General features: G+C 35.0%; 1 protein-coding gene across 1 annotated transcript; it reads right to left on the bottom strand.

Annotated features, from left to right (window-relative positions):
- Positions 1–49: 49 nt before the first annotated feature.
- LOC131814602 (large ribosomal subunit protein uL23-like) lies at positions 50–568 on the bottom strand. The gene has a single exon (XM_059145660.1). The coding sequence runs from the start codon at positions 552–554 to the stop codon at positions 84–86; it is 471 nt and encodes a 156-aa protein (XP_059001643.1). The 5' UTR covers positions 555–568; the 3' UTR covers positions 50–83.
- Positions 569–144,179: the final 143,611 nt, after the last annotated feature.

The raw sequence follows: 144,179 nt of genomic DNA, 5'->3' as shown, positions 1-144,179 counted from the left end.
AGTTTTACCTCAACCCCTTTTTTTTTTTTTTTTTTTTTTTATCATGAAAAAACTGTATTTAGATTTAGCCAGCTGGACTCAGTTTAGATGATCCCAATTTTGTTGGCAACATCCAAAGCATCATAGTCAGGGGCCAGCCGAACGTATGCCTTCTTCTCTCCATCAGGCCTGATTAAGGTGTTGACCTTGGCTACATCAATGTCATAGAGCTTCTTCACAGCCTGTTTGATCTGGTGCTTGTTGGCCTTGACATCCACAATGAACACAAGTGTGTTGTTGTCTTCTATTTTCTTCATGGCTGACTCAGTAGTCAGGGGGAACTTGATGATGGCATAGTGGTCAAGCTTGTTTCTCCTGCGGGCACTCTTTCGAGGGTATTTGGGTTGCCTTCGGAGACGCAGAGTCTTGGGTCGTCGGAACGTAGGTGATGTGCGGATCTTCTTTTTTTTGTGACTGTGGACGCCTTTCAGCACCGCTTTCTTGGCTTTCAAAGCCTTTGCTTTGGCTTCGGCTTTGGGAGGGGCAGGGGCTTCCTTCTTAGCTTTCAGCGCCATCTTCGTAAAAGGGACCTCAACCCCTTTTATTTTTTATTTGTGACTACTTTCTCCAGTGGTGACGATACCATCAAAATCCATTGTCATGAAGAAGCAGAACTGACTACAAAAATAGTTAGAGTGTTCTCCATGATCTACTTAGAGGAGTCATCTTTAATCTCCCGAATTTAAAATGGTGACTTTCAAAATTGAAAGCTTAATTTGATTTTAATTCAGAATTCAGAACTCAGGGAAATCAAAAATTTTGACTCTTGGTGACCATGTCGCTGTGATTGGTCAATCAAAAAAACCTTAATCCTAGACATGGAATTAGTCTAAATTATTATTGGACAGAATGGAACATATAATCAAAGTCATTGATCTACTAGCTTTAGGTGGATGCAGCCAAATAGTAACTCTGTCCATTAAACATTTAGAGCAGTTTCTATTGAAACATCTTGATTTCCTGAGTTTTGTCCTTGAGAACAGCTGAAACTTATTGGACTGTAAAAGCAAAATTACCTGGAGCAGAAGGTATTTTTAAACACATGTTTTCCCAAAGTAGGCAGCTGCTCACTGCATGGATTCTTTGAGCACTGCTGTGCTCAGCAGTTAACTTTCTTTACTTGAAGGTAGCAGGGCAAGAAAGACCACCTCAACACATTGTTTTTCTATTATTTTTACTATGTTCCGAGTACTATCAAAGGGCTGATATCGACAGCAAAGAAATTATCAAAAACTCTTGAAGAAAAGGGAAATTCTTTTTCTTAGGTGAAAATATTCGCAAATCTTCATAGTCACTTTGGTCTTTGTCTAAAGAGTAGCAAAGAAAGTCTATATTGTCTCTACAGAGAAAGGGAAATTTGAAGAAAATTTCTTTTCCTTGAGTTGTTTTAGGACTTGTATTTAAAATATTAATTTGTACTTTCATTTATGCAATAATGCACTGACATTGTAACATTGAATATAATTAAGTCAAAATGAAGATAATGTTTGTATTCTTATCACATATTGTGCCTTTGTACATATGGATGTGCAAATGCACCTATTAGCTAATTGCTTATAGAAAATGTTAATGAATGCTAACACTTTTTATAGCTATGCAAACCTACTGTCACATATGATAATTAGACTAGGCTACAATTATTTATCACCATCTAAAATTTATGTAGCATCCAAATGTACTACTCCATGATTTACTGTAGCATTTGAGACTTGTATTTAATCGGTGTTTATAATTAGGAAGATAATCTTTTGAAGTTGAAGTCAAGAAGGTCTTAAATTAGGTTGAATGAAAAAGGAGAATTTTTGGATAAACAGAGGAAAACAAATTCCAAATTGGGATACCAGAGAATCTAACCATCAACCAAACTAAGATTGCTCCTCTCCACAACCAAATAAGGAAATGACTAGACATTTATTTTTGCCATCTCTGACATCTAGTCATCAAGAGTATAATGTCTTTCTGCTGGACAAACACGAAACATGTGTGGAGCTATCCTGATTTACACATGCTGCCCTTAAAATCTAAGACTGCTCCTCAAAGGGGCCTTCCCAGGAAATTCCTTTGTGAGTGAATGGCAGGTAACTAGAGTCAACTCAAGAATAACTCATTCTTCAATTATGTGTTTCTTTTGGTATGACCTCCAATTCTTATCTTAGTATTTCCTTCTCTAGTCTTTTTGAAATGTGTTTAACTGACACATAAACAACATTTCTTTCAGTTTGTGGTGGCTCTCACACTATGTAGAAATAAACCTTTACCAAACTCTTAACGTCCATGAAAAAGTGTTGTTATGCCTTCAGTGGTTAATATTGATATACAATACAATGATTTAGTTGTGGTTCATTACATAGAGAATGAGGGGGTTACCTTATTTGGCAGGCAGAACAGTGGTCTCCCAAAGATTTCACATTCTAATCTCTGAACCTATGAATATGTTACTACAAGTGGTAAAAGGAACTTTGCTGATATGATGAAAAACCCTGGATAGGAACATTATCCTAGATTGTCTTGTTAGGCCCAGTATAATCACAAGAGTCTTTAGAAGGAGGAGTGAGAGGGCTAGAATCAAAGAGATGTGACAATGGAATCAGAGATTGAAATGATGTGTATTGAATATGGAATATATGGAAGGCAAGCAATCTGTAGATTCTAGCAAGGAAATGGATTCTTCCTTAAAGCCACCAGAAAGGAATGCAGTAATATGGGCACCTTGATTTTAGCCCAATATGACCCATCTTCTCCAGAACTATAAGATGAGGATAATGACGATGATATTGATGATGATGATGATAATGACAATACATTTATGTTATTTTAAGCTACAAGTTTGTGGTAACATGTCAAAGCAATAATAGGAAACTAACATACCCCATACAGAATATTCTATGCAGAAAATAGGAACTAAGAAATTTTACTGAAAGTATTCCCCAGTGACTGGATGAGATAATAAATTCAGAAATGAGGGGCACCTGAGTGGCTCAGTGGGTTAAAGCCTCTGCCTTTGGCTCAGGTCATCATCTCAGAGTCTTGGGATTGAGTCTCGCATCAGGCTCTCTGCTCAGCAGGGAATCTGCTTTCCCCTCTCTCTCTGCCTATCTCTCTGCCTACTTGTGATCTGTCTGTCAAATAATAAATAAAATCTTAAAAAAATTTAAATTCATAAATGAATTAAATTGCTAAGCCACACTCCTTTGCATGTAAATATTTATCTATTTATCCCAGGAATTATTTATTCCAGTAGCACTTTTGATGAAGTCCCAGAACCTAAGTCAGGTTCGGTGGGGTGAAGAGGTTCGGAGCCGTCGACTAAAGAAAGAATTCTTAAGACGTTGTTGGTGCAAAAGGTGATTTATTAGAGCACGGGGACAGGGCCCGTGGGCAGGCAGAGATGCGGCTGCCCCTGGTTGTGAGGGTAGGCATGTTATATACCTCACGGTTGGGGGGAGGTGGTGAAGGGATGGGAGATTTCAACAGTTTTCACATGTTAGGGAGGGCCTACAAGGTGCCAGGGGGGAGGCCTTGCCCTTATGGCTTGATCAATGTCGTCTTTAGGTCAGGCATTAACATCAAGATAATTGGGAGATTCTTGGTGGGGTATTATGATCCTGCTGTCATTTACATTCCCTTCTACCTCAGTCTCCTCCAGTTTATGGTGGGAGGGAGACATTAGGGCTTCAGGAACTGAGAGTTATTTGCCTCTGGAAATTTGTGCTATTGATAAGGTAACCTCCCTGTTTAGATCTCTAGGACATCTGTAGAGCAAGGGAGATTCCTGTTCTGCAGGATTGTGACCCCTGCAAGTTAACTATTTATCGTTTTATGGCAGTCAGGGGTGCCTGAGGAATGCTACACATATGGAGGGGAGCGGGTGAAGAGGGGGTGCAAGGCGCCAGCTTTTGCTCTGTCCTCAGCCAGCCTCCTGCTCCCTCATCACTTTTCCCCCACTGCTGAGTCTTTGTGAATGCTCATATTTTCTTTTAACTTGTCTCAATAATTGTGTCCCTTGTAGTCTTTGAGATTGGAAACAGGTGACCTCTCCTTTAGTGATCTTATCCAAGAATTAACAGGAAAAATACTACTGATTTATTTTTACCTTTTTAAGTTTGTAAATGATATGGAGAACTAATCTTGTTATGCAATATATAAGCATTTTGAGATTTTTCTATACACATTCTTATAACTACTTATAACCTCACTATACAGATGTAACACGGACATCCATAAATGTCATAAGTCTCTGGTATCACTTAAGACTAAATCTCTGTCATTTACGCACTTTCACAAATCTAAGTGGGCAAATTATTCTCTTCTACAATGGGATATTAAAGAGTGTCAATCTAAACAATAATCTCTTAGAAATACAAATGGCAATGTCATAAAAATCCCAAAACACTAATGACTCTTTAATCATGATAATTAAGACCTAATTTACATTCTTCTTATCTTTGGTCCTTTGTAATCAGTACTTAAAGAAAAAAAAACTAAATAAAAGAAAAACTTTTAGACAACAGGCTTTCATTTCATAATGTTGTATTATTTATGTCTTACCTGATTTTTATGTCTAAATCCTTCAGAATTATTTTATTTTGTTACCAACTGCTCATGCTACTTGAATTTCAAGCATATCTTTTTCAACATCCAAGAGCCATGGGAAAAATACCAAAGCAATTTATTACCTTTAATAACTATTAACTTTATTTATATTTCAATAGAATAAAACTTCATTTTCAAAACAAGTTTTTCTACTTTGGAGCTGATGCACAATGGATAAATGAATTTACAATTAAGTAATTATTATGAAGAGATCTGAATGACTAGTGACTATTCATCAGTCAGGAAAGGTAATTATATTAGTGCTTGTTATCCCCCAATAATGGGTCCATGATTAAAGGAGCGAGACTGATACAAAGCGAAGGTCAAGCAAAGCTTTATTTCACGCCAAGCATCAAGAATCAGACAGACCGTCAAGCAGATCGGTCAGGGCCGCCCCTTACAGAGAGGACCACCCCTCCCTGCTCTCCAGACTAACTTTTATAGAGCAAAGGCCATGTGGTTGGGCCTGGCCACACACAGGTGGCTAACTGAATTACAATTCATCCCACAGTAGCCATGGAAACCAACCCATCACCTTGGTAGCTAGGAGACAGTATGCGCCCCCACTGATCAGATGTCTCCCAACTGGCCCGACCCATCCTTGTATTTGAGCTTTGTTACCTGAGACTTGTTTTTAAGTAGGTCCCCTGGGGGAAGGGGAGCAGGGACAGTTTAAGGGTTAAACAACAATGACCTCAATGGAAGCCTCTGGCTAAAATATAAAAATATAAAATAGGTCCTTACAGTGCCTTATAGCTGTGGAATGAGTTTCCAAATCATACCAAAATTATTGGCTTAAAAACAACATAAAATTCTTATCTTATAGTTCTATAGGTTAGAAGTCTGACATGAGGCTCCCTGGGCTAACACCAAAATCTCTTTTCTGGAGGTTCTAGGGGAAAATGTGTTTCACTGTATTTTCCAGTGTTTAGGGGCTGTTTACATTCCTTGGTTATCTCCTCCTTATTCCCTCCATCTGCAAAGTGACCAACACTGACTGCATCTCCCACCATTCTTCAATATTCTCATCTTCTGCTGAGTCTAGCCAGGGAAATTTTAATTTTCAGGACCTATATAATTAGATTGGTTCCTACTTGATCGTCCAAGATCATCTCCTCATCTCCAGGCCTCCACTTAATCACATCTGCAAAGTCCTGCCTAGTACGTAAAGCAACATATTCACAGGTTCTAGGACTCACGTCTCTGGTGGTCTTTTAAGGTGGGGGTAATACTCAATTGGCATTTCAGATTTAGAGTGTCAATAATTTTGGAAGTCACTGTTCTGTCTACTACAGTGATCTTCTACAGCATTTCATTTTTTTTTTTTTTAAGATTTTACTTATTTATTTGAGAGAGAGAATGGGAGTGAGCATGAGAAGGGGAAGGTCAGAGCTAGGAGAAGCAGACCTCCTGCTGCGCCGGGAGCTTGATGCCAGGCTGGATCCTGGGACTCCAAGATCCTGACCTGAGCTTAAGATAGTCACTCAACCAACTGAACCACCAAGGTGCCCACATTTTAATTTATTTATTTTTTTATTAGTGACTTGAGAAATTTGAGAACGTTAAAAGGTAAAGGAAAATATTTGACTGCTGACAAAATGAGTGACTTGGGCTGGTAAAATATTTGTTATTCTCAGAGATAACTACAAATTCCTACATTTTTATTTATTTTTATTTTATTTTATTTACTTTTTATTTTTTTAAAGATTTTGTTTATTTGTTTGACAGACAGAGATCACAAGTAGGCAGAGAATCAGCCAGAGAGAGAAAGAGAAAGGGAAGCAGGCTCCCTGCTGAGCAGAGAGCCCAATGTGTGGCTTGATCCCAGGACACTGGGATCATGACCTGAGCCGAAGGCAGAGGCTTTAACCCACTGAGCCATCCAAGTGCCCCCAAATTCCAGTATTTTTTAAAAACCCAAACCAACCACCAAAGTGAGAAGAAAACAGAGAAATAAAAGAACTATGTAGAGAGAGGAGTTAGGGCTTTCAGCTAAATTTAAAAACAGTATGAGTTAATTCAGTCACATAATATATCTGTTTGAAAAGGCAAGACATTCTCTGAAGCAGCCTTTATACAAGTACAATTTTCAGAACATGGAGTGTGGTCATTTAACAGATGAGGACACAAGGCAGTGATATAAAACAGAATGTGTCTAGAGGGGAGTGACTAGAATGAGAAGTAGAATGAATTTATGCTGGATGAGGAACAGTACAGACAACAAGAGGTTATAAACCAGGAGTGATAAGAACACTGTGGTCCTCATTACACACTAGCAATCCTGTAAAGGAAACTGGTATTTAAAAGAGGATTTTCTCTTGCCACTTTAATTTTCTCACCTGATTGTTGCAATCTTATTATTATATTGGTGTAAAAGCTTTAAATATTTTTGAAATAAAGTAGGAACCTACCTGAATTAAACTCCCAGGCATAAACTATGAAGAATGAATGCCTATGAAATAGCTACCTGGACAATAATATTTTAGATGGAATTACTATATTCAGCACCATTGAGTTACATATTTCTAAAATTTGTTACAATTCTAATTTATGAGAAAGGTGGGGATATAGTCCTGATGAATTTGTCAAAGGGCATTTTAACCATATCAACATCATTTATCTTGGTAACTTTCAGTTTATCATAATTCCTAAGGTTGATGGACAAATAAATAGAAACATTAGACATCCAAGAAAATTTGAATTTTAGATAAACAAAGAAGAAGGTTTTAATATAAGTATGTCCCATGAAATATTTGTTCTTTTTCTGAAATTCAAATTAAATGTACCTCCTGGGGGACCTGGGTGGCTCAGTGAGATAAGTGTCTACCTTTGGCTCAGGGTCCTAGGATCTAGCCCCATATTGGGGTTCTCTGCGCAGTGAGAAGCATGCTTCTCCCTCTCCTTGCCCTCCCCCCACACACCCAGCCCCATGCTTGTATTGCTCTCAGTATCTCTGTCGGTATCTCCGTTTCTCTCTCACATGAATAAATAAAATTTTAATAAATAAATAAATAAATAAATGGTATCTCCTGTACTTATCTCTCAATCCTAATTAACAAAATACAAACAGAAAAAAAGCAACCATTGTGTTGAAAGAAAAATTATTCCAAAATTTCAAGATTTGCTTCAATGAAAAATAAAAACGTGTGAATCAAATAAGCTTGATGTTTACTCATTTTTCATTGTCTTTACTTTCTGTTTATCTTCATCCTACATCTGTAGATGGCTTTTCATGTATTGCAAATGATTGCTATTATTATTATTAAATAAAAGGAACCTGAAGGCTCTGAAAGTTACCTAGAAATTTGATTTCAAAGCAAAAGTTGATCTGATAAAAACAATTTAATCTGAAGGAAAAAGAAAAAAGAATTCTATCAAAGAACTTGAAGTTGTAAAATATATTAGTAAATATATAATGATGATGCATCCATGTTTCCCTTGCTTGGAATCCAACTTAATTCTCATCTTATCCCCATGTCAAAAGTTTAGGATTTGCCTACTATTTTGGAATGTTAATAAAGTTGTTTTATTAATCATGATGAGTTCAAGGAGGAAGAATCAGCATTTAACATAGAATAATAGTTTAGCATTTAGAGACATAACACACAATCTCATTATATTAAATAAAGTGTAAGAACAAAAGAACAAAAACTGATAAAATACTTATTTATTAACATATTTATGACACATCATTTCTATTTTGGTGTGCACATAAATCTGGGGAACGTTAAATTATGTTGGAAATGTGATTTGCCACAATATAAATATAAATGGATTTTGAGGGCATTATATTAAATGAATTAAATCAAAGAAAGACAAATACTGTATGTGCTCACTCATATGTGGAACCTGAAAGAGCTGAACCTTTAAAAAAAAAGCTGTGGGAGATACAGTCATTTAAACATGGGAATCTTGGTTTCAGCTCAGGTTCTGATTTCAGGGTTATGAAATTGAGCCCCTGTCAAGTTCCCTCTTCAACACAGAGTCTGCTTAAGTTTCTCTCTCCCTCTCCTTCTGCCCCTCCCCCACTGCTCACACACACACACACACACACACACACACTCTCTCTCTCTCTCTCTCTCTCTCAAACAAATAAATAAATATTTTTGAAAATAAAAAATAAATTAAAAGCTGAACTCAAAGAAAGAGTTTTGTGCTGACTACCAAGGGTCAAAGGTGCGGAAAATAGATGTTAGTCAAAGAGTGTAAACTTCCAGCTCTAAGATGATTAAGTTCTGGGGAGTCTAATGAGTATAGTTAACAACTCTGTACTATATATTTGGCAGTTGTTAAAAGAATAAATATTAAAAGTTAATTACCACCAAAAAGAATGGTAATAATGTGGAGAGATGAAGATCTTCACTAACCTTATTGTGATAATCATTCTGTAATATATACATGTAACTAACCATCTCATTGTACACCTTAAAATTTATATATTTTGATACAGAGGGTAAAGAAATTCATTTCACAAATGGCACACATAAAATTGGTAAAAGAAAGATATGTGAATAATAGCCAGAGACCCAGTATAAGAACTGTCTGGAAGTGTTGATGCTATACAGACAGTCTGAAAATAATTTTTTAAATCTTTTGACAAGACAGCTAATGGACAAGTGTTATTTAAACAACAATAACAACAACAACAAAAGCAGTAAATCATGCCTAAAATCATGCTATAATATTGCTTTCCTGCCATTGAATTTAAATGTGGTATTGTAGGTGCCTGGGTGGCTCACTCAGTTAAGAGTCTGCCTTCAGCTCAGGTCATGATCCCTGAGTCTTGGGATCGAGTCCTCCATCAGGCTCCCTCCTCAGTGGGGTATCTGCTTCTCCTCCTGCTCTGTCTCTCCCCACTACTCCTGCTTTTTCTCTCTCTCTCTCAAATAAGTAAATAAAATCTTTAAAAATTTTTAAAAATGTGATAATGTAATGTCATCAGTCCTGGGTCACCTTATTTATTCATGCTTACCTGGTTCAGCTCCCTCAGGTTCCATACTTTCCTTTATGTACTGGTATTATAATTCACTACACTATGGATTTTAATTTTAGACTACTTGCTCTTGTTGGTTTTTATGTTATTGCTTTTTTATATTTCCAGATAAAATTACCTTCTGACTACTCTTAAATAAGCGTAATGGATAATAAATATTATACAAATTCTGCAGCCTTTAAAAAATGAGGCTTAATAATCAGGCTAAAACGCAATTGGTACTTTCATTGAACTAATAACTTAGGAAAGATAAACTTTAAAATGACCCAAAATGAAAGATGAACAAATTTTAAGGAACAATTTGGAAATTAAAAAATGTATGGCATGTTAATGAATATACATTCTACATAATAATTGTTATTTTTAAAGAATTTTTAAAAATAATTCTAATACTGTAAGATATATTTAAGAATAACAAAAATGACACTGAAAATAAATCAACTGGTAAGGCTTCAGAAGATATTTTAGAAATTTATGGGGCCCCAAGTTGGTCATTGCAGTAGAAGTATCTGATTCTGATCCAAATCTGTGATCATTGGCAAGTATGTGGGTTTATTTGTATAGTTCTTACCAATACAGAGATCAACATATATGCTAAATATTATTCTATAAGTTGTATACATGTTATCTCATTTGGTACTTGATGGCACTATATCCAAGTGCTATAATTATCCCCATTTTGGAGATGAGAATACTGAAGGTCAGGTAATTTTCTCAATGTTAAATACTGAGTAAATTGGTGAAGTCACATTTCAAGTCTAGGCTCACTGGTTCATTGGACCAAATCATTTCTGGTATCTATTAATATGTCCGAGATTCTGTCCTATGCAAATTTATCATATTATTATAAAGTTGAGTTTGAGAAAGATGCACTTAACAATACTCTAGTTGTAGCAGCACCCTCTAAATACTTTCATATAGCCTCATACCATGGAAGTCAAAACAGGTACCTTCCTGGTCATTTAGTAGTTTTAAATGTTTTCAGCAACAATATCATTACTACTCTTGTGGAAATAAAGAAAAATGTTGCCAGTGATGTACAGCGACTTAAAGGATTCCCAGATATGTAATTTTCCTATGTCTTTCCAGCTCAATAACAATAAAATGAATAATAAATTTCTCAATACTAATTACAATGGAGTTTTATCATTGACATAAAACATAATTAAAGAACAGTTATACAGGAGGGAGAAAAAGAGAAGAAGAGCAAAGAAAAAAGAAAATGAGAGATATTAAAATCATAATGTGACCATTCTACCTACTGGTCAACCCATTGGGTATATGCCATAAAGAAGACTGCCATGTTTACCATCAGCCTCAGTTCCTGAGCACTTCCCATAGTAAGAGCATCCAGCTTCATAGAGTGAGAATTTCACTTTTAAAGTTACTGTGAGTATGTGTTATGTAAGATAGTTTCAATTACTTTATCTGGAGCTTAAGTGAAAAAATGAGAAGGAATTTGTTTCAAAATAAGAGAGAAAAAAGTTGATCGAAGTTTTTGAGTAAGCATATGTCAAATTACAATGTGGTACCTAAATATGATCTCATACAAGCGAAGGAAAAGATGAAATTAGATTTAAAAGGACTGACAAGTTTTCCTGAAAGGTCTCATCCAAATAGCATCTCCAACTAATTTCTTTTTTCCAAACACTTTTGGAAAAATATCAAAATTCTCCTTCCTTGCTTATTTTGTTCTGTAGTCAATTATCAAATATAAACTTGTTCCCCTTGGACAAATAACAACTTGCCCATGTTCAATTAATAAGCCACAAACTATATTAAGATAATTGGCAAAAAAGATTGAGTTTAGGTTCTCTAGATACATCCATATTGTCACAAATAGCAAGTTCTGATCCTTTTTTATGAGAGTATTACACTAAGTGAAATAAGTCTGACTGAGAAAAACAAATACCATTAAGATTACACTCATATGTGGAATCTAAAAATAAATAAATAATCAAAAAACAGAATCAGACCTATAAATACAGAACAAACTGATGGTTGCTGAAAGGGAGGAGGATGAGCAAAATGGGTGAAGGGGAGTTGGGGTATAGGTTTCCAGTTACAGAACAAGTAAGTCAGAGCAAAAAAAAAAAAAAAAATGCACAGCATGGGGAATATAGTTACTGATACTGTTATAGCACTGTATGATGACACATGGTAGCCACATTTGTGGTGAGCAGAGAAGAACATATAGAAAAGTTGAATCACTAAGTTACACACTTGAAACTAACATAACATGTGTATTGACTATACTCAGAAAATTAAAAAAATATATATTTTATGTGTGTGTGTGTGTGTGTGTGTGTGTGTGTGTGTGTGTGTGTGGGTGTGGGTGTGTGTGTTTTAGCCAGAAAGTACTGTATGGAAATCAGATACATTTTAAATTTTTGGAAATCATAGAATGAGGGATAAAACTTAAACTAATCTTTTCTGCACAAAATGTGAATCTCATGTAGGTGAAGAATTGTGTAGGATTTGAGTTTATTCCCTACTTCAAACCCAACAAATTATCCTGCCACAGTAGCATGGAAGACAAAAGACTCCTGGGCCTTTACAGTCACAGATCAGCATGCAGCATGATCTTGACATTCATGTTATTTCCTTTTGTCTCTCCTCTCCCAGTTCCATAGAGATGTGGCACACTCAGTTGTATATCAGGGCTGATAACAAACTTGCCCAACTATGCTCTCAAACGTAGATGTTATCTTAGTTATTCCGCTTAAGAAATAATTCTGAACTCTGTTGTCAAGGAGGAGACACTATCTCTAACTTCCTAGGCTGTTTTTTAATATTCTTGAAAAGGTGGTCCAAAATGGAATCTGATACAAGATGTGAAGAAATGTGAGACACATGGAGAGCTGTCTCCAGACAATGTGCTCACATCAAAATTCTTTGGGAAGAATAAAGTTTTCTTAATGAGAAAGTCATTGTTTATGGACTGGATAGCATAGTGAACTCATATTTGTGTATCAATGTGTGTGCTATGGAACTTAAAATTAAACATAAGAAATTGGGAAATTTTAGATTATTTTGATTATACATTATTATTATTATTTTTAAAGATTTTATTTATTTATTTGACAGAGAGTGAGATCACAAGCAGGCAGAGATGCAGGCAGAGAGAGGGGGGAAGCAGGCTCCTGCTGAGCAGAGAGCCCAATGTGGGGCTCGAACCCAGGACCTTGAGATCATGACCTGAGCTAAAGGCAAAGGTTTAACCCACTGAGCCACCCAGGCGCCCCAGATTATACATTATTTTTATACTGAATTTTAATGTAAAATGTGTTTCCCCCTCCTTCTTGATTAATTTACAAAACTTTGAGAGCTATTAATTGCTTTCAGTATTGTTGTTGAGTTGCATATAAGACAAAGGTGTTTCATAGAGGTTAAGTAAATTTGTCTGAAGTAACAAAGCTAAGAGCTTTTTTGTTAAAATGTACAGTACTGTTTTATGAAAATAATTGCCCAAAAATGACAGTTTCTCACTAGACTACAGATATGAAGTTTTTTTTCAGATATGAAGATTTTAAGAGTAAATGATATTCATTTTTTCTCTACATATTGCTTTTTATTTTTTTCTGAAATTTTCAGTGAAGATTAGAGTTAGTTGAAGAATATAGTCTCCTTTGAGAAAACTCACAAAGTTCAGAGAAAAGAATAACTTCTTTTTTTTTTTTTTAAGATTTTATTTATTTATTTGACAGAGAGAAATCACAAGTAGACAGAGCGGCAGGCAGAGAGAGAGAGAGAGGGAAGCAGGCTCCCTGCTGAGCAGAGATTCCCGATGCGGGACTCGATCCCAGGACCCTGAGATCATGACCTGAGCTGAAGGCAGCGGCTTAACCCACTGAGCCACCCAGGTGCCCCGAAAAGAATAACTTCTAAGGAGATAGAACCATACCAAAAGAATTTCATTTCCACCATTTATTAATACTAAAATCATAGTTAGGATTTAATTTTTTGGAACCTCCTTTTCCACATTGGCGAAATAGGGATATTATTAGTTACCACAGAGCTTTATTCTTCAAATTAAATTATATAGCATATGTAAATTTAACAGCACATACTAAATATTCATTAAATTGGAATGATAATTTTCATATCTGAGTAAATTAGTTATTTCAACTCCATTTTCCCCCTTCTGTTTTCAAGCTATCTGACATAAGGAGTCTGAGTTGTTTTAGTAAATTAGAAGACAGAATTTTTTGCAGATAGAACTGCTCCATTAACTTTTTTACAGCATCATACATCACTTTTTAAAAATAAATAATCCAAGAGACCTTTTAGTCATTAACATGTTGGTTTGTGTTCTAGTTCAAACACATGATTTTTTTTTCAAAGATTTTATTTATTTATTTGACAGAGAGAGATCACAGGTAGGTAGAGAGGCTGGCAGAGAGAGAGAGAGAGAGAGGAGGAAGCAGGCTCCCTGCTCAGCAGAGAGCCCGATGTGGGACTCGATCCCAGGACCCTGAGATCATGGCCTGAGCCGAAGGCAGCGGCTTAACCCACTGAGCCACCCAGGCACCCCAAACACATGATTTTAGTTCAACAAAATATGTTGGTTATTTGGGTATTTTATGTGAAATGCCAACGCATCTATGTCAAGTTATAGTTTTATGATCATCTTACAACTGATTATAAAAATTGAAGATGGTGTGAAATTCTTTAAAAACACTTTCTAACTATGTTTTAAAATTATTCTCATTCTATTCTTTATATGAAACTAGTTTTCCAATACACATGTATTTTCCTCAATTTTTGTTTCACATTTTATGATTTTATTGATATTTTGTATATTTTGAGTGGTGTTTCATTTATTGTTTAAATCAGTAGCAAGTGTGTTCTTTTTTTTTTTACAAAGATTTTATTTATTTATTATTTACTAGAGAGGGAGAGCAAGGGAGATATTGATAGAATGAGTGAGAGGAGGGACAGAGGGAGCAGCAGATTCCTTCTTGAGCAGGGAGCTCAGTGCCGGATTCCATCCCAGGACGCTGTATTATGACCTGAGTCGAAGGCAGATATTCAACTGAATAAGCCACTCAGATACCCCTAGCAAGTGCATTCTGATAAAAATATTACTATTATCTTTTGAATTGGTAAAGGTGAATATATGTAAAAAAATTTTTTAAAGTGAATACATTTTTAATTGTAGCAGTAAAGTAGAACATTTTAACAACATTGTTAAATTGACATAATGTATTGTTATACAGTTCACATAAAAATGGATTTGATATGTCTCAGTATGTCATTATAATAAAGTAGATAACTAAACATACACAGTTTCCTTCCCCTGCCCCACAAGTATTAGTACTCTTTGTACCAGGTGTATACCAACTAAAGCTGGAAAGTCAAATCTGGCCCACTACCTGTTTTTGCATAAAGTTTTACTGAAACACAACCAAATTCATTCATTTATGTGTTGTCAACACATGCTTTCTCATTACAATGGCAGAATGAAGAAGTTATGACAGAAATCATGTCACTCAAAGTCTAAAACATTTATTTGCTAGTGTTTGCAAAAAAAGAGTTTGTTGGCTCCTGAACAACACAATTATATATGTATTATTTGCAAAACACAAAAGAAGTTTACCTTCACATTATCTTTGTTAAATATACAAATGATATTGAAACATATAAAAACCAAAGCAAGAATGATTCTCATCCACTTTCAATCTTACCTGCCATCTCTCTCATCCTCAGAGAAGGCTCTTCATTGATCATTGTTAATTCACTTAGACCATTTAACTTTTAACTACCCAAAGTGTATTTTTATGGGTTCCTGGATGGCTCAGTCAGTTAAGCGTCTGCCTTTGGCTCAGGTCATGATCCCAGGATCCAAGGATCATATACCACATTGGGTTCCTTTCTCAGCAAAGACCCTTCTCCTTCTGCCTGTTGCTCTCCGTGCTTGTGCTCTCTCACTCTCCCTCTAACAAAAACAAAACAAAAAAAAAAAAAAAAAAAAGAAAAGAAAAGAAAAAAGAAAAAAAGAAAAACAAAAAAGAAAAAAATAGAAAGAAAGAAGGAAAAAGAAATACAAGCTACATCAAAGCAAGAGGAACTGCTAGAGATAAAAATATAAAATCTGAAATAAAATATTCACTAGTTTTAACAACAGTTAGTTACTTTGGGAAAAAAATGGATTCAAGAAAGTTATAGCAATAAAGCTACAATTAAATATAGAGCAGTGCTGAGAACTGAACAGGGTTTTGATGACCAATAAGAAGAGAGCAATTTATTTAGAATATATATTATTAATTTCCAGGAGAATAAAAGAGTAGTAAAATATTTGAGAATGTAAGGCTGAATATATTCAAGCCTTCAGTCAAGGTAGTCAATGTAGGTGGAAAAAGGTAATATATTCTTATATACAGCTAATATAGTACTTTTGCATGAAAATAAAATGTATTTCTTCTAAGACTAAAACAAGAACATCCACTCTTAATATTTCCATACAACTTTTTACTAATTACCTTCAAGCCAGTGGGATAAAGCAATAAACACAAATTACATGTAAATTAGAAAAAAAGAAGTAATAAACTCTTTATCTTGCAAAGTTTATGTATAAAGAAAATTTTCAAAACAGAAGTTTGCAGACTTTTCTTAAAGAACCTGTCATTAAATACCTTAGGTTTGCGGCCCATACCATCTCTTTTGCAAATACTCAACTCAGTAAATGTAGCTTGAAAGCAGCCATCAATATCTAAACAGATGGCTATGCCTATATTTCAATAATTTTGCTTATAAAAATAGACCGGTGGTATCAGTGAAAATGTAGGAATAAGGAACCTCCCCAGAAATACCTCCAAAATAACAAAAACTGCCAGAATCAACCTTATGGAAAGTGGAAAATATTCTAAGGCTTATAGCATGGAAGTAAGAGTTCAGCAAGGATAAAGGCCATTGAAAATGGGATAATATATCCTTGTGGCATATTAACAACCATCACCCTACACCACTTCTCAGCATGGTGGTGTTCAAATGGGGCAACCCATGTTCCTGGTATAGATAGCTAGTACCTGAGTGGCCAAAGCAGATCTTGATAGTGGGGAACTGAGTTTATTTTGAACTGACTGTGGTTTTGTCCTGAAGGACTGCTTTAGAGAGCTTCCTTTTGTTTTGTCTAATTTGGAAGCTGTAAGTTTAGAGAAGCTCTGTGGTTCGCAAAAACAATAAAAGCCAAAAGAAAAAGATATTTCTACTTGGGTGGAGAGGGGACAAGTGAAAAAAAAAAAGATGAAGAGAACAAACAACAAATAGACCAAATTTCTGTGATAAAGGCCAATTTCTGAGTATTGTGAGATAATAGGGATTTTTCAAGCTACTATGTATATGGAGGAACTTACGACAGATGAATGTCCAGGTTAGTAAACATGCTCACAAAAGACCGGAGAAGACAACAAACTTCCAACCATGGCTTGTCTTTAGGCTCAGAACAAGTAGGAAGCATAAGCTAGATAGAGTGGGAAAGAGCCTAGCTAGACTTGAAAAGAATGCCCCAACAAGTCAATTTGCAAAAACTTGAAGAATAATATTTTACTTTTCTTTGCTTGTTTTTTCTTTCATTTTCTTTCCCTTCCTTTCTTTGACTTCATTCCTTTTCTTCTCCCTTCTGTCTTCTTCCTTCCTCTCTTTCTGCCTACATGAGTTTCTTTCTTCCATTTTCCTCATTAATTTTTTTTTTGCATATAGTACTCAAAATCTCCAATTTTTAACAAAAATTTACAAAGAACAAAAAAAAACAAATAAATATGATCCATTTACAGGAAACAAGAAATTAATATAAATCATCTAAGAGCAAGTGCAGATGTTAACTTCCTAGATGAAGACATTAAATCACTTTCTTAACTGTTCTCAGATAGCTAAAGGAAACAATTGACAAAGAGAGGAAATGGAAACAATGTATAAGAAGAGAATATTAATAGAAAGGTAATGTATAAAATGGACCATAGAGATGTTAGAGCTGAAAAGCACAATAACTGAAATGAAAATTTCACTAGAGTTCAACAGCAGATTTGAGAAAACAGAAGACTGCCTCAATAAACTTGAAGATAAGATAATTTAATCAGTCTGAGGAGAAGAAATTAAAAAGAAAAATGAGCAGATCCTAAGGATCCTTGGTACACTATCAATCACACTGACATATGCATTATGGAGTTCAAGAAGAAGAAGAAAGAAAAAAAAAGGCAGAATATTTGAAGAGATAATGGCCAAAAATTTCCCAGATCTAGATATTCAAGAATATATCAATCTAGATCAATTGAGATTCAAGAATCTCAATAAACCTTGAGTGGGATAAACAAAGATATCCACACTAAGACACATCATAATAAAACTGTAGAAAGTCAAAGATACACAGAATCTTAAAGCAGCAAAAGATAATTGACATCATTCTTCTCAAGTTCCAAAAAATGGAAGAGATAACATTTCCTAACTCATTCTGTAAGGCCAGCATTACCCTGATACAAAAGCCAGACAAAGACATCACAACTAAAGAAAACTACAGACCAATATCCCTTATGAGTGGAAAATTGAATACAAAACATTAACAAACTGAATCCAACAACATATTAAAATAATTATATATCATGGCCAAGTGGGATTTATCCCAGAAATCAAGGATGGTTCAGCATAATAAAGTTAATCAATAGAATACACCATATTAGTAGAATGAAGAGGAATTAGGCACATGATCATCTCAAATGATGCAGAGAAGGCATTGGGCAAAATCCAACATTCTTTCATAATAAAAACACTGAGAAAACTAGGAATAGAAGGGAACTTCCTGAATGTGTAGAGGACATTTATGAAAAATCCATGACTAATGTCATGCTCAATGGTAAAAGATAGAAAGCTTTTTTTCCTAAGATCAGAGACAAGATAAGGATGACTGCTTTTGCCACTCTATTTACATTGCCTTGGAAGTTCTAGCTAAAGCAATTTGCCAATGAAAGAAATAAAATCCATCTAAATTACAAAGTAATAAGAGTTAAAACTATCCCTAATTGCAGATGGCATAATCCTATGCATAGAAAATCGTAAGTGCGGGGCGCCTGGGTGGCTCAGTGGGTTAAGCCGCTGCCTTCGGCTCAGGTCATGATCTCAGGGTCCTGGGATCGAGTCCCGCATCGGGCTCTCTGCTCAGCGGGGAGCCTGCTTCCTCCTCTCTCTCTCTGCCTCTCTGCCTGCTTGTGATCTCTCTCTGTCAAATGAATAAAATAAATTCTTTAAAAAAAAAAAAAATCGTAAGTGACCTACACATACACCATATTATAACTAATAAATTCAGCAAAGTTGCAGGGTACAAGACCCACAAACAAATCAGTTGTGTTTCTATACACCAGAAACGGACAATTGGAAAAGGAAATTTAAAAAATAAAAATGAAAACAATTCAATCTACAGCAATATTCAAAAGAACGAAATATCTAAGAACAAATTCAATGGAGAAAGTAAAAGACATACAAAGAAAACTGAAATACTGCTGAATGAAATTTAAAAAGATCTACACAAATGAAAGACATCCATGTTTATAGATTGGAAGACTGACTGTTATTCAGTTTGAAATGCTACTCCAAGTGATCTATAGTGATCTATAGTATCAATTCAGTCTCTATCAAATTTATTGAATCCCTGTTTCAATGGCTTTTGGGCAGGCCGAAATGGAAACTCCAATCCTCCAAAACAATCTTGAGAAGAAAAATAAATTGGAGCACTCACACTTCTATTTCTAAACTTATGACAAATATACATTTATCAAAACTCTGTGGTACTGGCAGAAGGATAGACATATGGATCAATGGAATAGAATTAAGACTCCAAAAATAAACTTGTATTTATGGCCACTTTGCTTTCAATAAGGGTATCATCACCATTCATTAGGCGCAAGAATATTTTCCTCAAAAATTGGTGCAAGGATAACTGGTTATCTGCATGCGGAAGAATGAAATTGGACCTCTAACTTAATACAAAATTAACTAAAAATGTAACAGCAATATATATATAAGAGCTAAAACAGTTAAACTCTTAGGAGAAAACAGAGGTAAATCTTTATAGCCTTGGATATTGCAGTGAATTTTTAGATGGGACACCAAAAAAAAAATGAATAAAAGAAAAAACAGACTTCAGACTTCAGCAAAATTTAAAAATTTTGTGCCAAGGATATTATTAAGAAAGTGAAAAGACAACCTACAGAATGGGAGGAAATATTTGCAACGTTCATATCTGGTTTGGTTCTAGTATGCAGAATACATGATAACTCATGCAATAATATAAAGACAAACAACATCAAAAATCGGAAAGTAGTAGACATTTTTCTGAAGAAGACAAGAGTTCAACAGGCACATGAAAAGATGATAAATATCATTAGTGATTAGGAAAACATTATTCAAAATAAAGTGACATACCGACTCATTTTCTAGCCTCTTTCTGGGCCTCTAAAAAGATACATTATAGGATATGATGCTTTTCCATCTAGAGCTATGTTTTATTTTGAAACTTTTTTCTTTCTGTTCTTCCAATTCTGCGATTTCTAAGTATCCATCTTCAAGTTCACTGACCCATTTTCCTAAATGGCCCAATTTGATATCATGGCATGGCAATCCAGCAATTTTTAAAATTTCAGATTTTATATTTTTATGTCAGATTTTATATATACTATATTTTAGTTCTAAAAGCTACATTTAATTATATTTATTTTTTTTGTAGTTTCCTACTTATTGAAATACCTATCTGATTAGAGTTTGTATTTTAAATAGTTACTTTAAAGTCTTCTTATTTTAATAAAAACTTTTAGGTCATCTCAGAGTTTACCTCTATCTGGGTGTTTTGTTTTTATTTTTTATACATGATTGAAAATGGAGAGAAAAAGCCATGAGCTAAGGAAATTAGAAGGCCTCAAAAAACTGGAAACGGCAAGAAAATATCCTCCCTACAGCTTCCAAAGAGGAAGTCAGACTTTCAATACCCTGATTTTATGCCAGTAAGACTCATTTCAGATTCTTGACATATAGATATATAAGATGATAAATATGTATTACTGAAACTGCTAAATTTGTGGTATTTTTTTTACAGTAGCAGTAAGGAATGAATAAGCTTCTTAATCAGCTGACATCTGATAGCTAATTTAACCTATGTTTTAAGGTTCATATCAAGAAAAGAAAGATGGTAAGTATATTAAACCCAACAGTTTATTAGCAAGATTAATGAAGTAATGCACATAAAATACTTATCTCCATGCCTGGCAATTGGAAGTGTTTAATAAATGTTCTTTATTCAACAAAATTTATTGAGCATCTACCATTTGTTAGTCTCTATTCTAAAGGATGAAAATACAGTGAAGAATAAAGGGAAAAAAAAATGCTGCTCTTCTATCATTTAAATCCTAGTGATAGCAAGCCAGTTCTTAAAGTATTTCTCTGTGTTTCAATCACTTTTCTAAATGTCTTACATATATTAATTCATGCAATCTTTAAAACAACCATATGTGATAAATTCTATTATTATCATTCCTGCTTGACAGATTAGAAAACTTACTCACTTAAAGTAGAAGAGCTAGGATATGAATCCAAACCATTTGTCCAGAGTCCATGCTCTGAAATTCTAAGTTGTCTTCTTTCTGGACTCTGATTATTACTGTTATTATGTAATTTAATATTCAATGTGAAGGGCTTAATTGTGACATGAGAGAATGTATTTACATATACTAAAGAATGAAAAACTATGATGATTCTTTCTAGAGAGTATGTTTATGACAATGACAGTGAATGAAATTAACAGCTTACTAGAGCACAATCACAATCACACTCTTTAATAAAACATTTGCTTGATTTTCCTACTTTAATGACAATTATAGAAAAGCAAATATATGCTTTAATATTACATATGGTTTTCCTTTAGATTTTGTTTTTATTTCAATCTTAATTTATGCTTAAATACCATTTAATTTCCTTCTAATTACCAAATATCTGCTTTTTGTCTCCTTTTAATTAATTAATTAATTAAAAAGATTTTATTTATTTGACGGAGAGAGAGATGACAAGTAGGCAGAGAGGCAGGCAGAGAGATGGGGGTGGACCAGGCTCCCTGCCGAGCAGAGAACCCCAAAGAGGGACTCTCAATCCAGGACCCTGAGGTCATGACCTGGGCCAAAGGCAGAGGCTTAACCCACTGAGCCACCCAGGCACCCCTTTTGTCTCCTCCTAAATTCATTATATTTGAAAAAAGGCGGTTTCTAAAAAAGTTTAAAAAAATACTTCCTGTGGATGAATTCTAACTTTTTCTGTTTCTAATTTTTCATTTTCTGTTTTAGTTACAGTTATTTTGCCATCTTTCTAGATTTTTTTTTCTGACTTCTACTTCACCATCATGTAGTTTTTTTTTTTTTTTTTCCTGGCTTCTTTAATAACTAGTATGTACCTCTGAGGATGTATATTGACATGGGAAGATGTCTAAGCCACATTGATGGAACTTTTAAAATTTTGTGAAGGAGGGAGCTTATTAAGATATTTCTGTATGTGTAGATAATCACACATACATATACTTAAATATGCTACATATGTTTGTGCATATATAAACTGCATAGATGATACTTAAAAATAGGTGTACTGTGGAATTTTTTTAAATTTTTGCTTTTTAGATTTTTCTACAATGAAGATATATCCACTATTTATTATTTTTGAAAGAAAAATTATTGAAATGTTAACTTGATCAATAATATACAGTGCTACATGGAATCAAAATTTCTTCAGAATGAAAGTTGTTCATTGGATTTAGCAATAAAAAGATTTATTGACACATCTACAAGAGTAGTTTCAAAAAAGTATTGGTGACAGAGACCACCACATTTGGCTAAGAATTAAAGGGCATTTAGATATCAAATATTCTGCAATTAAGTTGAATTTTGGGGAGGACTGAGCGTAGTATAATTTATTGATAGTACATGACAAGATAGGTCTCCCCATGTCCCTCTCCTTCTTCAGAGTGTCTGGGATGGAAACTGTGGGGAGGTTGGGAGAGTCTCAGTGTTTGGGGGATGATTTGAGGGGAAGAACTCCCTAGTACCAAGAGGTTTGCTCTTCCTCTTTCTCTTGCTGGGGCTTGTGGTCCAGGGGGCTCTTACTCCTTAGAGGCCCTATGGGCCATAAATTCTACCATCTGTTGCTCTAGCCAAATTCATTGTCATACCAGGAAATAAGCTTGACATGGTGGTCATTGAGGGCAGTGCCAGTCCCAGCATCAAAGGTGGAAGTGGGTGTCTTTCTTAAAGCTGCAGGAAACAACCTGTTTCCCAGGATAGCCCAGGATGCCCATGAGCATGCCCTCTGATGCCTCCTTAACCACCCTCTTGATGTCATTGTATTTGGCAACCTTCTCCAGGCAGCAGGTTGGATCCATGACTGACATATTAGGGGTGGGGACATGGAAGGCCATGCCAGTGAACTTCCTATTCAGTTCAGGGATGACCTTACCTACAATCTTGGCAGCTCTAATAGAAGCAGGGATGATGTTCTGGGCAGCCTTTCAGCCATCATGCCATGGCTTCCCAGAGGGAATGTCCATAGTCTTCTGTGTAGCAGGATAGCATGGACTATGGTTATGATTCTCCCCCACGATGCCAAAGTTGTCATAGATGGCATTGGCCAGGGAACCAAGCAGTTGTGCTGGAGGCATTGTTGACAACCTTGAAGAAGCTGTCCTACTTCTCATGGTTCATAACCATTACGAACATAGGGACATTGGCAGAAGGGACAGAGATAATGACCCTCTTATCCACCATTCAAGTAATTCCAGCCTTCTCCAAGGTGGTGAAGACCCTAATGGACTTCATCTCATACTCAGCACCAGAATCACCCCATTTGTTGTTGGCAGGATCTCTCTACTGTAAGATGGAGATTGGCTTTCTATCAATGATAATCTTCCCATTTCAGCCTTGGCTGTGGCACTGAATTTGCCATGGGGAGAATCACACTGGAATTGTAGAGCATTTAGTTGAGGTTAATAAAGAGATCATTGATGGCAACAATCTCTACTTTGCCAGAGTTAAAAGTAGCCCTGGAGACTAGGTGCTCTATACGGTCAAATCCATTTACTCTGACCTTCACCATCATGTCTCGGGGACGCAGACAGCACTGCACCAGAAGATGCAATTGTCCAACGGGAAGAAACAGAGAGCCTAAAGTTGAAATTTTAAATTAAAAGGGATCAAAGGCAATAAAAATATTTAGAGTAAGTAAAGGACAGTCTTTAAAAAAAGTGTGACCATGAATCAAGAGAGGACATACATTTGTTGTTATTGTTTTTCCCAATGGTAGAGATTGAACATACTCCCTATGCTGATTTGGGAGAATGGTTGAAAATCTAGATGAATAAGGATAAATTTGATAAAATAAGATTACAGAATGGGGGCAAGCAGATGTAATTTAGCTCATGGGGAGAAAGGTAGGTCTTTGAAAGGAGAAATACTTATTTCCAGTGAGCAAGGAAGAAGAAAACCAATGTTATAGAAATGAAGGATGGGGTATGAATTTTGATTTAGAAAAGGAACAGACAAGCGATCAACTATTTTGAAATATTTGTAAGATCAAGTACATTTTTCCTTTTGTTCTATAATTTATACATAAGCAGTAGCATGTTTTTATGGATATAATTAATGGCCCAAGGCTAATCTTGGCTAACAGAAATGTTGTTTATGCCTAAGAGAAATAAGAGGAGACCAGATAAAAACCCAGACTTACGCCTTGTTTTGAAAAATTGCAAGTATTCTTCTGGTAATTCTAAAAGTCCCACAGTAACAATATTTTTGAAAATTACAATCCTAGGACAACTTAAGCTGTTTCATTTTCTTTGGCTAGATCTATTATAAGAAATCTACTGCCCTGTATGGACTGCTCCTATCTCTGCTACATATACTGTCTTCTACTCTTTAAAATCTTTAACTCCTACCCATAATGTTCATCCATAAAGTACATTGGAAACTGTGAGTTATGGAAAGAAAGGTCCCTATTGGTGAGGTAGGGAGGGAACAGCAATATTCTATTCTCATCTCAAGAAATCAAACACTAATGTGTAAGAGTTTGAAGGAAGGAAAAATTACCTACAGTGTTTTTTGATAAGACCCTTCTACCTCAACACTATGAGACAGAAATAGCTATAATCTCCTGTGAACTCTGTGGGTAGTCAGACTGAAATGTGTAAGGCTGAAGGGTACATTAACAATAATGATACTTTGTAGTCCCATGATCATAATACTATAGCAGCAGACTCAAGTTCTAAACTCTGAAAAATTGATGTTAGACTTATTTTCCCAAATAGTGGCATATTTTCCTTTTTGTTATGCTTTCAATAATTTTTTAATGGGAGTTTAGAGAGGAATAGATCACCAATCAATATTTCAGGCTAAGGCCATTTTAACCTAAGTATTGACAGTATGTCTTTTACCAATTTTGCCCATTTTTTTTTCCTTTGAGGCACTCTGTACCCTGTATTTCTCTTAGTAGAATATATGTCTAAAGAAAAGGCACAATGAAATGAAGAGGGGGAAGGAAAGTCGAGAGGGAGAAAGGGAGAGAGAAATGGGAATGGATTCTTCAAACTCATAATTTAAGGAAAGAACACACTTATTTCTCCAGATGACAGATTTGAAAAGCAAAGAAGAAGCATACAATATTTGCAACAAGAACACCCCCTTCTCTTTTCCCCCATGTACTATTCTTGCTCCAGGTGGGAAAGAGGAATTCTTAGTGGAAGCAAAGAAGGAGGGAGGCTGTAGGTTCAGAAGAGTGGGATAGGACTATCAGGGTCTTTGTGGACAGAAATGGAAAGACTATCATGGGATGCCCCAGTTATTACCTCTATGAGTCCATCACTATGCCCCAGAGCCCAGACAGTTCCCACAAAAGCTCGTTGTTCATGGCAACACTTACACTGCCTGAATCTGAGAAGCTTCCTGGATTGTCTTACCAGCTACCCGGCTTCGGGTCCAAAGCTGATAATCCATCAACTGCTGAAAGTCTAAGATACTCACTATGCTCCAAGACCTGAGTTCCTTTCTACCTCCTCCATGTATTAAATTTTTTTCATCACTGAGGACATTCATAAGTCCCTTGAGAAAGAGAATGGACTCTTACACATCTACTGTTAAACTTAGAATAGTGTCTCTAATTCTCAACCAATAATTAAGTCTCCCAAAATCTGATATAAGAGGAAAATCTCTGCTAGCTTCCCTACTTCCCAAACCAGTATTTGGGTCAAATTAATTGGCACTAGCTGGAGATCTTTTCCTGAACTAGCACAGGGATAAACTATAGTCTTGTTAGAGAAATCGAGGAAACTGGATCTAATTCTGAAAGTGATTGGCAGCATTTGCTGTATTTTAAAGAAGACAGAGTAGCAGGGTTTTGTTTGTTTATTTTTAATTTTAGGAATATCACTCTGACTGCAGTGTGGAAAATATAAATGGTAAGTGAGGTTAGGAGACAGTCGAAGTAGTAGAAGGACCTCAGGGAATGTCTCTATAATTGCAATGACAGTATGTAACCTTGAAAACTTTCTTACCTTCTGGAAAGTTTATTTTAAAAATGAAAATAATAATTGAAACATAATTATGTCATGAGATTTCAATTGCATTGTTCCCATGACTACCTGACATTGTGCCAACTGAATATAAACTTTTGCCATCAAAGTATTAATTCCCTAAGGGTAATGTGTACAACTTTTTTTAATACGGATGTCTTCCAGTACATTCATAATAAGCACTTAAAGCCTTCTTCAGTTGAGGATGACTACCTATGTGTGTAATATTTATCAATGTATAAATAATACTATTTAATAAAGTCTTAATTACTGTGGGCCTCTAAAATTTTTAAAATATATTTCTTTATGTGTAATGGCTTTTTTATAAGAATGCTCTCCCTAGAGTACATACCTGCATTTACAAACAATAGAATATGTGAGGAAAGTATATTTCTAGAAATATTTTTGGATGCATACATGTATGATACATACAGGTCTAAGATAAATGGGAAGATATGTAAAGGAAAACATTGATTCATGAATATATGTAATGCCCAGATATCAAATGCACTGAAGGTCATAATAATTTAAATATATATTTAGCCATTAATCAAATTTCCCTTACAACTTATTTTTTTAATGCACTTACATAATTAATGGCTTTACTATCATCCCCTAAATTTCCTTGTTGTAATGCTTAATCTTTCAAACTTGGATTAAAAACTTACTTTTGGAAGGAAAAGAAAAAGCTTTTAATTTGAAACCTTGGGAGTATTATTCACTATGGTCTATAATTTGAATAGGTAATTTGTTTAAAATTATATTCCTTAAATTGATTTTAAATAAAGTACTGATGCAGTTGCAAAGGAAACTCAATGAACTGCATTGACAATTTAATCCAAAATTCACTTTTGCTGATGGACCAGACAATAATCATAAATTTAGAGATAGTAGTTATCAAGATCTATGACTGTTTATTGAAACAAATTTCCATTATGTAACACAAGGTTAACTTCTAGGTATAGAAATTTCTTAAGTTTTGGGACACCTGGGTGGCTCAGTTCATTAAGAATCTCACTCTGGATTTCAGTTCAGGTCTTGATCTCAGGATTGTGAGTTCAAGCAAGAAATCTCTTAAGGCTAAGCTGTAGGAACCTTTTTAGAAGCAGTATGTATTCAATTTAATAAAATAACTTTTTGTACTAGAGGTGTCAAAGAGTATTTTATTCCATATAAGTAGTTATTTTTTCAAGTACCAAACAAACCCCATGTATAGTTAATAGAAGGATTTAAAATATTCACTCTTTAAGGGGCACAAACACCTTAATGTTCAGAGCAGCAAAGTCCACAATAGCCAAACTGTGGAAGGAGCTGAGATTCCCCTCAACAGATGAATGGATAAAGAAGATGAAGTCAGGGCGCCTGGGTGGCTCAGTGGGTTAAAGCCTCTGCCTTCGGCTCAGGTCATGATCCCAGGGTCCTGGGATCGAGCTCCACATCGGGCTCTCTGCTCAGCGGGGAGCCTGCTTCCCTTCCTTTCTCTGCCTGCCTCTCTGCTTACTTGTGATCTCTGTCTGTCAAATAAATAAATAAAATCTTAAAAAGAAAAAGAAGAAGATGAAAGAAGATGAAGTATATATATACAATGGAATATTACTCAGCCACCAAAAGGATGAATACCCACCATTTGCATGGACATGGATGGAACTGGAGGGGATTATGCTAAGTGAAGTAAGTCAAACAGAGAAAGACAATTATCATATGGTCTCACTCATATGAGGAACATAAGCAGTAGCATTGCAGACCATAGGGGAAGGGAGGGAAATCTGAAAGGGGAGAAATCAGAGGGAGAGGAACCACGAAAGACTATGGACCCCAGGAAATAAACCAAGGGTTTCAGAGGGGATGGGGGTGGAGGCATGGGGTAATAGAGTGATGGGTATTAAGGAGGACATGCGTTGTGATGAACACGGGGTATTATACACAACTAATGAATCATTGAACACAACATCAAAAACTAATGAGGTACTATATAGTGGCTAACTGAACATAATAAGAAAAAGGAAAAAATCAAAACTGAATTATTCATTCTCTAGTTATCATTTGTATGTTTTCTATCTAACAAGAAGGAGTCTGCACAGCAGTTAAGAGTAGAATCAAACTGTCCAGCTCCACAGCCTAGCTGAGGGATCCAAGGAAACTAAGAATACCTGTGTCTCAATTTGCTCATTTCTAAGAAGAGAATAAAAGAACTTATTTCATAAAACTGTTGGAAAGGTAAAATAAGGGCCTTCACATACGTAAGGCCCTTAGAATTTGATTATACACACACACAATATATATACACACATATGTATTTATGCATATATGTATATAAACATATGTATATAGACATATATATGCACATATATGCATATGTACAGATTATGTATATATATGTATATAGATAGAGAGAATTTTATATTAATAACCTATGATTATTTTAATGGTTTATGTAATATAGTTTATGATGCCACAAAGAGTCCACAAATCTAGCAATCAAGCTAGGGAAGAGCACATGAAAACTATTTTTTTTAATTTTTTTTTAAAAGATATTATTTATTTGACAGAGAGAGAGAAATCACAAGTAGGCAGAGAGGCAGGCAGAGAGAGAGAGAGAGGAGGAAGCAGGCTCCCCACGGAGCAGAAACCCAGACGTGGGGCTCGATCCCAGGATCCTGGGATCATGACCTGAGCTGAAGGCAGAGGCTTTAACCCACTGAGCCACCCAGGCGCCCCGAAAACTATTTTAATGTCATGTGCCATGAAAATTAAGCAGACTTCCTATGGCATACACATGCTAATTATTATCAACATTACTCATTAAACCATCAATATTTTAGCTAATTCACTGTGAAAGCAAAGTAGTTCATAAGTTTGATCTCATAACACATTTTGACTCCCACAGTGTCAGATGATGGTTTTCAGCTCCAGCTGTGGCATAGCTATTAAGTTGTTTGGCATAACGTAATTTATGAGGATTTTTAATGGGAAAACAGTAGATAATTGCATAGTTTTTTGCCCAATCCAACTAAACTTGCATCTATTTTATTCTGCACTAATGCACAATCAGATCATCACTTGCTGACCAAAGTGACACTGATGATTATGTAGATTAAACATTTTATTGAAATAGTGTTCACTCATACATCCTGAATGTTATACACTACTGTTTTGAAAATGCATTCCAAAATTTGGCTGAAGACACAAGAAAAATCCTTTCAAACTGGCTTTCACTTAACAGGAATTCAGAGTCAAGTGTCTTCAGAGCTGGTTAATTCGGTAGTACAACGCTAACATCAAGGGCCTAGATTATTTCTCCTCCAGTTTTGTTATCAGGGTGACAGCTTTGCCCTCAGTCTGGCTCCTTTCATAGTCATGGAAATTACGGAAATTGCATCAAGACATAATACTTACCTGAAGCAGAATAGGAATTGCTTTTCCTAGGTCTCTCCTTAAGCAAAAGAGGAAAATCTGACCAGAAATACTAGCAGCCTTGTCTGTGTAGCCCATTGGCCAGAAGTGGATCATGTGCTAACCCTTAAACCAATCACTGGCAAAGGGAAGAGGAACGTCCTTGCTTTAGAATCAAGCAGGCTTTACCTCTGCAGAAAAGGTAGGAGTCCTCTATCCCTCAGATACTTGGTAGAGGGATGAATGAATTATTAAGAAGAGGATTATAAGGGGGCACCTGGGTGGCTCAGTGGGTTAAATCCTCTACCTTGGGCTCAGGGTCCTGGGATCGAACGCAGAACCCCGAGAGCATGACCTGAGCCCAAGGCAGAGAGCCTGCTTCCCTTCCTCTCTCTTTGCCTGCGTCTAGGCCTACTTGTGATCTCTGTCTGTCAAATAAATAAATAAAATCTTTAAAAAAGGAGAGAGAGAGAATTATAGTGCTAAAAGAAAAAGGGAACAAGCATTGCTTAGGCAATAATGCCTGCTTGAATAATCAGCAAGGTCTTTGTCTTCAAAAGTTGTGAACTACATTGTACACAAACTGCATATATACAGATGAATAATGCTAGACTTTTCCAAAGCCATTTGTACTACAATCTATCAAATTAATATAAGAGAATTAGTTAAATTTCAGATAAATGCATAATTTCTTTAATTTATTCTCCATCTTTTTTAACTTTACCCAGAAGTTGATAATTTACTACATGCCAGACCCAAGTTCAGTGTTAAATACACCCTGATCAATAAAACACATATGGTAGATACATGATATCAATAAGCTTAAAACGATAGGCTGAGCATTAAATAAATATACATATAAAGATATAATTGGAGTTAAGATAAATGAAGGAAAATGACCAGATACTCTCAGAGAGAATAATGTTTGGGGTGGGAGGGGGGTGGGAAGGAAGTATGATGGATTCTGTGATCTGGAGAATCAGAGGGGGTCTCACTGGGAAAATGACACCAGTCCTGAAAGATGAGTAGGGATTAACATACTTCCTCTCCTTGGCTGAAATCTATAGTCAGGCTCCCCTGAACTTTTCAACAAGATCTACTTTGATGTTCCTATTTATATTGTCTAATTTTAGCCAGACTCTTGATAAATCAGTTCAACCAAAAGCCCCACCTTCAATATTTGATCAGGTTCCACATTTTTTCCACCATCCTGCAGGTGCTGTCTCAGTTTGCCAAGAACATCATTAGACCAGTTTCTCTAGAACCCTCCCTTACCCCTTATGTTTCCTCTTAGTGATTCCACTGAGTAATTCTCCATCCACTAAATCCTGCCCTGCTCCTTGGTCATACATTCCTACTTCACCACATTATATTTATTCAGAGTTAAACCTGATCTCTCTCTCCTGCTGCAAAATTCCATTGTAGTGGTTTTTGTACCTATCATGATAGCTTTACTCTTGGATAATGTCTGTCTTACTGTGCCATAATAATGCTATGGAATATATATCTATTCTTTAGCAGTATTCACTATGTAAAAAATGGGGGAGAGCATCCCTACAAGAGACCACTCTCTATAATGAAGGCTTAGGAGGAATGAACCTTTATGTAATTAAAAAAAGAGAAAAGTTTACAATAATCATAAATCATAGTTTAAATTTCTTTAGTAAGCTCCTTTTAATTTTAAGTTGATTAAATCTCTTAATATACATTTTATATGTAACATGATACTATTAAAATATATATTTTTTTCTTTTAGCTAGAGAAGCATCAAACTCATAAAAAATTACAAATAGAAAATATTTGAAATCTTGTGATTTCAGCAAAATTATGCATGTTAATTATTAGCATATGAAGGATGTTTTTATATTCAGATTAATATAGCATAATGAAATCTTTCTAGAATTATCAATTGAACGGGATTTACAATGACACTACTTTGAATATTATTCATCTTTGAAAGGCATTCACAATGATTGCTACCTTTGGTAGAAACCATATATATTCATCTCAATGCTTACACTGCTTTATCATTTTACAAAAGGAAAAATTAATATGTAGTTAATGGCATGCACAATTTAACATTTTATATTTGTGACAGATCAGAAGATGTTACATTGTGATAGACCCAAATCTCCTGATTATTATACCCATGAAAAAAAATTCTTAAAATCTATGATTCCTTATGTTTGTCCTAGAAACAAACAAACAGAATAATAAAAGGGAAAAAGAATTCTTTTTAACACTATTTGACTAGAGCTCCAATGGATTAGAATTTCCACAGTTCTGCTTCTCCCTCTTCTGTGACCCTACGGAAAGCCTGAATTACCAAAAGCCTTGATTTACTCACCATCCTTCTAAAATATAAGCTGTAGCTGGATGAGAATGTTCACTTTGCTCACTGGTATATGCCAAGCACCTAGAGTCCAGCACATATCATATTAGGGTCTCAATACTATCTGTTTAAGAAAATGAAACTCTTTAATGAAACTCTTTTGCATTTCTATAACTATTAGATAATATTGTGCATTTAAATGCTTTTGAAAAGTGCTGATAGTAGGTGCTTACTTTTTTGGTATTATCAAATAACACTTCCAAATGTAAAATATCTAGACATTAGCCTTTAGAATTAGAATATTAATTATTATAAATAAATATAGTTTTTCCCAGATTAGTAAGAATAGTAATTTTACTCAAACTATTTTATCATGTATTCACTTCAAAATAGTTTTCAAAGAAAAAAAAATGTTCACACAAGAAAAAAAATCAGCCATGTGTTTTGCAACTTTGGTAGGCTAGTGTAAGTGAGTCATAAATTTTATATATTCTTTATATATAATAAATAAATAAAAATATATAATTTATATATTCTTAATTATTCCATCTATTGATAACATTTACATTTCCTGGAAACAAAACAGATTAAATGATTCAAGCTCAGTCATAAATAATTAAGCTACTCTAATTTAGATTAAGAAAAGAGATACTATAGGTCGACTCATTTAGGTAAACCTGATGAAAGTTAAAATGATGTTAAATGAAGAGATATCAGTGAAATTAGGGATGGTTATTTGGAATAAAATTTTAAAATGATTCTGATACCCAATTCCAGGTGTGGGGGATTCCCCACACCAACAAACAGTTCTCAGACACCAGCTATCCTATAACTTGACCCAATACTGACTATTCATCCAGAGATAGCATCAGACCCCACAAGTTAAGAGTTCAGTCTCCTAAGACTACTTCTCCTCTACACACCCTTCAGATGCCAGTCACAAGTCCAGGTTGTGACCTGTGCTTCTGAGTGACTGGATACAAAATTGGAGATTCCAACATCCCCCTCCTCTGGTATGATTCATTAGCTGAAGGAGCTCACAGCAACACTTCACTTACTAGATAACAAAATGATATAATTCAAGAATAGCCAGATGGAATAGAGGCACAGGGCAAGGTATGGGGAAAGGGCACAGAGCTTCCATGTTCCCATCTGGTGTTCCATTCCCCCACAAGTCTCCAAGTGGTCATCAACCCATAAAGTCTTCAAACCCTGTCCTCTTTGGTTTTTGATGGAGGCTTCATTACATAGGCATGATTGATTAAATCATTGACATTGGTGATTGACTCAGCCTCCTCCTCTCCCTTGATAATTGCTCTTTGCAAATTACAGCCTTTTAAGAATTAGTAAGCTTCACGAGGAAATATATATATATATATATATATATATATATATATATATACATATATATATAATCTTAGCTTTGAACTCTAGGAAAAAAAATAGATAGACATGAAGAAGCATACATAAAATGAGATATTTCATTTCCCCAACACTATTTCTCCCTCCACCTATTCCTTCTTTTTTTTTTTTTTTGGTGCTTCTTCTTCATATCAATCCTTCTGAATATCCTTTGCCCCTTTCCATTTTCTAGACCTCTAAGTCTTGGGATAACTCTAGACTCAGTCTGAGAACCACTCTTCTTCTCTGTTTATTATTAGCCCCCAGGTAATCTGACATAAGTTTTAATGCCTTCTTGAACAGGTCACTTCTACTTTTATACCCCTACTCTTCCCATAATTTCTAGAATCCCTATCTGTCATCTTCACTTGGATTTCTAACAAGCATTTAAAAATAAGTATACCAAAAAAACCTAGATTTCTGCCTCCAAGCCTGCTTTTCTATCAAAGCTTCTGTGAGTGATATCAAAATTTCCCAACTATCCCTGATTGGTTTGTTTTGCATGGACTCCACAAAAAGTCAGCCAAGAAATGCTGGTTACTCTCTCAAGAATTTCACCACTATTAACTGCCGACCAAGCCACCATTACCTCTCACCTTGAATTGGCTTTCTTATTTCCTTACTTGTAAGGCAAGTTGCTTTCTGCATAGTAGTAGGAGTGATACTTTAAAATATAAGCTGCACCACAATCATGATCAAAACTATGATTTGTTTCCCATAAAATAAAATTTGAAAGTCTTGTCCATGGTCTATGAGGCCCTCCATAGTGAGTCTCTGTCAGATTTCTGACCTTATCTTCTCTGTCCCTCTCCCTCTTTTCTTCTCTGTCGACTTGTATTTATTCTCTCTTTCTTTTTTTTTAAGATTTTATTTGTTTGTTTGACAGACAGAGATCACAAGTAGGCAGAGAGTCAGGCAGGGGCAGGGTGTGAGGGGAAGCAGGCTCCCCGCTGAGCAGAGAGCCGATGCGGGGCTAGATCCCAGGACCCTGGGATCATGACCTGAGCTGAAGGCAGAGGCTTAACCCACATACCTTTGGACTCTTGGCCTTTTACCCAAACAGAGCAAGCATGCGTCCTACTCGAGATTTTTGCAACTAATGTTCTTTCTTATAGCTTCTTTTTCCAAACTATGTCATAAAGAAAAATGAAATTTTGTAAGACAGATAAAAAGGAGGTACTGTTATTTTAGACAGAGTGGTCAAGAGAAAATTAACTGGTTAGTTGAATTTTTAAAGAGACACATTTGAGGGGCACCTGGGTTGCTCAGTGGGTTAAGCCTCTGCCTTTGGCTCAGGTCATGATCTCAGGGTCCTGGGATCAGGCCCACATTGGACTCTCTGCTCAGCAGGGAGCCTGCTTCCCCCTCTCCCTCTGCCAGCCTCACTGCCTACTTGTGATCTCTCTCTCTCTGTCAAATAAATAAAATCATAAAAAAGAGACATATTTGAATGATAGTATCTCTATCAGTATATCTTTTATATTTATATTGAAAACCTCATCATAGTGTTCATCTAGCTAGCTTCATTTCCATATTTCAGTTTCCTTTTCTGAAAGGGAGAAACTAAACTCCCATTGCTGTTAATATAATACTTTTTCTAAAATGAATCTTACTTTATATAACCAATCCCCTATGCCCATGTAGTTGCTTTCTTCGCTACATGATGTTCCAGTGGCCTACCCCCCCTTCCCATCTCTAGATTACCTGCTTGGGTTCTGACACCCCTGCCAGACTGCCTCATCCCATAATGCCCCACTTCACCTTGTATGTACCCATCACCCTCTTTATCAAGGCTTCCTGGGCTTGCTGAAACTCCAACACCTGCTCTAGTCTGCCTACCACCATTCCTCACCCACTCTCCCCGTGTGGATACTGTTTTGCTTGCTTTCTCAATGATTTTAACCTAAAGTAGATTTTAAATGCTATCATGCAGGGATGTGAATAATCACCAAATCTGTTAGGGTCAGAACTCTCCTCATTTAAAAAGAGGAAGTGTATATCAAAAACACCATTATAGAACCAGTGAAAGCAGTTTGAAACATGAAGTAATAGAGAACTTTTTGCTCAAGATGTAATGAGAAGGATATGGATTATAAACTAAAGATAGCTGAATATAATTTTATTGTATTTCTGCATTGTGTTCCCCTAAAAATCTCTTTTTTATGTACTCTATGAAATAAGCTGATATGAAAGACAACTGAGACAGATAAAATGAACCAGCAGAGAAATAAAACAAATAAAGAGAATGCTGATTGAAATGAAAAGGATGTAATGAACCTAAAAATCCAATGTTAAAAAAAATCTAATTAACAGCTGAAACTCACCAAATTGAATCAATAAATGTATTAGGAAAAATTCGTTTTGAAAAAACACCCTCAACCTCGTCAATATCTCTGACGAAGTTATGAACTTTATTCCCCTATTTCTCTACCCCAACGTGCCCCCTCCCCATTAACCCAAGGTGTTGAGCATGTAACAGGCCTAGTCAATCATAATGCCCTACTCTGACAAAAAACAAATACTATAAGTCATGCAACTATCATCCCATCAGTGACAATTAAAGGTCTTCTGTGGAATTCTTATTTGGAAACTTAGGGGAAAAAAAATTCATCTGCATTTGGAAAGCAAAAAATCTTATGTTTCTACTAATAGTCATATAAAGGATTCTCTGTTCTGAGAATAAACATCAAGAATTCATGAGAAGACTTAAAAGATGGATTGAAAGAGAGAGTATGTAGTGTTTCTTGGTTCCAGCTCCTGAATTGCTGGGTGCTCTGAGCTACCACTGGGTCGGTTACATGGCCAGTATGTGCTGTCCATTACGTACCTCCACCTCTTTCCCATTCCTCTCCAAAAGTTTTTCTTATTTATTTCTGAGTTTACCCCTCACAATGGAGGCTGAAAATGTTACGTATTTTCTCAACCTCAATTCAGCTTCAAATATAGGCAGAATCCTGGTGTATGGCCCAAGAAGAAATCTGATAAAATAAGAGAAATTTCAAAAGCTCTGCCCTGTTTTAACATGGTTTGTATATTGTTTAAGAGTGATTGAATACCGAAGACAGTGATAAAGAGATCAAAGGAATCATAGAGTAATACTCCATTGTGTATATGGACCACACCTTTATCCATTCATCTGTTTAAGGGCATCTCAGCTCTTTCCACATGTCGGCTATTGTGGACATTGCTGCCATGAACATTGGGGTGCATATGGCCCTTCTTTTCACTACATCTGTATCTTTAGGGTAAATACTCAGTAGTGTAATTGCTGGGTCATAGGGTAGCTCTATTTTTAATTTTTTGAGGAACTCCCACACTGTTTTCCAAAGTGGCTGCATCAACTTGCATTCCCTCCAACAGTGTAAAAGGGTTCCCCTTTCTCCACAACTTCTCCATCATTTGTTGTTTCTTGCCTTGTCAATTTTTGCCATTCTAACTGGTGTATCTCAATATGGTTTTGATTTGAATTTCCCTGATGGCTAATGAAAATGGGGGAAAGGGAGCACCTGGGTGGCTCAGCAGGTTAAGCTGCTGCCTTCAGCTCAGGTCATGATCCCAGGGTCCTAGGATTGACTCCTGTATGGGGAGTCCTGCTCAGCATAGAGCCTGCTTCTCCCTCTCCCTCTGCCTGCCACTCTGCCTACTTGTACTCTCTATATCTCTGTCAAATAAATAAATAAAATCTTAAGAAAAGGAGGGGGAATTGGAGTGGGAGATGAACCATGAGAGACTATGGACTCAGGGAAACAAACTGAGGGTTTTAGAAGGGAGGGGGTTGGGAGGATGGGTGAGCCTGGTGATGAGTATTAAGGAGGGCACATATGGCATGGAACACTGGGTGTTATACTCAAACAATGAATCACAGAACACTGCACCATAAACTAATGATGTCTGTATGGTGTTTAACACAACATAATAAAAATGTTTTAAAAATTAAAACAAAAAAAGAAAAGAAAAGAAAAAAGAAAACCAAAAGAATTATAGAAAAAAAACTAACTCAACCTTGACATCTTGGAACTCCTAAATACCTCTGAGACATACTAATATGGAAATTGTGTTTTGAATAAGAAAGTGAATCCTCTATTACCTAAACACTTATAAATAGATATTCTATTATGTACAGCCAATTGACTACCAAGTGATATGCCAGTTTTAATTTTAGGCTAAAATCAGAATCCTACTGAAGGGGAGCAGAATTTGTCACCCTAAAATATGACTTTTTGGCATAAGGATTATTTTAAGCTGGTTATTTTTTTAAAACAGCAACATGAGAGAAGCTCTGGAAAATAAGTTGAAGTAACCATACTCTAAAAACAACCTTTTAGATTCTTTGTCTGGTCCAATAATTATATTGATACAAGATTAATAGAAGAAGATTAGTACCATGTATGCCTCCTGTATTCATTGGAGAAACCTAAGAAAACTAAGCAACTCCCCGCAATGGCTCAGGCCATCCTGCAATGGCTCAAGCAACCACCCTAAATATCATCTTCAGCTAAAGACGAAAGACACTGGTGGTGAGAGAAGAGGCCAATTATGGGAATAAAGGGGGCCATATTTTGCCACACCAAGATATGTATTTGGAATACTGATTATTTTAAGCTGGCTGGTTTTAAAGAAACTCTGAAAACTGAGTAGAAGTCACCCTCTTGTAATGGACATTTTCACATATAGAGGTACATGAGTACCCAGGACAGTCTCAGGCTGGATGCCTATCAGATGTGTGGTGCTACCAGCTCAGATAGGGATGGCTATTGCCATGTTGCACTGTCATACTCCAGGGCAGAGTCACACAATGTCAACTTTCCCTCTTTTATGACTTATGTCTCTGTTGGGCAGAAAATAATGGAAGAATGCAGTCCTTCATATGTTAGCAAGACCTAGGTCATCACCCTGAGTTCAGGGCATCAGTAATCTCTGAGCCTCCTGATGAAGGAGGAAGCCAGCTGATGCTCATGGATTTAAAGAAGGTGGTAATACGGCATGGAGAATGTGTCCCAAGAAAGAGAAGATAGAGAGAATGTGCTTGAGTGAGTCTCTAAGCCCCTAGCACATGCCTACTTGTCCCATTAGAGTTCAACTGAAAAAGATACAATTACTAAGAAATGTAAGGAAGGCCTTCTGAGTGTGTCGTCAATGCAGCTATGGAGTTCTCATGCCCAGGAGGCCAGTTCTGCCCAGAAGCCAAACTGAACAAACTCCCAGCTGTCAAGGTTGGAACAATTTGAGCAATATTAAATATTACTTGATTATTTTATTATTGAGCAAAATAAATATTAAAATAATAGAACACAAAGAATAAAATAAACACTTATGAGTCCATGTTGATTTAAATAAGTAAATAGGAACAGAGGACCAATCGTCCTTATAGAAAAATTACAAATAATATATATAGATACATTCTCTCCAACCCATCCCCAGGGAGAGCTTAGTTTACTTCCCCTTGAGTGTGGGCTGGATTTAGTGACTCAATTTAAAAAAGGAGTAGGATAAGAAAAAAATAGCAATTTTTTTTTTTTTTTTTTTTTTTTTTTGCCAGAGAGATATGGCAAAAACAAAAACAAAACACAATAACACTCTAAACAGTGATTCATGTTAATATCACTAACAATAAGTAGGAGGAAAGCTAGGTGAATGCATCTTATAGACCAAATGTGAGAAGGAGCTTAGTTACGATAATCTTGAAAAATACCCCATTGAGTGACTTCTTACTGAGGAAAGAATATATAAAATTCTCTTAAGAATAGTGAAAGGAACATCTCATCCATGACAGGATCCTCTCTCAGTGTAGATATTTTATCCTATAGAACTGGTGATAGGCAGAATTCTAAGGTGGTACCCTAAAATCCCTTTCTGTGTTCACATACCTTCTTTTAAGTATTCAATCAAAAATTTATCTTAGTATTGCTATAAAGGGATTTTGCAGATGTATAAAGGTCCACAATCAGTTGACATTAAAATATGAACTGCCAATGGGAGCCACAGACCAAGGAACTGCAGGCAGCCTCTAGTTGCTGAGAAAGGTCTCTGAACAATAGCTAACCTCAATTCTGTTACTACGTGCAAATAACTTCTTCCAATAAGTAGTGAGCCTAGAAGACCATGAGTCCCAGGTAAGAACTGCATCCCAGCCAACACCCTGAGCAGATCCAGCTACGCCATGCTTGGACTTTGGACCTATGGAAAAGGTAGGATAATAAATGTGTGCTGCTTTAGGATAAATTTCTAGTAATTTTCAAGATAGAAGTAAGAAACTAATGTACTCTTTATCTCCTTAGTAAACATAAGGGAACCCAAAAATCCTACACATGTTTAGGATCATGTTATGTAATAGTCCACTTTTTTTTTTTTTTAATAATCTCCATAGCTTTTGAATATTTTCTATTAAAATGTATAATTTCTATCTTAGAGTTTTTTCAGTTAATTGCATCAGATTGCTGTTGGAAAAATTATACAAGTGGCAAATAAAAAGCATCATAAACTATGAATAAAAAGAAAATTTTACAATATGACAAAGAATATTTGTCTCATAATGAAATCCAAAGTCATACCAAAAACTAACAGTGGGAAAACAAGACATTGATGGCAAGAATCACTTGTTTAAAATAGCTTTTGTGTCCCAGCTATTCAGTTGTAAAGAAAAACAAACACCATATAAATATTGAAAATGAAAACAAGTAACAAAATGGTGATGGCTTGCTCAAAATAGCTTTGATATTTCAAAAACAATTCAGTTACAGAAGAAAATAATCTTATAAATATTGAAAATAGGAACACAAATTACATTTTCTACTGAGAAATACTTACTTGCTTATACAATCCAAGAGAATTAACTGAAAACTCTTAGAATTAATAAAATAATTCATATACATTTGATTAAAAAATCCTTAAAGATAGAATAAATTATCTTCTATATATGGCGTATTTGACAAGTTAGAAATATAAAGGACATAAATCCTATTCATAGTAACAATAAAAATATAAAATATCTAAGAAAAAACTTGACTTTGCAAGGTTATATGTATAAAGTTATAATGGTATGCAGACAAAAAGAAGGCAAGCTACAGGAATGAACACATATTCCTAAATTTCTTTATTAAAGATTTTAAAATTTATTTAATTATAATATACATATATATATTTTTTTACTTCACTTCTGTTAATTTATCATTGTGAGGGGTTTCAGAGCAGTCCACCCAGAATGCGCCTTGGATGTGGGGATTATTTTGACCTAAAGACAATCAAAGCCCTACAGACTCAGGAAGATCTTTTCACGTCCCCCAAAACTGCCTGAGAGAAGTTGGATAGAGGGCTGTTGCAAGGAGGCTATGAAGGCACACCCATGAGTTGTGTGTTTCCACAAATGTTATCTTTATTCAATCATAATGCAAAGTTAACATAATTGTTAACATAATTGTTAGCAGGTTCAGGATTCCAAACTCAATGCCATTTCACTGTGCATCTAACTTGGCTCCATACACAAGTCAGCCAAAGCAAAGCATAATACAAAGTAACACCACAAACAAGATATGGAAACGATAGGAAGTTAAGGAAACACACATGAAGTCAGTCCGTGAGTGCTAGGTTGCTATGAGGACTCGGTCCAGTCCTCAATGAGTGCTGCTTACTGTGTTCAGTCATTGGAGAATCTACTATGTTTGGAGATCAAGGAGCAGAGGCTTCCGTGGTAGTTGTCTTTTTTATGTGGTCAGATGTGAAAAGGGTCAGCATCTGGAGACCGATAGTTTGCTGCAAATGTTCTCCCTTTTTAGAGTCTCCTAGGGGTGCTTGGGTGGCTCAGTGGGTTAAAGCCTCTGTCTTCGGCTCAGGTCATGATCTCAGAGTCCTGGGATCGAATCCCTCATTAGGCTCTCTGCTCAGCAGGAACCTCCTTCCCCCTCTCTCCGCCTGCCTCTCTGCCTACTTGTGATCTCCTATCTCTCTGTCAAATAAATAAATAAATAAAATCTTATGAATAAATAAATAGAGATTCTCCTGGTTGTCAGTTCTGGGGGCTGTCAGTTAATGCTGGTTTTGGCAGTACCTGGTTCTAGCTACAAGACCCTTGGCCGCTTGACAGGAGTGATTCCATCTTGTTCTCTACAAGTGCCTGTACCAGGAAGAGAGCTATTGCCAGAGACAACTTTTTACATCAGAAAAATTTATCTGCAGGTAACAGCAAACATTTGTTTACTGAACATTTGCTCCTCCCATTGTCCTGTGAATTGTTTTCCTGTCCTTTGAAGTCCCAGACCTCTAACACTTCTTAGCTCAGGAAGGCATATAAGCCTCAGTTGCTTCACTATTTGAAAATGTCTTAGGCCTTATCAGGCTCTGTGTGAACCAGACTAACACTATCTTGGACAAATGAGTCATGATGACTCATGATGACTCACTCTCTGTGACCTGAAGTCTTGTAAAGCACAGCCTTCTACTTCCCATATTCTTTCTTTTTGTTTAACCACACCCTTCAGTATATCTTCTGGCCATAAGGCCATTGATCTGGTCTTGTTGCTATGACTATGATGTATAGCTATTCTCAAACATTCTCGCCCTGGGTAATCTCCAAGCCTATATTCCCAGTCTCAGGAGCTATAAAAGCAGGTCTTACTTACTGGAGGTGGGGGTGGTGGAGATCTCTACTTGTAGCCAGCCAACAGGTGTCTATAAATCTCCTTAATAAATACTTTCCCGTCGAGCTGGATTAGTTATACTTTTTCTTTGGTCTTGTGACAGCTTCAGCCTTTGGAGGTCAATCTGTACATAACTGCCAGTTTTCCTATTACAATAGGCCACCATTATTTTGTGTTAATTATATATATTTTTATTTATGTGTGTTCTAATGTGTATTTTTATTTTGTGGGAACATATTTAATTTTGTCTTTGTTTTATTTGATTGTAGTTGACACACAATGTTACATTAGTTTCAGATGTACAACATAGTAATTCAACTTCTCTATACATTATGCTATACTCACTGCAAATCTATCTACTATCTGTCACCACGCAACACTATTACAATATCATTGACTATATTCTCTATGCTGTACCTTTCATCCCTGTGACTTATTTATTCCATAACTGGAAACCTGTATCTCCCTCTCCCTTCGTTTCTTATTTGTTATTATTTCTTACCTATTTTTCCCCCATAGAACACAACTCCATTGCTATATGTACATTTAATCCATTGCTTCTAATTGCTGAATAATACTTCATGGTACACAGCCACTATGTTTTATCTATCCATTCTCTGATGATGGAAAGCCATATCATTTCCCAATCCCTACACTGCAAATAATATTCAATGAATGTACTTTTAAATATCCCTTTAGGAACACTGGGGATTTTTTTGTGTTATATACCCTGTAACAGTAGTGTTATATTGTAAATATGTCTATACTTAATTTGCCTAAGTATTGGCATATTGATTACAAGAATAGCTGTTCTCTACACTCTAGCAAGCCAGTGGCACATCAGGCTCTCATTCTCAGTTTTCACCAAAAATTAAATTTTTTACCTTCTAATTCTTACCAGTCTGATAGATATTAATTGTATCATTTTTATTTTAATTTGCATATCTGAATATTAATTCTTTTGAACATGTATTTGATTGTTATTAAGAGTTTCCTTTTATAAATTGCCTATCTTTATCATTGCCTATTTTCCTCTTGAGTCTTTGTCCTCTTGTTAATTTGCAGAAAGAAGACTTTGTACATTCTAGATAGTAACCATGTTTCAGTTTTAAACATTGCAAGTATATTCTTAAATTTGTTATCTTTCTATTAATTTGTAATATGCCTTATTAAATAGAAATATTTTTATCATAATATTCATATTTGGCATTATGTTTTTTTAAATTTTATTTTAAGCTTTATTTTACTATGATTAGAACACTTAATATGAGATTTGCTCTTTTAACAAATTATTAAGTGTATAATATAGCATTACTACCAGCATAACATTACACAGAAGATCTATAAACTCATTCATCTTGTTAACTGAAACTTTGTGCCTTTTGATTAGTAATTTTTTTTTTCCTCTCTCCTCAATTTCTGGCAACCACCGTTCCAGAATTTGATTCTATGAACTGATTTACGTACCTCATATAAGTGGAATCATGCAGTATTAGTCTTTCTGCAATTGGCTTATTTCACTGAATTTTTACTTAAGAAATCCTTCCTTATCCTAGGTCACTAAGCTATTCTATATTTGTACACATGCACAGAATGTCCAAATCAGCCAAAGTTCAGTCCAATTAAACAGCCTCACAAGTAGGAAAGACTTAATACACATTTTTAACATGGTGGAAATGACTGTTCCCACCATTTTTTTAACAGTTTCATTCCTGGAAGAACAAACATTTTAAGAATATTGACTGTGTGTAAAAAATAAATAAATGAATGAGTAAATAAACAAATGTTTTAAAAAGATAGTTTATGTTTTCTATTGCAATATACCAAAAATATTTACATTGAACATAAATCTTTTTCCAAGACTCCAAGAAGTTTCATAAAGAAGTGATAAATGCTCAAAGCTTGAACTATTATAAACCTTACAGAATTTTAATTTGCTAAAATTTATGTTGGGACCCAATGTGTCTTTACAAACATATACTTTTATAGACATCTTATTTAAAGTTCCTGAAATGTTTCAGGTAGAAGCATTTCTCTCCTCTCTCTGCCTGCCACTCAAGTACAGAACATTATCCACCTCTATAATTCTTCCAAACAAGAGATTGTGTAACCAGTTTTTGCACCAGTGTTTATGAAAGAACTGGGAAAATTTCTGTGGACAGTCCATGTTTAATTTCTGTTTTTAAATGTGAGTAACTAAGTCTAAACAATAAAGCTACTAAACACAGCATGATGAAACCAAGAGATTATTTCATGTACAAGGAAAAATACTTTACACATAGTTTAGAGTATTTGATTTTCTCTGTATCAGGAGGAATGGACCTTTTTTAATACATCCTTAGGCTCTTTTAATAAATATATTCCTGAGCAAATTTTGGATGAAATGGTCGTTCTTCTGAATTGCATTTTTACTGCTTCAATTTTCCCCAAATTTTCTTCTTTAAGGTAAATGACCATCTAGCAGAACATTAATAACAAAGAATTTCACATGTCACTCTCTTCATTGACTTGCAAATGTAATCATTCATGTTCTTTCTTGAGTGTAGAGCAATACAGTACCTGCATTAGAGACTGCAATTCTCATCAAGCAGTTGTGTGAAGAGCTAGTTCTTCCTCTAATTCATATCTACTGTTAAAGACTACTGTTGAAAAATACCCTATTTCATATGCAAGGTTAATCCTATCCTGCAACTAAAAAAAAAATAATCTATCTTCCTGAGGTATAAGTAATAGAAGTAAAGTCCGTCAGAGTCAAAAACAGAAAAAGAAGAAAATCTAAATCCAAGAGTCAAAGTATGAAGAATCAAATGACTTAAAACAAATACACATGAATTTAAAACAATGGAGAAAGGAAATAGAATTATTTCTATTTTTGAAAACAAAAAGGTTTAAACACTTTATGATTTTATATATTCCTCAGAGGACTACCTCCTCGACAGGATACATTAAGTTGGGAATGCATCTGTGCATGTGTATGATAATTTTGTGGTGCATTTTTCAACTTCTTTGACCATGACATATCTTAAAAATGAAATGGATCTATGAATAAAAGATTATGGTTAAAATTATAGGAAACAACCAAAATTTTTAGAAAACAGACAAATTTGGAGCATTTGACAAAAGTATTCCAATTGTAGACCAATTAAAACCCTTTTTCACTGCATAACAGAGAATCAGAGAAAGAGGAAATAAAATGATAAAAAGTTACATGTTCAGGACAAGTGATTTTATTATTGCTTCTTGTCATGATTTTTTAGTTAAAATCCAAGGCTACTCAACCATCATTAAAACCATGGCTATCACTAATGAAACATGCTCTGCTGGCGAAGTAGTTAAAACAATATTATTTCAAAGGCGGCTCCAACTTTTGAGAAAGCTCTTGAGGAAAACAGAAAGGAATTGGAGAATTAAAGCACAAAAGCAAAGTCTATCAATACAGATTTATCAGTGGGTGTTTTTTGTTGCTAGACACTAAGGAAAAATTTCTTAGGTTCAAATTCAGTTTAAATGAATGACAATAGGGCACCTGGGTGGCTCCGTGGGATAAGCCTCTGCCTTCGGCTCAGGTCATGATCTCAGGGTCCTGGGATCAAGTCCCACACGGGGCTCTCTGCTCAGCGGGGAGCCTGCTTCCCCCGCCTCAAATCTCTCTCTGCCTACCTCTCTGCCTACTTGTGATCTCTCTCTGTCAAATCAATAAATAAAATCTTTTGGGGCGCCTGGGTGGCTCAGTGGTTTGGGCTGCTGCCTTCGGCTCAGGTCATGATCTCAGGGTCCTGGGATCGAGCCCCGCATCGGGCTCTCTGCTCCGCAGCAAGCCTGCTTCTCTCTCTCTCTCTCTCTCTCTCTCTGACTGCCTCTCTGCCTACCTCTCAGCCTACTTGTGATCTCTGTCTGTCAAATAAATAAATAAAATCTTTAAAAATAAATAAATAAATAAAATCTTTTTAAAAAAAGTAAATGATGATAAAAGATTATTGAAAAAAAAATGAGGATGTTTCTGGTTTTATGAATTTCAGCTGGCATTTGTGCAGTTTGCCGCCTCCGCACCTGCAAAGGATGTCTTAAATTTTAATTTATGAGATGCTGAATTTCGGATTTGGTTGCAGGATTTATCCGGAGGATATTTAAGTTTCTGATTTCAAATACTCTTCATATTTTGTAAGATTTTATTTATTTATTTATTTGACAGAGAGAGCACAAGCAGGGAGAAGGGCAGATGGAGAGTGAGAAGCAGGCTCCATGCTGAGCAGGGAGCACTTACATGGGGCTCTATCCTAGGACGCTGGGATTTTGACCTGAGCTGAATGCAGACACTTAACCAACTGAGCCACCCAGATACTCCATCCACGACTCTTTAGAAAACTCACCTGAAAGAGACAGAGAAACAGTAGTCACATAATTATATGCATATTTTTTTACGTAATAGTTCCATGGTTGGAATTTTGCTGTGAAGATTTCTCATCTCTAAATGCGTGCTGATATTTATGTTATCATCTTTTATGTCTTGTTTTCTGAATCAGTAAGTGTTAAAATTATGGTCTACTTAAATGTAGCACTGCAGGAAATAATAACATCACTTTTATTTTATTTTTTTAAAAAGATTTTATTTATTTATTTGACTTAGAGAGAGACAGAGATCACAAGTACTCAGGGAAGCAGGCAGAGGGGAGGGGGAAGCAGTGTCCCTGCTGAGCACAGAGCCAGATGCGGGGCTCCATCTCAGGACCCTGGGATCATGACCTGAGATGAAGGCAGAGGCGTAACCCACTGAGCCACCCAGGCGCCCCAAAACAGCACTTTTAGTATTTAAAATATACATTTTAATAAAAAGTCTTAGCACAGTTGAAATTTTTGAATTAGGCAGCCAGTGCTCCTGGTGCTAAATTTGCTTTCTTGAAAGGTTAGGAACATTTAGAATCGCCAACAGTTGTTGAGGACACAAAGATACCATAATTCTCTTCTAAAGTGTGGCTTAGTCCTTTGAAAAAAGCATATATTCTCAAAGTGCAGTGCTTAGTCTCCTGATGAAATTTATATTCTGGTGAGAGCAGAGCTAGTAAGCTTTTCAATTCTTTTTACTGTGCTAAAAGTAGAGAAAATGTTACCAAAAGAAAGAATAAACAAAACAGCCTCATGTTCAAGGTACAGATCAGCAAGGTCGAGGCAAAGCCTGTCATATAAATAATCTGGTTCCCTGTCCAGGCAAGGCCTCAGGGCTGCAGACTGAGATACGGTTCAATTCAAGGATCTGCTTGGAGTACTTGCGCATACTTGAAGGAGTGTGACCCTGGTGGAAATGGCTCACATTAGCCAAATTCTCAGGAGACTGACATGTTGACGAAATGACAAATCATTAATGTATAAAGAAAAATGTAAAATGACAAATCATTAATGTATAAAGAGGAGTAAGACGCCCAAGGAGAGTGTCTCATTCATTTCCCTTAATCAGGACAGATACTCCCATGACAAAATCTTCATGAAAAGCACAGAGAAGTTATAGTTTAGTAATGGTAGCAATTAGCACTTGAAGCCAGAGGTGTCTATGTCCGCTGAGTAGGGCTGTCCTCATGGACAAGGCTGCAGACACAATTAAACATCTTTACTCTTTGAACTTTATCTTTTTAAAGATACTCTGTTCACTCTTCCCTTTCTGTTTATACAGTCTTATTTTAGACAGGGCATATTATAATAAATTGAGAGGAGCCAAATTTATTTAATTAAAATCTTACATAAAGTCTCAATGTAGGGACCCCACACTCAGCAGAGAGTCTGCTTGAGGTTCTCTCTCTGCCTCTCCCTCCTCGCCTCCCTCCTGCACTCTCTCTCTCTCTAAAATAAATAAATACACGTTGAAAATATTAGTTTTCACTTGAATTAGTATTCTCAAAATATGACCCAAAAAAGCATTTCACTTAACCTTTTATGAGCTGTACAAGGCCAAGGGAAGCTAGGGGCAAGAGAAACTCATATCCCATGTACCAGGATATTTATCCTACTTCAGATGCAAGAGCCACACAGGTTTTTACATACATACTTCTATTTACATTTTTTAGGTTTTTATTTGAAGAAAGACACCATGGCTAAAAACGTCAAATCAAAGATAAATTAAAAAAAATAAATGAATGCCATTAACCTATATAGTATGATGAACCTTAACGGAGATTTCATAGCATGGTGAACAAGACTATAGTCCCTGAGGGTTCCTGGGTGGCTCAATGCATTAAGCCTCTGCCTTTGGCTCAGGTCATGATCTCAGGGTCCTGGGTTTGAGCCCCACATTGGGATCTCTGCTCAGCGGGGAGGCTGCTTCCCCCTCTCTCTCTGCCTGCCTCTCTCCCTACTTGTGATTTCTCTCTGTCAAATAAATAAATAAAATCTTGTTTAAAAAAAATTAAAAAAAAAAAAAAAGACTATAGTCCCTGATGATAGACTGCTTAGGTTTATAAAAACTGGTTTGATATATGGTAGATTCTTTTGCTTAGTTAGCTATTAATTTATCCAGAGAAATGGTAAACAAAGTTTATTTTTAAGTTTGCATATACCAAAATAAAGAACACACAAGCATGTTGTTTACTAAAATGTAAATTAGGTATCAGAAGAAATTTTGAAAAATAACTAATTCCCAAATTAAGAGAAGACATCAAACTTAAACTAAAAAAATAACAAGATAGCATAAAGTCTTAATTGACATTACCAAATAGAAGTAATTTTCAGGTAATAAAGAAGGAAAGTAGAAGAGCTTTTTAAAGAAGGTAATTAACATTTCAACTGCTCCTGATTCAGGACTCTGAAGATGAGTTTTGTCTTGCGTGATTTTATATTTTTGTTTTTGTTTTGCACTATCAAAAAGTTTGTGGTAATTATGCTACTAGAGATAAATTATTTTTTTTAATTCTTGTTTTATGTGCTGTGACCAATTGATAGCTTCTTATTAAAGAAAAATAGTTTGGAATTGATTCTACTTCTTCAGAAATAGAATCTTTAAAATTTATTTTTGCTCTGTAAATTCAAGATAAGTTCTAGTTCAAAGTCTGAAGATTTAATAACAATTTCTTACAACCTTCACAGTTTAAAAAATTTATAAGATGTTTTTAAAATGCATTCCAGTATAATCTATAAATATTCAATATATTTGAGAGGAATGACAACAACATGCTGGACTGAGAAGATATCCCTAGATTTCTAGTTTCTGTTTAGTAAATAGAAAGCTAGAAAGAGCTTTGCTTCTACCAATCACCAAGAAAGAAACCATAATCCATAAAAGCCACACTTTTCTAGAGCTGATTCAAAAGCTAATGTCACTGAGCCTGATAAAGACACACTAAAAGAACCCTAGCAAACAATACACTTAGTGGTGGAAGACTGAATGTTTTCCCCTGATCCTAATTAGAAGTCAAGTATATTCACTACCATCACTCTCCTTTAATATTTTTACTGAAGTTTTAACCAGTGCAATAAAGCAAGAGATCAAAGGATCTCTGAAAAATATCCAACACTATGCATTCATCTTGGGTTGGAACTCTAAGGGGAAGGTAGAAAATAAACATTACAGAAAAGTCTAAAGGATTCCAGAGTAGAAGGATTAGTTGCTTGATTTTCTACAGGGTAGCCATAGAATTTACAAATCTTGAAAGAAACCTGAGTTCCATATGACATGTAAGGAGTAGAGCCTGAGTTCCATATGACATGAATGAGAACTGTGTCTAGACGTGTACCTGTGGGCAGTCTCAGATGACCAGCCAAAGCATTAAGTGTTAAGGAATCAAACAAGGTGAGGTACCTCAGAGCTGAGGCCAGGGAGGAAAGAGGCACATGGGGTTATCAATATTGCTGGACTCTTGAGTATTCCAATTCTCCCTGTAGGTTTAGTGTGAGATTGTAATTCCTCTCTACTTGTACAACCAGATGGGGCCAAGAGACTACTTCTGGCCAATGAGTTGTGAGAGAAAAGGATATGTTGATGTGTAGAATGACCACTTAGTTGCCAGTGTGAGGCTCTCCAGAATACCTGTTTTCCTTCTCTCATGGCTAACATGTTTCAATAGTGACTTCTCTGTTATCTTGTGTAGCAGAGAAAGGATAATGATAATGTTAGGCAGAATTCCAGGGTCACCCTTAATGTATAAGTAGTGTAAGTATATATAAATATATATTAAAATATATTTAAGTAGTCTAAGCAGAAATGAAACAATTGAGATGGTTAGGTTGTGTGCTACTCCAAGTATCCTGGGTAATCTTGACATAGATAGCAGCAAAGGCATTAATTTCAGGACAATGCGTACCCCTAAACATATAATTCACACATGGGATGAAATAATTCCCAAACTCTGAGTTTAAATGATAGGAGACTACATTGTTTGGCAGGATATCCCTAAAGTTCTTAGGCTTTAGAAATTAAGAACATGTTTATTTATGAACCTATATTAATTAAAAAATAATTAATATAATGAACTAAAAGTACCAATTTTGTAATCTCAAATGATAATGAGTATGTATATGTCCTTAGGTCTTACAAAAAACTGGTTTTGGACAATTCTGAGACTAATATTAGTTGTGTTATTCTTTTTTTTTTTTTTAAGATTTTATTTATTTATTTGAGAGAGAGACAGTGAGAGAGAACATGAGCGAAGAGAAGGTCAGAGGGAGAAGCAGACTCCCCAAGGAGCCAGGAGCCCAATGCGGGACCCAATCCCAGGACTCCGGGATCATGACCTGAGCTGAAGGCAGTCGTCCAACCAACTGAGCCACCCAGGCGTCCCTAGTTGTGTTATTCTTATCACTCTGTGATACTTACTGTGACTCTTATACCATAGTATCTGAAATCAAGTTCACCACATGCTAATATACTTGATAATGAGATTTATTTTTTAATGTTTATTTATTCACTTGGGGAGGGTGGGGAGAAGGGAAGAGGGATGGGGAGAGAGAATCCCAAGCCAGCTCCATGCTGAGTGTAGAGCTCATTGTGGGGCTCAATCTCACAACCCTGAGATCATGACCTGTGTGGAAACCAAGAGTCAAACTTAACCAGCTGCACCAACCCAGGCACCCCAATAGTGAGATTTAAAATGATGCTTTGTTCTTTCCGTTTTTGTCTATCATGTGCATTTATTTTTACCTTCAAAATAAGAATTTATCATTAGTATAAAAACTCTATCATTATAATTTTAAAATGCCACTCATAATCCAATATGAAGAGTGTTTTTCTCTAATAGAAGGTTGAATGTCCTTATCCAAAATCCATAATCAGAAAGGTCAAGCAAAATTAGTAATTGCAATTGTATTTACAAGATGTTAAACAATTACTCACAAGTAAGCTAATTTTAGCATCTTTGTACTATGTTGAAATTAATGTCTTTCTTAAATGCATCATGTAGATTGTTGTTTGTCAGCTGACTGTGTAATTGAACACTTTAATTGCGTCTTATTCGTGGTTAAAGGAAGACATGGAAATGAGATTTTGAGAAGTCTAAATTTAGTTTAGAGACACTAAGTTTTATCTGTAACATTAAAATTTTTCTATTAAATCATCATATCCCTCTGCACCAAAAACAAGGAGTTTACGTTAATGAATTGAATAGGGTCAAATTAAAACTGACCTATTATTTTCAAAGTTGCTAAAAAACTAGATCTGAATTGTTCTTGCCACAAAAAAAGACATGATAATTGCATGAGGTGTTAGCTAATCATGCTATGGTGGTTATGACATTGGAAGACATAAATGTATTAAATCAACAAGTCGCACACCTTAAATTTACACAATACTATATGTCAATTATATTTCATTTAGAAAAACACAAGAAAGGCAACACACACACAGTTCATCTATAATGCTGTTCAGTTATTGCTCCTAAATAATTTCAATGTTTATTGTCTTGTGCCAAAATAAAGCCTCATGCCCATTAAATCATTATTATTTATTTACCCCACCCCCTTGTCCCTGACACCACCCATCTGCTTTCGGTCTCTGTATTTTACCTATTCTGGGTGTTTTATATAAATGGAATCTTAAAATATGTGACTTTTTGTGTCTTGCCTCTTTGACTTAACATAATGTTTTCTAAGTTCATCAATGTTTTAGCATGAAGCGTATTAATCCCTTTTATGACTGAATAATATTCCATTCTCTGTACATCTATTCATTGATACATGGATTGTTTCCACATTGACACTTTGGCTTGTGGATAGTGTTGCTGTAAGCATCAATGAGCAAACATTTCCTTGAGCCCCTGTTTTCAGTGTTTTGGGTTGTATTGCTAGGAGTAGATTTGCTGGAATCATATGGTAATTCTATGTTTAACTTTTTGAGGAATCACCAAACTACTTTTGATAGCAATAGAATCATTTTTCATTCCCACTAGCAAAGCACAGGGATTCCTGTTTTCCTGCATACTTGCCAAGACCTGTTATTTTCCATTCTTTTGATTATAGCCATCTTAGTGGGTGTTTCACCTGAAAGTTTTACTTTACAATCTCAAATTCTACTCTTATTTTATAAATTTCATCTTCTCCTGAGAGCAAAAAGTAGACACTATGCAAAATCATATTACCTATGGTAGTTTTCTTCAAAGTATTTTCTTCTTAGGGTTGTTTAGAATCTTCTTTAAAGTTATTGTTTCCATAGATACATTAAGAGCTTTCCTATCACTCTTTTATACTAAAACATAGCATCCACTGGCAGGAAAAAAAAAAAAAATCCTGCTTTGTGGACAACTATTGTAATATTTTTTTTTTGAGATATAGTTAATTCCAGAGTTAGCCAATGCAAATTATTTTTTCAGGAAATTAATAGACTAAGGAAATTAGGGAGAGAATATTTGCTATAGGCTGCCCCAAAAGGGCAATTCATACATATATAACTTAGTCACTGTGGTGAAGCTGACATTCCAAGAATTATCTTCATATTTCAATATTTTTTTTCCTTCTGACCAGCCCACTCTAAGGATATACAGTGACATCGGTATTCACTGCTGGATGCCATATTAGGCATGTGGGAGACTCAGTAAGGCTGCCTGGTTTCTGTATTTACAGTTGCTCTTGTATACTTTGCGTAATTAGTTATGAATGCTTTAGATCTGCAGCCGTAGGATGCAACCCATATACCTCTGTCCATTCTTTGATCATTCTTTGCATTCATTTTTTGTTGTTGTTGTTTAAATTCCAGTATTGTTAACATGCAGTGTTACATTAGTTTCAGGTGTGTGATACAGTGATTCAACACTTCCGTACTTAACTCAGTACACATCATAATAAGGATACTCCTAATCCCCTTCAGCAGTTTTATTCAATACCCTCCCCTTCTACCTCCCCTCTGATAACCATTTGTTCTCTGTGGTTAAGAGTCTGTTTTTTTGGTTTGTCATTTTTTTTGTTGTTGTTGTTCATTTGTTCTGTTTCTTAAATTCCACATATGAGTGAAATCATATGGTATTTGTCTCTTTCTGACTTATTTTCCTTAGCGCTATACCCTTTGGATTAATCCATGTTGTGGCAAATAGCAAGATTTCATTCTTTTTTATGGCTGAGTGATATTCTACTATACATTTATCCCACTCTTTATCCATTCCTCTTTATATGAACACTTGTATTGCTCCCATTACTTGGTTATTGTAAGTAATGCTAAATAAATGTAAGGTTATATATATTCTACATATGTAAGTACATATCTACATATATAACAAATCCATATGGATTTGTTATATATGTCTATATATATATTATATATATATGAAAAATATATATATATATTTTCAAATTAGTGTTTTCATTTTCTTTGGGTAAATACTCAGTAATAGGATTACTGGCTCATATGGTAATTCTATTTTTAATTTTTTGAGGAAACTCTATACTGTTTCCCACAGTGGCTGTATCAGTTTGTGTTTCCACTAACAGAGCACCAATTGTTCCTTTTCTCCTCAGACACACTAATATTTGTTGTTTCCTCTGTTTCTATTTTAGTCTTTTGGAGAGGTGGGAGGTGATATCTCAGGATGGTTTGGATTTGCATTTCCTCGATGATGTGTGAGTTGAGCGCCTTGTCTTCTATCTGGTGAAATCTATATGTCTTCTTTGGATAAAGGTCTGTTCTTGTCTTCTGCCTATTTTTTAGTTAGCTTATTTGGTTTGGGGTTGTTGAGTTTGTAAACTTTTTTATATATTTTGAATACTAACAGTTTATCATAGATGTTTTAAGACTACCAAACATATGACTCTTCAAGTCTTTGTATGTGAATTGAGAAAGCATAATGTATGTGCAGGATTTAGTAAAATACCTAGTACATTATACATACTAAAATAATATTAGTAATGATACTAATGCTTATAATCATTAAAGTGCCACAAAATATATAGCCTATAATTAATATTATCTCTATTCCAAATTTAAAACATAACACATGGATTATCACCATATATGGCATTAACAATTAATACAGTAAAAATTATATTCATAAGTGTGTGTGTGTCTGTGTGTTTTGCCTGCCGTGACAGTGATAGAAGGTGCAGAGCATTAAACGGCCTTTAGTTTCCAGATTCCTCTGTTGCATCACAACTTGTTTTCCCAAAATCATATCTATATGGCTTAGAGCTAAGAAAGTTCTTGAAAAGCTGACAGGTGAGAGGACTTTCAGGGTTTGCAGTTTTATAGTTTTACAAAATGCACTTCATTGATCTATTGGGAAAAGTTGCAGCAGGACAGTGATGAGAGGGGTTGGAATCCATTTAGAAAGGCTCTATGCATGTCAGGCACAAGAGCACTAGATAGGTAATCAGGAGGCTCTGGAATGAATCCCAGATCTGTCACTTTATAAATCCAAATTTTGGCAATTATCAGCATCTTAAGCTCCAACTTTCTCACTTTGACTTAAGAAGGAAAAATGCTTCCCTTTGATATTGTTGAACAAAAAGCAAATTTAAAATATGAGACATTTATAAAGAGACATATTTTTGGTAGTCAACAAATGTTGACTCCGTTTTTTAATGTTTAAATAGGTCAAGAGGACCCTGATTTTGTATCTAGGTTTCCTGTTTTACTTCAGTTTGTTAGAAACAATACCTCTGATAAATCATGCTTCTTTAAAGATCAATGCCAGTTATTTATAGTTACATAAAACACCCTTTAAAAAACATCGATTTCCCCCGGCTTTCTCTAGTATTAACCAGTAATTTAGATAGAGGTTTTTGATTATTGACTCAAGCTCCTAACTCATTATTGGTTGGTTTAGATTTATTTTTTCATGATTCAGTCTTGGTAGGTTGTAAAATAATAAAATACTTAGGAATAAACTTAACTAAAGAAGTAGAGATTTGTATACCAAACACTTCAAAATACTTATGAAAAAATTAAATATACAAATATATTCAAATTCATGGATTTGGAAGATTTAATATTGTTAAAATGACCCCACTACTCAAAGGAAACTACAGATTCAATGCTATTTCCAACAAAATCCCAATGGGTGCTTTTTTTTTTTTTTTAAGACAGAAAAAGAATCCTAAAATTTATGTGGAACCCCAGAAGATCCAGGATAGCTAAAGTAATCTTAAGAACAAAGCTAGAGGCGTTAGATTTCCTGACTAAAAACTATATCACAAAGTTACAATAATTAAAAAATACAGACATAAAGACCACAGGAATAGAACAGAGAGCCCAGAAATAAACTCACAGGTATATGGTCAACTCATCTTTGACAAGAGTGTCAATAACACACAGTGAACAAAGGACAATTTCTTCAGCAAACGGTGAAGGATTCAAGGATATTTACATGCAAGAGAATAAAGTTGGATCCTTAACTTACATTATACAAAAAATCTACTCAAATTTGATTACAGATTAAAATATAAGACCTGAGGGACGCCTGGGTGGCTCAGTTGGTTGGACGACTGCCTTCGGCTCAGGTCATGATCCCGGAGTCCCGGGATCGAGTCCCGCATCGGGCTCCCACCTCCATGGGGAGTCTGCTTCTTCCTCTGACCTTCTCGCTCATGCTCTCTCTCTCACTGTCTCTCTCTCAAATGAATAAATAAAATCTTTAAAAAAAAAATAAAAATAAAAATAAAAATAAAAATAAAATAAAATAAAATATAAGACCTGAAACTCTAAAACTTCTAGAAGAAATTAGCAGGAAATTTATTGACACTGACCATGGCAATGATTTCTTGTATATGACATCAAAAGCACAGGCAATAATAGTAAAAATAGACAAGTAGAACTACTTTAAACTGAAAACTTTTGCATAATAAATGAAATAAGCAACAAAGTAAAAAGGTAACCTACACAATGGGAGAAAATGTTTGCAAATCATTTATCTGATATGAGCTTAATACTTATATAAGAAACTCCTACATTGCAATAGCCAATAAAATAAAATAAAATAAAATAAAATAAATAAATAAATCTGAAAAACCTAATAAAAAATGGGCAAAAGACATGGATAGATATTTTTCAAAAAGAGACATACAAACGTCTGCCATATATATATGACAAGATACTCAACATCACTCAAGGAAATGAACCATCAAAACCACAATGAAATATTATCACACACCTGTTAGAATGGCTATTATCAAAAAACAAAATATAATAAATCTTAATGATGAAGTAGAGAAATGTGAATACTTGTACATTATTAGTGAGAATGTAAAGTGGTGCAGTTATGAAAATAGTGTAGAGTTTTTTTAAAAAATTAAAGATAAAGCTGCCATATGACCCAAGAATCTCACTTCCAGGTACTTACCCCAAATAATCAAAATCAGGATCTCAAAATGGTATCTGCATGCCCTTCTTCTTTGCAGCATTGTTCACAACAACCGAAAAGTGGAAACAACCTAAACATACATCAACAGGTGAAAGAATAAAGAAAATGTATTCTCTATATATATAATGTATTCTATATATATGCATACACACATGTATATTTTATATATATATGTATATACATGCATACGTACATACTTTTTTTTTTAAGGAAAATTCTATCATTTAGGGAACATGGATGAATTTGGAGGACATTATGGTTAAACGAAAAAAGCCTACCTCAGAAAGACAAATACTGCATGATTTCAGGTTTATGAGCTATCCTACTATAGTCACATTCATAGAATTAGAGAATAAAATGGTGGTCACCAGAGACTGGGGCAGGAGGAGATGGGGAGTTGTCCTCAGGGGTATAAAGTTTCACTTATGCAGTATGAATAAGTTCTAGAGATCAGATGCTGTACAACATGTACCTATAGCTAAAAGCACAGCATTGTGCACTTAAAAATTTAAGAGATTGCAGGGCGCCTGGGTGGCTCAATGTGTTAAGTCTCTGCCTTTGGCTCAGGTCCTAATCCCAGAGTCCTGGGATCCAGCACCGTGTCTGGTTCCCTGCTCAGTGGAGAGCCTGCTTCTCCCTTTCCTACTTGCCCTGCTTGTGCTCGCAGCTTCTCTCGATTTCTGTCCGTCAAATAAATAAATAAAATCTTAAAGAAAAAATTTTAAGAGGTTAGATCTCCTGTTAAGTGCTCTTATCTCAAACACACACACAAAAGGGACACAAGGAAATCTTTAGAAATAGATAGATAGAGGTGATAAATATATTTCTTACCTTGATTATGGTGATGACTTCTTGGATTTATGTAAATGTCCAAATTCATCAAATTGTATCTTTTAAACATGTGCAGGTTTTTTGCGTATCAATTATGCCTCAATAAAAGTATTTTAAAAACCTAACAAATGGAACTTTGCTGACCAGATAAAATCACAAATTTAAATCCTTCCAATTTTGTAAATACTCACAGAAAACAAGGTAAAACCAATTCACTTGCAGTGAAACAGACATGTTCTTGGCTGTTATCCTTTAAGAAAAGAAATGGAAAATTTCCACAGCATAAACAGTGGTTTACAGTTTTTATGTTTCTAATATTGCTTTTATCTTTTATACTTTAGGTTGCAAGCAAGGAACTTAGAAAATGTTAATTTGTGTGAGAAAAAAAATCATATCGTGCCAAGGGATGATTATTTTAAGAAATAGGGATATCATTACTGTAGTTTACATTCTAAACATCAAATAGTATTAGAGACCTATGAATCTTTAAGGATCTTGAAGCCAAATCTCACTCGAAAGCATCATTTTTAAACAAACGTTGAGGCCTATGAAGTTGTTTTTACAATTTCAACAATTACTTAGAAGCAAATTTTGACCACAAATCCATTTTTTCAGGTTCTATTTCCAGTTCCACAGATTGTATTATCAACTACCAGAACATACTGAATCCTATAATTTGGTATTTTTTAATACTAAAAGGAATATCCTTTTACCAAACCAATAGTTTGTAATACACTGATACCTGTTCCTTTCGTCAAAAAATACCTCTGTTCAAAAACCAATTTATAATAGAAACTTATACAATATCTATTGTTTGAAGTATTATTATTTATTTAAATTATTATTTAAAGTATAAACATTTAAAAAGTATAAGTGTTTCCTCATTATTCTAATGTTATTTCTTAGATTTCTGCAACACAAAATATAGCAAAGCATTCAATGGATGAACAACATAAAAGCACATGAGAATTAGTTTGAATTTTGATTCTATGCCTAAATTTTAATAAGTGCACATTACTGAAATAGCCAGTAGCTAGATTAATTATTCAGAATAACAGAATTCCAAATTGTCCCTAAAATAAATCAATCCACTTATGCAAAGGTAAAGTTCTTGAGATAAACTTTATATGCTGTTTCTTTGAAAAAAGTAAAGAAATAAAGAAGTCTCTTTCCCACAGTAATATGTGATCTACTTGAGAAAATAAATTTATATATATGTAAAACACTTTGAAGTGGATAAAAAGCACTCCAATGAATATACAAAGCACTCCAAGTGTTAGTTAGCATTAAGGAAATAGTGGCCTTTGTTACTATAAAATATACATACTGAAACTGAATAATAACTGCAGTTTTAATTTCATGATCAAAATCATTTAATTCTATCATAGGTATTTCTATTGAAAACCATTCAGTGTTTTATATTAACAATTAAATTGCCTTAATGTTGTTCAATTTACTCAGAACATCTGAAATATCACACTTTAACAAGTATTGAGTTGAGGTAGAGTGCATGGTACATTTCTTTTTTTTTTTTTTAAGATTTTATTTATTTATCCGACAGACAGAGATCACAAGTAGGCAGAGAGGTAGGCAGAGAGAGATTTGAGGGGGGGAAGCAGGCTCCCCACCAAGCAGAGAACCCGATGCAGGGCTTGATCCCAGGACCCCAAGACCATGACCTGAGCCAAAGGCAGAGGCTTTAACCCACTGAGCAACCCAGGCACCCCGCATAGTACATTTCTTATTCTCTTTTGATTTTAGCAGAGATAACAAGAATGCATAATGGTTGATTAAAAGCTCAGTACCATTTCAGGTATGAAACTACATACCCAAACTGATGGTGTTTAGGCCACTATTTTGTTCTAGAATAACATCCAACAGCATAAAACTATACCTTGTCCATGACAGTCAAATATGGAAACACACACACATTCTATGCACACACAGTACCCCACAAAATAATCTAACCCACCATCTTGATTGTCATCTGCTAAATATATACAGGAGTTTCGTTAGGGTATGCACTTAGGGAAGGCATTGCTAACTCACGGTCAGTATATTTGAAATTTTAAATATAATCACAAATTGTTTTGCAAGATCATCATCTGATATATATTATGTCCATAATATATATTCTATAAGCAGTGTATGTATTTATGTTACTCCACAACCTATCAAAATTTGGCATTGTCTAAAAAAGTGTAAAATGCTATCACATTTTGGTGTTAATTTATAGATCTTTGATTATTCATTCTCAGTTTAACAGGAAAAATAGTCAACACCATTTACTAATTAGATCCAACAAACATCTTAAATTATCCTTAAAAATATTTTTAAATGATTGTACAAATATTTTTCTAACTGTAACAAACAACTTTATTAGAATTTTTAATAGAAATATAAAGGAAAACCAACTTTTTGATCCATGTTTTCCTGATTTCGAAGGCCAGTTTCATACAAATGTAACTAACTGCTATGAATGATTAATCCTATTTTTTAAATTTCTACACCATCTATTTCTTTTCAGTAACATTTTTGTACACTCCTGCACTCAACAGTTGTCTACTTACAAACTGCTTCAAGTAAATCATAATCATAAAAAGTAAAAGTATGTCATATCTTCAGCAAAATGGGATGATCTAAGTTCTTTTTAGAAAAGTTATGTGGTATAGTCCTTGTTGTTTAATGACTAACTGTATGAGGCACCTTATCTCCCTTTATCTTTATAAATACTTGTTTACTGGTTCATTCTTGTTTATTTTAATAAAATCCAATTAGGGGGCGCCTGGGTGGCTCAGTTGGTTAAGTGTCTGCCTTTGGCTTAGGTCATGATCTCAGGGTCCCAGAATCAAGTCCCTCATCGGGCTTCCTGCTCACTGGGTAGTCTTCTCCCTCTCCCTCAGCCTACTGCTCCCTCTGTTTGCACTCTCACTCTCTCTGTCTAATAAATAAACAAAAATCTTAAAAAAAATAATAAAATCCAATTAAGTTATTATCAACCAAAGACTATAGATCTTGTTTACAAAATAGAATTCACTATCATCATTAGCATCTAGATTGCTTCTCTGGGTCTCTTTTCATTCATCTTCTGATTCATTCCATAATTTTAAAACTTCTATTAATTTCTTGTTATTGTTAATATGGGATGAAAATAAAGAAAAAAATAAAAATTCTGAAGAGTGTCCCATGAAAGTTAACATAAAACAAATAACTGAAAAGCTATAAACATAAACTCTCCATTTTTCTATCAAGATGATGTAATACAGTGAGCAACACAATAAGAAAAATGAAAGATGATGTAATACCAATGATCAGTTTCACTTCTATACTATCTGCTTGGTATTTCCATCATTCTTCCATTTGCTGTTTTTAAAAGTCTCTAACAGCATAAGTTGGGAAAAATGATAAGTAATGAAATAATTCCTAGGTTGATGAAAATACTGAATGTTTCTAGATACTGAAAAATGAAATCTGAATCTATAGACCAATTTCAGGAAGACTAATATTTTTATTATAGTGAATTTCCCTGATGATAGTTTGTCTCTGATTGGTTATGTTTCTTAATGCTGTTCAATGAAGTTTTATAAACTTGTCTATAAAAGTCTAGCATGTCTGATATTGCATTCATCATTAGTCAAATTAATTTGCTATATTTGCATTATAATTGTGTCAATTATAATTGATGTCTCTTTACAAAACCATGTTTTCAAGTATTTGTGAAATAAGTTAAGCAGAGAGAGTCAATTATCATATGATTTCACTTACTAGTGGAGCATAAGGAATAACATGGAGGACATTGGGAGATGGAGAGGAGAAGGGTGTTGGGAGAAGTCGGAGGGAGAGACAAACCATGAGAGATGGTGGATTCTGAGAAACAAACTGAGGGTTTTGGAGGGGAGTGGGTAGGGGACTGAGTAAGACTGGTGGTGAGTATTAAAGAGGGCATGTATTGCATGGAGCACTGGGTATGGTACATAAACAATGAATTCTGGAACACCAAAAAAAAAATAAATAAATAAAAATAATTAAATTAAATTAAATTTGTGGTCACTGTATAAATATTTATTTTTTTTTTTAAATTCCTCTTAATACAAATATACTTAATTAAGCCCTTCTACTTTTTCTAAGCATCCTTATGTATATTCTATTGGTTTTCATATCTCCAATATGTTTGATTTTTATACTTTCAATCTTTATATTTCCAATACAATATTATGCAATAGCTAAAGGAAAGCTATTAGTGATTCAACATTACCAGCAGAACATTAACTGGAGATTTATGGTAGATAAGGAAATTCGTACTCTTCCTAGTTATTTAATAGCTTCTATCATTAAAAGGTTTGTATTTCCTTAAATTGCTCTTTCTATAATCACTTGAGTTGATCATATTGTCTTTACACCTAGTTTTATTTATGTATTATATATATATTTGGATTTAGTTTTCCAGTAGGATCATTTTAAAGCTTTCCCATTCTTCCACATTTGAGTCTCTGACAGAACACCGGAACACCAAGTGATGGTGGCTGACTTCCTCGTTACAGCAAGCCCTGAATAAATAACCTTTGCTTGTTCTCATTTGGTGGGTCTTTTTTTTTTCTTTTTTTTAAAGATTTTATTTGTCAGAGAGAGAGAAAGAGCAAGAGAGAGCACAAGTAGGGGGAACAGCAGGCGGAAGGAGAAGCAGGCTCCCCTCTGAGCAAGAAGCCTGATGTAGGACTTGATCCCAGGACCCTGGGATCATGACCTGAGTCAAAGGCAGCTACTTAACTGACTGAGCCACCCAGATGTCCCTCATTTGATTGGTCTTCATCTGTTTCCACAAAGTACACATTTCCTTTTAAAAATGACTTTCATCGAACCTCACATTTTGATAGGAAGTGTCCTCATTAAAATTCAGCTTTAATTTCATTATCTTTGTTATGATTTCTTCTTTCATACCTGGGTTTTGGATATAGGTGTATCTTAAATTCCCACATTTGTAGATATTTTTAGTCTAGTTGGTTTGCGATATTTCTTTCTAGTTAAGGCTTCTCATAAATAGTTGGGGAAATATAGTTAAAAACAAAATTTTCTCCCAACCTAGGAAATCTCTTTACAAAGGAAGAAGAGAAAAAAAATTATTGTTATTAGTGAATAAGCATTATGGCAATCATGATATGCATCATAGAAACTCATTAAGAGAATGCAAAGACAGAAAGCAATCTGACCCTTTCACAAGCCAAGCAGACATAACTCATTACATATATGTTTTCAAAATAAATAGCTAGTCCCCAGGCAAGAGAACTTGACAGCACTAGTTGTCACACATGGTACATCCTAGACTTATCTGGTAACTGGGGAGACTAATGTATTTGTTAATGAACTTTATCCAGAGGAAAAATAACCCTCTCATATCTTTATGACAGGAGGTAGTTTGGAATAGGTCTAAGTTAGATTCTTACCCTCCCACAGACATGGAGAGATAGAGTCACTTTTTCCTGGATAATTACATCTCAGATTCCGGTTCCTTGAGAATGACTTTCTTAACTCTTTTTTTTTTTTTTTTTTTTTTTGAAGATTTATTTATTTATTTATTTGACAGACACAGATCACAAGTAGACAGAGAGGCAGGCAGAGAGAAAGGAAGAAGCAGGCTCCCTGCTAAGCAGAAAGCCTGATGTGGGGCTCGATCCCAGGACCCTGGGATCATGACCTGAGCTGAAAGCAGAGGCTTTAACCCACTGAGCCACCCAGGAACCCTACCTTTTTAACTCTTAAAAAGGCTTATTTAGCTTTAGACTTTACATACACAATTATAACTTTTTTAAAAAATAAATGTTCTAAGAGCAAGGAAGGGGGTCGTCTCTTCATTTATTTTCAAAAAGGAGAATTATGTCTCTTCTTTTTATCTTGTATTTGCCCTTAACAATATCAACAATTGAGAGGGGTTTATAGAAACCTCTTATAATATTATTACAATTTTCCATTTATTTTTTCATGGTAAAGTCTATTTATATATCTTTTATTTGCGATTTTTCTCCTATGTTCACATCATCTTGGGTTGTTATATCTTACTGGTGAGTTAAATATTTTATAAAATGGGTAGTAATAATCTTTGTCACTAAGAAGGCATTGTTTTTGAAAGCTTATTTTATATATTTTATTCCAACTTCTTTTATATTATAATCGACAATCTTTATATTTTCCCAACATTATAACTTCAAATCCTTCATGTTTATATGTGTTGGAGTATATCTTAAAAAAAATATATATGTAGCTGATTTTTTTTTTAATGTAGAGATTTTAATACTATAATTTGGGATGACTAATACAACTGGACTCGGATTTGTTTCTATTTCTGCCTTCCATGTGTTCTATCTTTGGAAATCTTTATTTAAAGATTTAAAAACATACACAAAGATGCATACGACATAGTATAATCAATCACTATTAATGAAGACATGTGTAACACCAAGTCAAGAAATAGAATATTACCAACGCTCCAAAATCCCCATCCTCACCCCCTAGTTCATGTTTCCTGTTCTGTCACAGGCCACTCCCTTAAGGCTATAGGACACTCCTATCCCTAGTTTTGCGGTAATCATTTTTTTGCCTTGCTATATGTTTCTTTTTTGAACTTTATACCAATGGAATCAAGCCTGTGTATTTTTTTTGCATTCAAAAAATGCAATTGTTTTTTGCAACAATTGTAAACAACAATTGTAAAAGACATCAATTTAGGGGCTTCTGGGTGGTCTAGTGGATTAAGCCTCTGCCTTCAGGTCGGGTAGTGATCCCAGAGTCCTGAGATTGAGGACCTCATTGGGCTCTCTGCTCATCAGGGAGCCTGCTTCCCCCTCTCCCTCTGCCTGCCCCTCTGCCTACTTGTGATTTCTCTCTGTGTCAAATAAATAAATCAAATCTTTTAAAAAAAAAAAAAAAGTAACTCCATTTAAATACCTATTTTACTGAAAGAGTTTGCTAAATCAAGACTTGAATGGATACATTGTTATGTGTTCCTCTGTCACGTTATGCTTACCTATATCATACACTGTACCTGCCTTTTATTCTTTCTCACTACATGATAGACTTAATGTATCTTGAATACTTCTGTATCCCCAAGCATATATTCAGCAATCAATAAATACCTGTCAACTGAATAAATGAATGAGATTTTGGTTTGAAATGTTAGAATATCCTACAGAATTATTCATTAACTTTTGAGTCACTCATGGGTTTAGGGAATCATGACGTGAATAACCTGCTGGGTTTTTTTGTTTTTTGTTTTTTTTTTTTGACATATCTGCATTCTTTTATTTTTCAACCTGACAAATTTTATTAATCATTAAGGACTCCTCCAATAAACCTTTCCCAGTGCTCCTAAACATATTCGTCCCTCTCCTATCTCCCCAAAGCACTTTGCTCAGAACTGAAAGCATGAATATCTTGCTCTGTTACTCAACACTAAACCAGAAACTGAAGACAAAAGACTGACATATTTTCCCCGGTAGGAATTTATAAATGTGCCCTGTAACATGCTTGTTATAGTGTATTTTTGTGTCTCTTATGGATTTTGTCACAGTAAGTATTAAGTAGCTCCAGAATTATATTTTTCATCTTTGTGGTACTAGGTATACTCCATTATGTACATGCTTTCTGCATGGTACTGGACATAAACAGACTCCTAGATGAGTTATTTTTCTCAGTGATATATATTTTTAGTCAATATTTTTAAAAAATAATGTTAACAACCTACCTCTCTAAAATAAACCACTTAAAATTTATTCTAACATTTAAATATGTGAGGCAGAACATTAAAAAAATAGTCTGTAGGAATGAAATTATGAAGAAAACAGATATGTAGAATTATGTCTGGAATTTTAGAATGGAAGCAAACAAAAACCTGAGTAGCCTTATGGAGTGATAAAATGGTTTTAATGGATTTAATTAACTTACCCTATAAGAAATGAAAATTAAGGAATCATTCTTGTCTGAACTGAGCTATTAACATAGTTTTAACTGCAGTCTTTATGGCCAAAAAGTCTTAGAGCAGATGGTAAATTTATAGTCCTTTTGCACCTATAGAGAAAGAAGAAGGAGAAAATATAATGCAGGAACTCTATGTGTTTCATGAATAAACTCAGAATGTAAGTGGTTGCAACCATTTCTAAATGGTGTATGACAGTCACCAATGTTTATTCTAAAGCTATATAAACAAGATGTATTTTTTATGCTATGATAAACTTTTCTGCAAATAAAAAAGTATTCTTTCAAATACTAGGAATGGTTTAACTGGAATGACTGGAAAAAAGTAACGAATCTGCATTCTTACTTTCTAACTAATTTAAAATACATAAACATGAATGTATATACAACCCTTATGTGCATCAGCATGAAATTTATTTTCCCGAACTTATTATTTCACAACATCCAAAATGAGAACTATATTGGACTATATGTGTGCCAAGATATTTTCTAAAGGCCATGTATATGTATATAATTTGATACTTAGATACTTAAATTTTATATATGACTATATATACATGCTTTCCATATATTACAAAAATACTATATACTACCTATACACATATAAATGTACATTCAATTGATATAAAAATCATGTGTAATGCAATCTATAATATTCTCTTTTATGTTTATGTTTATTTTTGAGATTATTAGAAGGATAATATTTTAAAGATATTGTAAGTAAACCTGAAGAAGATCAAACAATTATTTAATGATTAGAACAAATTCTCATATGAAACTCCGATGGTAAGTATTAACTACTTTTCTAATAACATTGCTTTCATGTTTTCAAGATGTCATGTACCTAAGAGTTATCATAAAAATAAAATATGTCAATAACTCATTTAAATATAGCCCTGCAAGATAAAATGTGCTTTCATTGTTTTTTATAACAGAGACAAATGAATATCTCTTTACTATTCCTTATACATTTTATAATTCCCAAGTTCAGGGTTTGGTGACTATCTTAGTACCATGTCATACAAATGAATCATATGGGTATAATAATAATGGATATTAGTAATTTAGTATTTTCAATGCATCAGCACTTAAAACACTTCTTAAATTTTCTTATATCATATCTGCTAAAATAAAACCAAACTATGCTATAATCATAGGGCAATATAAAGGTGGGAAGACAGAAATAGAAACATTAAATATGGTGTTCAAAGTGCAATGCACTAACATAGGAGGTCATATTAAAATTTCTTTTAACGTTTCAATTTTTTATTTAAATTCTAGTTAGTTAACATATAATGTAATACTAGCTTCAGGAGTAAAAGTCAGTGATTTATTACTTACATATAACACCCAGTGCTCATTACAAAAAAAAGTTAAAATAGTATCTGGTAGGTCTGTAAAAAGTACAGGCTAAAGATATGGGGAGCAAAGCATGGAATCTCTGTGTGAAAGAGTCTATTTTTTTTTTATAAATGGTTGCACAAACCATGAGGTGAGGGCACTTATTTTGTTTGCCTGTAACTTTTTGCACACTAATCTTTCAATGTCAATTAATGTAATATAGATTAGTTTACAAATGAAGTCATAGAGTCTAAAAAGAAAGTAGATGACATAATTATTACTTTTTTTTTCTTTAAAGATTTATTTATTTATTTGACTGAGATCACAAGTAGGCAGAAAGGCAGGCAGAGAGAGAGGAGGAAGCAAGCTCCCTGCTGAGCAGAGAGCCCATGCGGGACTCGACCCCAGGACCCTGGGATCATGACCCGAGCTGAAGGCAGAGGCTTTAACCCACTGAGCCACTCAGGTGCCCCTAATTATTACATTTTAGAACAAGGATTCAAGTCTATATCTCTCTACTCCAAACTTTATACTCTAATTTCTAACAAATTAAGCTGCATCTCATGGAACTTAGAAACATGCAATTCTGACAATTTATGTATGATGATACCCAGAGAATTTTATTTTCTTTCTAATGTACATTGACCCTGCAATTGCACTATTGGGTATTTACCCCAAAGATACAGATGCAGTGAAAAGAAGGGCCATATGTATCCCAATGTTCATAGCAGCTTTGGCCACAATTGCCAAACTATGGAAAGAGCCAATATGCCTTTCAATGGAAAATGGATAAAGAAGATATGGTTCAAATATACAATGGAATATTACGCCTCCATCAGAAAGGATGAATACCCAACTTTTGTATCAACATGGATGGGACTGGAGGAGATTATGCTGAGTGAAATAAGTCAAGCAGAGAGAGTCAGTTATCATATGGTTTCACTTACTTGTGGAACATAAAGAAAAACATGGAGGACATTAGGAGAAGGAGAGGAAAAGTGAATTGGGGGAATTGGAGCAGGGAGATAAAACATGAGAGACTGTGGACTCTCAGAAACAAACTGAGGGTTTTGGACGGGAGAGGTGTAGGGGGCTGGGTGAGTCTGGTGGTGGGTATTAAGGAGGGCACGTATTGCATCGAGCACTGGGTGTGCTGCAGAAACAACAAATCTTGGAACACTGATAAAGTAAAATTAAATTTTAAAAATACATTGAATATTTACTGTATGTAAATATCATATTGAGATTGATTGAAAGATATGGCAAAAACCACAAATTTAATACTGCTGTATGCCTAAAGATGGCTACTCTCCTGAATCTCTTTCTTTCAGTATACTGTTTTCTTCCAGTGTTATGTCTACTCTAATTATAGTGAACAGGATCACATAATCCATCTTTGTTGCTAGAGGAAGAGAAAGCCAGACTCCACTAGAGATAAAAAGAGATTTGGCCCTCACTGCCACCATGCTGCTTCTTACATTATTAACATTAGATTCAACAGCTTAGCGATTTTACTCTTTTATTATTTCACCCCTAACTTTGGGTTGGATTAAATGATTATCAATACTTTCCAATTTTACCAAAGACAGTGATTTCTATTTCTGAAGCAACAAAGAGTAATAGAGTAGATTTCTAAAGACCAGCCTATTTGCTCAGTATCTAGCATTACAAATAATACTTATGAGAACGCTCTTATTTATGATTTCTATGTGTTTGTATATTAGATATACAGGGTTTCATAGACCATTATAAGAACTTTAACTTCTGCTCTGAGAGAAATAAGAAGCCATTAACAAGTTTTTAGAATACTTACATTTCAACTCTGGTTGTCATTTGGAAAAAGCCCTGAAGGAATACGGAGGTAAATGACCAGTTAGAAAAATATTGCTCTACTCTAGAGAGAATCCAAAGTAGTTGTAACATGTAGGTGGGAAGAAGTGACTGGTTTGGAGAAATTACTCGCAATTTAAGCCAGTAACGTATTGGTGACGACTAAGGCCTGATTACAATGGGTTTTGAATTTCAAATTTCAAATTGTTTATTTTTCTTGAGTTACACTAGCTGCACAGTTGTCAGAATAAAGTTGTCAGATTAAACCATGGAAGTGTTATTGCTTAAGAGTATATGGAAGTGAAAGAGTGTTAATCAATGGATAAAAATATAAACATGTAGAAGATAATAATTGTTGTCCATAAAATTTGGTTTCAAAAGAGAAGTAAAATCGTGATGATACAAAAGAGTAAAAAAAGGCAGAAAGCTGAATGGATTTTAGGATGCTGCTAAGTGGAGTTAATTGCTGGATACAGAGGTAGTGGTCAGAGTGGCATATTTGAAATTGTAACTACTAGTCATAAAATAGTCCAGGGTATGACAATGGAAGTGACAGGCGAAAGGAGCATTCAGGTCAAGTTTGATGGAGAAAAGTCAGAGAAATGAAAAGACAGGATTTTTGACATAAAATTATATATTTTGAATGGTTGTTAAAATCAATTAAATACAGAAGTTGACATATAGATTGGAGCTTGAAACATTAAAAAAGAAATGGAGGATGGTGAGAAGCTCCAGTGTGGATATTTGCTCACAGCAAGCCTTAGTTCTCTGCATGTTTGATGTCATATAATTCTAAGCTGGAAGTTTAAAAGGAATGATTTTGTATATCCCAATATATACCTTAAATATATTATCTACATTTCATTCTAAATGATTTAATAATTTTCTTTCTACATTTAAGACTTTAATCAATGGGAAATCAGTATTTGTGTATGGTCTGAGGGAGGAATTTAATTGAATTTAATTTTTTCTATAAAGGTACTTGTGTAAGTCATATATAAAATTTTTAATGTTCATATTTTATTATTTTAATTATCTGGCATTGATTTACTTATAGCCCCCTTTTTAATCCTCTGAATTATTTATTTGTGTCTCAATTTTTCTTAACCAATTACACCACAGATTTATCTTTTTTCAAAAAGCTAAATCTCACTATTTTTGACATTCTTCGTAGTTCTCATCTGTATCATTAACACTTATGGTTATTCTCACTATATCATTTTTGTACTTCACTGAAGTTAATTCTGTTCTTATAATAAGCTTATTTCATTAATTTTTAGACTTTCCTTATGCACATTTAAACTACATTTTTCTCTATGTTCTACTATTTTAATTTTCAAAAATTATTATGATTTGTTCAGTTATGAGTTATTTAGAAGGATGTTTTAAATTTTCTAAATTTTTGGTCTTTTTTTTTCTTTTTTATTGATTTTTTAAAAACTTGATTGTACTATAGTCAAAGACTGTATTATGCATGATGCAGATTCCTTTTTTTTTTTAAGATTTTATTTATTTATTTGACAGACAAAGATCACGAGTAGGCAGAGAGGCAGGCAGAGAGAGAGAGGAAGAGAAGCAGACTTCCCACTGAGCAGAGAGCCCTATGGGGGGCTTGATCTCAGCACCCTAGGATCATGACCGGGCCGAAGGCAGAGGCTTTACCCCACTGAGCCACGCTGCTGCTCCCATGATGCAGATTCTTTAAAATTTAGTGAGACTGCCTCGTGGCCCAATATGCAGTCAAGACTTATAGAAGTTCTATGTATATTTGAAAATAGTGAGTTCACTTTGATGTCAGGAGAGGCTTGTACATATTAGACAGTAACATTTGTTAACTATGTTGTTCAAATCTACTAAAATGGGAGGAAGTCACTGCTTTGCCTGTGGTTCTTGCTTGGGAGTATCCTTAATATTATAAATAAAACCTGATACTAAGGAGCATCTGATTCATGGAAGCATGATTTGATAATTGGGTTCCTTATTAATTCTGTGACCCAGATGGGCTTTTAGACCCACAAATCGTAAAAGCCTTGCATGGAAAATCATGATGAATATCTGATGCCAGGATGATTGCCGATCAACCTTGCTATGGAAAAAAAAAAAGAAGTAAAAAAGGAAAAACACGTTGAGGTAGTTTATAGGCATAAATTTTATCAATATAATATGGAAGAATTATATTTACACTGACTAGAGAAACTGGTTAGACCAGGAGGGGCAAGCACAAAGGAAGACATTAAAACAATTCTGTTCTCTGTTGTGCTAGCAGTCCTGATCAAAGCCATCACATCAACTGAGGAGATGGTGACCATAATGGTGATTTTTCCTGTCACTGGAAAACCTCTTCATCCTTCTATTGTAACTTGAAAGATACTGTGTTCACACACAAAATAATTCTATTAAGGTCTTTGGTTATAGTAAAAATTACATAAGTAGAGATGAAGATGAATTACTGAATCATAACTGTATATTGTCATAGAAATGGGACATAAAAAAGACTCTCATTAGCCTAGTGAATCACTGGTGTGGATCTTTAGAACAGGCAATCACCTCAACACATTGCTAATTCCAAATACTGCTAAATGTTTGGGTAGATTATCAATCAAGATTTGGCGGCAACCTTTTGTGAGAAGACTCATTGAGATAGGATGACAGCTAGTCAAACACAATGGATTAAGTGGATTCACAGACCTCCCCTGAAGGGGCAGTCTTTCATGCCCATCCCTACATCATACAGATAACACTCTCTTAGAAAGTGCAAAGATGTTACATCTGCTATAGACCCTTGATGGCTTTCATGAGAAGCAGAAGTGCACAGCCACTTCAATACCATTGTCAAAAATTGTAACAGGTGAGTGAGGGTGGCAGACTGGGGCCTTGTTAAATTTTATGCCTTATGGAAAGACCGTCCTTGTGAAGTCTAGAAAATATGCAAGAGGAAATGATTTTACTGTTCTTTCAGTTATTGTGCATAGGACTTCATGATGGGGAAGAAAAAAAGAAAAAAGATTGATGCCACACAAAACAAAGTGGTCAGGAAAAGGAAAGAAAAAAATGACAGAAGGAAATTATAATTAGCCTATCTGAAGAAGTTGGCTCAGTTGATTATTCTACTGGTTTCTGAATAACAGGGACCAAAAATGGAAATGATGGGATTTTCACGAAGGAGTAGATAGTTTCTGAACTCTACTTGTAGTTCTTGAAGTGCCATGGTAAATTTGTTCTATTTACCTTAGTCTGGAAGAATTCAAACCCAGTGATAAGATCATGATTTAGAAAAGCCACAGTTTTAAGAAAACTGAACAAGGGGCACCTGGGTGGCTCACTGGGTTAAAGCCTCTGCTTTCGGCTCAGGTCATGGTCCCAGGGTCCTGGGATTGAGCCCTGCCTTAGGCTCTCTGCTCAGCAGGGAGCCTGCTTCCCTCTCTCTCTGCCTGCCTCTCTGCCTACTTGTGATCTCTGTCTATCAAATAAATAAAATCTTGAGAAAAAAAAAAAAAAAGAAAAGAAAAGAAAACTGAACCAAGAAGCAAGCAACAACAAAACGCTGAGGTTGACACAAGTTTGCCCAATCAACAATGGGGGAAGGGAGTCTTGGGCTATGTACAGGGATAAAATGGCCTGAGGCTACAAGGCAAAACTTCGGAGGATTGTTAACATTGAGAGCTCAATTCCAGTGTGGATAGAAGAGGTAAACGAAAAGATCTTAATATGAAACTAGATGGATGTGGAGATGTCGTGATGAAAGAAACCAAGGTGGGAATGAATTTAGGAATTAGAAAGCATCGTTAGAAATATTCCAGTGATGTCACTGCCTTTATTTAAGTGCATAATTGAGATAGATATTACATGTGAATGGAGTACACTGCTTTTATTCTTTTTATAAAGGGTGTTAACCAAGACTCTTTTCGTGCTAAATATGAAAGTTTATACTGCTTAATATTTCTTTGTCAGCAAACATTAAAGCAATTCAGAACTCCAGGAGGGCAACAGGAAATGAAAGAGCCTTGCTCTGATTAAAGAAAGGATTGAGGCCAGCAATCTAAGGATCATGAATTGCCTTTTAAAAGCTCTATCTGTAAGACAGGCCATTCCTGGAACTTACCCAGGACTAAATAAGTTGGTTTCTCCAGTAGTTTCAGTTGTATATCGTAAAGACTTACAGGATGGGCCACAATCCAAAGTGAACTGATAAAACCTTATAGATCTAGTTAACATTTAAAGAGAGGACAGTGGCAAACTGTTACAGAGGTCCTCGGGATCTAAATTCTTATCCATGTTAGAAATATCAAAACCTATACAGACTGGGACCTTTGGTAGATATTTGTAAGTGTTTTTGTGTTTTGAACTAGTTATCTCGCTGTTTATTGTAGTCTACTTAAAAGACAGTTTTCTGGGGCACCTGGGTGGCTCAGTGGGTTAAAGCCTCTGCCTTAGGCTCAGGTCATGATCCCAGTGTCCTGGGATGGAGCCCCACATTAGAATCTCTGCTCAGCAGGGAGCCTGCTTCCTCCTCTCTCTCTGCCTGCCTCTCTGTCTACTTGTGATCTCTGTCTGTCAAATAAATAAAATCTTGAAAAGAAAAAAGACAGTTTCTTGCTTGTTCCTACTGTATTATGATACAAACCATTCCTGAAGGATATCAGATGATTTTAATGCTAGAAATTCTGATCCTATCTTAGTGGTATCGCAGAGACTTTTTAATAGGAAGATGGTTTCATAATGAGGTTGAATTATAAAATGGAAGTGATATACTCAGGAGTACTCTCCAGGGAGGTTCACGAGCATTTATATTATCTGTTCACAGTGTCAATAATAGAGCCCTTATAAGACCTTCCTGCACTGATAAACTGTATGGCCTAAACCATGGGATCTCTCCCAGCCACAGCAAAGATTTCCTGGATGGAGGGCTGCATTGCTATTTGGAAACCAGCAAGAATGTGCCTTTAATATAGTTAATTCCTGATGGGAAAAGACAAGGCAAGAGATGAAAGTTGTATATTTAGCAATAGAAATGGAGCTCTACCCTCTAGGAAATATTTGGATACTCACCTTCTTGATCTGTAGCCTATAGCTTTGCTATATTATCAGATAAATTGGCTCTCTAGGCCTGGACAATTAAAAACAAACAAACAAACAAAAAAAAAAAAACCCAAAACCTTGAATTGATCACTCTGTGATGATAAAGGATATCCCTGCTCAGAACCCTCAGTTATGGTTAGAAAGCAAGAACCAAAAAACAAACCCAACAATGTATGAAATATTCAGCTATGGAAATATTTTGGGGAATTTAGAGAAGGAATTAAAGTTTATTGTGTAGATGTTCATGAAAAGGAGGAAGTAAATAGGAGAACGAGAAGAAGGAGCAGAGAAAGGAAAAGAAAGAGAGTAGTTGGTGTGTTTGGGTACTGGCTTAGATTGGGACTGAAATCCTCTGGTTTATACTTCTCTCTGTAGTGAGTTTCCCGAGTTCATAATGAGCAGGCATGTAGTGTTCGGGTCATGCATCCTAGAGATATGAAGGCGCATATTCCCCTTGCACCGATGAAATGACTAACATGACAAAGAATTGTACCCAGTGACAATGAGAAATAAATGCTGTGAAATTGGTGGTGGGGAAGATTCTCTGGGGACAAATGTTGGAGCGGAGCTGGTAAGTGAATTAATTTGCCCTCTTATAGCCTCAGGACTATCAACAGGGCTTGATTCTTATTCTATTCTAGGGCCAGTTATTTCAGTAACAGAAGCAACCTATAAAGGTTTGGAATTCTCTAGCAATTGGGCCCACCTCAAAATACACATTTCACTGTCACAATATACAGAAATTGGCAAGACAGAATAACATGATTTACTGATGCCATATTCCTTATCACCCTCAGAGCAATAGTTTCATTTAAAATTAAAATAGGCAAGCAAAAAACGTGTTACTCAAAATAAGCGTTAAACAAGGTTTTAAGGCTAAAGAAATGCATCATAACTGAATTCAAGAGGAACTAAGGCAGAGACTTGGCTGGTAAACTCCTAAAATCAGAAAGTGGAAATTAGGGTTTGGAAGAAGACACACTACGATTACTGTATACATCCTTCCCAACTTAACTATTTTTCTTTCATTTTGCCTAATCCAATGGTCCCAGGCCAAGGTTTAATTTTTTTTTTTAATGCAGGAAGGTGGTGGAGAAGACTCAATGCTAAGCAAATGAACTACTTTTGAAGGAAAATATACCTAGCTCTATTTGAAAAATGCTATTGACGATATCACTGGTTGTTACAGGACACAGATTATTTGCTTTTCAGAGTCATTGTATGCATCCCATATTATTGTTTTTATAGAAGGATGAAAAATATTCTTCAGAAAACAATAATGTTTTTTTAAAGATTATTTATTTATTTATTTATTTATTTGACAGAGCACAAGTAGGCAGAGAGGCAAGCAGAGAGAGGGAAGCAGACTTCCTGTGAGCAGAGAGCACAATGCGGGGCTTGATTCCAGGACCCTGAGATCATGACCTGAGCCGAAGGCTTACCTCACTGAGCCACCCAGGCACCCCAGAGAACAAAAGTATTAATATACACCATTTTATTATGTTCTACATTCTTGCAAGGGCAGCAATTATTAAGAAGTGTTCTTCTTTTTTTCAGAAGAAACACATTTCTTAAAGAATTCAAAAAAACACATGATGACTTTAGAGAGAGTGTGTATATCTGTGTCTGTGTACATGTGCAGGTGCACACATGAGTGCAGACAAGTATATTTTAATAGCTATTTATTGTGACACCCTTTGTTCCAAGCACTGTGACATTTACTCAAAGACCTCGAATACAAAGTGGCCTTTGTATTCTTTGACCTTGTGGGTTCTATAATCTCATGAGGGGAAGTATATTAAACAAAACAATAACAACAACAACAAAAAAGAGGGAAATGCCACGGTGCTTTGGAAGCATTCATGCAATTTCAGGCATGGTTATGATCAAATACAGTGGGTGTGTGGGGGTAGAATGTATTTTAAAAAGTGGACTTTTTTTTTCCTTTTGAATACCTCAAAGTAAGCATAACTATTGCTCGGAGGAGGTGGAAGTAGAAATAAGTCCTTTTTTATTTTCTACCAACATAATGCTCATCTCTCAGTTATCTCTACTAATGGGGAGGTGCAGTAGTCTGGAACATCCAGAATGCCTGATAATCATAAAGTCATGAATGCTTGCAAACAATTTATATGCTATATATTTTAGTAGCTTCACCTTCCTGGTAATATTTTGCTTCAGTGCACATTAAAATTAGTTTGCATTCTCTGTGTACACACTATCTAGATGTTAAGAAAGATGTCCAGGAAATATGTAGTATGGTTAGCAATAGCCCTTTCAATAGATAATACACAGAGCAGACAATTTGTATGTGCTTAACACACAATTGACAGTATATGAATCTGTTGCTATGATCGCAGAGCTAGCCAGTATGTTATTTCTATTAGTATGGTCTATATTTTATCTTCCCTTAACCATGTTTAAAAGAACCGAAAGCAACTTATATCTAAAAGCATATGGCAAAACTTTATACATATTGCCAAACAGAAATGAAACTATGTACAGACTCATACTGGTCACTAGAGATGAACAAATTACAAAATTAGGTAATTGACTTTTCTCTAAGTTTTCTGGTAACTGAGGAAAAACAAGAGCAACTTTCACTACATTTTTGTTACCACAATGTACTACTTTTATTGCTGAAATTAAAAGTAATGACTATATTAGAAAATTTTAAAATCCTAGTTAAAACAAACAAATATTAATGGTAACTTCATCAGTCAGAGGACAATGCTGTTAATATCGCATAGACTTTCTTCAAGACTTTAACAACTATTTTCTTTTATAACAAATTTGGTCATACTGAACATTATGTTTTTCTAATCTATGTTCAATTTTTATTTTCTCATATATCTTATTCTTCAAATATGTGATTTCTAACCATATTACTTATCAATATAGTTAAGTATTATATTTAGGGATGCCTGGGTGGCTCAGCCGGTTAGCTGTTAGACTTCTGCAAAGGTCATGATCTCAGAGTCCTGGGATCAAGTTGTACCTGGAGCTCCACACTCACCAGGGAGTCCGCCTCTCTCCTCTGCCCCTCCTCCTCCTCCTGCTCTCTCTCTCCTCTCTCTCAAATAAATAAATAAAATATTTAAATATATATATGTATATTGAGAGAGAATGTCATAAAATGGGTTTTTTTGGTAATTGCTATAATCAGTTTTATCCTTTGATATATTTATTTTACAAAGTCATTAGTTCAGTAAATATTTGCTGTGAACTTATTATGGTTAAAGGCAATAATATATGGATGATAAGACTATTAACAGTGCAGAAAAGATTTTAAAATCCCTGGGCTGATGTTGCTTATCTTCTAAGGGAGAGATATTAGCAATAAGTAAGTCAAATGATAGTAGGTCATATGGTACTAAATGCTGTACAGAAAAAAAAACAAAAGAGAGAAAAGAAATTGAAAGTACCAGGAGTAGTATATGCTTCCTTGTTTTAAACAGAATGGACAGAGAGGCTATGACTGAGAAGAAAATATTTGCATGAAGAGGTGATAGAATAAACCATGCAATAACTGGAAATTGGGTGTTTCAAGTAGAGACAGCAAATAAGGAAGGGACATGTACTAGTTTATTCTGAGAACAGCAAGAGGACACTGAGTTAGAACATAGGAGTGAAAGGTGAAACCAAAAGAAATACTTAAGATGGGCTCAGGGGTAGGGGGAGGAGTTATCAAATAGGGCCCGTTAAGAAGTCGTATGAGTTCAAAATCCTCGATAAGATTTTGATTAAACAAGGGCATTATTTTGCATTATATTTTTAAAAGATTGCCTGGAAAGAGATAAAAAGTAGGCAAAGGCAAAGCCATCTCGATAATCCAAGTAAGAGACAATGAGAACTTGACTGAGGTGGTGGAGGTAGAGATGTTGGGAAGTGGTTAGGACAGAAATACATTTTATAAACACAACTGACAGAATTTGCTAAGAAATTGTACTTGATGTTGCACAAAAGAAAAAAAAAAGTCAAAGAAAACTCTAAAGCCTTTGGGATGAGCAACTAGGTAGGATACAGTTGATATATACATAACAGAAAAAGGAGGAGGAAAAAGCAAGTTTGTCACAGGTGGGGAATCACTTTAGTTCTAAACAAGTAAGTTTGAGAAACTCATCTAAATGGAGATGCGTTGTGGGTAGCTAGATACAGCTCAAGAAGGGGTCTGGGCAGGAGATTTAAATATGAGAGCCATTACCATATTGACAGTGTTTAAATTTGAAAACATCATCATGGTAGCAGTGTAAGAGTTATGAATGTTTACAGAATCTCATAGGATGTGAGGGCAATCTGGCTGTGACATCTGTCACCCAATTGATTGCCAAGGTTGATTCAGCTGACATGTTTTGTTAGACAGGTGTCCTCTTAGTCTCTCGTCACTCCACGTGTGTTGCTCCCAAAGTTGCACACTCAGTGGAAGAAGATGGCCTTCCTCCATAGAGAAGGACCATTCTTCGATCAAAGGTAGACAAGAAGCTGTGTTACCTTACTTGAGCATCCAAAGAAGCTCTGAAGGTCCATTTGTAGGAAAAGGTAGGGGTCAAGCTTCTCAGACTCCAGACACATCCAAGTGAGGCACTGCACGTGGCAGTTTGCCTTTATTTTAAAAAAAAGTCTCCTGGAGGAATAGGAGTGTTTCCTACAAGGCAAGTGTAGGCGGTGTTTCAAAGAGCAGAGATGAATTGCGGCAGTTATAGCAGGTAAGATAAATAAAAATAGGACCGAGAAATGACTATTGGATTTAACAATATGGAAGTTGTTGGTGACCTTTCTCTCTCTCTGTATCTCTCTTTCTTTCTCACACACACACAACTGCTCCCCACCCTCCACTCTCCATAGGGGAGATGAAAGGAGAACAGGAATTGGCCACAAGAATGTACAAACACTATCAAGAAGTTTCTTGTTGATAGGAGTAGAGCAATGGGGCGGTACCTGAAGCTTGTCATAAGGTAAAGAGAAGAGTATTTCTGCTTGTAAGATGGAAGAAATGAATGTTATTTGTCATGATATTGTGCATGAACCTTATGGATTGTTCTCACAAAGAGAAGAACCTTAATGAAGCAGGACAGAGATCGTGAACTTTCTGAAACCTTGCTCATAACCAAGTGGGAAACATGGAATCTGGAGCACACATGAAAAGTTTTGTCTTAGGGCACCTGGGTGGCTCAGTGGGTTAAACCCTCTGCCTTCAGCTCAGGTCATGATCCCAGGGTCTTGGGTTGGAGCCCCGCATCGGGTTCTTTGCTCATCGGGGAGCCTGCTTCCTCCTTTCTCTCTCTCTCTCTCTCTCTCTCTGCCTGCCTCTCTGCCTACTTGTGGTCTCTGTCTGCCAAATAAATAAATAAAATCTTTTAAAAAAAGAAAGAAAGAAAGAAAATTCTTGTCTTTGATCAAAATAAAAAGAGTCTATCCATAGTAACAGGAGGATAGGGAGGATTGGCAGGGGCAGACTGTAGTGTCTAGGGGATGCTGGAAACAGCTGGGAAGAATTCTGCTTAGATTGCCTACATTTTCTGTGGAGAAAGAGGATAGATGAGAAACTATGTTAGATTCAAGGGAAGAGCAGAAAATATAAAATAATAATGCAGGAGATTGGAAGAGTAAATTGTGAAATGCGGTAGGATTTACCAGGAAGGGCAAGAATAAATTTAAGGCTATTGGTCATGGATTTGATCTGATTTATGTAGATTTCCCTCAAGAGAGGTAGATTCAATCAGGCTTGGGATTTTTAAGTGAGAGAGGAATAAGGGAGCTGAAGACAAATGTAAGTGAATACTTCTAACAATGGCCTGTGGATTTTTAACTGATAAAGAAGCATGTAAAGGACATAAGTGAGTTGTGGTAAGACTGGTAGATTGTCAGTTCTGTTTATTTCATTTGTTAGCTGGAGTCACTGTGACATAACTAAGAAGAATAGAGGTGGAAATTTGGGAGTTTTACATTGATATTGTTGAACGCTTGCAGCTGATATGACAAAGGGTAAGTCACGAAGGTAATTTAGCAAACCAGGAGGGCAGAGAGACAGGCGGAAGCAAATCTCTCCAGTACTTTGAACTTCAAGCCATTTAATACAGAGAAGTCGAAACTTTCGTCGTTATAGGATGGATTGGGGAAGGAAGCATCAAGAAATCAAAAAAGTCAGGATTCACAGACAATTCTCACCCATGTTCTCAGTCATCTTCAGCTTGAAAGTGGGTGTTTTTCAGGAAAATAGCCGGGAGCCACTGGCAAAACCTCACATCCTACAAAATCCTCCCATCTGTCTGCTGCAGCCATGGGAAGCTATGACTGCTGCTGCTTCTCTTCCATGTTCGAATTCTCACATGATTTCCTCAAATTGGCAGAGTGTAGTTCTCAAGCTTCCAGATCCAGCAACAGACAAGAAAGCATAAGGACTAAATGGTGCTAAGTTGCCAACAGAAAAATAGGTACAGTTTACCCCTTTGGCGATGCTTCCATCAAAGCCTCGAATGCATATTTAAATTGAAACAACCACACCAGCAAAGCATGTGTGGGGCACATGGCGGGAAAGCATGTTCCTCGGGTCCCCTCCACTTCAAAGTCTGACTTTGTTGTCCTGATGTTGTGAGTGCTATGAAGCTTTTCAGGGATTGCCTCTGCCACAGAGAGTGGCTTCACTCAAGATTCTGTCCATCCAGGGGCAGTGCACACCCAGGGGCTCATCAGAGAGAAATTTGGGTAATTGTGAGCCAACATCTGATCATTCTGCTGAGCCATTTTGATCCAGAACTCGCCATGGGAGCTGACCCCTGACCTCTGCAACTCAACTTTTCCTTCTGCCTCATCTTGTTTCTTCCCTTTCACTTCCACAGGTATTGATCCAAAAAGCATTTCCTAATAAATATCCTGAATACTAAACTTTGTAAGACTCATCTAAACACAGACTTCAGCATCATGCTTCCACATAGTGGATACAACTGTTGGCTATAATGAATCCCTTCACACAGAATAAAAAAGAAGAAAAGAATTCCAATTATAACTATATTCATCTGAATTACAATTCTTCTTCTGGCACAATTAATTTTTTAATATTATATATTTCAAGACTTAACTGTACAATTGTTCACAAGCAACATCTTTTATATGAAACAGTTATAGTAGGAGGAGAGGAAAATAAATAGGCAATTATGTACTAGTCAATCTGACATTTACAAATGAAATAAGAAAGGTAAATATACATAGCTACTACGGTATTTGTCGCTGCAGCTGGCCACTAGACCACTGCAGGATTTGATAACTTTTTTCTTTTTTCCACTGTTCATTCAATCTCTCTTTTGACCTCAGTGCCACAGCTGATCGTGTTTTTAAACCACACCACACGTTCATGAAATTTCTGACCCATTCTTTACTGGTCCTGTATGTGTTGTTGTGAACACTTGCTATGAAGTAATATTCTGGGTTGAAAACCCTGTTTACCCATATTGTATAAGGGACAGTCTGCATACTCAAGTCAGCCTATTCAGTATTCTTTTCGGTCTAATTGTTCAGAGGAATGAGAAACAAAACATCCTTATAAAAGCTTAATTTTCCCTCAAATGGAACCATTATGTCCCCAGAGGGAATTATGTTTCTCTCATCACCCAAGAATGATAAGCTAGTAGGAACCCATATTGCAAAATTGGAACACAAGATTTTGTGACATATTCATGTAATGGTGAGAGAGCTGCTGCTATTCTACCTATTGGTTTTTAGATTCATACTTACGGGACAAGGAACATCCTCCACAGTGTCAGGTGACAGAATATAACAGATCTCATAGGGTAACATCCAGTCTGTTTTTACTCACACTTCTGACACCAAATAGGTATGTTTTTCTCTCACAGCAATCACTCCTCTAGCTATCCAGACACTAATTGGGTGTCCAACAATCCCATTTAACTCTGACACTGACTCCCCAGAATGAACACAGACCCTACACAAAAAGGTCACTGTAAAAGGTTTGGTCTCCAAAGACTGTCTACCACTTCAGACACCACTCACAATTCTTAGAACTCCTGTATTTCTGAGTTATAGTCTATAAGTTGGGGTTCCCATGATGCCATCTTCTCGTTTGATAATTTGCCAGAATAGAGCACAGAATTCAGGAACACTTTGTTTGGATTTATCAGTTTATTATAAAGGATACAATTCAGGAATGTTATTTACTCCCTGTTAGTTTTCTTGTTCCAGGTAAATATATCCAATAATTTAATTAGCTTTTTTTTCTATAACATATCATGGATTATCAATATTTATTCCTGTCTAATAGTGAGATCATTATTACCTTCAAATATGAATAAGTCAGATACCTGTTCAAATTGTATTTTAAAATCTTTTAGCAAGGACCACATCAAGGACAAATAACAGTTAAGAGTGTAACAACAACAATAAACAAAAACACACACACACACCAATCACTCTCGATGTTTTGGGCATACAGAACCATTGGAAGAGCTACACCATTTCAGAAGCTCAGAGGTGCTAGAATCACAGGAAATTTTCATCAAAAACCTCAGCGGTTGCAGCTCTGAAGCAGCTGACTCACTCTTAAAAACAAAATTTATTTCTACCATTTTCTAGTTTCTTGAGAAAGGCTTGTACCACTATATATTTTCCTCTCAGGACTCCCTTTGTTGTGTCCCACAGATTTTGAACCGTTGTATTTTCATTATCATTTGTTTCTACCATTTTCTAAAAGCCTGGCATCTCATCACTGTTGCCAATGGTTTCTACTTCTCCCCAACCCCCAACCTTGCATTTCATTGGCAGATATGTAGTTAGTTACCAGGCTTTTTAGTCCGTGTGATAAAAAAATAGAAGAGGCTATCTTAATTCCTAACAGACAATTTAACACAGATTTTAAAGCCCTCCAATTATGTGAGGAGCAATGTTGGAAAGAGGTACGATGAGCAAAAGGTAAACCTTTAAGGAGTAAAGGAGACATGCAAGCTAGATTGAGTTTTTAGTTTTTTAAAAAAATATGTCTTAAAGCTTATGTCACTTCTCTTTCCTTGTGAAATGTTATTTGTTATTTTTCTTTTGTTATTCTCTATCACTGTCACATGTGCTGACTTTATGAAAATCAATTAGAAGTTCTCACTTGTCTTATTTCTTCTGATAGAATTTCAACTATAAATAAATTAATTGTACCTTGAATGTTCAAACCCTGAATATTATAAAGAAACTACTGTTTAAACTCTATCTGCTTAGAGAATTTTTAAATATAAAACTGACAGTTTTCTTTTTTTATTTTCTAGTCTTGCCATACTGTTTTTCTACCTCTCTTTCTATGCTCCCCCTGCCTGTGCTCTCTTGCTCTCTCTGCCCAATAAGTAAATAAAATCTTCTTAAAAAATTAATAAAAATAAATAAAATAAAATGTTGCGGGCTTGATAGTAACACAGAAGCATGGCATAAACATGTGGAAATAAAAGCGTGAAGCAAACAGTAAGTCTCAAGATTAAAACCTAAAATGGGAGAAGAATGCCAATGAAAATGGAGCTCCCAACAACCTTCCTGCTTATTTTTCCAATGTAACACAGATAGCCCATCTTACTGTATCCTAGTTGATATCAACTTTAACCACTTTCCCATTAAAGCCAAACAGGACTAGTGCAGTCAGTAATGGACAATCTGTATGCCATGTACCATTGTTCACCTATGGCTCATATACTCATTTTGCTCATACAACAGGCTAATGCCTAAAATTGAGAATAGGAGCAGAAGTATCATAGCCTCTAAGGGTTGCCATGGATCCAAGATTTAAATTAGTACTGTGCAAGGGGAAAGGAACCTGTGCAGTTGAATGGTTGGCACAGAGGGTAATTCAGCACAAGTGTTCCATTGTGGTCACAGGACCTTAAGTGAAGAGCCTGGAATATGCCTGGAGTCCTTATTACGTACATTTCTAAACATAGGAACAACATCAAGCAAATGCCAGATGAAAATAGAGCCCTTCTGTTCCAGTTCCTCCAAGATAAAGTTGTCTGGCTTCCTTTGGCTGAATTTCTCTTTTATTAGTTCATTAAATATGCTGTAGTGTGAATTATCATTCCAGTCACCCATTTGCTTTGTTATGAGCTAATTGAGAATGGTTAAGTTCTCTCACTTCTTGATGCTGTTTTGAAAGGATATTTATTTTACCTTGTTTGAAAATTTGTTGCCTCATTTTATAAATCAGATGCTCTGATGATTACTCATATAATTTGACAATCTTTGTTTTCTATTAACCTACTCCACAAATATTTATTCAGTCCACACTATATACTTAATAATAGGGTCCTGCCCTCAAGAAACCCATTATGCTGGGGAGAGAAATATGTGAGTGAAGAAATATAGGATTTAGGGGAATGTAATGGATATATAAAGAAGGAAAGAATGATATCTTTCTACTTGATTGGGATAGAGAGTGAGGAAAAGTCAGAGGTGTCAATGGTTGAATTAATGTTTAAAGATGAGTAGGTGCTTGGCCAGTAAATGAGGCATAAAAGATAAAGCACAAGAAGCTGCCTGAACAAAGGCATGGAAACATGAGTGTTTCATGAAAGGCCTGTGCTTGTTCTGTTCAGATAGCCCCTAGAAGGTTTTTATGACTAGAAGATAGAAAATAACAAGGGAAAGCAGTCTGTACCCATATCTTACATTCCAGAGTCAGGAAGAGGGAGGAATGCTAAGGGTACATACTTGATCTTGAGATCCTTAGGGAGTAATTAAAATCCTAAGCAGAGTGGAAAAAATGGTCCGTTTGGAATTTTTAAACATATAGTAGAAGAACAGACAAATAGATTGCTGAAGCAGAATAGAAGTTCTATAAATAAACCTATGTATTTATGGTGAACTGGTGGTACAGAGGTGGTACTTTGAATACGTGGGAAGAGGAAATTGTATTAGAAGGCTAAATAGTCTACAGTCATTCCGCAGGGGTTAGAATTCTGAATCTGTCAGTTAAGATCTATGTGAATTGGGCGAAAACAAGACCCAAAATGGGATTAAATTAAAAACAGTGACACAACTGTTGTTCAGTAAACATTAAGGGATCATTATGTTACAATGGCAAGTTGACTACCTATCAAGAATTATTTAGATTCATATTTCTCACCATTCACGAGAATATATTTCAAATGGATCAATAACCTAAACTATTTTTTAAATTCTGGAATTATTAAGAAAAAATATAGAGAAGCTGTTTATGACTTTCAGGCAGAGATAGTTTTCTTAAACAAGAAGCAGAATGCAAAACCATAAAATAAAATATTTGTAAATTTGTAAATGCTACAATTATAGGTTTTTGTGCAAGACATCCCACCCATGAAGACAAATGACTGACCAGAAGATTATCCAGGATGTATAACAAGTAATGGCAAGGAGTGTGGGGAAAAAGGTATTCATGTGGTGCTCATAGAAGCGCAAACAGATATAACTATTTTAGACCATGGCTTGGCAGGATCCATTAAAACAAAAGTGATAGATATTCTGTGAACTCATATCTTGTTTCTTGGTTATGTGTAGGCATCCTATAGGTAACTTACTTTAAAATACTTCAGCATGAAGAGTGTGATGTAAAGTGTAAAGAAGTAGTTACACCTACGTGTAAGGAAACATATGGAAGGATGTTTATTGTGCTGTTACTTGTAATACAAAAAAAAAAAATCAAAATAACCTACATATCTATCAAAAGGATTTGGACAATCTTATGTCTATACTATGGCATAGTATAAGCATTTTAAAAGAACAAGGTAGAACTATATTATTTACATGAGAATAACTGCAGGAAATATTGTTAGGAGAAAGAAAAATTATAAAAACAGATACACTGTGATGTCTGTTTTAAACCACAAAATCATATGACTGTTTATCTAACACTATGCATATATTAATGGTAGAAGAAGGTTTGAAAATGATACCTTTCTTTTTCTAGTAACAGAATTCCTCCTGGGGAAAATCAGTGTCTTAGGACTAGATTGTGGCTCACTCCTCCCAAACCAATACTGTGGATGAACACATGCTCCTGGTTGGACCAATCAGGATGTGCTTATTCCCTTTGCCATGGTCATTGGTTTTAAACTCATGACAATTAGTCTTAACCAGAGATTTTACTGGATAGTTGTATTTTCCTGTGGGAGAATAGAAGTAAAATAAGCTTTAAAATTGACTGACCGCATTTGCCACCACATTGGAAAAGTCCACATGGATTTTGCTTTAATTGTACAGTCGAACCTAATCCTTATTAATATGGGATGTATGTCTCTTTAATCAACAGGGAGAAAGTGGAAAAGAATTCTAAGGTTTTTTTTGTTTTTTATTTTTAAGCAGAATTTGTCAACATGCATTAAATTGCAAGCAGAAATCTTGGAGATCTGTATATTTCACTGTATGTAATTTTTTTTTAATAAAGGAAAAGAAATGCAGAATGGGGAAGGGGAGAGGAAATGACGATGAACAAAAGACACAAAATAAGATGGTAGGAATAACTTTAAACACAGTAGTGTCAATGAATATGATGAAGTTAAATTCATTTGTTAAAAGACAAGTGCTCAAATTTGACATTTTAAAAGTCATGTTGCCCAATAGTATTTCTAAGACACACCTAAAGTAGAATAATATGAGATAGCTGGAAATCAAGAGAAGGAAAACTACAATCACTATAAGACCAACAGTTCTACTCCTACCTACTAAAAAGAAATGAGGGCATAGGTCCACAAAAAGACTACACAAATACAAATGTTTATATGGTCTTTATTCAAAAGAAACAAAATGGATCTGTAGAAGGATAAAGATTTATAAGTGGTAAAGAGATTATGGTACATTCACACAATGGAATATACTAGTTAGCAATCAAGGTAATGAACCACTGATAAGACAATATACTTGAATTTCAAAGTCATTAAGCTGAGCAGAAAAAAGTCAGATGTAAAAGAATTCATGCTGTATGTTTCCATTTACATGAAAGTCTAGAAAAGATAAAGTTAAGTCTATGAAAGAAAGTAAATCAGTGATTGCCTGAGATGGGGGTGAGGGATTCCCTGGGTAGAGCTGTAAGGAAATATATTCTATATTTGATCATTGTGATGGTGACCTGAGTGTATCGATTCTTCAAAACTCACACAAATGGGTGTAATTTATTGTATATAAATTATACTGCAGTAAAAGCAAAATGAAAAGGGGGAAAAGGAGGAGCACAGAAGAGGGATACTAGCTCATTTAGTTTTAGAACCTGGGAGTACGCTTTTCTGTGCAGAGGAATGACAGGTTGGTTGGTTGGTTGGTTGGTTGGTTGGTTGGTTTTACTTGAGATCTGAAAATAGCAAGGCTGTGCAAAGTGGAGTAAGAAAGAAGAGTGTTCTAGACAGAGGAAGCAATAAGTACAACTCCAAGAAACAGATGAGAAAGACTGTGGCTCCTCGGGGGAAGGAACAGAGAGCAACAGTACCCAAAGCCAGGTGCAACAGAAGAAGAACCAAGTGAAGATCCTTGTTTTATATCTTGCCTAAGTGAAACTACCTTTGTTTTGCTCTTGAGCATGAATGGTGTTTTGTTCAGTTGTACAATTCTTGGCTTACTCTTCTTTCTCCATTAACATTCTGCAGTTTTGCTTATTGCTTATTATCAGTGGGCATTTAATGTTGTTGAGTGGTCTGAGGTTGCCTGGTGTTTGCTCCTCTGAAGGTAAAAAACATTGTGTTCCTCATGGACTTTAGGCGATCTTTGGTTCTTGTTTCCCTAATATAGATTTTTCTTGATAGTCAATGAGTTGTTTCCTTTTGGCAATTTTACCACCCACACATTGGAAGTCCTAGATCTACTCTCCACGTTGCATCTTTTCTAATAACTTTATAACCTCCATCTCCATTCCTAATGAGTTTTGAGGGAAACTTTAATGCCTGTTCTTCCACCTGATTTGATTTTTTTGTCCTATTATAGCTCAGAAGTTTTCTCCTTCATTATTGTTGTTTTTTTTAAAATATTTATTTATTTATTTGAAGAGAAAGAGGCAAGGAAGGAGCAGAGGGAGAGGGGGAGAGAATGTTGAGCAGACTTCTTGCTGAGTGTGGAGCCTGACACAGGGCTCAATCTTAGGATCCTGAGATCATGGCCTGAGCTGAAATCAACAGCTGGATGCTCAACCAACTGAACCACCCAGGCACACTGTTCATTATTTTTTTTTTCATGATTGTTTTAAATTCGGCAATTTTTTTTTTTTTTTTTTTTTTTTTTGGCTAGCAGGTAGTCTTATGTATTTCTTTATTACCTGCTCTCATTTCATAAACACAATGACTTCCTAAGCTTTATAATTGAGTTAATATAAAAGTCAGCGTTCTTCAGAGAAACAAGCAATGCCAAAAGATTAAGAGAGAGAGAGAAAGATTTATTTTAAGGCAAGTATGACATCTATAAGGCAGACTGGTAACTCAGGCAGGATTTCTATGTTACAGTCTTAAGTCAGAATTCCTTTTTCTCTGGGAAACCTCAGTTTTTGCTCTAAATGCCATCAAGTGATCGGAGAAGGCCCATCCCTATTACGGAGACGAATTTTCTTAAAGTCAACTGATCGTAAATGTTAATCACATCTACAAAATACCTCCACAACAACATCTAGACTTGTGTGTGACCAAACAACTAGGACCAAAGTCTAACCAACTTGACACCCAGAATGAACCATCACATATTATAGTTTACATCAGTTACTTTATTATAAAATATGGCATTCGCTTATGATATGATGGGTTCTCTGGTTTCTTGCACTATTCTACATTTTTTTTTAAGATTTTATTTATTTATTGAGAGAGAGAGTGAGAGAGAGAGCATGAGGGGGGGAGGGTCAGAGGGAGAAGCAGACTCCTCATGGAGCTGGCAGCCCCATGCGGTACTGGATCCCAGGACTCTAGGATCATGATGGGAGCCAAAGGCAGTGGCTTAAACAACTGAGCCACCCAGATGCCCCTTCTACTCTTTATAAAAGCAATTTGTTCTAATTCCTCCATTCAGTTGGCTTTGATGACATGCACCATCATTTCACTTGGCCAAATTTTGGTTTTTGGTTTTGTTGTTAAATCAATACAGAATTTGTGTGAATGTCCAGATTTGGAAGTTAAAATGAATTCTGTCAAATGAGAACATGTTTGATTATCTCAGATTCTCAATTTACAATCTCTTATGAGTAGTAAAGAATAATCCTTTTATTTTATTTTTTTTTTTTATACTTTTTTTATTTTTTATAAACATATATTTTTATCCCCAGGGGTACAGGTCTGTGAATCACCAGGTTTACACACTTCACAGCACTCACCAAATCACATGCCCTCCCCAATGTCCATAATCCCAACCCCTTCTCCCAAACCCCCTCCCCTCGGCAACCCTCAGTTTGTTTTGTGAGATTAAGAGTCACTTATGGTTTGTCTCCCTCCCAATCCCATCTTGTTTCATTGATTCTTCTTCTACCCACTTAAGCCTCCATGTTGCATCACCACTTCCTCATATCAGGGAGATCATATGATAGTTGTCTTTCTCTGCTTGACTTATTTCGCTAAGCATGATACGCTCTAGTTCCATCCATGTTGTTGCAAATGGCAAGATTTCATTTCTTTTGATGGCTGCATAGTATTCCATTGTGTATATATACCACATCTTCTTGATCCATTCATCTGTTGATGGACATCTAGGTTCTTTCCATAGTTTGGCTATTGTGGACATTGCTGCTATAAACATTCGGGTGCATGTGCTCCTTTGGATCACTACATTTGTATCTTTAGGGTAAATACCCAATAGTGCAATTGCTGGGTCATAGGGCAGTTCTATTTTCAACATTTTGAGGAACCTCCATGCTGTTTTCCAGAGTGGCTGCACCAGCTTGCATTCCCACCAACAGTGTAGGAGGGTTCCCCTTTCTCCGCATCCTCGCCAGCATCTGTCATTTCCTGACTTGTTGATTTTAGCCATTCTGACTGGTGTGAGGTGATATCTCATTGTGGTTTTGATTTGTATTTCCCTGATGCCGAGTGATATGGAGCACTTTTTCATGTGTCTGTTCGCCATCTGGATGTCTTCTTTGCAGAAATGTCTGTTCATGTCCTCTGCCCATTTCTTGATTGGATTATTTGTTCTTTGGGTGTTGAGTTTGCTAAGTTCTTTATAGATTCTGGACACTAGTCTTTTATCTGATATGTCGTTTGCAAATATCTTCTCCCATTCTGTCAGTTGTCTTTTGATTTTGTTAACTGTTTCCTTTGCTGTGCAAAAGCTTTTGATCTTGATGAAATCCCAGTAGTTCATTTTTTCCCTTGCTTCCCTTGCCTTTTGCGTTGTTCCTAGGAAGATGTTGCTGCGGCAGAGGTCGAAGAGGTTGCTGCCCGTGTTCTCCTCAAGGATTTTGATGGATTCCTTTCGTACATTGAGGTCCTTCATCCATTTTGAGTCTATTTTTGTGTGTGGTGTAAGGGAATGGTCCAATTTCATTTTTCTGCATGTGGCTGTCCAATTTTCCCAGGACCATTTATTGAAAAGGCTGTCTTTTTTCCATTGGACATTCTTTCCTGCTTTGTCGAAGATTAGTTGACCATAGATTTGAGGGTCTATTTCTGGGCTCTCTATTCTGTTCCATTGATCTATGTGTCTGTTTTTGTGCCAGTACCATGCTGTCTTGATGATGACAGCTTTGTAATAGAGCCTGAAGTCCGGAATTGTGATGCCACCAACGTTGGCTTTCTTTTTCAATATCCCTTTGGCTATTCGAGGTCTTTTCTGGTTCCATATAAATTTTAGCATTATTTGTTCCATTTCTTTGAAAAAGATGGATGGTACTTTGATAGGAATTGCATTAAATGTGTAAATTGCTTTAGGTAGCATAGACATTTTCACAATATTTATTCTTCCAATCCAGGAGCATGGCACATTTTTCCATTTCTTTGTGTCTTCCTCAATTTCTTTCATGAGTACTTTATAGTTTTCTGAGTACAGATTCTGTGTCTCTTTGGTTAGGTTTATTCCTAGGTATCTTATGGTTTTGGATGCAATTGTAAATGGGATTGACTCCTTAATATCTCTTTCTTCTGTCTTGCTGTTGGTGTAGAGAAATGCAACTGATTTCTGTGCATTGATTTTATATCCTGACACTTTACTGAATTCCTGTATAAGTTCTAGCAGTTTTGGAGTGGAGTCTTTTGGGTTTTCCACATATAGTATCATATCATCTGCGAAGAGTGATAATTTGACTTCTTCTTTGCCGATTTGGATGCCTTTAATTTCCTTTTGTTGTCTGATTGCTGAGGCTAGGACCTCTAGTACGATGTTGAATAGCAGTGGTGATAATGGACATCCCTGCCGTGTTCCTGACCTTAGCGGAAAAGCTTTCAGTTTTTCTCCATTGAGAATGATATTTGCGGTGGGTTTTTCATAGATGGCTTTGATGATATTGAGGTATGCGCCCTCTATCCCTACACTTTGAAGAGTTTTGATCAGGAAGGGATGTTGTACTTTGTCAAATGCTTTTTCAGCATCTATTGAGAGTATCATATGGTTCTTGTTCTTTCTTTTATTGATGTGTTGTATCACATTGACTGATTTGCGGATGTTGAACCAACCTTGCAGCCCTGGAATAAATCCCACTTGGTCGTGGTGAATAATCCTTTTAATGTACTGTTGAATCCTATTGGCTAGTATTTTGTTGAGTATTTTCGCATCTGTGTTCATCAAGGATATCGGTCTATAGCTCTCTTTTTTGGTGGGATCCTTGTCTGGTTTTGGGATCAAGGTGATGCTGGCCTCATAAAATGAGTTTGGAAGTTTTCCTTCCATTTCTATTTTTTGGAACAGTTTCAGGAGAATAGGAATTAGTTCTTCTTTAAATGTTTGGTATAATGCCCCCGGGAAGCCGTCTGGCCCTGGGCTTTTGTTTGTTTGGAGATTTTTAATGACTGTTTTAATCTCCTTACTGGTTATGGGTCTGTTCAGGCTTTCTATTTCTTCCTGGTTCAGTTGTGGTAGTTTATGTTTCTAGGAATGCATCCATTTCTTCCAGATTGTCAAATTTATTGCCGTAGAGTTGCTCATAGTATGTTCTTATAATAGTTTGTATTTCTTTGGTGTTAGTTGTGATCTCTCCTCTTTCATTCATGATTTTATTTATTTGGGTCCTTTCTCTTTTCTTTTTGATAATTCGGGCCAGGGGTTTATCAATTTTATTAATTCTTTCAAAGAACCAGCTCCTAGTTTTGTTGATTTGTTCTATTGTTTTTTTGGTTTCTATTTCATTGATTTCTGCTCTGATCTTTATGATTTCTCTTCTCCTGCTGGGCTTAGGGTTTCTTTCTTGTTCTTTCTCCAGCTCCTTTAGGTGTAGGGTTAGGTTGTGTACCTGAGACCTTTCTTGTTTCTTGAGAAAGGCTTGTACCGCTATATATTTTCCTCTCAGGACTGCCTTTGTTGTGTCCCACAGATTTTGAACCGTTGTATTTTCATTATCATTTGTTTCCATGATTTTTTTCAATTCTTCTTTAATTTCCCGGTTGACCCATTCATTCTTTAGAAGGATACTGTTTAGTCTCCATGTATTTGGGTTCTTTCCAAACTTCCTTTTGTGGTTGAGTTCTAGCTTTAGAGCATTGTGGTCTGAAAATATGCAGGGAATGATCCCAATCTTTTGATACCGGTTGAGTCCTGATTTAGGACCGAGGATGTGATCTATTCTGGAGAATGTTCCATGTGCACTAGAGAAGAATGTGTATTCTGTTGCTTTGGGATGAAATGTTCTGAATATATCTGTGATGTCCATCTGGTCCAGTGTGTCGTTTAAGGCCTTTATTTCCTTGCTGATCTTTTGCTTGGATGACCTGTCCATTTCAGTGAGGGGAGTGTTAAAGTCCCCTACTATTATTGTATTATTGTTGATGTGTTTCTTTGATTTTGTTATTAATTGGTTTATATAGTTGGCTGCTCCCACATTGGGGGCATAGATATTTAAAATTGTTAAATCTTCTTGTTGGACAGACCCTTTGAGTATGATATAGTGTCCTTCCTCATCTTTTATTATAGTCTTTGGCTTAAAATCTAATTGATCTGATATAAGGATTGCCACTCCTGCTTTCTTCTGATGTCCATTAGCATGGTAAATTCTTTTCCACCCCCTCACTTTAAATCTGGAGGTGTCTTCGGGCTTAAAATGTGTTTCTTGGAGGCAACATATAGATGGGCTTTGTTTTTTTATCCATTCTGATACCCTGTGTCTTTTGACAGGGGCATTTAGCCCATTCACATTCAGGGTAACTATTGAGAGATATGAATTTAGTGCCATTGTATTGCCTGTAAGGTGACTGTTACTGTATATGGTCTCTGTTCCTTTCTGATCTACCACTTGTAGGCTCTCTCTTTGCTTAGAGGACCCCTTTCAATATTTCCTGTAGAGCTGGTTTGGTATTTGCAAATTCTTTCAGTTGTTGTTTGTCCTGGAAGCTTTTAATCTCTCCTTCTATTTTCAATGATAGCCTAGCTGGATATAGTATTCTTGGCTGCATGTTTTTCTCGTTTAGTGCTCTGAAAATATCATGCCAGCTCTTTCTGGCCTGCCAGGTCTCTGTGGATAAGTCAGCTGCCAATCTAATATTTTTTCCTTTGTATGTTACAGACTTCTTTTCCCGGGCTGCTTTCAGGATTTTCTCTTTGTCATTGAGACTTGTAAATTTTACTATTAGGTGACGGGGTGTGGGCCTATTCTTATTGATTTTGAGGGGCGTTCTCTGAACCTCCTGAATTTTGATGCTCGTTCCCTTTGCCATATTGGGGAAATTCTCCCCAATAATTCTCTCCAGTATACCTTCTGCTCCCCTCTCACTTTCTTCTTCTTCTGGAATCCCAATTATTCTAATGTTGTTTCGTCTTATGGTGTCACTTATCTCTCGAATTCTCCCCTCGAATAATCCTTTTAATAGAAGAAATTTGTTTGTAACAACCCTTTCTTGGTATCTCTCTGGTTGAAACTCATTTCAAGTTAAAAGTGGTAACATAGAGGAAAATGTTTATATCCTTATTCAAAACCATTCTATAAAATTAAGGCAAAAGAGTCATCATAATAGGCAGTCAAAATGACTTATTTGGTAAGATAGATATAAACAATTTTGGAATTTTGTTAAACATAAACTATCATAGCTACTACCTTTTATAAGAATAAAGGGAGTGGTCAATGGTTATTAATAAAACAAATAGTGCCATCTACTGACCTTGCAATTATATGATGAGAGCTGCCATAAACATCAGTGTTATACCACATAATTTCCAATGTGATAGTGCTAATCATTCATTTGATATTTTGAATTTTCCAAGAATCTGTATTCATTTAAAATTATTACATTTAAATCTCTATTCTGCTCACTGAAGTGGAATTTACATGTGCTTAAATCAAATGACTGCTACTTTGCAAAATCACTGTTATCAGGAAGGAATTTCCTTTGTGTCCGTTTGTGCTAGAAATGCATGATGTAAAAGAAATATGCCTACATTCCTGTCTCTCTGTGTCTCTCTCTCTCTCTCTCTCTCTCACACACACACACAACTCAGTAAGAATTACCAAGATTGCACAAACATTAGACCCCACAATTCGACTCCCACCACCCCCCAATAACCCTGCTCAAATGATTAAAGAAATGCACGCATTTATGCAACTTATTAACAAAGAAGAAACTGAAGCACATTTCACAATAGGTATAGTAAGGAGGATTAGCATTATCTCCTACCACCTTTTAATTTAAATTCAGATGATTTTATAGAGGAAGTAACATGTAAGAGTTTTATGGACAATCAAAATAACACAGTAATTGAAGAATAACATGATATACTACATTTAAATGGTAGGACATACTACATTTAAAATTTAAAAGCGCAAAGAAAAAATTCTTCCTGTGGCCTACTGACTACATTGTGAAGTTTCTGGAAAGGAGAGCAGAAAGCGCAGGCCTGTGATCACAGTACAGAGCTTCAGAGTGTAGAATAATAATGGCTCCAGAGCCAAGGACAAGGAGCCAGAGAGCTCAATCTCCAGGAGACACCTTTCAAGGCCATTGACAGTCTCAGAATTCCAGGTAGGGCTTGGTGACCACAATCCTCTATACCTATATATGTATATATAGGTATATATATATGTATACCTATACATATGTTCACAGGGCCATGTGAAGGCATGAGACCAGAGGTCCTGCCAAAGTACAAAATGCTAATCTCTCATGGTAATAACTCTAAACTCTGGACTCTCTCCCCAAATAATCAAGCTTTTCCTGAAAAATCGTTAGGATCTCCAGACAAGAGAGGAATCCTGTGAAAGTCTAACATATGAATAGAATTAACAATACATTCTAAGTTTATTCTTTGTTCATTCATTTCAGGAGTACTTCAAAGCAGGGTGGTTTTACATAACACATCATTCACCTGTTTAACACTGTATTTATTTGAGATAGAATATTTTTTGCTTAAAAAATAGATAAATGAAATAACACCATGGGTTTCTAGATGTAGGGCCCATTGGGAAGGATATGTAGTGTATAGGGTATAAATCCCAGGATGTCAGCCTTTTAAATCCAAGGCCAACGAAATCCAGTAAAATCTTAAATTCTTCAGTAGGTATGGATAATGAAGATTAAATTGTAGCAGTTTACAAGAACAGGAGAGGTTACATTCATAACCATCAGCTGTATCTATTGAAAATGTTTCCAATATAAACTTGTACCCTGCCATGCACTGTTTTTTTTTGTTGGTTTTTTTGTTTTTTTGTTTTGTTTTGTTTTGTTTTTTTGCCAGAAAGGAGAGGAACCATTGAGAAGCTAATTAGAAGCTATAAAGCAAAATTTCTCTTTCTATGAATCAGGCTTTTATTAGAACATTGTTTAACCCCTTCTATAAGGCAGCAATGCCATGAGATCAACCAAATATAAAATGTCTGGAGTCTGTAGCCTGATAGTATTTACCATTAAGGCAAATAGGATTTCAGGTTAATTGCAACAAAGTAGTCCCAATATAAATTATAGGTGAGATTTAGGTTAATTATCTTTTTTAAAAAATAGCAGTGATACCCTAATTCTCTAACTCCTTGTGGTAGACTAAATGATGGCTCCTACTGATAGCAGGCCCTAATGTGTGGAAATTATAAACATTACCTTATGTGGAAAACTCATCTTCCAGATGTGATTTAACTGAGGAGTTTTGAGTTGGAGATCTTGTTCTGGATTATCTGGGTAGGTACAAGAGGGAGGCAGAGGATTACTTGACACACACAAAGGAGAAGGTCATGTGAGGACAGACAAGAGGTTTGGCAGATGCTGGCAGGAAGACAGGAGGGATGTGGCCACAAACCAAGGAGTGGAAGCAGCCACAGAAACTGGAAGAGGTGACGTGCTGATTTCAGCCCAGGACACTGATTCAGATTGTGGCCAGTAGAAGGTGAGAAAACAAATTTTTTGTTTTGTTTGTTTGTTTGTTTGTTTCTAAGCCACCAGTTTTGTAATAATTTGTTGTAATAGCCATAGACAACTGGTGTACTTTCTATCATCCAATGTTTTTATTCATAATAATAGATATCATTTAAATACCTTTGCTATCATTAACACCATGCTAAACCTTCTTCAAAAAATGTCTCTAATTCTTGCTTATCTTTTTTCCCCAAATCATACTGCTCTCCTTCCTGCTTACTCTGCTCTAGCCATACTGTATCCCTTAACATACAAGATTTCAGGCCTGTGCACCGCCTGTGTCTTCTGATGGGACTGTTTTTTCCTCAAAGTAATGATAGACTCTTGCCCTCTTCAGGTCTTAGATCAATTTTACCTTCTCATGAGGTCTATTCCAACTACTCTATTCAACATTGTGACCTCCTTTCTCAGCCACTGTAATGGAAGAATTATACTGTTTTCTTCATTATTTTAATCTCATTTCAATCTCTAAAATGTTATATAATTTGCTTGTTATGTTTATTTTATATCATCTTTCTACTCCCTCTAGTTATGTAAGCTTCATGAGTAAATGATTTTTATCTGTTTTGTTCAACTAATATATTCCCAATGCATAGAACAATATCTAGCATATAATTGGCATTCAGTAATCATTTCTTGAATGAATAATTGAAGGAAAACATTTTAAAGTCTATTGCATTAAGTTAGAGATGCTGGTGTCCTAAATCATACCAAAGCAAAGCTCAGCTTTTAGTTCAAGGTGACATGTTGTCAAATCATCTTGTGTTTTTATTTTCAGTTTCTGTTCTGTGCCAACTAAAGTCTCAAACTTCATTAATAAGACCACAGAATGGGCAATAACTTATCGATATGTGCTGCTATATCCTGGTTATCAGGCAAGATGATAGCTTTCAATTTACCTAAGTTCTCAATGAGTCTCCACAAAAAACTAACCCTTGGGTAAAGACAGAAAGGTTGAATCTTAAAAACTATGCTGAACCTGTCTGGTAATTTCCTAAGTAGTCAGAAACTCATACTGAATGGCTATAAAGGAAAACTGCTTGAGTACTTTCCAGATAAACTGGGTAACAGGTAGAGAGACAAATTTCTTTAGCAGACCACTTAGTTAAAATCTTTCCAGGTGTATTAACAAGGGAAATCAAGAGGAAGTTCCCATTTCTTTATAGAAAGGGGATGAAACACTAAAAGACTGAACCAGTTTTGGCATTTAGAAAATGATTTGCACTCTCTTAGGAAACTGTAAAGCTGAATTCTGCAGAAGTTCAGGAAGGGCCACACGAAGGTGAGTGCTCTAAAATGAAGGAAGGTGGCAGCAGCACCCACGACCTTCAGGAGAACAGGAATTAACACAGGAAGTAGAAGATGCAGAACTTCAGTGACACAAGGAACATGTCAGGGAAAGAAAATGTGTACTTGCATGAGGTCCTAGACATACAAATACTGAAGGCAGACCCATGCCACTCACTTATACTTTCCAGGGTTGTTGAAAACTAACTTGTACATTTGATTACATTTGATTAAATACTGTTTTGGTTTGCTTATCTTTTTAAATTTTTCCCTTTTGTTCTTTAGAAATTTATTTCAACAATAATCAGATCCAATTAAAGGGAATTTGTGTTTTACTTTTTATAAAGGATGGTGTAATTATTCACATGGGAAATTAACTTCACGTTAACAGGTTTTGAATATTATTTTAGGAGGAAGTGAAACATGTATCACTTTACTCTAGTTCAAAAAAAGAATGTTTTAATTTACATATTTAGAATTTAATGGTTAGGGAAGATTCTCTGAGAAAAAGTTACGAGAAAAAGTTATTATTCTCTCAGAAAAAGACCTCCAGAACTAGTAAGTTGAAGGACTTTGGTATAAAAAATTAAAAAGACTTAACGATATGAAAGGCTTTAGTTGCAACTAAATCTAAAAATTTAAATAACCAACCAGAAAAGAAAAAAAAAAAAAGTACTTGAAGAGTTTAGAATACTGCAATATCCTGCAATAATCAGGAGGCCGAAGATTTAAAAAAAATGGCAAGATGCCATAATCACAGTGGAAATGTCTATTTGAACCAAATTGTTTTAAATATTGTTATTCAGAATATTCATTTTGCAAAGTATATTTATCGGATCATTGATTCAATCTAGGATTTGGGGATAAAAGAAAATTAGTGGTTCAGAGAAAATGTTAATAAATCTGATTGATTTGATACATTTGTTCTTAAAACTAATGAATAATAAAAGTTTTGCTAAATATTATAGGCTAACATGCATTCATTCAAGAATTCAGTCATTGGGTGAAGATGTGCAAAGATAAACACAAGTGAAAAAGTTTCTGTCCTCAGCTGCTCAGAGTTTCATAGAACAAAGATATGTAAATAAATAACATCAGAATAAAATTCAAATTATGAAAATTATTTTGGTACATGGCTTTTGTCTCAACCCTTATGTACAGTCGTAATTATTTCTATTTCTCGAGTTTTTCTTTCTTTCTTTTTTTTTTTAACTACCTTTCTTCTTAAAAAGTACTATCCTACAAGGGTGAGTGTTCTGTTAAAAGAGAACATTCCAGGCATAAGAATCAATCTGTGCAAAGGCAGATAAATGAGAGAAGAACAGGTGGACATAGAGTACATGCAGGAAGCAGATATTGCACTAATCCAGGAAGGAGCTAATGAGAACACAAATTATATGCTAGCTATATATTAATATGTAGAAGCAATGAATTTAATAGAAATATTAAAGGATCACCCTGGTGTATGTCTGGGTAGGATCTCTTTTGGCTCCAACCACTGTTTATGTGCTGGAGGAATTTTTTGATTGGGATGGGGGAGAAGGGCTGAAGATTAAACAAAACCTGCATCCCCACAGGGTAAAATATGCACATGGAGAGAACTGCAGTCAGTAAATGACCAATTAGAGATGTGGAGCCCAATACCTCAGAATACAGGAATAAGTGTTAATAGAGTGTCCACCATGCAATAATGTGGTCAATAAAATGGAGATTCAGTGAGGATTTACAGCTATGCATTCTATCCGACCTGTGACACACAATGATAAAGAATTTTGAAATATTGAATATATAAGCATTCAGAGTCAGCTGATAAAAAATTTTATAATAAAGAATTAGGTAGAAAAAAGAATTAATCATTAATCATATTGGACTAAATTCTTAAAATTAAGGATTGCACTACTTCCCAGAACAAATGAAAAGAATAAGCCAGGAACTTGGTCACTGAGCAGTAAATCAAGGACTTACACGACAGAATCTGAATATTAGATGTGAACTGGGTCATAGGAATAATGTAGAATTTTCCTATCTCGGTCAAAGATTATCAAAGAACTTTTCCTAATGATAAATGAAGATGGATATTTGTCATGGAACTGTTATATTTCCACATACTAGTTATTCAGTTAGTCTCTATATTTTGATAGGAGATACATTGACCAACTTATTAGAGCAGTTGTCTTAAATTTTCATTACGCATAGGTATCACCAGAGGTGTTCATTCATAATTCAGAGTCCTGGCTCCTTTCTTCAGAGCGATAATTCAGTGCATTTGGAGTAGGCTCCAGGAAACGTCATTTTGGGCAAAAAAGTCCCTGATGATTCTGATAAATATTATCTGTGGACCATGTCTTGAGAAACAATTAGACAAAAGAGGGTTTAAGATTGGGGCACCTGGGTGGCTCAGTGGGTTAAAGCCTCTGCCTTCGGCTCAGGTCATGATCCGAGGGTCCTGAGATGGAGCCCCACATCGGGATCTCTGCTTAGCAGGGAGCCTGCTTCCCTGTCTCTCTCTGCTGCCTCTCTGCCTACTTGTGATCTCTGTCTGTCAAATAAATAAATAAAATCTTTAAAAAAAAAAAAAAGAGGGTTTAAGATATAAAGCTACCATTACATTGTTTTTATTTCCAGAACTGGATAAATCCTAGGAGTTTACAACTGAAGAATATGCAATATATTGTGGACCAGCATCTACTGATAGGCTTTCTTCTCACAGTTACCAGAATAAAGTGGTTTACACTGTCCATTCATCCCATTTCTCCTCCTGGACTCACTGTACGCTTTCTCACTGAGCCCAGATTGTATCTCAAACATGAACTGTGTAGTCCCCATACATCATTATCATCAGCTAAATGGTTATTACTCTAACATGAGATAATAAAATGGATCTCAGCTCTATAGAAGGGGAAATAATGAATCGATCTGAATGAATGATCTGAATGAATGAATGAATGATCTGAATCACTACTTAATTTTTTGAATAATTGTTTTTTGAAGCTGCTTAACAAACACACAGATGAATGACATATGACCAATAACCATGTCATACTCTGCAAGATCATCTTTGCTGGTCTACCAAGTCTAGGAGCCATAACTGGGGCCAAGTTTTAACTTGGAGCCAAATAATTTGGCTCAATAGCAAAGAGCCAAATTTTATGTTAAGGGAACATATAAAATAATTCTATATTCTTAGTAAATCATTTGGTAGACAAACTGAATTTTTAGTATTTCATATTTCTGAATAAATCCCCAGTGATCCTAAAAAATACAAATATAAAACTAGTAATTATGATAGTCCACTACAGTTGTGCTCAAAAAATAATATACAACTGAAAAATTATATACACAATTAGAAATCTAGGTAAATACATAATGCAAAGAAAACATCATATTTTCGAAGAAATCTTGCACATGACAATTTGGCTTTAAGAGGCACAGCTTTAATAGTGATTTTTTAAATACAAATCATATGAAAGTATTTTAAAGCTCATTTTTCTTAAAGCATCATCTGCAAAGCAAGCATGTGAAATATATGACAAGAGAAAGAATATGAAATCAACATATAATTTGTATCCCAGACAATGAAGAAAATAAAATCAAGTAATGAGTCATATTTCAGAGTAAGTATTCTTTTCAGTACAATTACCCTTGAGCTCTTTCAGAGGATTAAATATGAGATTTGCATTCAATGTGTCCTTAGGGCTGCATACAAATGGATTTCATCAGTAAGGATTAGTACAGTACATAGTTAAATGTTTCTGCCAATCCAAAATTCTACTACCCTCTTATTTTTAAATGCAACTATAATTTAAACCCACATTGGCCTCTTCAGGACAAATTTCTTTCTTGTGTTCTTTTTATTTTTTTGTCTGTGTGTGAGTCTATTTAAGGTTTTAAAAGGACATATTGAGTCTGAATTTACCAATAACATATTTATTCACAGACCTGTTCCTGACATATGACTTTTTTTCATGTAACCATACTTTATAGAGGATGTGTATCTACTTGGATGTGTTGATTGTTTTTTGTTTTTTTTTTTTCCACCAAAAGAAAACAGAATCTTGGTATCCTAATTATTTTCATTTGCATATATCAAGCACATAAAAATGTAATAATACTGAAATCTATAAGAAGTCATATGCCGTCTAAAGAAGCAGAAGTTGCAACTCACCTGATAGGGAATAAATGCTTTCTGAATAAATGATATCCCTTTAATGGAATTTAAATTATCCTTCTTTAAAAACTCAAATTTTTAGAATGTTCTTGGAGGTAAGTTTTATTTATTTAACTAATATTTAGGTCTCATAAAAATTGGAATTAATTTGGGATATTACCAGGCTGACATCAATCACATTCACTTGGGGGTCAGTTATGTATAGTTCTAGCTTTAAAAACAGTAGCTGGATAGAGGGCCTTAATGAAAAAAAAACAGAGAATACAATTAGGTAATGTGACTTGAAAGTCAACAAAGACCACACTCAAAGTATTTTCCCCAAAAAATGGTTATTGCAGAATTTCTTCGACTAATTGTATTTGAAAACTGTTCAAGCTTCTCCCGATGTGCTAAGAAAAACTATGGCCTCTGGCTGAGTGATATGTAATGGAGATCAAATTAACATGGATTAGTTTATCAAGTTAAGTCATAAAACCATAAAGGAATCTGTAAGAAAGATCCTGAGTATGCCATGTTGCTTAAAGAAAATATATTAAGAACACTTCGGTATAGAGCACTGAGAAGCTCTATAACAGAAGAATCCTTGCTCAATCACAAATTTCCCTTAGGAAAAATTGTGTATACATGGATTTGCCTAAGCATACCTTTCTAGAATTCCACTGATGAAAGGTTTTTTAAATCACCAAAGTCATTTTTATCACTTTTTACAAATTTAATTCTTTTTGTAAATCTTAATATTTTGGTACAAGAAGAAAATATATGTCTTACAAAGAGGTCTTAAGTTACAATATTCAAAACTTCATTCAATGAATACTTTTCAAAAGCCTACTAAAAACAATCTCTAATAAATTAGAAAGAAAATAAATGTGAAATTATAGGTCTGCTATAAATTTGGGAATGATTTCCAAGTGCTGGGGAAGTGAAAAAAACTTGGTGCCTAGATAAATGGACTAAAGGAAAATATGGAAACAAGAAATGCAAGTTCTTTGGATGAAACCAAATTAGTTCTCCTAAGGTTAAAGGACAAATAAGATTTAAGGACTTTTCTTAGGGAACAGCTCCAATATTTACATTGCATACATACGTAGGGTAATTCAGTGAACCTTCCCACCAGCTGTATCCTCTACTGGATATCAAACATGTGAACAGAAAGGCTTTTTTTGGGCACCTGGGTGGCTCCATCAATTAAACATCTGCCTTCAGCTCAGGTCATGATCCCAGGCTCCTGGGTTTGAGTTCTGCATTGGGCTCCCTGTTGAGCAGGGAGCCTGCTTCTCCCACTCCCTCTGATGCTCCCCCTATTTGTGCTCTCTCTCTGTTGAATAAATAAATATTTTTTTTAAAAAAAGGTTTTGTGTTTTTTTATTACTTGCAATAATTTGTAAAAGGAAAACAAAAAATATGAGATTGCTGGTGGTTTCTAAAAGTGAAATTATAATGGGTGAGAATCGATTACTTGCTTTGCTTCTTTTTTCTGCATTTAAAATAATAAACAGGTTATATTAAAAACCTGTTTCAAGAATTATAAGATGACCATTGTTCTATAAGAAGCATACTTTGAGTCATTGTTATACACTAATTTGAAAAGGAATGGATTTTATATATTGACATAACTAATATATCTGGATTTATAAGATTTAAACATATATATCTAAGAAAAATCATCAGTACACATTCTCACAGTAGGCTACTTTAAATATTTAAGAAGATTAAAGAAGCTTTGTGGATCATTGTTAGAACATGTGCTATTTTCATCCCTTCTTTATTTAAATCATTTTTCTCTCTAATAAACAATCTGAATAAACTATGGATCACATTCTCCAATATTTATGCACAGCTAAATCTTAACCCAATCGGCTTAAAAATAAATATGTAACTGTATTATAAATGTATTTAAACAGGGCAGTGCTTGACTTTACACAGTACATTCCACTAAAGTATTATGGACAAGCTATACAGCTATCTCACTAGCCGGCCAAGTCAGTTCCCCAATCTATGTCATTGGATAAAAAATATCACACTTCTACCTGGTGATTCACAGACCTGTACCCCTGGGGATAAAAATATATGTTTATAAAAAATAAAAAATTAAAAAGAAAAAAATCACACTTCTAAATTTATTCACTAAGTTGCTTTTTCATGCCAAGCTATTGCAGCTTGCAATCCCATTGTTTATGAAAAGTATTCTACACTTTCATACAAAAAGATATTTTAGATTTGGCTTTAAGGTAAAACACAAGAACAAAAAAAATTGAAAAACTTGGTTAATATTTGAAGGAAAACTATTCTCTAAAGCTCCAACCATGACATCCTCAAGAGATCTGACATTACTGTATGAACCCAAAGCATGTGCATTAAGAAAATTTCTGCAGGGGATTGCCTATATAAAGGTTAGCGAGGGTCAATGGGAGGTAACTCTGTTACTTTGGTGGGAAAAATTAACCTTCAGAAATGTCAGCATAAATTTTTAAGCACAGGTTTTATCCTCATCTAATTGAATAAATTGAGATGATCAGATAAAATATTAGATTACTGCTTTGTAGAAGGTGAGTACTTTCATTCTAATGCAAATAAACATAGACATTTAGATTCATTGGTCAGAGAATTGAATACCATTTGTATTGGACTGTGTTGTGTTGTCTGCTGCTTCTAGAAGTTTCAAAGTTTAAAAGTAAAAATAAAAGAAGCAAAAAGTAACTTCCTTTAAACTTGTGATTTATGTTCGCTTTGTGTCTTGAAACAAATCGAAATCATTATACTGCACACCTAAGGCAAATAATAATAATAATCTGTTCCTTGGATTTCATTGCAGCAAATCTCAGTGATTTATATCCCATCTTCCTAATGGTGATATGCAGTTCATTATTGGGAACATACAATTCTGAGTGAACATACAGAGCTATTTGTAATTGATCTCTTTATCAAGATTTAATATTCCTCATGGTTGAATAATGACTTTCTTTGGAGAATATATAAAGTTTTCACCTTACTTTTCTGGTGTTTTTTTTCATCAATCACAGAGCTACAAATAATTGGAGTGTCTTTTTGAGAACAGAGAGAATGGGGAAAAAGTATAATTGTTAATGATTTTTAAGAGTTTTCATTTTAATTTTAGAACTTTCATTTCACATTAAATTATATTTCAGGGAAAGCATTAAAATTTCCTAGGTTGAAACTCAATATTTCAAAGTATCTGTCTTATAATTCTGAATGCTGTATATCCAAGAAGTTATTATCTATGATGGAAAATCAATCCAGCTCAAATGATTCAGCATTTGAAAATATGCAACCAGTCTCTTAGATTTTAATGAAGTTAAATTATTATTTAACAAATATTTTACATTTTTGTTTCCAGAATGCAGTTGAACCGGTTGAAAAGATGTATTTAATATAAATATGCTGAAGAAAAGCTGACTTCAGTTAAATTACAAATGCCTGCTCTGCCAAGTTAAGTAAACAGATGAAGAATAACAATAACAACAACAACAAAATCACAAGGATGTTAAAGAAGATGCTCACTTTTTTTGAGACTAAGCTTGTATAAATCTGCCTTACTGAGATGGTAGCTAAAATTTTTTTAATTTACATTTTTATTTGTAAAAATCAGTTTTTAATGTTTGGTTTATAATTTAATTTTTTTTTTTTTTTTGTGATCCAAATTCTGAGTAGCTTTTAAATGTGATTAGTTCTGGTGTACTCCAAATGACTTACATGTATAAAAAATGGGAAAATAAACTCAACATGCTGTTGATCTACAGGTGACCCTGAGTGTATTAAATAAATGGGTGTTTAAATACACAAAATATTGTGTTATTTTTAAAGTTTTCCTTATGCATTTCTACTTTAACATATTTGTCCATAAAAAATAACACTCTAGATTGCTATATTGAGCAATTTATCACTGAAATATTGGCTTTGATCATACATGGCTACAGAGACTGAAAATTGTCTAATTAACCACCATTGGTTAACTATCCCCAAGGCTGAGCAAAACAGTACCATGGCAGTCATTAAATGTTAGAATATGGCAGTGAAGTCACCTATTCTCATCTAGTTTTCCTGGGACAGGCTCAGTTTATGCCTGCTGACAAATGAAATTATTAATAATGCCTCTTTCCACTCTTAAAAGTGTTCCAGTTCTGATGGTAGACTAGTTATTCTTTTTTAAAAAAGAAAAGAGCATACCTTTGTATTAGACATTGAACAAAATCCTGTTGACTTAATAGAAATCAATTATTTAGAAAGGCCATAGTTTGGATTTTTTTCAAACATTTCATTTATTTATTTGACAGAGATGGAGATCACAAGTAGACAGAGAGGCAGGCAGAGAGTGAGGGAGAAGCAGGCTCCCTGCTAAACACAGAGCCCAATGTGGGCTGGATCACAGTAACCTGAGACCATGACCTGAGCCGAAGGCCGAGGCCAACCCACTGAGCCACCCAGGTGCTCCCATAGTTTGCATATTATGCTAACATATTGTCTACCTTTTGGACAAATCATCTGTATGTCTAAACTACACAGAATTACACTTACACACACACACGTATGAAACCAGTAAAATTAAAAGTTAGAAATAGAAACATCTAACCATTGTTTGTTGTTTCTATTAAAACTGTGTATTAAGGACATTTATGGAATTAAACTACAGCAGACAATAAAGTTTCAAAAGAGGGGCGCCTGGGTGGCTCAATGGGTTAAAGCCTCTGCCTTTGGCTCAGGTCATGATCCCAGGGTCCTGGATCAAGTCCCGCTCTCTGCTCAGCAGGGAGCCTGCTTCCTCCTCTCTCTCTCTCTGCCTTCCTGTCTGCCTACTTGTGATCTCTATCTGTCAAATAAATAAATAATTTAAAAAAAAAAAAGAAGTTTCAAAAGATAAGTATACCAAATTCTCCACTTTGAGATGGTAGGATAAAGTCGAGGAAGACAATAAATACATGCATATATGGGAGAACCAATATGAAAAAAAAAAAAGAAAGAAAGAAAAAGTGTATGATATTCAAAGTTTATATAGCCCAGGAAGATATTCAGTGGAATAGAATAACCCTCATGCAGTTTATTTTATCTGGGTGTAAATAAAAATACAGACATACCTACAGCCATAGTACAACTATAGATAGACATATAGATTATTATGATTATTTCATTTATGTCATCCATCCCAAAGGGATGGAAAAAGTAAGAAATATACTGGGAAGTTTATTATTGAGACAAAATTCTCTCATACCATATATCGAGTAAAATCCAGAAAGAATAAATCTAAAATAAAATAAATTATATACAAAATGTTTAAACAATCTTTTAATTAAGAATAATTATAATTATAATTAATTATAATAAATAATAAGAATTAATTAGGAGTTAATTAAGAATAAACTTCAATCACAAGTGAAATAAAATTTTCACAGAAGATAAATTTAACTTTTAAGTATTAAAACTTCAGAACTTAAAAAAAAATCACAAAATTTTCAGAACAAATCCCCAAACAGGATATATCTGCAGCAAGAATGACATTTATAAAATTACCAGCTATCATTGAAATGTATTTATTTATTTATTTTTTAAGATTTTATTTATTTATTTGACAGACAGAGATCACAAGTAGGCCGAGAGGCAGGCAGAGAGAGAGAGAGAGAGGGAAGCAGGCTTCCTGCAGAGCAGGGAGCCCGATGCGGGGCTCGATCCCAGGACCCTGAGATCATGACCCGAGCCGAAGGCAGCAGCCCAAACCACTGAGCCACCCAGGCGCCCCACATTGAAATGTATTTAAATATCATTTCAAAGTATCATAAATCCAGTAGAAAAAGTGGCAAGGAATATAAACAAAAACATGGTAGACTAGAACAAACAAAAGCCCACACTAATGAAAAACATAAATTTTACTTGAAAATAAGTAGATAAAAATAAAATCTATGAGAATCAAATTAACAGTTTTAAAACCTAATAATATTCACATTTTGTTGGCTTTGTTGAGAGGGGGAAAAAGAAACACTTCTAGGGTAAATACAAATTAGTTCTCACTTTCTGAAGACTTTAGTTGTATCCAGAAAAAGTCATATTCTTTATATTGTTAATTTTCCTTCTAGAAAAAGGTTGAAAGTAATTACAGTTGTATAAGAAGTGTAATATGTTCAAAATACTCAAACTATGGTGTGAATATAATAAACTTTTATAGCCTAAAGGTTGGAGGTTAAGTAAATATAAACATAATTAAAATAATTATGACATAGCAATATGAACTTGGGAAACTGACAGAGGTGTAATACTAAAAAATAAATGAAGACAGAAACCCATAAACACCATATTTGCAACCATGTAAAAGTATATCAGTGCAAAGAAAAAAAAAGTTTAGAGGAAAATGCTCCCAATTATTAAGTTACTCATTCATCAATGGTGAGTTATTTTTATGTTTTGTTTTGTGAGATTAAGAGTCTCTTAGAGTTTGTCTCCCTCCTGATCCCATTTTATTTCATTTTTTCCCTCCTTAACCCCCCAACCCTCCACTTTGCCTTTCAAATTCCTCATATCAAGGAGATCATATGATAATTGTCTTTCTCTGATTGACTTATTTCGCTCAGCATTATACCCTGTAGTTCCATCCATGTCATTGCCAATGGCAAGATTTCATTTTTTGATGGCTGCATAGTATTCCTTTATATATATATATATAAAATTCATTAACATTTTTAATGGTGTTGAATGTATACAAAGTTGAATTCAGTGGAAACAATTTTTCTATACCTTAAGACCTATCTGAAAATAATGACTGACATTCTACCCATTCAACAGGTAATCAATAACATATGCAAATTATGTATTTCTTGAGATAAAATTCACATAAAATTAATCACTTTAAAGTTTGTAATTCAATGGTATTTAATACATTCACAATGTCATCCAAATATTAGTATACTTTTTAACTATATAGATATAAATTATACTTATAAAATATATGCATTCATGCATATTACTAAATACTATTCAACTCAGAAATATTCTTTTCCTTCTCTCACTTTTTATGACTCCAGTTTGTCAATGGTTATATGTTGACTTTGTAAGCAGAAGGCTTTAGGGGTATCCAGAAAAAGAAAGGAAATACAGCTTTCCTGACACAAAAGAGGTCATTTTAGGACCCTGGCTACTTCCGACCTCCCCATCTCTGCCCAACTTGCCCAAGCACACTTCCTAGGAGGTGTGAGAATTGCAAAGAGATGCAAACACCTGAGTAGTTACAGGTTTTAAGGGAACAAAGGAATGCAAAAACTAACAGTCTCTATCTAACCACATCAGAGACAATAAATCAGTGGTTAAAAACTCCCAGGGCTGTGTCAAAAGTAAGCAAAGCCCTGTATTCCTTAAATGAGAGAAAAAGCCCAAGACCCCATTTGATTAACACTGGTTCTAAGAGCCCACAGCCCTACCTCTTGTTGGACAGTTAGCTCTGCTTCATTATAATGTTAAAATCTCCACCCTAGAGGAACACAAGGGTCATTAACATATTAACATATTAACATAGGATGCTTGTCTAGCTTCTAGGCACACTTTGTACAACTTCATGCCCAATTTTATAGGCAATGACAAAGGTCCTCTTTCTGAATATTCATCCTAACCCTAAGTAACAGGAACACACTGGCCCTTGCTCAGGGAGTCAAGGCTTTGGAAGTTATTCCTTGTGATTTCCTTATTTGATGCAAATGTTTCCTTTGTGTGACCACGCCACCTGGTGTGGTCTCTATTGTAACTAGCCAAAAAGCCAACTTAACCTTAGTTAGGCTACAGTTTACTGTGTCTCTTTGATTAATGAAGGCAGGTCTTGCTTTATCAATCGGATTGGAAATGCTTTAAGACAAGATAAACGACTCAGTTTTGTTTCTGTTTTTGTTTTTTAATGCACTTAAAACAAAGTTTTTCATAGTTATTGGAGATTCCCTGGAATGTATCTAGATGTCCTCATGGGTCAGCACGTGCTCTTTGGAGGAATAATGCTAAAATTAGCTGAACACTGAAGTTTTGCATGATCACTTAGTCCACTGTAAATCAAATACCAACTACAGCGCAGGCATTGTGAGGTGGCAGAGTTCCCTAACAGTAACCTAATCTTCCAGATAATCTGAATATACCTGTGTGGGGAATATATTAGTCACTAAATCAAAAAGAAAAAATTTTACCAGCCCTTTGGAAACGAAGACATTCTAAAGCCCCAAAGAAATAATTACTATACACTTTACTTATGAACATTATACAGATGTAACATTTTATACCAAATAGCATAAAGGTTGACTTAACTTCATGCTTAAGAGCTGCAAGACCTTGGAGAAAATCCTGAAATTTTAAGAAAGTCAGTAAAATGGGAAAAATAATAAAATACATATGCCGTATGCTAATTGTGAGAACTGATTGAGTGAATCTATTTAAAGTTGAGAGATGTTACATATTTAAATCCTAGAAGTCTCATTTGTTGGAAATCAGACCTATTTTATTAATCTCATCACAACTCTAAGGAAATACATCAACTATTCTTTTAAAAATAACAAAGGAAGGTTCAAGGACAGTGCTATGAAGTCCAAACTAGGGAAAACAATTACATATTTATAACACAGAAAATTGTATAAGAAAAGAGGCTTAAGATAAATATTCTAGAATAAAGACTGAGTAATAAAATTTTTAAAACTTAAAAAAAGCCTAGATTCAAAATGCTAGGGAAAAATCACCAGCAATTTGATTTGTCTATTCAGATTCAGATAAATAAGTATAAAGGATTCACATAAATGCTTCTTTCTTTTTTTCTATTCTAGCCATAAAATGTGACATACTCTTTTAAATTAAAAATATAATGTTAAGGATAGCTTTATTAGATTTAAATGAATTAGACACCACTATAATATTTAACAGTACTGCAGAAAATTGCAACATTAAACTGTCTTTGGATTCATTTATGGGATACTCCTAGCAGTGCGACTGTAACAGGGATCTTAGTCAATGGAAGAAAATAAAGATTGCTCTTTTTTTTCTCAGCTCACCTTCCTTCAGGGGAAGATATTGACGCAGTTTTCAAAAACGAAGGTCTATGTCATATATTACATTAGTGAAATAAACAACATTTAAAGGTGGAAAGACTCTTCTATTACTAGATAGATGTACTGACAGGTATTAGAATAATATAGTAAAAACCATTCAGCTGGAGAAAAAGTATACTGTAAATAGTCTGTGTTTGCCTTCAGCGTTTGTTAGATCAAGCTGGAATAATGTCTTAGAAAATTTAAAATCTTTTAATGCATAGAAATGACCACAGAGGAACTATTTTTCTCGCCATGAAAGCTAAGCTGTCTGTTGCCTTGAGGAAAAGAAAATAATGAATTTGGAAAGTGACATTCATATTTTAAATATTGCCAGGCTTAGTGATTTGTTTTTTATTTGCTATGTTCTAGTGTAACTTGGAAGAAACTGGAAATGAATACTGATTAGGAATTTAATCAAAGAGTAATGAATGTTTTTTTGCCCTTTTTAAACCAATATTATTACATTTCTTTCTTGATTCCATGCTTCCTAATGAAAACTAATGAAATTAGGACAATAATGTAAATTCACAAATGGCCACTGATTTGCAAATGTGCCTAAAATGTGCCAAGAGACTGCGATGAGAATACTTCTTAAAATAATAACTGCAAAATAGCTTACAGTCTAAAAGATTAAAAAATGAGCAAAAGTCAATGGCATAATTCTAAAACCTGTTAAAAAAACAGAAACAATATGGTAAATTCAAAAGACCTAATTGGCTTTATTAATCAATTCATAAATTGGGAAGCATTCGATCCAGCAAATAACTGGGAACTCCCAAGGGTTACAGACAATGAAAGGTTTTTAAAGGCAGAAAAATAAAATTATTAGCAAAGAATTAACAAGTTTGCCTTACCAGGGTGAACAAAAGGGGCCCATCAGTAAATTCCCTAATGCTGTCCAGGAAGTCCATGTGTTGACTGGTTACATTTCTGGGGCGTTGGCTGCAATTATGTTCGGTATTAAATCTTGGTTTACTGAGTTGAGGCCTAAAATTATGACATTTTGGACTATAGACCTAATGATTGAATTTATAGTTTTCCATCTCTTTAACCAGATAAAACATTTCTATTAAAAAAGGACATCTCATTCATTCAACATTAATTCAACAAATCTATCTTGAGGGCTACTGTGGTAACAGCTGCTTATCAGATGATGGGAATATAGGGCTTAACATGACAGGCACAGTTCCTACCCTTGTTGAGACTCAGTCTGATGGCAGACAGACAAAAGCCTAGTCACAATTGTATTGACTGTTAAAGGAATATTTAGTATGTTATGACAGCAAGTATGATGAACACTGAACCAACATTTATGCATTTGGCAGAGTTTCCCTAGAAAAAAATAATATTTATGCCAAAACCTTACTTCTTACCTTTATTCTTCTCCAAAGGAGCCAATAGTTATTTAACTCTTTCTAATGTATGATCACATTTATGAAGATGAAACTTTGGTATACCAGAGCCTTAATAGGCACTTGGTGATGACTTGACTTAGTGTTTTGTTTTGTTTTCCTTCCAACAAATTTCAAATTATTTTATGCTATTCTTAAAAATTTCTTTTAGCAAAAGTATGTACTTTTTAAAAAATTTTTAAATTAAATTAAATTACATTTTTTTATTTTTTTAATTAAATTAAATTTTTAAATGCATATAAAGTTGCCAAATTTATAGTGCAAATCCCATTCCATATCCAAATAACACTTCCAGAAAAAAAAACCTTAATTATTTTAGCCTTCTTTATTTACCTACCTGTAAATACTCAATATTACTCATATTCTGGTCTCTCTTTATTTTTTCAGTTTGCAGCACTGTTGTCTTTCCTCCAGGGAAAATGATATTTGAACACTACAGCACTCTCCTCACCAAGAAGATTCACAAATAGAACACACTCTTACACACAATCATACATGTTCACAAAAGTGTTTTCTTCCTTTATTTTCTTACTACAGTTATATCACAAGTACGGCACTATTTATATTACAATACAAGAGATAAATTCTACACTAGAATTGCATTATTGTGTTATTTGCTATGCAGAATTAATAACTGTTTATTCAGAATTGGATATTTATTAATATACTCATTATGATTTCTTCCCAAACCAAAAATCATGTAGAACGCCTCTCAATGTCAACACATACTTTGGCTAATCTATCAGTGTTTCATTTGTTTGTTTTTGTCTTAGAGATATGGCTTGCAGAGACCCATGACCTAGCATTTCTGATCTTTGTACTCTCTGCTTTACCACCATCTTAGCCATTTCTCCAGCTCCCTCTTGAGTTGAATACCTCTTGATTTTTTCTACTGCTCAGATCTCACTTTCCAGGAACTATTTGAGAAAGGATAGATAAAACTTTAGTGTGTTGACAGTTTACATTTTCTCTATTCTATATCCCATGTGGAGGGACTGAGTATAAAATTCAATGTTGGTAAGGTTTTTTTGTTTGTTTTTTACTTCCAGATTGAGAAGGCAGTTATCTTTGTCTTCTACAACCCAATGTAGCTACATAGGAGTCCCACCTCATTCCAGTTTCTAATCACTAGTATGTGACAAGCTTTTTCACTCTGAAAAACTTCTGAAGTATCCACATTTTTGGATTGTTTCTTTTTATAACATCATATCCCTATTTATGGAGGTAACATTTTCTCTTGTCTCTGAAGGATACTAATTTAAGTGATTCTCCTACTTCCTTCTTATGTGTCCCCTCTAAATTGCTGTTCTCTCCCTTTTATTTTAGTATTCTCTTTTGTGTTGAAGACACTGGTTAAAAAATATGGTGATTTCTGGCTCTCATTAGAAATTTCAGAGTAGTGAAAAGGTGGTTAGATGCTCTGTATTTATGGGCAGGGAATATAGCTCTTTGGGCTTCATAATAAAGTGATCCAGCAAGGATCAAACTTGTAGTGTTAACCTCTGCAGTAAATGTTGCCTCACTCACCTGCGTGGGTATCAAAAGACCATAGTATGCCAGCCAGCAGCCTTGCTCTCAGATTCCTGAGATTTCTGTAGAGGACAGAGGTTGTAACTCTTCCCTGTTTTAAATAAATCCTGTTCTCAAGTGTGTTCAACACCTGGAATCCCTCTGTCAATTTTTGCCTTGGATTAAACTTTTATCTCCCTAACTGATCCTCAGTGTTTTTAAGCAAACCTGTTTCAGCAAGTTCTCATTTCTACTTCTAATTCCTGGTGTTCTTGAACTTTCCAGTCTTCTACAGTCTGAATTAACTTACTTTTTGTTGATTTACTCATCTTTAAGGAGTTATGTTTCAGTTTTTACTGTTGTGATAACTGTTCATGTTACTAATTTTATATATATATATTTATCTTCCCCATTGCCTTCATTCCTTCATTCTTTTGCCTCCTTTAGATTCAATTTTCTCAACTTTTTAACTCATTTTTCTGAGAATTCAGGAAAGTACAGAAATAAACACATGTATTCAATTCACCATGTTTAACCAGAAATCTGCAATTACCTGTTTATGTAATATTTAGTTTACATACATATGTACAACATTTATATATGTATATGTATATGTATATATATACACACATTTGCTGATGGATTTCTTTCTAAAAGTCTTACAATGTTGAGTCAGTCATAAGTTATTATGTCATTAACTACCACAAGTCAGCAATAATTTTTTCCTTCACAGCAACACATTAATGGATAATCTTGTGCTTGTTGGGGTCTATCTTTCTTGGTCACAATTATTTCCCCAGTCTTGATTTAATATGTGAAATATAGTTGAGTGACAAATTGATATGTCACCAAGAAGTCTCAAGTAGTACTGCATAGCTTATGTCTTTGAAAATATTATGGTGTGATTATTTTTTAATAGAACAGGATTGCTACAGACCAACTCAGCAAAGCCTGTTTCAAGACAGACTCTCTCTTGACGTGGCCAGTATTTACTTTGTAATTTAGTCTTTACTTGTCCTTTTATGCCAACCGTTGTTCCAGGGCTGTGCTCTAACTTTAAGCCCAGGTAATTCAGGCTGTGTACGGACAAGAAAATTTCATTACCTTCAGCAGAGCTGGCCTACAATTAGTTTGAAAACTTGATTATATGGAGACACTCTGCAGCAACCTTTAGACATTCTGCTTACCAAGTCCTGTCTGACTTTCATCCTATATATCCCTGGCTTGTTCCTGAGAACTGCACTGTCCAAGCTGTTGATGACTCTCATGACTTTAGCCACTTTAAGAGTAGATTCGAACTTGTCATAATCCACTGCTATGACCGCAACTGACTTGCTTTGTCAATTCCAGACTTTGTTTCCGTCTTATTCCTGCGCACCCAGTAAAAAGGTAATGTCCTCCAAATCTTTCCCATATAAGTTCATATGCCTGCTCACTATAAAATAGAATAGCGCTTCATCTAGAATAATTGTCAGTCATTCCTTCTTGTGCTTTACATTTAATATATAACTGCGTTACTTTTTAAATTCTGCTTTGTATCTCCTGAATACATGCCTTAAATAATAACAGTCATCTTTGGTCAGATTTGTTTACCTAGACTGTTGTGTAGATGGCTGTAGATCACAGTGGTATGTAGTGAATATAATTTTTGTTTTGTTTTCCTAACAAAACAATTATTCTTTTTTTTGTAGAAAATACTCAAACTTTGATAGGAAATATCAAATTTATATAATAGATGTGGTTATATAATATTTAACATCAAATATCAATTATTAATTAAATATCAAATTTATATAATACGTGTGGTTATTTTTCTTTTAACCACAAGTTCTGATTTTTCCTGAAGAAAGAGTGTCAGCTCTTAACTGATCCTGAGAGACAGTATACTATTATGGTAGAAAAAATGTAATCTGTAACCAGCCTTATTATGATAGAGTCTTTGATTCGGCCTCACAGAATCAAAGGTATGACCTTGGTCAGTTTATTCATATTCCATGAATTTCCATTTACCCAACTTTAAAATAGATATTATCATATTTACCATCTCTTAGGTTTTTTTAATGATATATAATGATGTTATGTATAATATATAAGGTGTCCAACACATAGTACACATTATGGAAGTATTTGCCATCTTTATTATTTGTGGTCAGTCATTGCAATATAATGAGATCAATTTTGTTAATATCTAGAATTTTTAATTGAATATCTAAACTACATATCATTTAGCAACCTGTATAAAGTAAAAAGTCAATTTAGTTGCATCTCTGACAAATGAACATTTACCCAACTCTTCAAACCTGGCACAGAATGTTCAATTTTATCTAACTCCCACTGAATTATTATAGTTTGATTTGTTTGAAAAATCTCTTATGCTTAGAAAAGTTTATTTCATTGTAATTTCCCTTCAATAGTTGTTAATGATGTATAATTAGCGATTGAGGTAGAGAGTTACCCATTGCCTCCCAGTCACTCCTGTCCCCACTGAATACAAAGTATTTCAATTCACTGAATTTTGTTCCTACAGTTGGCAACAACAATAACAAAGGCTTAGCCAACATAATATTGATCCTTAAACCAGCATTCTTTATATATAGTTTTTAACCTACCTAGAAAATTCTTTAAGTATTATGCAATTCATATTTCACCATTTTAATTCATAGGGAGCTGTGGTCAAAGGTCCCGGTAAAATTAAAATATCAGTCTTATTTTTAAACCCCATGAATGTGCCAGTCTAATGTCTCCATCAATGAGTGATCCATAGGCATAGCTGTATTTAAAATCAAGTTTTGAATCTGTAAATTCATGCTTCATTTAGCGGACTGTCTCAAGTAAAACACCACACACTATGATCATACAAGTAAAAAGCCCTTTGCAGAACGAGACCAATTGGTAATATGAGAATTTAGCCAAAACCACGCCCTTTATTCCTCAAAGAGACCATCTCATTTTATGTCTGATAAGGTCAGCATAAACAGGGTTGCCATGATTTAAATGCAAAGAAAATCATTACTAAATGAGAGTAAAGAATTTCACATTATAGAACATAATGCTTCAATTTAAGTGTATCTTAACACCACACTTCTGAGAAGAAAGCTAATTGCATTTGATTAACTCAGTGACTCTTGCACCACTGATAACATTGAGAGCATGTTTTATAATATTGTTGCTCACAACTTTCTTTTTGTAGATAAAGATGATTTAAAGGGCCCAAAAGGCTTACAACTGAAAGTCAAATCACATTTCATTTTGTTTTATAATTAGAAATTCAAAAACCATACAGTTCTAATTAAAACTGAGAAACAATAAATACAAAAATTGTCAAACTCATTATTGCAACTATCATTTACTTATCACATTGTATAAATCGGTTCTATTAAAAACTTGTTCATCTCAGGAGATTATAAATAAACTAAGAATTCTTTGCAGTACACACATCTATGTTTTACAAGGTTATAGCTCACACAATCTAAAAATATTTGGACATTATCTGGTTAGCAATTTTTAACCTGCTATATGATGATTTAATGGGCAGTTGAGTTACTTTATTGAAGAGTTTTTAACTTTAAAGTCTTAATCAAGGCTAATTTGAATGCATCTCATTTTGAAAATTACCATGACATTACTTTTTCGTAGTACCCAATATAAAGAGCTTTTTTTTTTTTAAACTCCTGCAAGGATCTTTATAGGAGAATTAATCTATTCAGTTGTGCTTTAGCAAAAGCCTCCATAATACCAAGCACACCTCCTTCATTGAGATTGAACACTTCTACTGTTTGTATAGATAAGCCATAACAAATATCATTTTCAATTCCTATGTTGTACCTGTTATTTCCTTTATATTTCATTCATCTTTTGTCAGTATGAACTGTTCTTAAGTGAGTTACAGGAACCCAAAGAAAAAGAGAACATCATTAGCATGAGGACTAGGTGGTTAGAGAAAAGAGTTATTATGTCTGACAAATCATTGCTTAGATAGAGCATGCTTATATGATATTATAAAAATTTAGATGTTATGAGTATAATAAAAAATAAAATAAAATAAATTTTAGAGGCTTCTTGGAAGTAGTACAAAATAACATGTAGACCTAAGGGCTTTATTAAAAAAATATATTTCTTAGGCTGTATTTTTCATTGGCATTTTGTAGAGATTATCCACTTTTTCTCCCTTTTTTACAGTTTTTCTCCTTGCATGTTTATGAGTGTGTTAATATATTTTATGGCTATGTTTTGTGAGCATGTTATTGTTAAGTCTCCTGAAATTATTACTGATAAATCAATGAGTGTTATTACATAAAACTAAAGCCTACAATACTCATTTTTTACTGGGAAGTATTTTTCAATTCCTGTATCTTAAGTAAAAATTTCTGCATAATAGCTGCCATTGGTTTTTGCCCTGAGATGTTTATAGATACAATATTTCCAGCATTTTCTGGGTTAGCTAAGGTATCTATTACTTAGTAGAGTTCATTTTTTCAAAATAATTTCTGTATTTTTTTAAATATTCAATGTTCTTTTGAAAAGATACCAACTGAAGTTTGTGATACAGAACATTATATATATGTATATGTATACAAACACGTATATATATAAACAAATTATGCTGTGAAAGCAATATATTAACTATATCAATGTTAATAAAAAAATAAAATTAATTTTTCATGAGTATTGGGTAGATTTCTGGGTCTTTTGAAAGTCTTAAGCTCATTATGAAGGGATATATATATATATAGAGAGAGAGAGAGAGAGACAGATACAGATACATATAGATATACACACACACATGCATTCATGTATGCCCACACAAAACTTTGATAATTTTTTGAAATTGCTCAACATCAAATGTAAAGCATAGAGAAATACCATTCTATTATTTCCAGCAGCAGAGTTAGAGATAACCAGATTCATGATTCATTTTCACTCAACTGGTTTATGAACAGGAAGCTTAATCAACATGTCAACCAGAGAAGAATACAAGAAAGAACAGGCTCTTGAATGTATTATAAAAATAGATTATTCCAAAATACTTCCAATACTTAAAATACTATTTTCAGGTAATATATTTTCTACTCTGTTGGCTGAAGCCTTCCAGCAAGTTTTCATATTACCTTCCTCTTGAAACCCTTTCCACCTTCAGGCAGATCCAAAATAAGATATCGTAAGAATGGTCTGCAAGTTGTAATGTAACAATATAGTAAGTTTTTCTGCTGGGAAATCCAGTCCATATTCTGTAAATAAAGAGAATAGAGCATAAAGGACAGCTAAAGAGAAGGTGATTGATTCTGGTGGAGGACCAGGCATTGGCCTAAGTGGAAGAGGTCAAGGAGAGAACTCCAAGCTCATATGCCATTACACAAAGGGAACGTTGTGCTTTCTTCAAGATCTTTTACTACTGGGTATTCCAAATTGTATGAAATACTGAGGAGTCTCATTATCTGCCCATTTGGCATGCAAGCATAATAGTATAATTATTAATATGCATTTATTTAATTTTCTGGGTACCTGGGTGGCACAGTTGGTTGAGTGTCCAACTCTTGGTTTGGGGTCCAGATCTCAAGCCATGAGATCGAGCCCTGCATGGGGCTCAGCACAGAGTCTGCTTGGGATTCTCTCTCCCTTTGCCTCTACCCCTCCCACTCATGCACGCTCTCCCTCTCTCTCTCTCAAATAAATAAATCTTTTTTTTTTTTTTAAGATTTTATTTATTTATTTGACAGAGAGATCACAAGTAGGCAGAGAGGCAGGCAGAGAGAGAGAGAGAGGGAAGCAGGCTCCCTGCTGAGCAGAGAGCCCGATCTGGTGATCCCAGGACCCTGAGACCATGACCTGAGCCGAAGGCAGCGGCTTAATCCACTGAGCTACCCAGGCACCCTCAAATAAATAAATCTTAAAAAAAAGAATTATTTAGTTTGCAATTCTGGATTAACACTGAGGATCATATTTTGGATATACATAGGAAAAGTGCACATGTAACCTCTATCTCACACCACATACAAGTCCAGGGGAATAGATACAGATCAAGCTGCAGAAGTTTAATAACAAATCTTCCATAAGACAATGTAAGGGAATATTTTCATGACCTTGGGTTAAGGAAAGACTTTTTTAAAAGGATAAAATCGAATTAACAATAAATTAATTTCGATTATTAAAATTATTAAATTATTGATTACTGTTTTAAAATTAAGAAATTGTTTATCAAACAAAATATTAAAGACTGAACTAAGCCATAAAACAGAAGTTATCTGCAGTAAATGTAGCTGACAAAAGACTTTCATTTGGACAACAGAGAGAACTAGTCTCTCTAAAATAAGAAAAGATAGCTACCTTGATTAAAAAAAGAACAAACATTAAAATCAAACACAGATTTCTTAAACAAGGTATCCAAATGACCAATAAGCATATGAAAATGTTAAAATTTATTAGTCAGTCATCAGGGAAATGTAAATTAGTATCTTAGTGAGATACTATCATTAATTCACCAAAACAATGAAATTTAAAGGAGTAATAAAAAATATTCCTGAGATGCGAACCCCATTTCCTTATTATTGCTAAGGAGAGTGTAAGAAAACTGGGAAATTGTCTAATTAATATAAACATATATGGGCACATAGGTAGCTCAGTGGGTTAAAGCCTCTGCTTTCAGCTCAGGTCATGATCCCAGGGCCCTGGGATTGAGCCTCACATCGGGCTCTCTGCTCAGCAAGGACCCTGCTTCCTCCTCTCTCTGCCTGCTTCTCTGCCTACTTATGATTTCTGTCTGTCAAATGAATAAATAAAATCTTTAAAAATATATATATAAACATATGTATCTTCTATGATCTAGCAATCCAATCATAGATTCATGCAGAAGAGAAATGTACATATGAGGAACAAATTCTATGTATTATATATAAGTTATTTTCTTCTTGTTTGTAAAATTATTTCATATTATTTTTAATAGCCCAAAGTAGCAAAAACCCAAATATCTATCGACTCTAATGTAAATAAATGAATGGGATTATACTAATACAACAAAATATTATAGTTATGCTCAAGAACAAGGATAGATTTCAAACACGTAATTTGGAAAAAAAGGCACAGAAGAATACATATTTTAATATTTGATTTATATGAGTTTCAAAGACAATACTATAGGGGGTTAAAATTCAGAACAATGTTTACTTTCAGAAATAAGCGAGAATCTCATGACTTGAAGGGGGCATGAAAGCTGCTTCTGAAGTTCTGGGAAAATTCTCCGACTTTACCTGGTGGTTGTTACATGGTTATGTTTATTATGTAAGAATTAGTTTAACTGTCCATCCATGATTCATGCACTTTCCTGTACTTTAAATTTCAATGAAATATGTTTTTAATGAATGTAGTCGAGGTAGGTGGTTCTGAGAAATAATACATGTTAAGTTTCTAGGAAGTAATTGTATGAAGGTCCAAATTAATGAAAAAAGTTTTAATTTTTCTAGCCTTTTAAATTATTTTGTGTCCCAGAAAATGAGAATTTTCACAAGTTTATGTTTTACAGATAGTTCACTAGAAACATCTATGTCAGGGAAGCCTGGGTAGCTCATGGCTATGTCCGATTCCTGGTTTCAGCTCAGGTCATGATCATAATTTCATGAAATTTGAGCCCTGCATGAGAATGCCATCCAGAATGGAGCCTGCTTAAGATTCTCTCTCCTTCTCTCCACTGCCCTGCTTCCCCACTCATGCATGTGCACTCTCTTTCTCTCTAAATTAAATTAAACTAAATTAATTTAATTTAATTAAATTAAAGAAACTTCTACATTCAGTATGATTGAACAGGAAGTATAACATCACTTTATTGGTACAATACAATTGAGTGGCTAGTCCTGTCTGTATCTCTCTTGATATAATCATATTTTATATTTTGGGAAGGATACAGAAGAGTTCAGATAGATAACAGAAATGGTTTTTCAGTGAATACCTGACTGTAACCATTAATCTATTCTAGAATGTGGTATCAAATGTCACATTAAGTTGCAAGTTATTATTCCTATAAAACTATATGTTGCTAGTGGTGCCAGACTACTGGTGAGTAACTGATCAAGATATAATAGTAATTTATTTACAAATCTAAAAGGATTTTCTATGCTATCATGCCTGCTGATATAGCATGTTCTTTTTTTTTGCAAACTATTTTGCAAAACATCTTCTAAAGATCTGAAATAAATTCTAATATCATTTTTTCGAAAAAAGGAAATAGCAAAATATGAACCCAACCTTAAAAAGAGAGATCAATTTTCAACATTTTGAGAAACCTCCATGCTGTTTTCCAGAGTGGCTGCACCAGCTTGCATTCCCACCAACAGTGTAGGAGGGTTCCCCTTTCTCCGCATCCTCGCCAGCATCTGTCATTTCCTGACTTGTTAATTTTAGCCATTCTGACTGGTGTGAGGTGACATCTCATTGTGGTTTTGATTTGTATTTCCCTGATGCCGAGTGATATGGAGCACTTTTTCATGTGTCTGTTGGCCATCTAGATGTCTTCTTTGCAGAAATGTCTGTTCATGTCCTCTGCCCATTTCTTGATTGGATTATTTGTTCTTTGGGTGTTGAGTTTGTTAAGTTCTTTATAGATTCTGGACACTAGTCCTTTATCTGATATGTAGTTTGCAAATATCTTCTCCCATTCTGTCAGTTGTCTTTTGATTTTGTTAACTGTTTCTTTTGCTGTGCAAAAGCTTTTGATCTTGATGAAATCCCAATAGTTCATTTTTTTCCCTTGCTTCTCTTGCCTTTTGCGTTGTTCCTAGGAAGATGTTGCTGCAGCTGAGGTCGAAGAGGTTGCTGCCTGTGTTCTCCTCAAGGATTTTGATGGATTCCTTTCGCACATTGAGGTCCTTCATCCATTTTGAGTCTATTTTTGTGTGTGGTGTAAGGAAATGGCCCAATTTCATTTTTCTGCATGTGGCTATGACCCAGCAATTGCACTATTGGGTATTTCCCCTAACGATACAAACGTAGTGATCCAAAGGGGCACGTGCACCCCAATGTTTATAGCAGCAATGTCCACAATAGCCAAACTATGGAAAGAACCTAGATGTCCATCAACAGATGAATGGATCAAGAAGATGTGGTATATATACACAATGGAATACTATGCAGCCATCAAAAGAAATGAAATCTTGCCATTTGCGACAACATGGATGGAACTAGAGCGTATCATGCTTAGCAAAATAAGTCAAGCAGAGAAAGACAACTATCATATGATCTCCCTGATATGAGGAAGTGGTGATGCAACATAAGTGGGTAGGAGAAGAATAAATGAAACAAGATGGGATTAGGAGGGAGACAAACCATAAGTGACTCTTAATCTCACAAAACAAACTGAGGGTTGCTGGGGGGAGGGGGTTTGGGAGAAGGGGGTGGGATTATGGACATTGGGGAGGGTATGTGCTTTGGTGAGTGCTGTGAAGTGTGTAAACCTGGTGATTCACAGACCTGTACCCCTGGGGATAAAAATATATGTTTATAAAAAATAAAAAATTAAAAATAAATAAATAAATAAATAAATAAAAAGAGAGATCAAATTTAACACTAGGAAAATATTTGTAAGTCCTACTTAAATTTTGACTCAAAGCAGTTTGTTATCATGTAATTCTGGATGCAATATTGAAAATAGGTGAAATGTCCTGGTCATTGAATATAGAGCCATGGGCCATGTGTGGGAAGCAGAGAAACAAGAGGATGAGCCCGAGGTCATATTCCAATTCTGTCACTTAACAGATGTGTTGTCTTGAGATCAGTTACTATTCCAATTAGGAAAAAAAAAAAAAAAAAAAAAGAAGGAACGAAAGAAAGAAAGAAAAAGTGAAATAATATAAGTACCTCCAAGGTGTTTAATTAGCATGGTTTAAATTGTTACTTTCTTTTTTCTCTGGCACTACCACAAACAGATAAAAATCGCTGTGGCTTTGATTAAAGTTCCCTAATAAATGTTTAAAAAATGTTTCCCCTTTTTCATTGATTACTAGATTAAAATATGGATATGTGCCTAATTCCTGAGTTATAATCAAAGATGCTTTTTTAATTTTTAATTACACCAGTGACATGGCATTTTTCTATGAAAATAATAATACATGTTATATGCAAATGACACATTTATTTCATTTATTTACTTCTTTGATCTTCATCTTATTACTTTGGTTTAAGGGAATGTTGTCCAAATATATATCTCCACATAAATGATAATTTTTATGATCCAATTATAGTTCTTAATTATGATAACTGGTATGAAATTTATTCATCCATAGAGACCTATTTTACTACAAGTACATTAATCAGTATAATGAATGCAGGTGAATAAAATTGCAAACATGCTAGAGAAAATAGAAGGAAGATGCATAAGTAATTATCACATTATACAGCATTAAATATTTTATCTTTTTTATATGTTAACCAAGAATAACAATTAAGTGAAAGCCTTCTGGAAGGTAATATGAATTTAGCTATATTTATTCCTTCAGTAAAACATACTTAGTGATCACCTACTTTGTGTGAGTAACTATAGTCTACAAACGAGGAATACAAAAGGAACAAGACATAGGAATCTGTTTTAACAGAACTTAACTTTCATGTGAACAAGAGAGATAGATGATAAATGAGTAAGCAAATGGATACATAATCCATGTTCAGAGAGTGATAACGGTTATCAAGGAAATGCAAATAATGTGAAAGATTAGGAAGTTGATGGCTAGGCACTGTCCTCTCCCCAAACCCATAGACCACATTCCAGATAGGGCGGGCTAGGCTAGGTGTCTAAAACTACTGCCAGTTTGGAGGTTAGAGAAAACAATGATATGAATTCAGTTGAGTTTACTTTCACTGACAGAGGCAGACCAGAAATTCAGTGTTGCAGGAACTAAAGTGGAGAAAGATTTTGCCAAATCAGAGGTGCTTATGTCCTTGGACTTTCTGGTCTTCCGTGTTGATTTAGGACAAATTATTTAAAGGTCTTTCTGAAGAACAAGAGGAAAAAAATATGGCTAACCATAGTTATATACATCTAACTTTGTTTCTTGTTTTACTATTAACCTTTCTGAAACTTTCTGTGACAGTCCTGGCCATGCCCAGGTGAACTCTGAGTTGAATCCTAAATGAGAACAGAGACACAAAGCTGCGAGGACTTGGAGAAAGAGAACAGAAGAACGTAGGCATATATTTGAGTAAGAGGTTAAATACAGGTGGTGTTTTGATGACTACGGAAAAGTATGTATATTTTTCTTCAAGTGCAATGAGAAGTCAATGAGGATTTTTAAGCAAGGGAATTTTTATGATCTAATTTGAATTTGGATACTTTTGGATGATCACATTGGCTGTTAAAAGGGAAATGTATTATAGGGACACATGTGAAGCATGGAGTCCAGCTGGGAAAGTAGAGACAATTATTACTTGGCCTAGGATATTGCCAGTGGAAATGACAGAATATGGTAAAATTCAGTTTTATTTTGGGGAGAAATTGGTAATACAATACTTCCTAATACAATAGATATAGGTATTCAGAAAATAAAAAGAAGTAAGGATGGTTCTGAGGCTTGGGGATTTAGTAACAGCAAAGGATGATAACATTCATTAAAATGGACATGATTAAGGAGGAGCACTTTGAGGGGAAACAGGATACAAGAAGAATATAAGACTTAATAAGATTCTAATAATATGTCTGGGGGGCATATTAAATTTAAGATACTAATGTCAAATACATGTGCCCAGAACTCAGGATACAAGGTGTCCTGTGGATAGGAATTTAGGAGTTTTCATCACGTGGATGGTATTTAATATTTAAGAAGTTACAGGAGATCACAAACAGTAACATGTTAAGAACAAAGTAGAGGGGAGCCAAAATCAAGCTCTGTGAATTACTACATGAAAAATAAGGGAAAGAAGGAGCCAACAAAGTGAGTCCTGATGAGATATAAGAAAAGTTTCTGTTTCTGGAACCAAGGGAAGTTTGTATTTCAAGAAGGGAACTGTGTTAAGCATTTCATGTGATCTCTGCTTTGACAAAACCAGAGCAGCTCCAGTGGAACATAGAGGTGGAAGCCCAGTAGGAATGAACAGACTATACATCGGTTGGGAAGAAAATTAAAGTCTGTCTATAGAGAATACAACTTCTAAGTCGTTCACTGTGAAAGAGAAAGAAAAATAGGATGATAAATAGGAATAGAGGTGGAATCAAGGATTTTTTTCTACCTTCTTTTGTTGTTTTAAGAACAGATATTCCTTTTGTTTTTATGCTAATGGAAATGATCTAGTACATTAGGAGAAATGAAACATTCTAGGTGAAGGTGATTTCCAGAATGAACTTTTTAAGAAACCCTGGGGATATGGGAATTAGAGAAAAATGTGAGGATTTGGACACACCTTTGATGGGAGCAGGAAATACAGTTCCCTTCTCAGAAAATCAAAGGCAGGTAGAGGTATAGGTAGTGTAGTATTGCAAATATAAAGCATTTTAAGAATCTCGCTTGTATTAATATTCTTCGCGAATGGTGAGACAAATTTCAGGGTAGACGCAGAAGATTGAATTATTTCAAGTCAAGCAGAGGAAAGAACATAGGAACTAATTTCATTAGGTAGGAACATACATTTCTCGGAAAAATGTAGTACTGAGAGTAGTATTACATTTTACTTACTTGATTATTTTACACTACTCCAGTATTCAAAATTATTTACAAGCATTCTTAGAAATCAGATAAATACCTTAATATGTAAAATAACGAATGGTCTAAAATTTTGAAATGGGCTTACTTCTTGAGCATAGATGTAAAGTCACAGACTGAATTTGCCTAACAGTTATATTTAAAGTCAGATGTTCATAAGTCCTTTAAAAATAAATAATTGCAAGTAAGTTTCAATTTAACAACTGTCTTAGTGAAAGGATAATATTGTTTCTGGCTGGATTAGCTTCATGCCTGAGCGTGTTGGGACCATTCCTTTAGCCCCATTGTATCCATCCCTAGACAGTCACGTGCCCCCAGACATTTTGTATACGTTAATCTAATGTCTTATGTCTTCTGAGTATATATTAATTTTGAAAATATGCCCATTGGTCTATTATTAAACTCTCCTCTTTCTTTGTTTCAACACCCTCTACTCTATTTTGCTAACTCCCAATGCACATAATACAACATGTATTCCACACTTTACTCACAGATTGTTAACCACATAATTATCTTTAATAACGGTCAGTTGGAAATAGGCTAAATGAACTAAAAATAAAATGATTATGTGAATCATGGAGAAGTGTAACCTTGTGAAGTCACTGAAGTAAGACGTAAGACAATGTTTATGAACCTTTTCAATAACACAAGAGATTTTTGTTATAATGTTAAGTGAAAAAAATGACACAAATTACATATAAACTATTTTTTAACACATCCTACATGGTTCCAAAAAAAGTTAAGATAGCTTGCAAAATCCCATACTTTAACATGGTTAAAACAAAAACAAAAACAAAAACAACAACAACCCCATAAATTTGGGAAATTATTCAAAAGGGGAAAATTATTAGGGAGAATAAAGTGAAAACTTATATTTTATTTCCCCAAGTCTGCCCAAAGTTGCTATATTTGGATGGAAATTTTACTCTAAGCATCCTCAAAACTGGGTTTCCCTAAATGAAAAACCAAGATTGATTATGTAATAGAGAGCATCTGCTAGAGAAAGTAAACCAGCTGCTTCAGGAAAAGGCAACTAAACCTGACTTGGACACCTGCTAGACTTCTCTGTGCTATCTCATACTCCTTAGCATGTGTTGGGAAAATCTAGTTCTCTGCAGCAGCAAAGGAGAGAAGCAGAAGAGAAACATGCAACCAATTTTCTTTAAAAAAAAATTGTCATAAATATATAATTAAAAAGAGATGAATTACTCTCTCTGATTTATCAAGACACAATCCCAATGATCCCAACTCATGTATTTGCATTAAAGTGAAAACTGCTACTGTTACAGCTTCTGATGATGATAGCTATTGTTTCTACCACATTTTTTAAGTAGAATAAACCACTAATACCTTGGCCTATCATGATACTTTCTCACCAAAGCTACCATAATGTTAGCGAAATAGGATTACAGGTATTCTCACAATTCCATGAACCCAACCCCGAGACCAAATGTATTTTTTAATGTATTTTTCAAAAAAAATTTTGATAAGTAATACAAAACGTTGACTCTAGACAATGTTACACCTCATAAACAAAACTATTACTATTCCTGCAGGGGAGCAAGTGGGTATTTTCACTTGGTTGAATGAAAAAAGACTAGCGTTGCAACTCAAAGCATGATTTGCCACCAAACAAATTAGCAAATATTTATAATAAAATCAAACTTTTCATTTTACTGTTTCATTTTTCTTTGAGAACAGTATATATGAGACCTTGGCCTGAGCATTCTGCGCAGTTTGTTGTAAAGGTGAAGTGCGGAGATGCAAATCATTTGTCTGATGCATGTAGAGTGATCATTAATGCTACAGACTTGCCTGCATTCCTGGCAGGCTCGGGGGCCCATCCAGCAAACCAGTTTTATACGTTGTCCTGGCCAGTGTGACGACACGAGCAGGGTCAAAAGGGTAAGAGAATGGAGAGAGAATAAGACTTGTCAAGAAATGAGGACAGGAGGGACACAGTGGATGATGTCCAAGCAGTGGCAATTTTATTTAAGGCTGTGAGGCATTATATAGTTAACAGAAACAATTATAAGGAAGTATCTATTCTCAGTTGATTGCTCATACACAGGTAACATTCACATGAAACCCCTTAAGCTTTTACGAAACCCATTTCCCAAGTGCTGGTAGCGGATCTTGTAACTTTTGTCTACTTAGCTAATCTTTAACTAGCAATTCGCGAGTTTACAATGGTGCAATGTATAATCCGTGCAAGTACAGGGAAATCTTGTAACAGTTAAACGTACGACCCAGTTTTGCCTCTTAATACATGCAGGCAGTCACGTCAGCGAGTCTTAGGGACCATAGGTCAGGCTTTTTCTCAAGCGCAGCTCAACTGACTTTCAGGAGGCACGAGTCAGGTCTGGCCTGATCCCTCGCCTCTAGCTGGGTTCGTGGCTGCCTACAATACATCCTTATTATCATGCAAACATGGAGTGTAGAACATCCTGAGATAGGTCTATGTGGAACTTTTAGACTGAAGTAATGCACGTTTGACATATTATGACTAACATCATGCTCTTAAGATGTGTATTTTAAAATGCCAAAAAAGTCAAACACTATCTTGATGGAACAATATAAGGATGAAAAATTATTAACCTTGTTATTACAGGCAAAAAAAAGGGGTGCCTGGGTATCACAGTCCTTTAAGCCTCCAACTCCTGGTTTCGGCTCAGGTTGTGATCTCAAGGTTGTAAAATGATCCCCTCACTGGTCTCCACCTTCAGCGTGGAATTCTGCTTAAGTTTTTCTCTCCCTCTGCCCCTCCCCCTGCTCACACATGCTCGCTCTCTCTCTCTCTCAAATTAATAGATAAATCTTCTTAAAGAAGACAAAAACTGAAACACTGAGATCTTATTTCCTAACTTAATATATTTGAAGGGAAGGTGGGCATCGAACACCTCTTTAGAGTCTGATCACCAGACAGTAGATCCCTATTCTCAGGTCTAGTGGTATTGTTTGTCCAAAGAGCCAGGGCTAATTCAAAGAATCTATTAAATTTAAAAGATTTAGCTCTATGTGATAGATACTATATCAATGGATATATATCGATACATATTATATAGATAGATAGATATTTAGCTCTATGCCTGGCCAGTATCATTTTATTCTTACTGGCAGGCCCAGCTATGCAGGGGCTCTCTCTCTTACCACCTTGGGTCCGACAACCTAGCAAACTGAATCTGACCATGGGAGCAAGACTGACGGAGCAGGTCACATAGAGAAAAGTTTATAGGTCTAACTTTGTTTGTCCTAATTTTACTTAAAAAAGGCATTTATTTCAAGCCTCTGTTATGTCCCATAGCATGAAGAGACCCTCTCTCCAGTTTTCCATGCCAGGCAGATTTGCCTGGATTGGGCTTTAATAAGGCTTCTGTAATTAAAAAGGGGAAACGGGATATGGTTGATAAAATGAGAACTTTGAATATCTCACTCTTAATATTTGACTTTCATTGATTTTCAGTATAAAAGTAAGACAAAGGTGTTATATACTTATGTGAAATTCTGAGACCTGGAGATATTATTTTTATTCATTTAATAAGAATTTACAAAGTGCATAGTACATCATCAATGTCCATGCCACATCAATTTTTCCTTCCATGAGGGGTGGAACACGAGTCCAGTGACAACTGGGTACACAGGACCAGCCCCACATATCTGATACAGTGTGTTATTTTTATGTAAGACTGATTTTTGTAGGGGCGCCTGGGAGGCTCAGTGGGTTCCGGCTTCTGCTTTCTGCTCAGGTCATGACCTCAGGATCCTGGAATCGAGCTCCTCGTCAGGCTCTCTGCTCAGTGGGGAGCCTGTCTCCACCCCCACCCCCCACTTGCCTCTCTGCCTACTTGTGATCTCTGTCAGATAAATAAATAAAATCTTAAAAAAAAAAAAAGACTTTTATAGCCTGACGTGAATGTAGTTAACACAAGTTCTTAAAACTGATTGTAATATGATCTATAAGTGCCTTTTAAATCTTTTTGAAATTTTAGAAGTTTTTGATAAAATGCCATCATTTTCCTTTGATTTTTTAAAGATTTTATTTATTTATTTGACACAGAAAGACATAGTGAGAGAAGGAACACAAGCAGGGGAGAGGGAGAAGCAGGCTCCCGCTGAGCAGGGAGTCCCATGTGTGGCTCCATCCTGGAACCCTGGGAACATGACCTGAGCCAAAGGCAGATGCTTAATCACTGAGCCACCCAGGTGCCCCAAATGTCATCATTTTCTGATATAAATCACTGATAAAGCAGTGACATTTAGTAACTATAAAACAGTTTAGAAAAAAAAAAATTATTCCCTTTCTTTCCTCATCACAAAATGTTCTCTGTTTTGATAAGTCTTAAAATAATTTTAACACATTCTAAGATACCCTAAAATTCAAGATTTACAACAAATAAGCAGATGCTTATTCCACACGGAACTGACTTCTCCTCTGTGCTTGGTCTTTTTCAGCATTTTTTTCAATCACAAAATGACTCCAATCTGACCAGAACACCTGAAACCATCATTCTTCCTTCATTAGTGCAAAGTAAAAGGAGGAAAGGGAATTATGAAATTTGTCTTCAACTTTCCTTCTGTCTGGAAATTACTGAGAATATGTCTATTAACTTAAAAAGAACACATACACACACATACATGCATATACGCCAGCTTCTCTCTCTTTTTTCTTTCTTCTATTTATCATCATTCATCTATCAACTATGTACATACATAAAATACAAACATTAGAGAGACTCTATACTCAGTCTCTTTTTCTCTCTTGCTGTCTTCCCACATGTTTTTAGAAAGTTTCCTTAAGCACAAAAATTGTTGATTAATCTGTTTTCAACAGAGTATTAGATTTCTCCATTCCCTTAGAAACTTATTACTCTCTATTTTGACTTGATAATCAAAGATTTCTGATTGACCATCACTAAAAATGCAACAATAAAACTTTAAATAGTTAACATTATCAACCTCAAGTAGTGCTCCTCATTACTTTTATTAAAGACTATTTGTGTAATTATACATATCAACTGAGTATTTACTCACAGTTGAAGATCCACTGATATGCTGAATTTTTGTTGTTCTGTTTGTGTTGAGAAATCTGATTGCATGTGTTTCTCCATAGCTTAAATTATTATGATTCTCTATGAATCCACAAAATCATGTATTAAGGTGGATTTGCCAAGGAATAATGAGAGTTTTTTGCTATAATAAGACCCACTCCATTAAAGAAGATGCTCATTAGTAACATATTTGTTTGTGCCTTGAGTGAGGACTACATCAAGAATCATTATTTCATTTTGGAGCAGATGATGTATGAAAAACTCCAAGAAAACTTCAAACCATCATCATTTGGGCTAATCCAAGTGATTCCAAAAGCATTTTAACATCTCAATTTTATATGTAATGGACCAAGAAGAGAGAAATCTTGTTTCTTATTTGCAAACCTGCTGTGATCAGCTCCCTGCAGTCACCAGAACTGAGGAAAATTGGCCAAAAACACCCTTTTGAAGGTAGTGAACTGAGGCTGGCTGTCATGAAGGTCATTACCTCATACAGAGCAATTATTATGGATGGCTCTTTCAAAATTGAGTCCCGGTGCCACTAGCATAGATGGAACTCGAGACTGAATAGATAATTTTGCTAAAGTGTGCTTATCCTTTCAAAGTTTTAGAAAGTAAACATACCTGAAACATGATTAAAAAAAATACATTTTTACTAAATATCATTAACATTATTTTCAAATTATTTTATAAATAACACTGACTTATTTTCTATTTTCTATGTTGTTTTTTACTCACCTAACTTCACAGCAACCTCAGGAAGTAGATGCAATTTATATCACTGTTTTACTGTCGAGGAAAGAGAGGGTAGAAAGATGAAATACTTTCCCAACCTCCAAAGCCAATTCAAATTCAAGAGGTCAGGATCTTACCACTAAACAATAGATACACTTATTCTTCTTAAAAATAAAATCAGGGTTGAAGGTATGGAGCAGATCTAAAGCCAGAAATACCCGCTGATATTAGGGCACAAGGCTGGAAGTGTACAATGGAGATCAAATCAGTGTTTGAAATAGATCAGTAAATGAAATTATTATCTTTTTTAAATTTGGTTCAGCAGTAGGTAATCCTGCATATGTTACTTAATTTTAAAATTTTTTTCTGTATTCTCTTCTCTTTCCAAAACTAACTTGGAAGGGGGGAGGGGGAACAGTGCCTAGACATGGATTGAAAAGGGCAGAGAAGAATAAGTAAAGGTTATGCTAAATTAGAAAATTATCTAGGTCAGCTTCCACTTCCAGCAGTATGGACTTTCAGAGAACAGATTCAACTTCCCATCTGAATGAACCAAGAAAAACAAGAAAAAAAAAGTATGAACCAACAATTTTCAAGACATTATCAGACAATGAAGAATAGTAATCTCTGAAAAGTGGAGAAAAAAATGAAGTGAGACTTAAAATTAGCCCCGCTTGTTGCCTGGAGAGAATTTCCAGGCTGCAGCACAGAAAGGATAAACAAGGAAAGAAATCAAGAGATTCCTTGCCCTGGGGATATGGAATTGAGAGCCTGGGATACAGCAAGTAGACTTTGCAGGATAGGAAGGAGAAAGCTGAACTGGGGAATATTTTAGAGAATTACACATGGTCTTTCTTGAGTTCCTGGCATAGTACTAATAGGTAAAAAAGAGGAAAATAGAAGCAAAGATCAGTTGGGAGAAACAGCAAGATGATATATTAAACATAATCATATTATTAATCATATAAAATGCAATGGTAGAAACCCATGAACTAAAAGGTAGAGATTGTCAGGTTGGATGGAAAGCAATATCCAACTATCTACTACTTTTATAAAAAAACATTTTACATATAAAGATATCCATAGGTTATTTTAAATAATGGGAAAATATTTACTGTGGTAATAGTAGTCAAAGTAAGCTGGAAGTTAAATAAAAATATCAAAGTCGATTTTAAGACAAAGAATATTATCAGGTATAAAATCAATGCACAGAAAGCAGTTGCATTTCTTTTTTTTTTAAGATTTTATTTATTTATTTGCAGAGAGAGAGAGAGAGGTCACAAGGAGGCAGAGAAGTAGGCAGAGGGGGGCAGGGGAGAAGCAGGCTCCATACTGAGCAGAGAGCCCAATGTGGGGCTCGATCCCAGGATCCTAGGATCATGACCTGAGCCGAAAGCAGAGGCTTTAACCCACTGAGCCACCCAGGCACCCCAGCAGTTGCATTTCTTTACACCAACAACAAGGCAGAAGAAAGAGAAATTAAGGAGTCAATCCCATTTACAATTGCACCCAAAACTATAAGATACCTAGGAATAAACCTAACCAAAGAGGCAAAGAATCTACACTCAGAAAACTATAAAGTATTCATGAAAGAAATTGAGGGAGACACAAAGAAATGGAAAAATGTTCCATGCTCATGGATTGTAAGAACAAATATTGTGAAAATGTCTATGATACCTAAAGCAATCTACACATTTAATGCAATCCCTATCAAAATCCCATCCATTTTTTTCAAAGAAATGAATCAAATACTCCTAAAATTTATATGGAACCAGAAAAGACCTTGAATAGCCAAAAGAATATTGAAAAAGAAAGCCAAAGTTGGTGGCATCACAATTCCGGACTTCAAGCTCTATTACAAAGCTGTCATCATCAAGACAGTATGGTACGGGCACAAAAACACACATAGATCAATGGAACAGAATAGAGAGCCCAGAAATAGACCCTCAACTCTATGGTCAGCTCATCTTCGACAAAGCTGGAAAGAATGTCCAGTGGAAAAAAGACAGCCTCTTCAACAAATGGTGTTGGGAAAATTGTACAGATGCACACAGAAAAATGAAATTGGACCATTTCCTTACACCACACATGAAAATAAAATCAAAAGGATGAAGGACCTCAATGTGAGGAAGGAATCCATCAAAGGAGAACACAGGCAGCAAGCTCTTCATCTCAGCCTCAGCAACTTCTTCCTAGGAACATGGCCAAAGGCAAGGGAAGCAAGGGCAAAATGAACTATTGGGACTTCATTAAGATCAAAAGCTTTTGCACAGCAAAGGAAACAGTTAACAAAACCAAAAGACCACAGACAGAATGGGAGAAAATATTTGCAAATGACATATCAGATAAAGGGCTAGTATCCAAAATCTATAAAGAGCTTAGCAAACTCAACACCCAAAGAACAAATAATCCAATCAAGAAATGGGCAGAGGACATGAACAGACATTCTGCAAAGAAGACATCCAGATAGCCAAGAGACACATGAAAAAGTGCTCCATATCACTCGGCATCAAGCGAATACAAATCAAAACCACAGTAAGATACCACCTCACACCAGTCAGAATGGCTAAAATTAACAAGTCATGAAAAGACAGATGTTGGTGAGGATGCGGAGAAAGGGGAACCCTCCTACACTGTTGGTGGGAATGCAAGCTGGTTCAACCACTCTGGAAAACAGGATGGAGGTTCCTCAAATTGTTGAAAATAGAGCTACCCTACCACCCAGCAATCGTACTACTGAATATTTACAGTAAAGATACAAATGTAGTGATCCGAAGGGGCACATGCACCTGAATGTTTATAGCAGCAATGTCCACAATAGCCTAACTATGGAAAGAACCTAGATGGCCACCAACAGATGAATGGATAAAGAAGATGTGGTATCTATATACGATGGAATACCATGCAGCCATCAAAAATGAAATCTTGCCATTTGCTACGACATGGAAGGAACTAGAGGATATTATGCTTAGCAAAAGAAGTCAATCAGAGAAAGACAACTATCATATGATCTCCCTGATATGAGAAAGTGGAGATGCAATGTTGGGGGTTTTGGGGATTGGAAGGGAGGGAGACAAACCATAAGTGACTCTTAATCTCACAAAACAAACTGAGGGTTGCTGGGGGGAGGGGGAGGAGGGTTGGGAGAAGGGGGGTGGTGTTATGGACATTGGGGAGGGTATGTGCTATGATGAGTGCTGTGAAGTTTGTAAACCTGACGATTCACAGACCTGTACCCCTGGGGATAAAAATTATGTTTATAACAAAATAAAAAAATGAAAAATGAAAAAAAAGAATATTATCAGGGCTAAGTAATAGATCATTTCATAATGATAAAAGGGTTAGTTCTTCAAGAAGACTTAACAATCCTGAACATGCATGAACCTAAGAGCAGAGTTTCAATATCCATAAAGCAAAAGTTCTGGAAGGAGAAATAGGCAAACTGACAACTATTACCAAACATGTCAGTACTCTTCTCTCAATAATTGATAGAATAAGTAGGAATAAAATCAACAAGGATATAAAAAAAATCTAAACTCCACTACCAAACAGCTTGATTTAATTTATATTTTAAAGCACTCACTCCCACAAAGAATGGTAGAATATACATCATTTTCAAATATACCCAAAACATTTACCAAGATATACTATATTCTGAGGTATAAAAGAAGTCTCAATAATATAAAAGTTTTTAGGTCATGTGACATATGACCTTTGAGTACACCGTAATTTAAGTAGAAATTGATAGCGGGAAAACATATTAGAAAAACCTTCCTGGATGGCTGGTTCAGTTGGTTAAGTGTCTGACCCTTGATTTCAGCTCAGGTTATAATCTCAGAGTCATGAGATTGAACCCTGCATTGGGCTCTGTGCTAGGCGTGGAGCCTGCTTAAAAGTTTCTCCTTTCCTCTGCCCCTTCCCCCTACACTCCCATATCACATACTTTCTCAAAAAAACAAAAACAAAAACCAAACAAACTATGCCTTTCAAAAGTAAAACTAACTGGCACAATCCTAAAAATGCCATGTATCAGAGAATAAAACAGATGGTGAATAATTATTTTGAACTGAATGAAAATGAAAATACAGCATATCAAAATGTATGTAATGGCGGGGGGGCACCTGAGTGGCTCAGTTGGTTAAGCATCTGCCTTTGGCTCAGGTCATGATCCTGGAGTCCTGGGATGGATCCCTGCATAGGGCTCTCCACTTGGTAGGGAGTCTTCTTCTCCCTCTGCCTATTGCTCCCTGTGCTTGTGCTCTCTCCCTCTTACTCTTGTTCTCTCTCAAATAAAGAAATAAAAATTCAAAACAAATCAAAATAAAACAAAATAAACAAACAAACAAAAAAACGTGTGATGGTGTTAAAGAAGTCCCCAGGAGGAAATTCAAAGCCCTAAGTGATTATCTCAGAAAGAAAAAAGAGAGTGCATGTTTTTATAAGTCCATTTTATAAATTTCCAAAAATTGCAAAATAGTCTGTAGTAGTAGAAAACCAATGCATAGTTGTCTGGGGGTGAGAAGAGACCAAGGAGGGAGAGGAATTTCAAAGGGGCATGAGGGAAATTTACAGGTGATGGTATGTTCACTAGCTTGATTATATGGAAGGAAACTTTCAACAGATGTACACAGCTCAAAACTTAACATGTAGTACACTTCAAATATTAAAGTTTATTGTACGCCAATCCTAACTTAAAGCTGTTTAAAAAAAAAAAATGTTTGTGTCTGTCGATGGGAAGGCATTAAAAAAAAGAGTTAGGGACATATGAGTAGAGTAGAATATCTCTAATTAATTGAAATAGAACTTTACATGCATTAGCACTGAGTTTCTTAGTAAAGACATGTGCTTAGCTCTTTTTAACAATGGAATTTATAATTATGAAACAATTTGTAGGGGCTAGCTTCTTTATTGGTTAGACATCTGTTGCTGAAAATGTCATTGTTAAATTTATAACATTCAAAAATATGTATGTAAAAAAATATGTATGTAATGCTTATCAGCTTTTGTATTGCTTATTAGTTTTGACTCCATGGGCTTATTGAAATTCTGTGTTTTACCAAAAGAAAAATAAAGCAGAATCATTTAAGGGCAATAGAGTGAAAAAATCAGGTAATGAGTTTTTCAATTTATAAAGTTGACTATGATATCAAAGTGAAATCTAACCTAGAAAGAAAGAAGACTAGAGACAGAAAGAAATTAGATACAAGTCCTTTGAAATAATCCAGGTTAGAGGGAAGAGTGGCAAAGGTAAAATAAAAGAAATGCACATGATTGGGGTGGGTGGCGGGAGTACTTACTAATGATTTAACCTGGAGCAGTGAGTATTGGAAATATTTATTATGTATCTTATTGGAAATATGAAGTGGATTTCTGATTCTAGAGTAAGAGAGAAAAGGCAGAATTTAAGATGTAAATTTGGAGGTTGTCTGTCTATATCTGGCATTTGATATATTGAAAGCGGGTGAGATCACTGAGAAGTTATGAAGAGACAGAAGTAAGTGGTGTAACATTGAAGTGTTAAAAATGCAGAAATGAGAAAAAATCTGCAAAGAGTGTTTTCCTTGAAGACAACTACATTTACAGGTGAGAAGGATGAACTGTGCCAGATGCTACAGATATGACATACAGATATGTCAATTACAGCGTAAGTAGGGAGTTGTATTTAGCTGGGGTTGGGATTTTGCCAACATAGTGAAACAATGTAAACAGAGTTAAAAGAGTTGTGGTAGCCATGGATTTCCATGATCAGATTTCCCTTAAAGAAAATTATCTGCATGGAAATTGATTGATAGCCTCTAGCTGTCAGACTTTGGATCCGCAGCAGTGTATATACCAAACAATGCTTCTCCTGGCTGCCTTCAGCCAATGACTAACCATGGTAGGTACACCATAACTAGACTATTCTTGATTGAGACAGGTTCACTTTATGAGTTGCTTTTGCTTGGAGACTTCCCTATTGCATTGATCAAGAATTTCTTAGATGGAGAAGTCCTCCAAGGCTCTTCCTATCCAATCTTCTCTTCCCTTTCCTCTCAGATATCAGATCTGCATCATAATGTAAATGTCCTTCTTGTCTACTCCTGCTCCCCATGACTTCACCCTTCAAAGGAATTTTATCCCCAAATCTTCTGAACATCTGATCTCTTCTCATCTGTTTCTTGGAGGACCTGAGCTGACATAGGTGTGTGCAAAGGTGTGGTCAAAATAGTGGAAAATGGAATCAAAGCTAAGAATGAGATAAACAAATCTATGATGTGACAGTTAATGAACAATGTAAATTTAATAGTAATAATGATTTTGGGCTCTTGGAGAATCAAAGGACTACTGAGATTAGGATATTAGAAAGGGAACCTGGAAAAGGGATATTAAAAAGGCAAAAGGAGGTGTTAATTGAAGAGCGAGGCTCTTACAGTTGAATTATGGAGGTGTAATTTGTCACTAATGCTGTAATACCTAAGCTATTATCATGGGAGTGTGCAGCTAGGGTGGAAAGAAGAAGGAATTAAAAGATTGGAGTTTTGAAATTTTCACCGAGATGGATACTGAAATCATTAAGAACTATCAAAACAGAAACAGAGAAAAAACATTTAATCAAGGAATTTATCCTCGTAGAATGAGGAAGTCACTGGGGTCTGAAAATGTCTGCAATGTGGAGAGACATTGGATGGGTTTACTCTGATGACATCAAGTCAATGTTGTATGATTTGAGAAAGAATGGAAGGTTCTAAAACTAGCAGCGGGGAGTAAGTCACTGTTGTTGCTATCAGCACTTTAAAACCAATGGAGTACACAGACAAGTCCTAAGCATATGAATTAGGGCACTGCATCAGGTGGGGCAGAGTCAATAAATTTTAGTGCATTTTTGCAGAAAATGTCTCAGTGTATTGACATAATTGATAATTCTAGTTGAGTTACTCTGTTGTAAACTGTCTTAGAATCTATACACTCAAAATTTACTCTCAGATTACACTCACTATTCCTATTTTGAGAAAAATAAAATTTAACCCTATTGTTATGAAAAAATAATTTTGTCCTTATAAAAAATTAACATAACCCCATGTAACAGTGTGTTAATGTATTAATTACTACCATCAACAGAGAATTCAGATTAGATTAAACTAAACATCTACATCAATGTGTAGTTACCCAGAAGCAATAACATTTATACTACACTGAAAGGTACTGATTTACATTTCACTGCCATATTGCAAGGACAGCAAATAAAGCAAATAAGACAACAAAGAAGATTAAAGACTGAACATCACCTATTTAGTAATATTTGATAAATTATTATATATTTTTGTCATTGTGTGTATATGGCATAAATGTAAATAAAACCAAAATGAAACTGAAGGATTAGCTGAACTAGAAGGAAAAAAATGAGTGTCACAGATAACAAATGAAAAACAAAAAATGTGAAAACAATGACCGATGCTTGATATTTGAAACTTCTATCAGTAACTACCCCAAGTTGCACACATATAAATAAATGCTACTTTTATGTATAATCATCAACACCATAACATTGTATATTAAAAGATGAATATTTGTCTTACTGTGTCTTTGTTAGAATATTGAATGGTAACTCTCTCCTCCTAATCTTGCACACTTTACAGCCTATCTATCTATGCTAGAGATTTTCTTCCACCAAGAGATGCCTTCCCACCTCACCTTTGTGCATGTTGCCTCTCAGACCTTTCTCTACTACTTTTATAACTCCCCAGCATGTCATCTTATCTTTCAAAATTTTACCCCAATATCAATTTTCCTTAGAATGAATGTCAAAATCTAACTTTCCCTACCACGAGCAACATAGTTGCTTGTTTGCACTTTTAGTTGGAAGTCTATTGACTTTTATTATAGTAATACACACAGTGGCTGTTTTCCTCTATAAGATGCACACTGCAGCTGGAAAAATATCACAAACTTGCTGGTGTGGGAAAAAAATGAATGTCCCTCTATACTTCTAGGTTCTTAGCAGAGACACCCCTTGTAATAAAAGAGTGATTGAAGGGAAGAAAACAAATTTAATTTTATTTCATACATATGGGGGTCCGAAAGATAGGAGACCCAAAGAAGTGACCAAAGTAGAAAGCTTTAAACACTTTTGACAAGAAACAATAGGAGACAAAGAAGTTTGAGCATGGGGTAGCAATTTAGAGAGAAAGTAACAAGTAACAAAGGAGTTTTGTTTACATAATCTTCTCAGCTCCAAATTCCCTCTCTCCTGGAGGTGGGAAGGGTTGAGGGAACGGAGAGTAGGGTGATGAGGGGTGAGGTGGGAGGTGTCACCTTTCCTTTTCATGCAAGCAGGACCTCTTTCACATGGGAGATTTACTTCCTACATTCAGGGGAAAACCGTCCTTCCATGGACCATTTCTTATGTAACTTTAACTTAAAATAACCAACCTAACCAACCTGCTAGAGTGGCACATTTTGGGATGGCCTGCTTTGAAACCCATCATTTATATATTCAAAACTAGAACAACATATGACACATAATGGATGATTAATTCTTGTTAAAATGAATACTCAATTTGCCTTTCTCCTTTTTGTTTTGCAAGACCAAGAGATATTAGAAACAGAGTGAAATTCTCCTCTTCTAGCATGATAACATAATTTCCACCTCAGGGCTTTCATGCCTCAATGTTTTCCCCCATTCTTGTATGGCTGGCTCCGTATCTTTCACTCTAGTTATGCATCTATTACCTTAGAACAAGCTCAGAGACAAATACTGATCATAAAAATTACAGAGTTACTCAGGCTGTGTAATAAATTTCATCATCAAGCACCAGATTTCAACTTGATTCTTAAACTATAACCATTGTGGGCTTTTCTTCTTCATAATTTCACTTTCTGTCACAAAGTGCAGCAATATCTATATTATAGGCTTCCCCTGGGTCTAAGTGACATAAGCTATAGTCCCAGATGGTCTACTTCATAGATTATTCTGGCGCCATTTTAATTCTATACAGATTTTCCTCTCTAACCTAGCACCAATATGAACCTCTAGTAACATGCCTTTAATTATTCTTTGTCAAGGAATTTTCTGATGAATTATGAAATAATTTTATTGTCAGCCTGAGAAAAACTTGATTAAAAACATATGCCAGTATCATAAATAAACCAAACTTTCTACCAAGTCAATTTTCAATAAAATGTCTATTTTCTTATTTCTTATTCTTTATTTCTTATTTCTAACAAGTCAATTTAGAGAATAGCTCTAACAATATTAAGTGTTGCTCTTACCTCTAAAATGAGCCAAGATTACAAGTTATCCACCAACGAAGTAGAAGATTAGAAACTATGTACCAATATTCCTTTGACTTAATAGGGATTTTTCTGTGGAATTACGCGTTTCTGATTATTTTTTATTAAATGTAAATGAAAATATAATTTATGTAAATTCAGGTAGAGTGCAAAAAGAACAAGAAAATGTTGATTTTCCTCCACTTATGTTAATATGCTTTACTTATTAATTTGTAATATTTAAATAATTTTTATTTGATAAACATTGTATTATTTTTGTACAAAATGCTACAAAAAGCTACAAAAGAATAACTATAGCAGTGAAATTAGCAAACTGAGATACTTAACGGGGTAGACTTACATTTTGACAAGTTGCTATCACAGAGGATGAATGGACACCTGTACTAATATATGTCAACAAGATCATGAAAAATCAGACTGCTCACTCATATCATATAGCTTATAACTTTATGGTCTTATTGTTAATAATATTCCATTTTATATTTGAGTTTTCACATTAACTTAATACAAAGTAAGAACATAATAAATACTTTTTAATAAATGAATCCTTCTTACTCCCTTGATAAAAGGCATCAAATGACTTGTGCTACTGTTAAAATCCTATGAGTAATTTTGTTACTATCCAGGTATGTTACTTTTTCCTTTGTTTTCTGTATGAGCTATTTACCTTTCTAGATTCCTTGCTTTTGTAAATCTCTCTCCCATCACTTTTGAGATGAAGATGTTCTCTATCTCAGAGAAACTGTCTTGAAATTTGCATATTTAAAAAACAATCATAATAACTAATATATTAAAGAAGTTTGTTTTTGTGATTTATTCATGCTACTTTAACAGAAGAGGGCTTTTCTTACTGTAATAGGATTTAATTATTAAGAATAGTATATTTCAGTAACTATGAATAATATGAAACATTCAAAAAAAGTACTATTGAAAACATACGTGCTATTTAGGGGAAATGAAACATTTTTGAAAGTATAATTATAGAGAGTGCTTTATCCCTTTTATGTTTTAGTTTTCTTCCACTTGTTTTGCCTTGAGTTAAAAAAAAATGCTTTTGATCATATTCTTTTTGTAGAGTTTTGGAAGCCTTTGGAGAGAAAGAGTGTTTTGCTGGTGAAATCATTTATAGGGAAACTAGTATGTGAATCAAAATAGTGCTGCACCAGATCCCATTTTATTTTTCTGGCCAGTGTTCCTGAATTCAGTAATATGCAATTATAGTAACTGCCAAAATGAACACTAACTCAATAGAAATAAGAAAACCAGCTTGGTGTTCTTGCTTCTGAGAAGTAATTACATAGCTGCATCAAGAAAATAAGAATCATCATGTAAAAAATACTGAAGCTAAGCTAAAGAGGAATACTGGAAAATTTTATGGCAGAACAAAAAGGCTATTTGGATTGTTCTGTGTAAAACAGGTCAACGAAAAACTGTTCAACATAATATCCATAAATATCTCCGAATTGCTTTTTTCACACTGTCCTATGTAGGCTTTCTTAGAAGGACAATTTTGGCCTGACATGAAGAGATAAAAGAAACATTTTTAGAAGGGTTCTTAGAAACCCTACCTCACCTTCATTACCTCCATAACCTAAACCTAGGATTATGGTTACCATCTTATAGAAAATTAGACTTCTCCCTTGTGTTGGCAACTTAGGTAGTTCTGCAGTTTCCCAGTGCATATCCAGTTCCTTTTAGCACTAACATTAAGGAAGGAAAAAAAAAAAAAAAATCCTAGGTTTCCCCAGGGATTGTTTCAGCATTTATGGGAAAGAACAAGCTCTTACTCTAGCAACTCATGAGTAATGAACAGCCCATGATTTTATGATGTCCCACCTCAGAGGATCACACATTCTCCCCAAAATGTTTCTTATTCTCCCTGAAGAAGGACAGCCCTCAAGAGAACTATCCAATCATGAAGTAAGACCAGTCTGAGAGATGAAATTATTTACTCTTTAAAACAATTTGAAGTGTTTATAAAAGTAATTTATTTACAAAGTTAAAGAAGAACATGAACATAAATGTTTTCCATACTTTCATAAACTATTCCAAACAGCGCAGTGGAAACAACACCTTGCTTGGGAATTAGACCCAGATTATAGTCCATCACTGTGGAGACATATAGAACCACTTCACAACCATATAAAATTACTGATGATGACTCCCTTCCACAAATCCAAAGTGCCTCATAAAAGCTCTCAAACCAGACCCTTACCACATTAGAACCACTGCCTATTAGACCATAGAGGTTTTTATTTAAGATGATTTAGTTCATTATACCTTCAGAAAGAAAATTTTTTAACTGTAATTTTATTTTTGTGTTAATTGCTGTCCCATTCTAGCTATGTAACTCAGAGTAGGGAGAGTTCCAATACTCTCTACATTGTCTCCCAGAAGTGTTGATAACACTCACCAATAAGATCATCAAAGAATAGCAACGATTTAATAAAATGTCCTTTGTCTGCCTTGTAAATAAATAACTTATAAGGATGCCTCTATAAATTTGTTTTTCCTTAGAAAATGATTCACTTCATCTAAATATTTTTATTGATTGGCATAAATTTATTACAATAGGCTCTCACAGTTTTATCTATTTACTCTACCTAAATTTTTCTTCTTTTTTTGTTTTCTAAAGTTGTGTTTGTGTATAAGCAATCAAACTTGCCAGTAGTTCATTTATTTTTTCCCAAAATATTAACATTGAGTTTTACTAAACAGTAACTAAAATTTTCTATTCTACTTAAAAGTATCTTTGTTTGCCTGGAGTATATTTTATAAAATAGATTCTCCTAAAATAACTC

The sequence above is a fragment of the Mustela lutreola genome, chromosome 14 (genome assembly GCF_030435805.1).
Source record: "Mustela lutreola isolate mMusLut2 chromosome 14, mMusLut2.pri, whole genome shotgun sequence".
Classification (NCBI taxonomy): domain Eukaryota; kingdom Metazoa; phylum Chordata; class Mammalia; order Carnivora; family Mustelidae; genus Mustela; species Mustela lutreola.
This window is presented reverse-complemented; position numbering and strand designations above follow the sequence as displayed.

What these genes read in the sequence shown, in the direction of transcription:
- LOC131814602 (XM_059145660.1), bottom strand. Translation starts at nt 554, where the DNA reads ATGGCGCTGAAAGCTAAGAAGGAAGCCCCTGCCCCTCCCAAAGCCGAA.